This window comes from Musa acuminata, chromosome BXJ1-9 (genome assembly GCF_036884655.1).
Source record: "Musa acuminata AAA Group cultivar baxijiao chromosome BXJ1-9, Cavendish_Baxijiao_AAA, whole genome shotgun sequence".
Lineage (NCBI taxonomy): Eukaryota > Viridiplantae > Streptophyta > Magnoliopsida > Zingiberales > Musaceae > Musa > Musa acuminata.
The window spans coordinates 39,923,633-40,067,811 of record NC_088335.1 but is presented as its reverse complement, the minus strand read 5'-3'; the positions used below and the strand labels follow the sequence as shown (position 1 = coordinate 40,067,811).

Genomic DNA, 144,179 nt, shown 5'->3' with positions numbered 1-144,179 from the left:
TTTGACAAGGGGTCTCTATAAATAGGAGGGATTCAGAGCCTCATAGACTAGAGCCTTTGCTTGCCTCTCCTATTCTCTTCTCCCTCTCCACCTCAGAGCAGGCCTGGAGTTTTGAGGAGCATCGTCGCAGCCCTTCTGTGTAGATCACCACTAGAGAGGAGGATGCTTAACCTCCTTCACCCTCTTCTAAAGATCTGCAAGGAAATAAGGATATACGATCTCCCTAGGTAACACAATCTACTCTATACGCAGTTTTAAGTTTCACAAATTTTGTGCACCAATCTTTGTACGACGACGAACATCTCTTTGGGAATAGGAGATTTTGTTTTCTTGTTCTTCCGCTACGCATGTGATGTCGCCCCCAAGATTTCCCAACAAAAATAAGAAAAAAAAGTAGAAATGGGGCAAAAATCCTTATGAAAAAAATTATATAATTTCTCTTTAGTTAGTGAGTCACTTCCTCTTAGAGTTAGAAGTTTTGTAAAGGGGGAGTAAGGTCTAAAAGAGAAGTGTTAATGTTCTCTCCTGAGCTTATCAAAAGGAGAAAGAGTTGTAAGAGGATAGTTGATCTTCGCCTATTGAAAGAAGATCATTAGTGAACGCTGGTAGCCTCAATAGAAGAGGAATCGAGAGTGAACTGTCACAAAAAAAAATATAAATAGGGTGTTCGACATAATGCTTATGTAGATCCTTGTCTTTTGGTTTGTTCATGCTTTGCACAATATATAAAGGGCTGACAGTAAGCTTAGCAGCCCTATTTTCTCTCGGTGTGTAGTGGACTATTTGGACCCTTTGTTGTGCGATCGTTCAAAGCTTGTAAAGTCTATTTATAATTTGTATTGGATATAAGTGCTTACTGAAATAATTGCTTGTGGGTCTTGAGTGAGATATTTTTTCTAACCCGCTTTCTCTTTTGTAGGTCCTAAGGGACCATAGAAGGTTTCAGGGAGGTTGACCTTTGCGGACAAACACATAAGAGTGCCACACGACTTAGGCAAAACTAGCTAAGTCCATAACATATGGTATCAGAGAGGGACAAGAACTTATAGAAACACTTGGCATGTAGACATTGGGAACCTAGCAGGGCTGCGTTGAGGTCAGCCAGCACACGCGACCATTGGGGGAAAACGGGCATGGAGATATAAGGAAAATGAGTCGCTCAGATGAGTGTGCATCTAAGATTGGCATTCAGAAGAATGACAAACTCTTCACGTAAGAGGCACCACATGGACAAGCAAGCTGGGAAGAATGCGTAGCGCACAAAGGTTAGAATGGCTTAGTTTGAGCTACGACTCAACATTGGCAACTATACTTGATAGTACTCAAGGCAAGCGAGACGCTTGGTAAAAGATGAGACCATGTAAGGTGGAATGAGTTGTTTAGTGACCGAAAGAGTTATGCAAAGCTCACAGAGGTGAGGGGAATTGCTAACTCGACAAATTCGGTACTCAGACAAAAGATTGTATGCGAACGATGGAGTGTTTGTGGCCATCCCAAGGTGATCGAAACTCGGCGCCATAGAGCATTGAAACTTTCTCTTTAGCATGAGAAGGATACATCTGTAAGAGACTAAAGTGTGCAGCGAGTTCGGCATATTGCTAGGCCTTAAGAGGTGCAGCGGGACTATATTGACGTGGAGTCATACTTTAACAAGTGCATTTGCGAGAGGCAGAACAATGTACAGTTTGTTCGGCAAGTCGGAGTAGTCTAAGGGGATAGTGGTCTCCGAAACTTTCAAAGAGAAGGAAACGAAGAGAGAAGTTGCTCCAACGGGATAGATATCCATGAAGGATAAGTCCCGATTCTCTAGAGAGAAAACCCTATGCAATGGACTACACATATTAAGGAGGAGCACCTAAAAAAAAAAAAAACTTCACAAAGCTCAACAGACCGAGCGAGCGGTGAGAAGTCGTCACATGATCTCACTTGAGATAATGTATTGGGGGGTGCATTGTGAGATCAAGTGGGGGAGAGACCCAAGGCAACACAAATGAAAGTACACTTATAGTCGATATGGAGATCGAACTTAATGGAGGGCTGGCCCATGGAATAGTGGGTGTGAGGATCATCATCAACTCAATGTGAATCAAGAAGCGAAGGGTGTAACTTGGTAAAATACTCAAGCCGCATAAAGGGAGCCGACATAGAAGATGAAATATGGAGCGAAGGCACAAAGCTTTCCTTGGACAGAGGCCAAGGACATGAACTCTTGCAGAGGCAAGAGTGGGATTATGTTGTTCCATGAGTCCCTCATTATGATGGAGCGGGCTCATCTTGTATTGTGCCAAAGATGAAGGGAGCTTCGAGGCACATGCACATTATCTCGGAGAAGTATTTGATGGAGAAACTAAGCTGACTCAACTTACGAAAGCGAAGTTAGGTTCAGAAGGCCTTGGCACGGAGCAAGAGGACGCGGATGTGGGTACTCTTGAAGAATATGCAACAATGCTGACATTCAAGTTGCCATGAAGGGAGTAGTGCGCAATGGAGATTATACTAGTAGGGGCAGAGGCCCAGGATCCAAACAATGATGCATCAATTTCAACGAAGTTAGTGGACTTCAAGAGCTACTAGGCGACAGACTATCCTAGAGCGATGCTTCATCTAAGTGTGACCCAAGAGCGGGTGGATGAAAGTCGATTGTCAAAGTAGTGAACATAATTGAAAAGTGGAAGAGGCCTTATGATGTATTTGCAGAGGCCACACGTTGAGAGATCATAATTCGAGTTCATCCCACAAGGATCAGAATGCAATGAAGATGTCACCAAGAGGCGACATGGTGTAGTAGATCATGGTGGAATAGTTCGTGGCAATGTGATACACACGAATCTAGTCCCATGAGGGACTATATCATACGGAGATATGATCGAGAGCTATTGGAAGCTCCACTTCGATAAACAATACGATGGCAAGAAGGGCTATGGATTTAAGAAGTGAAAGCTATGGTATTGTAGAGGCGGGTTTTCCGTGCTTGCATCAAATTTTACGTCGGATAAAAACCTTGGTCATTAGCATATGTGGGTTATATACCACTAAGGGAAAAGTTCGAATGCAAGTACTAGTGAGTCCCATGGGAGGGACCTGATCATGTAGAAGCATAATCAGAGCGGTTGTAGAGTTGGACTTCTCCAGATCCTATATTCGCTTAAGGGAGCCCGATAAGTCAGAGGACAAGGCCGAGTAAGCCAATGTTGCTACCAATGAAGCTAAGGAGAACAGAATCGATGCAAACCCTACAACATGATGGCAAAGGCCATGCATGAGAGTTATAGTCTGTCTTTCCATAGACTAAGGGGGACTGCTTAGAGAACATAGAGGTGTTGAAGTAGGAGGTTAAAAGGAGCGAGGAAGTGATGATGAGTCCAAAGGGACTTAGCTACCCAAAACCAAGCATCGATTAGAATGGAGGTGGACTTAGAGGAGTGTCATAGTGCCATAGAGATAGATCTACCGATCGCATAAAAAGGGATGTAGATATTAGGCGATAGATAGTAGGGTTATAGGCAACGCAACGCCATGGTACCGTAAAGGTAGGACTTTCATGAAGTCATCAATCCCTCTCTCATAGGGGAAGAGTGCTTGGTTGTGAAAGGGATCGAGGAGGTGGAGAATACAGAGGCAAACTCCAAGAACTGAGACAAGACTAAAGGGCAGAGGCCAGGGAACTTCGTAAGACCGACGTCAACAAGCTTTTCATCAAGATAGCTGCAAGTGGAGAACTTCAAGTCGATGCAAGAGTACACGACTAAGGAACGAAGTAGGTAGTATACGGTGTTGTACCTTTGCTATTCAATGGAGTAAGCAACTGGGTTGATAGAGAAGATGGTACAATCCTAGAAGCGACCAAAACTATTAGAGACTTACTCCAAGTTGGGGTGAAAACTTCCTGCATTCCAGAAGTTCGATGGCATTGGGAAGATGAATCATAGTAACTAACCCAACGCAAGGAGTACAAACACTTCAAGTGCTTTAGAAGTGTGAACAAAAAGTAGGCAAAGGCTAGTAACTAACTCAATGCATAGAGTACAACCCTCGAGGAGGCGGATGAAGTTAAGTAACATTTGCCTTCTCAACTCTTAAGAGAATGGGCAAAACCAAGTACCCCAATTCTCTTATCTATCTAACAGAGGTACTCTGCACATGTTCAAAGACCCTTCGAAGAAACCAAATGGAAGACAATAGTTGTCAAATCCTTACCAATGGTGATCAGTGCTACTGAGAGTAGATTATCCACTTCATTTTCCAACAAAATTCCCAATTGAAAGTGGAAGTGATGCAAACCTACTTGGAAATGATAACTAAGTGAAAAAAGAGTCAAGGAGCAAATTTTGTGGATGAAGGACCCAAAAAACTTTAAAAGTTTGCGAGGCGATACTCGTTAAAGCTCCAACAGACATCCACCTAGTTTGAGTGGCATGAGACATTCGAGAGACTAGTGCATACTAAGGATTGTCTTTTCCATCATCTGAAGGATCCGTAGGAACCAATAGGGATCAACAACAACTCAGCTAACTCCACACTAGAGTTAGAGTCATCGACGAGTTAAAGCAGCATGGCGGATTAAAAATTTGACTACTCAACAATAGCAGCAGAGAGTAGTTGGGAGCCAAGAGGTGCATTACAACTAGAGCAGAAGATTGAAGACTCAGAAAAGGCAAGGAGTTGTAGCATCGACAAAAGCTTCGACGAGGATGTTGAAGGAATAAGAGAGGGAGAATATCATGGACAAAATTGTAAATGGGGTATTCGACGTAATGCTTATGTATGTCTATATCTTTTGGCTTGTTCATACTTTGCACAGCATGTAAAGGGCTGGTAGTAGGCTTAGCAGCCCAATTTCTTTTGATATGTAGTGGACCATTTGGACCCTTTATTGTGTGACCGTTTAGAGCTTGTAAAGTCTATTTGTAATTTATATTGACTATGAAGTGTTTACTGAAATAATTATTTATGGGTCCTAAATGAGATACTTTCTCTAATCCGTTTTCTTTTTTGTAAGTCCTAAGGGACTATAGGAGATTTTGGGGAGGCTAACTTTTGCGGACAAACACGTAAGGGTGCCGCATGACTTAAGCAAAACCAGCTAAGTCTGTGATAGGATATAGGTCACAACAATAGAACCACTATAAACTCGATTTATATTTTTGTTCTACTCTTTATTGCTATTACTTTCTAAGTTAATTTCTTAGTTTACTTACTCTAAGTTAAGTATACTTTCGTATCGATTTTCATCGAATGAAAATTTTAAATTGATGTTTTTTATGAAAATACTAATTCACCCCCCTTTTAGTATCGATTTTAATCCTAACAGTTGGTATCAGAGTTATTTTTCTCTCCATTGGTTTAATACCTAAGAGAGATGACATTTTTTAGCATTCAAGAAAGTCACTCTATCATTCATCCTCCTATGTTCAATGGGACAAACTACACATATTAGAAAATACGAATGTGAGTTTTCTTATTTTCTATGAATTTTAATTTATATAATATTATCGAATATGGTTTTCAAATACCCTATAAACCTATGAATGAATAGAATGATTTGGAGAAGAAGACTTTTTCTTTGAATGCTAAAGCGATGAACACTTTGTTTTGTGCTTTGAATAAAAATGAGTTTAATTGTATTTTAACTTGTGAAACTGCATATGATATTTGGTATACTCTTGAAATTACACATAAAGACACAAATAGAGTGAAATATTTTAAAAATAATTTTTGATGCATAATTTTGAATTATTTCGAATGAAACCAAGTGAAACCATTAGAGATATGTACACCCAATATACGGATGTTATTAATGGTTTGAAAGCTCCTGGCAAATGTTTTTCTAATTTTGAACTTGTAAACAAGATTCTAAGATCCCTTCCAAAGAGCTGGGATCTGAAAGTAACTACAATACAAGAGGCGAATGACTTAAATAGTTTTCCACTTGAAGAACTCATAGGGTCATTAATGACCTCAATGACTTGTATGACAAATGATGAACATAAGAATAACCTGACAAAGAACAAGAATTATTAAATACTTAGAACAAAAGAAGAGGCTACCAAAGAAAAAGAAAGCACATAAGGTAACTTGGGATGAATCAAGTGCATCCTAAGATGATGAGCAAACAAATGAAGATGAGGTGGTAAACTGCGCTCTAATGGCCCTCAAATACGAGGTAAATGACTCAATTGAAGCTCATTTATCTTATAATGAATTATTAATACTTTTCATGATTTATATGATGATTTTAAATTAGTTGGTAAGAAATATAAAATGTTAAAAAAAGATCATGCTTCTCTCTTGTAAATTTAAAAAAATTAAAAAATGAGCATGATAATTGTATGTTAACTCCTTGCACTAAATGTAAAGAGTTAGACTTAGTTAAGAATGAAAATGTATTACTAAAACAAATGTAAAAATATTTTAAAATTGGTAGTAAACCATTAAACATTATTTTTGCTAATAAGGGTCATGTTTGTAGAAAGAAGCAATCAATTTTATGAGTAACTACACTTAACAAAAGCTAACTATTTTTGTTAAAGGACTCAAATTGTATGTTACTCCTAAGGTTAAGTATAATTTTTACAGTAGATGTGGTCATTTTGCTTATAAATATTTATTTAAAAAGTATGACTCACATAAATTGGTTTGGGTTCCTAAAGGAACCATGAATGACTTAATTTTGAAAATTAAGATAGATAGATTCAACCATGAGGGACTTAAAACTAAATTAGTACCTAGAATAAACTCATCCTTCTTGTAGACATCTATAAAATAAAAAACTATAAGCAAAAGATAATATTTTGATTGTGGATACTCATGGCTTATTACCAAAGATCCAACACATTTTTCAAAGCTCACTAGCCGAAATAATAAAGGAAAATTCATTAGCATAGGAATTATTTATAACAAATTTAATATTTTAATTAAAGATGTTTTATTGTTTAACGTGTTATATTATTGATCTTAATGATTTCTTTTGTGATAAAATTTACTTTTTGTTTTTAAATGATGATGCATAGATTTGCCATAAAAGAATTGAGCATACTTGTAGAAAATCAATCGTGTAAATTAAAATAAAAAAAAAATAAAAGAGGAAATACATTTTTCTTGAAAATTTTTCAATCTCTATCTTATCGAGTTTTCAAAAAGAGATTGATGAATCTATTTATATCATTTTTTTTATGAATCTCTTAAACTATGAAAATGATTTTGATGATTTGAATTTGAATAAGATTTTTCCAATCGAATCATGAACCTTCTCTTGATTTTTTAACTTGAGATATCTATGGGAATTAAGATTTTTTTATCTTTTATGATATTTTTAACATTTTCTAAATAGGAGACCTATACAAACAAACCATGATCTTGATATTTATAACTTGATATTTATTTTATGAATTAAGATCTCTTCTTTGTTCTCCTATGTTTTTTTTTTTGTTATTTACTAAGAAAAGAATTATCTATATGAATTATGGTTTCTCTTGATTTCTCAAAATTATAACTTGAGATTTTTTTTATGAATTAAGATTATCTACTGTGATTCTTTCGTTTTGTTCTTGGACTTAACTAAATAAACCATAATATGTCACTTGACTTCACGATGTTTACAACTTGAGTTTCATTATATACAAATCCTTTGTGTTTATGGTTGTATATCATTTGTCATGATTTAAAAATTGATATAAAAAGAAAAGAATTATAACATTGTATTCTTCCCTTCTTTTTAACAATAGCTAAGGGAGAGAAAGTATTGCTAGCTTATATATTTCAAAGAGAAGAAAACTTGCTAGCTTGCACATTTCAAGGAGAAAAACTTACTAGCTTGCACATTACAAAGAAAAGCAAAATTTCTAAACTTGTACATCTCAAAAGAAGTAAAGAATTGCTAGCTTACACATCTCAAAAGAAAAGCAAGAATTGCTAGCTTGCACATCTCAAGAGAAGCAAAATTGCTAAACTTGCACATCTCTAAAACTTGCTAGCTTGTATGTTCTAAAGTGATGTAAAACTTGCATGTTTCAAAAAACTTGATAGTTGCACTTTCTCATTTTTATTGATGATAAATGAGGAGAAGTTATGATGATGATTTAAATCATGCATGGTATGATGTAACTTGATATATTTTAAAATTATGATAAATTAAAATTATGCATGCAATACTCATGATTTTATGTGCATGCATTGAAGCAAAATTGTTAAATTTGCTCATCTCTAAAACTTGCTAGCTTGCATGTTCTAAAGTAATGTAAAACTTGTATGTTTCAAAAAACATGATAATTGTACTTTTCTACTTTTTGTTGATGACAAAGGAAGAGAAGTTATGATGATGATTTGAATCATGCATGGTATGATGTAGCTTAATATATTTTAAAATTACGATGAGTTGAAATTATGCATGCAATACTCATGATTTTATATGCATACATTGATGTGAAAGTCATGGTTTCAAAGGTTATCATTCTTTTTTAATGAAAGTTTATTTTCTTTTAATATAGCATATTGATAGGGGGAGCTTAGTTTAAACTCTATCATCAAGTTGTCATCATCAAAAAGGGAGAGATTGTTGAATCTTGGATTTTGATGATCAAATCATTTGATGATGTTATGATCTAATATACATTTGAGTGATGTAGGACTAACCTCAATCAAGAAAAAATAATTCAATTAAAAGTAGGAAAAAACAAACTTTGGGCCGGAGTAGAACATGTAGAAGATTGGACATCAGGCCGGATGAATGGTCGATGTGCTGAAGGGAGTTCGGGCCATGAGTTCGGGCATCGGGCCGAAGGATCGAACATTGTGCAAGGAGATCGAAAGTTGCGGGAGGTCAACATGCTGATTAAGCAATATGCTAAAGGAGAGGATGATGCGTCGAAGGGTCGAACGAAGGCTGGATGAACTAATGATATGCCGGACAAAGGATTCATACTTTGTAATCATTTATCTAGATCGAAGTAGTTTAGGGGACTAATTGAGTTAATTTTTTATATAATCATGCTAACTCAATTATAAGCTAATTGGACCTAAATTGGGACTGATTTGGGCTTATTAGAAGGCTCATTTAGTGACCTAAAAATTGGGTCAAGTGGTGGAACCGCCAAACTGGTGGTGGAACTGCTTATGAGATGGAAAAGTCAAAAGCCTAATCTCTGAGGCTGTCATGTGGTGATACCATTAGACTGGGCGATGGTACCACCTAGTATCAATGTGACAGGTGATGGTATCGCCTAATGTCAGACTAACAGGTGGTGGTACCTCCCAATACTAGGCGGTGATACCGCCAATACTCCGAAAACCCGAGAATTTAAATTTTACCTTCAATTTTTAAAGTCATTTAGGGTCTATAAATATCCTACTAATTCTTATATGGGAAAGTAAGGAAAAAGAGTAGAAAGGGGAAAAAAATCCTTGTGAAAAAAATTGTGTAATATCTCTTTAATTAGTCTCTTCCTCCTAGAGTTAGAAGTTTTATAATGGAGGAGTAAGATATAAAAAAGATGTGTAAAAGTTCTCTTCTGAGCCTATCAAAAAAAGAAAGAGTTGTAAAAGTGTAGTTGATCTTCGTCAATTGAAAGAAGATCGTTAGTAAACGTTGGTGACCTCGATAGAAAAGGAATCGAGAATAGACGTAGGTCGCAATGACCAAATCACTATAAATTCAGTTTACATTTTTGTTCTACTCTTCATCGCTATTACTTTCTAAGTTAGTTACTTAGTTTACTTACTTTAAGTCAAGCATGTTAGGATCAAAATTAGTACTAAGAGGGGGGGGGGTATTAATTAGTGCTTTCAGAGAACTACATCGATTCGAAAATCTCATTCGATAAAATCATATCAGAAATATGTTTAACTTGAAAATATTCATAAAAATATAATGAGCAAGTAAAGCAGTTTGTAACAAAATTAAATAGCAAAATATAAATACAAACCGAGTTTTATAGTGGTTCGGTCGTCGCGACCTACGTCCACTCTCGATTCCTCTTCTATCGAGGCTACCAGCGTTCACTAATGATCTTCTTTCTAATGAGCAAAGATCAACTACCCTTACAACTCTTTCTCCTTTTCACAGGTTCAGGAGAGAACCTTTACACCCTTCCATTACAAGTATTCCCTCGCATTCTCCTTTAGAACAGCCTCTAAGTATATGGAGGAGGGAACTCAACTTTCTAATAGGGTTTACAATATTAGAATCACAAAGTTTTGTTCTATTTAAAGACTGGGGTATTTAAAGACCTCAAATGGTTTCAAAAATTAGAGTTAAAAATTTAAATTCTCGAGATTTCAGGGTACTAGTGGTACCATTGCTTGCAGTACTGACACTAGGCGGTACCAATACCTAGTCTGATAATACTACTGCCTAGTTTGACAATACCACCGCTTGACATTGGGCGATACTACCACTCAGTCTGATGGTACCATCGCCTAACATAGTCTCGAAGATTGTGTCTTGGAGACTAAGCTGCTAGTGGTTCCACCGCTTGAACTAGCGATGCCACTGCCTGACCCAACTTTTATGTCACTAAATGGCCTTTCCACTAGGCCCAAAACAGTTCCAACTTAGGACCAATGAGCCCCTAATTGAGTTGACATGGTTACATCCAAAACCAACTCAATTACATCTTAACTATGACCAATTAAGACAACTAATTATAAGACTAAAAGTATATATTATCCGAATGTCATTGGTTCATCCGACACTCGTCTAATCCTTCAACACATCATCCTCTCCTTCGGTGTATTACCTAATTGGCATGTTGACCTCCCGCAACTTCCGATCTCCTTGGCGAAATGTCTGATCCTTTGGCTCGATGCCTAACCTCGTAGCACAAAGTCCTACTAGCATGTTGATCGATTCTCCAGCTGGCGTCCAATCTTCTGACATATTCAATCGGACCCAACATCTGATTCCTCCTACTTTAATCGATTTATCTTTTCTAATCAAAATTAGTCCTATGTCACTCAAAACATAGATTAGATTATAAACTCGTCAATTGATTTCATTATCAAAATCCAAGATTCAACAAACCATACTTTCATTATCAATTTTCATTGAATGAAATTTTTAAACAGACGTTTTTTTATGAAAGCACTAATTCAAACCACCCCCTCCTCCTCCTCTCATAGTGTCGATTTCGATCCTAACAGATAAAGCAAGATACAAATATCTTGTTTTTATAATAATCTAATAAAAAATTAGTATTCTAACTAGACTTGTCATATCTATTATAAAATTAACTACCCTTGTAATATCTAATAATTTTTATTTTTTTATTGAATTGTTTCTCAACCTTATTTATTACACCTCAAGAGTGTTAATAGTTTAAGACTTTTCATATATTAGATACATAGTAATATATTGACAAGTAATCTATATGTGATCAAATACCTCTCTTAGCTGAAATAGAAAATATGAAATAGTTCATATATATCAGTATAAATAATCTCAAAAAGTTCTTTACTTCTCATAGTATTTTTCTTTATATGTTTAGTCTACTCTCCTTTTATGCAATATATACAAACATCAAAATCAGTAAAGTCCAAATCTTTTAAAATATTATCTTTCATTAATTTTTTTTAACTTTTATATTGAAGATATACCCCAAATGTATGTGTCATAATATAGAATTTTTTTTATTATTGAAATCATGTTTGAATCCAATATTTGATTATAGGGTCACAAATATCTTTACAAACTAAGTTTACCATTACTAAAAGAAATATAATATACTAACTTATTAATTCTATATAGAGAAACTAAATTTCTAGAAATAGTAAGAACATCAACAAAATCCATCAAATGATCCATCTATTGGCATAGGCGATAAGTTCTCATTGTTATCACTTTTGCTTCAAGATGATTCCCCTTAACCGAGTTGAAAAAATCTTTGCATGTTATTGGTCACATGAGTTAAAGTATCAAAATCAATCTATCAAGTATTAGAAGGAACCTTTATAATATTTGATTCAAAACATATAAGAATTGAGTTTATACTTTTCTTTTCGAGCCAAGTCTTATGTTTAATCTAGTCCCTTTTTGCATGTCCTTTTTGTCATAAAAAAAGTAATTTACTATAAGGGTTTCTTTTCATTAGTTTGCTTAGCATCTCTAGGCTCGACAAATTTATTTGAAGAGTGATGCTTCAACCTTCTTTTCTTATTATTAGCCTCTTAAATAAGTCAAAATATTATGAGATCTTTCCTATCTTAATTTTAATTCTTCTTAAATATACATACTAGTTAGCTCATTCAAGTCTCACTTATTCATATTTTATTATAGTGAACCTTGCATAGACGAAAAAGAGAATTAAGAATGAACTGAAAAAGAAAATATACATTTATATTTATGTCTGATGCTTTAAATTTTATAATCTTATCAATCATATTAAAGCTATGATCCTAAATCCCTCAATTATCATCATATTGAGCCATAGTTAATTCATTTATAAACGTGTTAGCTAATGACTTATCAATATATTTAAATATCTTTTATAGCCCTTAAATATCTCTATACACTAATTATATGTGATAAACAAAATCTTTATGTTATTTGTAATTATCATTCTCATAAACATTAAACTTAGTCTATTAGATTTTTCTCAAGTATTCATTTTATTAATTTATTCTAAATTACATTCATCTGTTAAGTGTATAAGTCTTCAACAAGTAATGCCAAGTCAAGATCTAATACACTCAGTATGAATTATATATACTTTAATTATTCTAAATAATTTAAATTAGAGAGTATAATGATACTAGAAGCAAAAGAGTGTATGAAAATAAATATTATTATAAAATATAAAATAATATTAATATTTTGAGTTTCTCAAAATATGATGAACTATTGATATTATTCATATTTCACTAGTGAAATATAGATATATCCAATTTTCACTCAAAATTATTTATAAAGGACTCGTATCATCCTTGTGGAATAGTAAAATAATATTATTATTTTTGATCATATAATCCTAAACTAAAAGGATATGAAAAATAATATTATCCTACCCCATCATATAATTATTCGAAGTAGATACGCGGGATTACCTAAATCTCCTAATTATATGTACTATGAATATTATTTTCTTAATATCATTTAGAATCAATTCTTTAATATAATTTTCGAAGTTATTGGTCTAAACTATAAGACCAATATAATAATATAAATATAATTTAAAATATTTTATAAATGATAAATTATTTATAATAATTTATATCCCATAAGTTTACCATCCTAATCCACTTTGATAGTTGCCAATTAGATAATACTTAGGGATGTAAGTCACAAATAATATTCACTATGTATCCTTTAATCTAATTTATACCGAATTAGATTAAATAATAAAATAATAATCATAAAAATTATTGAACATTAATAAACATAAATTAAAAACTTACATGACAGTTATAATTAAGTTAAAATATAAATCATGTCTATATATGAAAAATATATGTTATTTTACAATCTCAAAAGATATACATGTGAATAACTAAATAAATATCAAAAAATAATAATTAGAGTTTAATTATCATATGAAAAAATTTATCAATATGTCATATGAGAAAACTATAAAAAAAAATATATACTTTATATTTTAAATTTGGTATGAATCCTAAATTAGACTAGTCAACCCTATTGAATTGGAAAGGTCTAAAATTGGGCTAAAACATCAACCTAATTAAGTCAATGAAAAATTAAAGTAAATCAAAGTCAAAATTGATCAAAATTTAACTTTTCTAAATTCGATCAAAACTTGATTAATCAAATCTAAATCCAATCAAGTAGTTAAAATATAGTCATGATCAAGTCCAATCAAAATATTTAATTAAAATAAATTATATTAGTCAATTTTATAATTAAGGACATAAGTTAATTTTATTTATTTTTTGAGGGGTAAAATTATAACTTTTCATAAGATATATAATGAAAATGTATTGTTTATGAAGATTAGAACTATTAAAAGGATATAATTAGAATTAAAATATTTATAAGGATAAAACTATAATTTTAAAATAAAACCCTAATTTTTTTCTTCCTTTTCCATGATCGTTGCATGAGGCATGCGGTTGTTGTAGAGTATGGTAATCACCTGTGTGTTGCCTATGGCTGCCACTTTAGGTGGTGGCTATCCTTCATTTGTCAACCGACGACCTCATTGGTCATTGTGTTATGTCATGTCTTCGTGCCCATGAGCGATTGTGGACATGTGCCAATCGATGAACCTCGCGATCGCTGTGACACACGACTATGCCCGTGCATCCACCCGATCGTGATTGTTTCAACATCCAATTAATATTAGTTGAAGCCAACAAATGTTGTCGTAGTGGCATTGTTGTAACCACCACAAGCAGTAGCACTGCTGCACTCCCCTACAACCAAGGCAAGTCGATCACTATAAAGCTACTGCACACAAGCAGGTATACATATAACTACCATCAATTGTTGTATGCCATGGCATTTTCATTGTGTATAGTAGCACCTATATACAGACGCTGCTTATGATTGGGCTGACGACTATGACAAGCCATCGCCCTCAATAATATTGTTGCCAACAACAAGCTATCAATGGTAGTCCATCGATCAAACATGAGGAACCCGACATCACTCCGCAAACAGGTGGCAGGACGAATTAGGTAGAAAAGTAAATTGATAATACAGATCGATCGTTCAAGCATCATAAATCAAAGTCGAATAACACCATTTCACAACTAATGGGTGCGAATAAATAGATCTAAAGTATTTGATTTTAAAAACATGTCTCCAATACTAATTATTAGACCCATAATTATGCTACTATTATGCGAATAACTTTGATGTCAGAAACTAAATCAAATAACAATATATCAAATTTACAACATATATCTTTCGATATCATTCAAAAAGTTCTTATCTAATCTACAAGTGCACCATCATCGAATCTGAAACCTTCAGCGATGTCGATCTATAATGAGAACTACACTTATCCTCTCTTCTCTTCCTATCCTTTACAGAACCATTATGGACGATAAATTAGGGACAAATGAATATTGAGAATAAATCTATAATCTCTATGATTTCATCCATATGATATTCTATTCTTTTATAGATGAGAATAAAGAATCTATGATAATAATTAAAAGAGTCTCCCATCAAAGTCATCTCTTAAGGAATCTTGCTATGATTAAACTTTCTTTTTATTTATCGATAACCGTAATCAAAATTCAATTAAATCTATAATATATTTTACTTAATTATATAAGTTCATATAATCTACCAGAGGAAGGAGAAGGATGCTATGTGCAGAGGGTGGAGCTGATGAGTAGAGACAATAGGTGAAAGTAGCAAAGGGCGGATGATGTCGCCTTGAGATAGGGTGAAGGTGATGATGATAAGGATAGGAAAAGGGGAAAGGGTATTTAGAAAATGAAAAAAAAAAAAAGAGATGTTAAACAAAAATGGGAGGCACCATATTGTAAAAAATGAAAATAATTTTTTAAAAAAAATTACCCTATTATTTTTAACTATAAAATATGATGTTATAATAGATAATGAATGCATATACCTTAACGACATAATTCTTAAGTTATGACTAATTAGATTCACTGATTCTGTTTTAATTATCAAATCACCCAAAAGAAATTTTCGAAAATGTTGTCTCTCATAAACTTAATATGTCGAGTTCAGACCTACTAGCCTCTCAACGTCAAGCCAGTGAGAAATCACATCACTCCGTAAACTTTTTTTCTAAGGTGTGATTCAATCAACCTAAATACCATGATGTTCCCTACCATAGTAATGATGTTCCCTACCATAGTAATTCCACATTTAAGATGCTCAATCTCAATGCATACTCCTTATAGTATAATCTGATCTATACTTTTATGTAACTACGCAAACATGTGTATTTCTAAACACGACTAATTCTCATAGAAAAACCAGGTGTATTTTATAAGTGCCCTTTGTCATATTTCGTAAGACGTGTCCCTATTTTTTCATATTCCTTGAAATACTCCTAAAAACCAAATTGGTCCATTGATTTTAGACCAATCTAATTCTTAATTTTTGAATAGGCTTATAGTATTTTGAAATATACTATAAATCTATTTAAAAATATTATAAATGATATAAAAGTCTCCTTATTTGTTCGTTCTTGTTCTTAAATCAATAATGATATATATTCAAAATTATTTTTATATAAATTAAATTTTATGGGGTATTTAGTTCACTTGCTTCAATTAAAGTGTTTTTGAATTAGGTTTATAGTGTTTCGGTGGGTATGTCAAAAACATTATAACTCTATTAAAAAACATTAACTAACACATAACTCCCCATATTTGATTGTTCTTTTTATAACTAATAAAAATAATTATTTAAAATTATATATATAAGTTGATTTATGTTGAATCTCGGATTTTGATGATGAAATCAATTGATAAAGTTATGATCTAATGTGCATTTAGGTGACGTAGGACTAGTTTCAATCAGGAAAGATAAATCGATTAAAGCAGTAGAATCAAAAGTTGGGTCAGAATTGAACATATCAGAAGATTGGACATTGGACTGGAAGAATGTCAATGTGTCAACAGAAGACTTCGTATCATAAATTCGGGCATTAGGCCAGAAGAATCAAACATTGCGACAACGAGATCGAGTGTTGCGGAGGTCAACATGCCGATTGGGCAATACGTCGAAAGAGAGGATGATACACCAAAGGTTCGGACGAAGTGCCAGATGAACCAATGACATGCCAGACAACTTAGTATTCTTAGTTGTAATAATTTGTCTAGATTAAAGTAGTTTAGAGGGCTAATTAAGTTAGTTTCAGATGTGACCATACTAACTCAATTAGGAGTCAACTGGCCTGAATTGGGGCTATTTTGAGCTAAGAGAAAGGCTCATTCAGTGACCCAAAAATTAGGTCAAACGGTGGCACTGCTAGTCCAGGCGGTGGCACCACCAGAGGCTCAGTCTCCAAGGCATAGTCTCCGAGACTGTATCACACGATAGTACCACCAAACTGGGCGATGGTACCGCCTAATGTCAGGCGATGGTACCGCCAGTCTGGGTAGTACCAAACTGTATCAGGCAGTGGTACCGCCAGACTAGGTGGTGATACCACCAGATTAGGCGATGGTACCGCCTAGTGTTAATGTTGTAGGTGGTGGTACTGTCAGGACCCGGGAAACTCGGGACGAGACCTATTTTGGCTCCATTTTTGAAGTCATTTGAGGTCTATAAATACCCCAATTGTTTCTGCTTGGCATAGCACGAATTAGAGTAGAAAGGGGTTGTTATTCTGGGTTGTAAAATTGCTAAGTGTCCTCCTCCTCCCTTTTAAGTTTTAAGATCATTCAAGAGAGGTGTGAGGCTTATAAGGGTTGTCTCCTAAACCCGTGAAAAGGAAAAGGAGTTGTAAGAAAGTAGTTGGTCTTTGCCCATTAAAGGAAGACCAGTAGTGGAAGCCGATGGCCTCGAGTGAAGAGTAATCGGGAGTGGATGTAGGTCACGATGACCGAACCACTATAAAACTTGGTTTACATTTACTATAAGCTCTTTACTTTCATTACAAACTACTTTACTTACTACTTTCACTACGCTTATGAACGTGCACTCTAAGTCAATCTCATTTATGATATCAGCTTTTATCAAACGAGATTTTTGAATCGACATAAAGTTTTACATTAGCACTAATTTACCCACCCTCTTAGTGTCAACTTGATCATAACAATTAGTATAAGAGCTATGTTTCTCTCTATTTGGATTAACACCCAAGAGATATGGCTTTTTTTGACTTTCAAGAGGGTTACTCTATCATTCGTCCTTCTATATTCAATGGGAAGGACTACACGTATTAGAAAACTAGAATGAGAGTTTTCTTACTTTCTTTATATTTCAATTTATGGAATATCATTGAAAATGGTTTTCAAAAGTCTTCTCTTCTAATGAACGAATGGAATGATTTGGAGAAGAAGACTTTCTTTTTTAATGTCAAAGTTATGAATGCTTTGTTTTGTACTTTGAATAAAAATGAATTCAATCGAGTTTCTATTTGCGAAATGGCTTATAACATTTGGAACACTCTTGAAATGAAACACGAAGGCATTAGTAGAGTTAAAGATTCAAAAATTAATCTTTTGATGCATGATTTTGAATTGTTTCGAATGAAGTAAAGTGAAATTATCATTGACATATATACCTGTTTTACGGATGTCATTAATAGTTTGAAAGTACTTGGTAAATATTTTTCTAATTTTGAATTTGTTAATAAAATATTAAGATCTCTTCTAAAAAGTTAAGATTTGAAAGTGATGTTAATATAAGAGACAAAAGACTTAAAAAAATTTCCACTTGAAGAACTCATCGGGTCTTTAATGACCTATGAAATGATTTATATTAAATCTGATGAACATGAGAATTACCTTCCAAAGAATAGAAATGATTTAGCACTTCGAATAATAGAATACCACTTAGAGTGATAACTCAAGTGATGATGATGACTTTGAATTTCTCACTATAAAATTTAAAAAGTTTATAAAATAATAATTAAAGAATAAAAATGAACTTAAAAAAAGGATAAAACAACTTGCCAGAAGTTGGGTTAGGCAACGACACCGTTAAAGGCTCAGTCTCCAAGACACAATATCTGAGACTATGTTAGGTAGTAGTATTGTCCAGTGTCGAGCGATAGTACCACCCAGACATAGTCTCACAAACTATGTCAGGCAGTGATACCGCCCAACCATAGTCTCTCAAATTGTGTCAAGTGGTGGTACCGTTAGATTGGGTAGTGGTACCACCTAGTGTCTGTGCTGTAGGTGATAGTACCGCCTTGTGTTAGTGTTGTAGGTGGTGGTACCACCAAGACCTGGGAAACCTAGAATGAGACATTTTTTTGCTCTATTTTTGTGTTGAATCTCATATTTTGTTGATGAAACCAATTGATAAGTGTTTATGATTTGATCTGCATTTCGAGTGACGCAGGATGCTTTTATCAGGGAGAGATAATTAAAGCAGGAAGAATCATATTGGGCTAGAGGAAAACAATGTCAGAAGATTGGACGTCGAGCCGGAGGATTAGTCGAAGTATCGACAAATGGCTTCGGGCCATGGATTCGGGAATCGAGCCAAGAAGAGCGGATATTGTGCCAAGGATATCAGAGTTATGGAGGTCAACTGGCCGATTGGGCAATAGGCCGTAAAAAAGGACGATATGCCGAAGAATCGATTGAAGCGTCGATAGACCAATGACATGCCGAACAACATGATTCATGCTTAGTAATAATTGTCTAGATCGAAGTGTGTTTTATATGTGCAGGATTAACTACGATAGCAAGGCATAAAGTAAAATGAAGTCTCGGAGTCAAGAACGCGATTTTGTTGGGAGTTTGAGAGTTCATCGGAAGTCCAAACGTTCGTCGAAAGTTCTATCGGAACTAACTGAGAAGTCCAGGAGCTTGCCAAAGAGGCTTATTGGAAGTCACCAAGAAGATCGTCGTGAAGTCCAGGAGCTTGCTGGGAGTCCGCTGGAACATTTCTGAGAGATGGTCGAAAGTTTGTCGGAAGTTCGCTAAAAGCTCGCTAGAAGAAACCGGACTTATTTAGCTTATTGTATGCTTTAAATTTTATAGTTAGCACATAATTGGAGTTGGGATTGAGAGGTAATCCCATCAACTCTGTTAAAGGCCAACTGGGCCCAAAGTTAGGTTGGTTTGGGCCGGATTCAAGGCCCAACCAGGATGCTGAAAGCCTAGCTGGCGGTGGCATCGCTTGGGAAACAACTACTAGTCATAGGTGCCCAGCAAGCCAATCATGTGAGTGATGGCACGTGTGACTTGATACAGAATCTTTTTGCTTATTATATTTTGGCGTATATCACTTTATAACTATTGCATAAATACATACATATATTGTGATGTCCTTGGATTTGTGCAATGGGAATCAGATCATGATGAGATCACGATAATGAGATCGATTCACCTTTAAACACATATCCTAAATGATCCCGGTCATAGGTTACTCGAGAGGGACATCGTGATAACCGGATAGACTGGTGTGCTGTATACCCATCCATATGATGGATGCAGCTGGTCTCATAGTTGCTCGTGTAGGGACACTAGGGATACAGTACAGGTGCTTATTGGAGAATGAGTTCACTGATTGATCCGCTTACGGAATGCTGGATGGTTGATGATGCCTTATTGTCAGACAGTGATTCTGTAGTCCTAGTGGTGTATCTGGTCCTTAGACTTGAGGACACCAAGGATGTCCTGTATGAGTACTCCACTCTTTGATACCAGACTTATAGGTTTGGCTATCCTAGATCTAGTACAGCTGGTCATTGGGAGTGGTAGTCGACCTTACGAGGGCTATTGAGTGTCGATAGAGGATCATCCACTCTCGGCGTCATGAGAGGAATATCCCATGTGTTCTTGCTCAGACAAATCCCTGGCCAGGGTCATTCGGGTTGAGAGAGAAAGAGTTCTCCGGGAGAATCCGATTAGAGCGAGACTCGAGTAGAAACCGTATGGGTCTGACAACACCATGCTCGATATACGGTCTCTGGGATATTAGATGGATGAGGGACTATAGGTACACGGTAACTGAGGACAGATAGGTCCAATGGATTGGATTCCCCTGTATCGTCTGGGGACTACAACGTAGTGGCCTAGTACTTCCGTAGTCGATGAGTCAAGTGAATTATTACAGAGATAATAATTCACTGAGTTAGAAGGAGTTCTGACAGGTATGACTCACGGCCAGCTCGATATTGGGCCTAGAGGGTCACACACATATGGTAGGCATTGCGATGAGTAGAGGTTCGGATATGAGATATCCAACGAAGCCCTTGTCTTATTGGATGCAGATCCAATACCCACTAGGGGAGGACCCATTAGGATTTGACAGGGGACCTCTATAATTAGGAGGGATTCAGAGCCTCATAGGCTTAGAGTCTTTGCTTGCCTTTCCTATTCTCCTCTCCCTCTCCACCTCAGAGCAGGCCTGGAGTTTTGAGGAGCGTCGTCGCAACCCTGCTGTGTAGAGGAGGACGCTTGACCTCCTTCACCCTCTCCTAAGGATCTGCAAGGTAACAGGGATATACGATCTCCCTAGGTAACACAATCTACTTTATACGCAGTTTCATGTTTCGCGGATTTTTACGTACCAATCTTCGCACGACGACGAACATCTTTTTGGGAATCGGGGATTTTGTTTTCTTGTTCTTCCGCTGCGCATGTGATGTCGCCCCCATGATTTCCCAACAGTGGTATCAAAGCCAGGTTGTTCGTGTGAATGATTGGTTTTGAACTGCGTGTGTTGTGTTTAGGAAGAATTTTGACGTCAAAATCGTTGACGCAAAAGCGAGAAAGGGCAGCAACAGTTACTGCCCTCGATCTGCATGCGTGAAGCGCAACCGAAGGCAGGCAGCACAGGGGCTGCGTCTGCAGTAGCCGGCCGGCGACCTGCTTGCAGCAGGCTTGCTGCCGATGGGGCTGGCAGCCCACGGGCAAAGGCGCCGCAGGGAAGCGGCGCCTGTCGCCGCAAGGAAGCGGCGCCTGCCGCCGCAGGGCAGTGACGCCTGCCGTCGCTGCTCCTGCGGGCGAAAACCCCCCCCCCCCCCCCCCCCCCCCCCCCCACAGGGGCGGCCGCCCGGCGGGACAGCACCGCCTGCGGAGGCAGGGGCGCCCGAAGGGGGCGCCCACACGCAGCGGCAGCGTCGCCAGCGGGCGAACCGCCTGCAGGCGAGGGCAGTGCCCTCGCCCCGCCGCACAGGCCGTCGCCGGCAGGGTGGCGGCGGCGGCAGCAGCGAAAGGTGGAAAGTTAGGGTTTTTTGGGAAAAAGGCAATTTTGCCCCTCGGAATTTGAGAAATTCTAGTTTCTGTCTTTTGTCCAAATTATGAAAATACCCCTATCAATTAAGAAATTCCCTACATGTCCCTGATTTCAGAAAATATTAATTAATTAAAAGGTTTAGTTGATTATTATTTTTATTATTATCTAGTAGTCCTACATGATGATGATTATTTATACATGTGATGTATGATATGTGGACGGATGATCATGGACCGTGTGGTGATGTGTGTACTTGTGACTATTATTATTGAGGTCTGCGAGCCTCCATTATATTTCTCGTTTATTGTCGGGCCTGCGTGCCTATGATTAAGTTGTAATCACATGAGGAGGCGCAGCGGGAGCGTGGATGCGATAGCGGGACCCACAAGACGGACGATCGCGATGCATGAAGATGCATCAAGATGTCGACGGAACCGATGAGGACGAGATGGACGATCATAGGGCATGGAGATGCACCGTTGCACACATAGATCTTGATGTGAGTGATTAGGCCTACTGGCTCGGGCCTAATCACATTGGGTTATGGTCCATGATCATCTGGTGTGATTGCTTATACACATACTAGATATGTATATATATTTGCATGCGATGTAGATATATATTAAATATGTATATGTGTGACATGTCATATTAGGAGACCAAATCATAGAAACATCTCTCGATAATATTAAGTCGGTAAACGTGAGGCAATTAGATTGACCCACGTGGCCTTCCATCGTTATGAGTAAGAACCGATTCCCGGTGTAGGTTGAGTTGGTCGAGTCCCTCGAGACTCACCTATATCGCAATTCGATATCTTGCTTACGACATAGAGATGTCACCGGTGACCTAAGAGCATGGTATACTTGGTCGAGTCCCTCGAGGGTATATCATCAAATCAGACTCATCTTGTAACGAAGGTGTTGACTTAACCGAGCATCATGGTTGGTCGAGTCCCTCGAGGCCATGGTGATTCGGAGGCCGAACAGGACGGGAATCACAAGGAGTTGTGATTGGTAAGAGTTGCCTACCTTTTAGGCTTAGTGTGATTGGTCGAGTCCCTCGAGGTTACACTAAGACGCTGATTGGATCCTGATCCCCACTAGAAGTCTGTCGGAGACTTCCGTTTCACATGTTGAGGGTGTCGCGTGACTCGTTAGTAAAATAGTGGGAGCATATTAAGATAGAAGTCCATATCTTAGTAATTTATTTCTTGCAAAATCTGCATGTTATTCATTTCTGCTGCATCTTTATTTTCAGAAAATGTCGGTTTCAAATCCCTTACGTGACATACTTGATGTCAACCGCCTCACTGGTCCAAATTATACGGATTGGCTCCGTAACTTGAGAATTGTTCTCACAGCGGAGAAAATCATGTACGTCCTTGATACAGTGATACCTACGCCTGAAGAAGGGGCAAACGAGGATGAGATCGCTCGCTACGTGAAGTACATTGATGACTCCACTCTTGCTCAGTGCTATATGTTGGGCTCTATGACTCCTGAGTTATAGAGACAACATGAAAAGATGGATGCCAGATCCATTCTCCTACTTGTCCACAAATTATTTGAGGAACAGGGAAGGACTCAGCGATATGAGATATCTAAGAGCCTTTTCCGCGCTAGGATGACTGAGGGGACACCGGTTCAGAACCATGTCCTAAAGATGATTGAGTGGATAGAGAAACTCACAGGTCTAGGAATGGTCATAGAGGATAACTTGTGTGTGGATATTGTGCTTCAGTCCCTACCAGATTCCTTTTCACAGTTCATAATGAATTTTAATATGAACAAGCTTGAGGTGACTCTCCCAAAGCTCCTCAATATGTTGAGGGAGGCAGAGAGTACTATTAAGAATGAGAAGCCGGTTCTCTATACTGGTGAGACCAAAAAAAAAGAAAAGGAAAGCAGAAAGGTCCCTTAAGAAGGGAAAGGGCAAGGGCAAACCAGGTAAAACAAAAGTTCCTAAGAAAGACCCAGTAAAGGACAAAGGCCAGTGCTTCCACTATGGTAAAGATGGGTACTGGAAGAGGAACTGCAAAGAGTACCTTGCAGAAAGGGCGAAACAAGAAGCTTGGTGAAGCTTCAGGTACATTCATGATCAATCTCCAATTGTTAGATTTTTGTGATAGTGCATTGGTATTGGATACCAATATTGCTTATCACATCTACAATTTATTGTAAATTCTAGCAAAGCTAAGGGGAGATTAACGAGAGGAATATTGCATAAAGGTTTGTTTATGCAAAACACTACTCCACATATCATGAATGTAAGTGTCTAAGAGGAAACGAGATGAAGTGAACAGTGCATACCTATGGCATTGTAGGCTAGGTCACATCCATGAAAGAATGATTCAAAAGTTGCTAAATAATGGATATCTAGATCCATTCGACTACGTGTCATATGCAACTTGCGAGCCTTACCTTCGTGGAAAACGGACCAACTCTCCATTTAGTGGAATTGGAGAGAGAGCCACTAAGTTGTTGGAACTCATACATAGTGATGTATGTGGACCCATGTCAACTCATGCTATTGGAGGTTACTCCTACTTCATTACATTTACTAATGATTTCTCAAGGTATGGATATGTGTACTTAATGAAGTACAAGTCCGAGGCCGTTGAGAAATTCAGAGTATAGGAATGAGGTGGAGAACCAAACTGGAAAGAGTATCAAAACTCTTCGATCAGATCGAGGAGGTGAGTACTTAAGTACAGAGTTTACTCAGTTCCTCAGGGACCATGGGATATTATCCCAATGGACACCTCCTTATACACCTCAGCTCAATGGTGTCTCTGGAAGGAGAAATCGTACGTTATTAGATATGGTACGGTCCATGATGAGTTTCGCTGACCTACCCATCTTATTCTAGGGATATGCCCTAGAAACCGTAGCTTACCTTCTGAACAGAGTTCCAACTAAGTCGGTAGTGTCTACACCATATGAGATATAGAAAGGGAAGAAGCCTGATCTTAAGGTTGTTAAGATTTGGGACTGCCCTGCCCACGTTAAAAGACATAACCCCTACAAGTTAGAATCAAAGACAGAGCGACGCAAATTTATGGGATACCCCAAGGAAACTTATGGGTATTATTTCTATCATCTCGAGGACCAAAAGGTCTTTGTAGCTAAGAGAGTAGTGTTCCTTGAGAAGGAACACATTCTTGGCGGAGATAGTGGGAGAATGATAGAGTTGAGCGAGGTTGGAGAACCAAGCTCAAGCACCACTCTACAGCCCAAGTCTGTTCAGGTACCTAATACACAAGTTTCAACTTTACGCAGGTCTGATATCACATCCTCCTGAGAGATATGTGGGATATATTAGAGGAGAGGATGTTGAGGATATTGATCCTCAAACCTACGAGGAGGCTATTATGAGTATAGACTCCGGGAAGTGGCAAGAAGCCATGAATTCTGAGATGGATTCTATGTACTCCAATAAGGTTTGGAACCTAATTGATGCGCCCGAAGGTATTATACCCATCGGTTGCAAGTGGATCTTTAAGAAAAAGATCGGAGTAGATGGAAAGGTAGAGACCTATAAAGCAAGGCTAGTGGCTAAGGGGTATCGTCAAAGGCAAGGTGTTGACTACGACGAAACCTTCTCACCCGTAGCAATGCTAAAATCCATCAGAATTCTATTGGCTATTGCAGCACACTATGATTATGAGATCTGGCAGATGGATGTGAAAATTGCATTCCTCAACGGGAACCTCGAGGAGGAGGTGTATATGATGCAACCTGAGGGATTTGTGTCCAAGAACTGCCCAGATAAGGTGTGTAGGTTGCTTAGATCCATTTATGGACTAAAACAAGCTTCCCGAAGTTGGAACATAAGATTTGATGAGGCAATCAGATCTTATGACTTCGTTAAGAACGAAGATGAGCCTTGTGTATACAGAAAGGTAAGTGGGAGCGCTATCACCTTTTTGGTGTTATATGTGGATGATATCCTCATCATTGGGAATGACGTAGGAATGCTATCCACAGTAAAGGCTTGGTTATCTAGACACTTCTCTATGAAGGACTTAGGGGAAGCATCCTATATCTTGGGGATTAGAATCTATAGAGATAGATCCAAAAGGATGCTTGGCTTGTCCCAGTCCAGGTACATAGAAACCATTGTCAAAAGGTTTGGCATGAAAAATTCCAAGAGAGGTCTCATACCGATGAGACATGGGATATCGCTTTCTACGAGTATGTCCCCAAAGACTCCAGAAGAAAGGGCAAACATGAATATGATATCTTATGCCTCAGCAATAGGGTCTATCATGTATGCCATGCTATGTACTAGGCCTGATATAGCGCATGCTCTGAGTGTCACGAGCAGGTATCAGGCGGATCCAGGCTTGGAGCACTGGAAAGCAGTAAAGTGTATCATTAAGTACTTGAGAAGGACTAAGGATCTTTTACTAATATATGGAGGTAATAGCCTTAAGATTGAAGGCTACACTGACTCAAGTTTTCAGTCTGATGTCGATGATAGCAAGTCGATTTCAGGGTATGTGTACACCTTGAATGGAGGAGCAGTGTGCTGGAAGAGTTCCAAGCAAGATACCACTGCTGACTCGACCACAGAGTCGGAGTACATTGCTGCATTAGATGTAGCAAAGGAGGGAGTCTAGGTGAAGAAGTTCATCACAGATTTGGGAGTCGTGCCGGGTAGCGAGGAGCCGATCTCCTTATATTACGATAACGGGCGATTACTCAAATAAGGGAACCCGGGTCTCATCAGAAGTGTTCTGAGGAGGTTCCAGCTTATCAGAGAGATCATAGCCCGAGGAGATGTCGCAGTGGAAAGAGTTCCATCCGAAGATAACATTGTAGATCCATTGACAAAGCCGTTGTCTCATATTGTCTTTGAGCGTCACAGGGGTCTGATGGGGATCAGACACATAGGTGATTGGCTTTAGGTCAAGTGGGAGATTGCTAGTCATAGGTGCCCAGCAAACCAATCACGTGAGTGATGGCACGTGTGACTTAATACAGAATCTTTTTGCTTATTATATTTTGGCGTATATCACTTTATAACTATTGCATAAATGCATACATATATTGTGATGTGCATAACCGGATAGACTGGTGTGCTGTATACCCATCCATATGATGGATGCAGCTGGTCTCATAGCTGCTCGTGTAGGGACACTAGGGATACAGTACAGGTGCTCATTGGAGAATGAGTTCACTGATTGATCCGCTTACGGAATGCTGGATGGTTGATGATGCCTTATTGTCAGACAGCGATTCCGTAGTCCTAGTGGTATATCTGGTCCTTAGACTTGAGACACCAAGGATGTCCTGTATGAGTGCTCCACTCTTTGATACCAGACTTATAGGTTTGGCTGTCCCAGATCTAGTACAGCTGGTCATTGGGAGTGGTAGTCGACCTTACGAGGGCTATTGAGTGTCGATAGAGGATCATCCACTCTCGGTGTCATGAGAGGAATATCCCATGTGTTCTTACTTAGACAAATCCCTGGCCAGAGTCATTCGGGTTGAGAGAGAAAGAGTTCTCCGAGAGAATCCGATTAGAGCGAGACTCGAGTAGAAACCGTATGGGTCTGACAACACCATGCTCGATATACGGTCTATGGGATATTAGATGGATGAGGGACTATAGGTACACGGTAACTGAGGACAGACAGGTCCAATGGATTAGATTCCCCTGTATCGTTTGGGGACTACGGCGTAGTGGCCTAGTACTTCCGTAGTCGATGAGTCAAGTGAATTATTACAGAGATAATAATTCACTGAGTTAGAAGGAGTTCTGACAGGTATGACTCACGGCCAGCTCGATATTGGGCCTAGAGGGTCACACACATATGGTAGGCATTGCGATAAGTAGAGGTTCGGATATGAGATATCCAACGGAGCCCTTGTCTTATTGGATGCAGATCCAATACCCACTAGGGGAGGACCCATTAGGGTTTGACAGGGGACCTCTATAAATAGGAGGGATTCAGAGCCTCATAGGCTAGAGTCTTTGCTTGTCTTTCCTATTCTCCTCTCCCTCTCCACCTCAGAGCAGGCCTGGAGTTTTGAGGAGCGTCGTCGCAACCCTGCTGTGTGGATCACCGCTAGAGAGGAGGACGCTTGACCTCCTTCACCCTCTCCTAAGGATCTGCAAGGTAACAGGGATATACGATCTCCCTAGGTAACACAATCTACTTTATACGCAGTTTCATGTTTCGCGGATTTTTGCGTACCAATCTTCGCACGACGACGAACATCTTTTTGGGAATCGGGGATTTTGTTTTCTTGTTCTTCCACTGCGCATATGATGTCGCCCCCATGATTTCCCAACAACAACACCCTAGGAATTCTGGACAGTGGTACTACCTAATGGCAGGGTGCCAAGCGGTGGCACTACCCTTGTCAGGTGGTGGCACTACCCTTGTCAAGCGATGGTACCGCCCAGTGCAGTGTTAGTGCCAGACTGACACTAGCGGTGGTACTGCCCAGCACAAGCGGTGGTACGGCCTATACCCAGGAAACCCGAGATGGGATATTTATAGGCTCCAAGTTTGAATCAACTTGAGGCCTATAAATACCCCTCTCATCCCTGGTTAAGAAACACAAAAATTGAGAGTAAAGAAAGAAAGAAACACTGTTGCAATCTTGTGTGAACTCCTCTCAAAGTTTTAAGTGTTAGAATAGTTTAAGAGAGGAGTAGCTAGGAGTGTAAGGGCTATCTCCTAAACCTAGTAAAAGAAGAAAGAGCTGTAAAAGATGGTTGGTCTCCGCCTATTGAAGGAAGACTGATAGTGGATGCCGGTGGCCTTGACAGAAGAGGAATCGGTGGAGTGGATGTAGGTCATGACGACCGAACCACTATAAAAATCTGGTTTGCATTTTATCTTGAGCAATTTACTTTAACTGCAAACCACTTTACTTGTTTATTGCTTTCAATACATTTACGAACGTGTTTTAAGTTAAGATCTTTACGAGACGATTTTCGTCGGAATCAGTTTTAATTGAAATGAAATGATTTGAACCTGTGATTTTACCGCTGCACTAATTCACCCCCTCCCCCCCCACCTCCCCTCTTGGTGTCGATTAGTTTCTAATATTTTGAAGTCATTTGGGGTCTATAAATACCCCAGTTATTCTTGCTTAGTATAGCATGAATTAAAGCAGAAAGGGATTGTTATTCTAAGTTATAAAATTGCTAAGTATCTCCTCCCTTTAGATCATTCAAGAGAGGTATGAGGCTTATAAGGGTTGTCTCCTAAACCCGTGAAAAGGAGAAAGAGTTATAATAGGGTAGTTAGTCTTCGTCCATTGAAGGAAGACCCGTAGTGGAAGTCGGTGGCCTCGAATGAAGAGGAATCGAAAGTGGATGTAGGTCACGACGACCGAACCACTATAAAACTCGATTTGCATTTACTTTAAGCTCTTTATTTTCATTGCAAATTGCTTTACTTGCTACTTTCACTATGCTTACAAACGTGCACTCTAAGTCAAGCTCATTTCCGATATCGACTTTTATCGAATGAGATTTTTGAATCGACATAAAGTTTTATGATAGTACTAATTCACCCCCTCTCTTAGTATTGACTTGATCCTAACAATTTATACTAAGTTTTGAATTTATTTGCCTTATTTATAATGTTTTTGTGGGTTTTTTTTTGAGGTACTAAAAATACTATAAGCTTCTTAGAAAAAACTGACTATAAGTTAGTTTCTATTGTGTTATTCATGTTCATAAACCAATAAGGATAATTATTTGAAATTCTATTTTTGTATATAGGTTGGTTTCTATTGTGTTTTGAGTCAATATATTTTAATCATAGACCTCTGATGTTTTGATGAAGATATAAAAAATGTCATAAACCTGTTCAAAATACTTTGTAAATCTTTTACATTGAAGATTGAATTGGCTCGATCAATCCATAAAATATGTTGGGTCATGTCGACGATATTATGGAGATTATGAAAAGGTAGGGAGCCAAATTTTGAAAAAGGAGACATCCCGGAAAATGTTTGAAAAATATTATTTTTTGGAAATTCACCCGTTCTAAAAACACAATTATTTTTTCAAAACTAAGAAACTCTATTAATTAGAGAAATATACTCAAACTACTTCTTCAGTGTCCTCTTAATTTAATCCTTAATTTATAATAATAAAATTAAATTAAAAATAGGATCCAGCGAATCAATCACAACATCTACATATTCATAAGTCATAGTGAAAGCATACCTTTCTATAGTGTTTTAGTTTCCCTGCTCATGCAATATAAAGATACCATTTCTATTTATTCATGTCATATGTTACACCAGTGGCCATCATGGAAGAAGGACGTCTCAATGTCCTCCTTTCCATTGTCAATCTTGGTGTGTGCGTGTGTGAGAGAGAGATTTGATGGATTGCGTTGATATTAATCTGTCAGATGCACGCAATCTGCTCACAGTGCTTCCTTCGTCCCTGTACGTGACTACATGCATGCACAGCAGAAAACAGCGTACGATCCCCCCATCTGCCATCTTTCTCCCTGTCATCTGAGCGCTGCCTTCTCTTGTCCCTCTACTCTCATCAACACCGCACCAAATCAAGTACTGCAGATTTTGAATGGTGGCTTTCCATACGCATCTTTCCCCTTCCCCACCTCCCACAGAACGAAGGCCTGTTCATTTTTAGCATGCCTTCCGTTTCCCTCCTCCCATTTCTCTTCTTCTGACCGCAGCAGGCGAGAACCAGATCACAAGCACAACATGCCCAATGAGCATGAAAAGAAAAGAGGGGAAACCACATCACGTGAAGTGGGAGTACTTCAGAAGCTGGATTGGACGCATTGAAGACGGAAGAGAAGACCGAGTGATGAACCAAGACAGTCTCCATCTTCCGATCCCTGGTTTTGCGGCTAGTCAAATGGTCATCCTTTAGAGCAGTGTTCTCCACTGTGGACCTGCAGAGCTTTAGATAGATATTTTGAGGTTTTCGAGTTAGTGAGCTCGGTCTGGGCGACAGGAATTCAGTAAGATCAACCCTGCCCAAGCCCCAGAGTGAGTGAAGTCTGCTGTTGTTACAACTGTTGCAGCACATAGAATCCAGTACATGTGTGTCAATCACATGAGAAGTGCACAAACTGGTACGTACTAATGATCACAAATGACTTCAGAGATTGGAGGAGACAAAAGCATGCGAATCTTACGACGCAACATGGCAAGCATAGAGAAGAATGTACCAGTATGGGAGGAGAGATAGAGAGTCATTATTCCGTTTCTAACCTTTCTTTCTTCATGCTCCGTCGAATATGCATCCATCCATGCATGGGTTGAGAGAGAGATGGAGAAAGGGCAGTGCACGCCATATGACACCAACCATGGAAACAACAGCACGAGGCTCCTAAGTACTGATCAATTAGCAAAGCTTCCTAAGCAACAGCAAATTTGATGCTTTCATGTACCAAATTCTGCTCCCTCGGGCCTACAATGGAGTGATCTCCTCTTCCTCCAGGTCTTGAGATGCTTTGAAGCTTCCCCTACCTGATGCCGGGAAGGAACATGGAAGAGGTATGGAAAGACATCAGCCTCAGCACTCTCCACCAAGACGTGCCTTCAACTCCCGTCCTCGCCTTCCACCCCGCCACCACCATCTCCTCCTTTCGAGCCGTCATGCTGCAGGACTTCATCGCCGATGCCTTCAAAGCAGAAAATCGAGCTTCTTCTCCGAGCACCCACAGTCCTCCTGCTTCGCTCAGTCCCACCTCTGACAACTCCCGGCAGTTCTTTGGCTATGATCTCAACGCCAGTGCCAGTGCCAGTGGCAGTAACGCAGCACAGTCTGAGTCAACGAAGAAGCGGTCGCCGGAGAAGCGGCCGAACCGGAGCGTTGACAGACAAAGCGGCGTCGAGCAAAGGAAGAAGCGGATGATCAAGAATCGAGAGTCGGCGGCTCGATCTAGGGCCAGGAAACAGGTGCTATCCCCTCTCCTTCTTCTCAAACGGGTTCAAGGACTCTAATCTTGAGCGCCTTCTACGAGACAGGCCTACAGGAACGAGCTAGAGCTAGAAGCCGCACGTCTGCTGAATGAGAACGAGATGCTGAAGCGAGAGTCCGAACAGGTAATCTTTACCACTATCAAACAAAACGATCCTATGCTTTCTTACAAGATTCTTCAACCTTTGCGGCAGCTGCGCATGACAGTGGCTGCTCAGAACCCCACGGCTTCCAAGCCTACGCTGCAGAGAACCTTAACAGCTCCGTTTTGAGTGAGAGAACTGATAGAGAGAAGTTTCCTTTCACCAGCAAATCCTACACTTCCATTGTCCACAGTAAGCTCAAGTGTTCCAGATTTGTGATCGCCTACATATAGCAGAGTCGTCCAACAAAGAACAGACCAGTTTTAGGTACGCGTGTGTACATGTATACGTCTGCAGTGTTTGCCTTCTTCCAACATGTATAATTCTCGCGATGCTGTTTGGTTTGTGCTTGTGTTGATATGGCAAATTCCAAGAACAAAAGTACAGCATTTTAGTTGCATAATGGTCTATGTTCTTTACGTTTGCCAGTGGTCGCACTCTGTGTTTATTAACCTTGCATTATTGTATTTCTAGCCGTTGTTCTTTTATTTATTCATTAAATGTTTTCTTTTTTTTAGTTTTTTGGATTAGATTGACTTGGACAGGTTTTAATGATGTTGTATAAGATGGTAAAAATTAGCTGTTTGATGGCTTTATATGATATCTTTTCTCTTGTCATCGTCCTTTCCGACCTAATGTTTTTTTTTATCTATTTGTTAAATTTTATATATTTTTATGTTTCGAATATGAGACATAATTATATTTTAAAAATATTAAACATACATCCATGGGATCAACTAATGATTGAATGACTTAGATTCGACCTAATCGATGTTTGATTCGATTCTGATAAATATGATTTATCGTCTTTTCAAGTTATTTGAAGTTTGAATGCATATGTAATTATTGAGGTAGTCTGCTCGTTACCACTCGATCAATGTAGGAGGTGGAGTTCCTCAGCATGCACACACCTACACGATCGGTTTTAACTGGTTGGAGTATTTATTATTTGGATTGAAATGGTTACATTAAAGGGTACATCATCCCTTGTCATCATTTTTATTCTAATATGTCAAATCTACATCTATCCATGGTGTCCGTATGTATACCTTCCAACAGCAATAGTATCAAGAACAACAACAAGAATTAACAACGCCAACCACAACAATAAATGATTAACATCACTATCTTAATTATCATTATCGTTAGCTCTATCAACAATAGCAAGAATAATAGCATCATCTTTATCATCATTATTATCAACAAAAGCACCACCATCCAAAAAACATAAAAATAAAAGAACAGATCATGGTCAGTGAAGTGGAAAGCTACCTCACCTGTGCATAATAGTTGACAGGGGAGAGAGAGAGGACTACCTGGTTGGGATGAGAGAGAGTTGAGGGCGCATGTACAGAGATCATTTGTTGAAGGGGGTGAACGGTGAAATAAAAGTTTTACAGCCATGGGTGGAAGTTGAAGAAAAAGAAGAAGAAATCAGAGGTTTTGGCATTTACTTGCAGTTCAAAAATCAGGTGTACTTTATTCGCAATGGTCAAAAAAAGACTAATACTTTATTTGAAGCAAAGAGTCTCCATAGCATCATCATCCATCTCAGGTGTCAAAAAGAAGGGGAAAACATATATTAAAATTAAGTTATGATCTAAAATTAACAATCAGGGAGATGAGGCTCATTTAACAAGAAAAAGTCTAATGAAATGAGTTCAACAGCTTATGGTTCAAAAGAACAAAAAATTCAAGCAGCGATGAGCAAGCATGACAGAAGATAAAATGGCCTCTGGTAATCAAGCAAGCATGTGCGCAAGTAGTAACTATAAGGTCAATAGAAAAGTAGAATTAGCAAATAAACCATATCATCCTGAACAAAATGATAAGGAAAGAACCAGGGAAAACTTGAGGATCAAGCCAAGCATTCCAGTTGTGACACCCAGATTCTGGTGATTTTGAAGAAAAATCCTCAAAGCAAGCAACTATTGCAAACTTAAAAAGCCATTTAAGTGAACAAATTGAAATACAATAAACTCAGTATACCATCTTAGTGCAATGAAAATAAATCCAAACAACAGTCCCTAACATTAATGTGAACTAGTCATCCGAAGAAGGAACATGCTTTGCCAGGTCAATTGCAGATCACCAAAGTCAAAAGGAGAAACAAACCATTTGACGCACTGATAATGATGCTGCATTTGTTGGTTGTGTGCTGGTACCAAATTCCCTGAATTTGAACGAGTCGCTCGAATAAATCGCTGGCTACCACCTTTTGCATGCTAGATTATCACAATATGGAGCAACCTTTCTGTTGCTTTTTTTTCTTCTTCTGCTTGGGTGGCTGAAGCACGACCTTGATGGCCGCATCGAATACCGCCTTGACATTCTACATCACATCATTTTACATTGCGGCAGGAATCCATCAGAAAAATGGAAATGGATTAAAAACGATCAAGAGGAAAAATTAGGGGAACACACTTGCTGAGTCTTTGAACTGCACTCTATGTACGAAGCAGCACCTATTTGCTTCCGCAGCTCCTCCCCCTAGAACATTGTGAGAGCCACTTATTATTGTAAGAAATTCTGATTGAAAAAACACAAATAAGATGCATATTGACATAGGAACATGGTTAAGCTTTCTAACATGTCAACAAATTTACCTGAGCGGTACTTATGGGAACAGCACCTGGGTGATCTATAAAGAACTGCTGCTCATCCCGAAGATCTGCAAACAAATCCATTGCAGTTATTGTCACATGAGAAAACTGTGAAGCCATAAGACGGGCTGCAATGTAGCATTGTTAAACATAAAAAGTTATATACAATTAATTCCATAGAAGAAAGACAATGAATAAGCTTGAAGCAAAATATGTGAGACAACAATGTTGTAGAAAATATGTGCTCTATTGGAATTCCATCACCCAAATATTAGCTCTTTTGCACGAAGATCACCACTTGGCACTCTGAAGATGTAAATCATCATATATGTGACAACAAGAAACTAGTGTAGCATCCCTGTCGACATTAATATCTCCCCTGTGTTTTCATTGTCAGCAATTAAAAACAATAAAACATTCATTAAACCAGAGTTAAGAAAAAGAAGGGAACTTGTGCACACATAAGGAAGATTCCCTTGAATATGCTACATATTGCACAATATATATTAACCGAGAAAAAATGTGAGCATAACTAGGTCTATACATGCCTTTGAACTTTGTCAAGTTTTCATAGACATATTCAACTAAATCATCATACTTATTTCCTCAATTAACCCTAATTTTTCCAGTTCCACCCAACTCTTCTAAGTGTTACCAATTGCATCCATTTAGTGTGAATATCATGCGCCATCATCTTAGTGTCAAAACGTTCCTCAAAATAATCAAAAACTTTAGTGAGATACATAAATCAAATGACTCCGCTTCTGTGAACTGTGTATGAGAATTTCACCTCAAACTGTACATAGATGGACTGACGAAAATTACATAAATAATTGACTAGGGATCTTTTCTATGTAGTTCAATCAATCAAGCATTCCAGTCTGCAGAGTTATCCTTAGATAAACTCTTGAAAATCCTTTGGCTAGCCAAAGGATTTTCAAGGCAACTTAACCAAAATGCATGATATTCATTTTTCCATTTGATGTTCACTGCCTCATTGCCAAATATCGTAAAAACGATTCTGCTTCATTCTAAACACGATCATCATCAAAGACCTGACATGCTCAAATATCATGTAGACATTATTTTGCTCAGATAGAACATATCTTATCATCAGTCACATAGCCAACCAATAAAGTGTCAACTATTTCAAAAAAAATGGAGAAAAAACACAGCTTTGACTCATCTATTGTTATAGATCTCTAACATTCGCCCAGGCTCCTTTGTTTGTTCAGTGAAGTGCCAACATAAATCTTTATTAGTATCCCTTGCTAACTGCTTTCCTCTATGACATTGTGATGTTTGATTCTAAACCAAAGATTACATTCCATATGAACACTATAATTTGGTTATACGAACTTCATGCAAGTAATTTCAGAAGCATCCTTCACAACCAACTTCATAAAGAAAGCTTCATAAAGAGGGACAATATACACCAATTCTTTACCTGACATTTAACTTGTTTGGGAAGCATATGGAGGGAAGGAAAAATCTAAACCTTAGACAACCAAAGGCTAATAAAATATTCAACTTTTCACCAAGTTCTGCAAACCTTAGTCTTATAATAACGAAAAGGATCAAGAACATAGAGGGCAATGAGAAAACAAAAAAATAGATCCAATAGGAAATGACGCTACAAGAGGGAAGAACTAAGTTCTTTTGATAAGATAAATGAAAAAAAGAGACAAAACTAGAAAAAACAAACAGATAGTAAAAAGTTATATAGATAAGCATGTGTTTCATTGCATGGAAACTTCAATGGGAAACTATTATACCACAAAACCTTCTTTTCCAATGTTTGACCAAAAAAAATCTGGAAACAAGAATTCAGATTTTTATTAAAATAGCCTTTCGTTTCACTCATTTTCTCTAGAGATTGAAAAGGTTTCTCTAAGACCCCCCCTGCTTATGTCTTTCCAACGGTTCTTCCTAACACAAAATAACTTCTTTTCCTGATCAGGACGATCTCAACACCATTCAACCAATTTGGCCGACCCCTATACAAGGGCACCTTGAAGACTCAAATCCCTGGTTGGCCAAGCAAAGCCCAAGTCTCAGCAGCCCACTTAACTCAATCCAAGTCCTAATATGACTCGGATTAGGAAGGCCCACACCCCAATAGAAGCAACCACCAAGTAAAGGGGGTGTGGCAACCCTACAAGGAAAGTACTAGTTATGCACACTTTACAAGGAAAGTCCTTAAACTCTAAGGACTTGGGTCATCCCTTACCCTATAAAACAAGGGATGTACCCCAATCTAAAGGCAATCAAACAAAGTCCCATCAAGAGCCCAACCAGCCCTAGCTATTCTAACCTCAAAAGAAAGAAGAAAGGAGAAGAGAAAAGAGAAGAGAGAAGGGAGGAACTCTGCAAGGTGCAACCAGTCCTTCCAGCCGTAGCCTTCTTCCATGAGTTATAACAGACAAAGCTTTACACCAAGCTCTGCCCAGGTGCAGTGAGAAGCACCCAACGCCTGATGCTTGTTGTCCAAACCTCAGGAGGTGCTTCCAACAACGAGAGAGGAGGAGACTGAAACCGGCAACGACAAGCAATTTGCCAAGAGCACTCAAGTGTTGTCCAAAGACAATCTGCATTCTATGCACCTATTAATCTCCTTATGTGCTTTTAATTCTATTGCCTCAAGTCTTGTAGTTAGCACTTTAGCTGTATAAGCAATAGAAGTTGATCTTTTTTCGATTTTATGCTTGAGCTTCTAGCAGTAGTTCTCTCTGCCAAAAGTTACATCCGAAAGATGATATCAAGTCGATGGATCATCGAACTGAACCCCATATAGATCAAGTGATATCATAGCAATGAACTCGTGGATGGTGACCATGAGACACAAATATGAAAGATTAAACCAAAAACTACAAGAGTTGGAGTTCACGATATACTCACCCGGAGGAAGAAACACCAACGGGATGGTGGCCAACAACCCAATAGCCTTGGTCAACCTTACTGCCCAGATGGCAATATTAGCCCAGTAGAAAGAGAGGGTCAAGCCAAACCAACCCTATAGCGAAAGATGACCAAGCAAAGAATGTCACTACAAAGGAGAGAGAGTCGTCTCCATCAGAGATGTGCAATCAGGAAGAAGATATTGTCAAACAAAATATCGCAGCAAGAACTCAACCATTTTGAGCTGAGGCACGCATAAACATACCCTCCTACGATGGCTCGATCAACACTGAGGTATTAGACTCATGGATTTATCAACTCGATACTTACTTTGATCTATATGATTACAACAGAGAGGATAGGATGATGCTTGTGCAACTCAAGTTGATTGGACAAGCTCTCGCATGGTAGAAAGCCTATCTTTGAACCAACGACGACGAAGACGTGTCATGGACACGATTCAAAAGGCTCATACAAGAATTTTATCCTATGGGGTATCTCAAAGAAAGATGGAGGAAGTGACACTACCTATGCGAAGGGACCATTATGTGCAAGAATGCACCGTCGATTTCGACAACAAGCGATAGCACTCAGTATCTCCCTTGACATTCACTCGATAGTGATGAAATACACCACCGGCCTCCATGCCCAAATCAACACAGAACTACGCCTCTTTAAAACTCACGACTTCACGACGACAAGTGTGATGGCAGTGACAATTGAGAAGAAGAATAGAACTTGTATTGAGAAGAATGGGAAGAAGGCTAAGGGAAGCACCCGAAAGCTAAGAACACCGAGAGCCATAAAGCCACATCTTCTTCCAAAAGAAACGATTTATTCTATGATCAATCAGAATCAGAATCACGAGAGAAGTGTTGGAAGGTCAAACTTAAACTCTTCCCGATTAAGTGGAAGAACAATTAGAATCAGTATACAGCAATCGCGACCAAGGAGATATCAAATCGAACTAGCACCGGCTTCACACTCGAATCCGAGTCTCTCGCTAATGGCTAGACCAAAGGATATAGACTCGAATCCGACTCTCAATCTAGAAGTTCGAGAAAAATGGTTCACTCTCAAGATACTAGTGTAACAGATGCAATCGTCGACACTGGAAGCCAAAAGAACCTTATCTCAGCAAGCTTGATGCAAAAGCTGGGACTCGAGACCACTCCTCTATAAAGTCATATCCTTTGGTGTGGATCCACAAATACGTCGAGATGAAAATAGATCACCAATGCAAATTCAAATTTGCGATCACCAACAAGTACAACGACAAGGTGACATACGAGGTGGTGCCCCTCAACATATGTCAAGTCATCTTCGGGAGTCCGTGCTTGTGGGACCAAGAAGCCATCTACTATCATCGGCCCCAACAATACATGTTCTGAAAGGACAAAAAGAAGTTCATCGTCAAGAAGGACAGAAGCAGATAACCAATCAACTTAGTATTGATCGCCCAAGCAAAGAGGATGGTGGACGCATGCCGAAAGTTTGTGCTCCTACTCAACCGGCCAATTACAGTAGTGACACAAACATTAGCCTTGACTTCGGCACACAAAACCACAAAAAACAAAGGCCTACAGTAGCCATAAGCAAGTATCCAAATCTTTTTGAAGAACACAGTTGGTCTTCCCCTACGATGCCTAGTGGAGCACGAAATCTAGCTTATTTTCGACCTTTGTTGTATCTTAGCATGTACCAGAGTTCGATCATGGAGAACGACGAAATCCAAAGAAAGTTGTTGAGCTAATCGAGAGTGGTGTCATTCAACCAAGCAATTCCCCTTGTGGCTCACCGATGGCTCACCGATGGTGATAGCGCCAAAGAAAGACAAAGGTTAGCACATGTGCGCCGACTATCGTGCCTTAAACAAGATCGCAATGAAGAATCAATAACCGTTGCCACGGATCAACGATTTGCAAGAGCAACTACAACCTACCATAGTCTCCTCAAGGCTAGATCTCAAATCAGGATATCAAGTTTGAATCCAAGAATATACCTGGTAAACAACATTCAAGACAACGAGTTGTTCGAGTAGTTGGTGATGCCTTTCGGCCTATGCAAAGCATCGACCACCTTCATGCGACTCATGGACGATGTGCTGTCATTATATCGGAGATTTCGTCATCGTCCACCTCGATGACATCATCTATAGCAAAAAGAACATGTTGAACACAAGCGACTCAAACAAGGTCTTGATGAAACACCAACTGCGACTCAACCTAAAGAAATACGAATTTGGTAAAAGAAAGCTCATCAACCTTGGCTTCATCATTGGTGGAGGAAGAATCTAGATCGACGATCGACTCAAACAAGGTCAAGGCAATCCGAGAGTGGCCAAAACCAAGGACGATCACAGAAATTTAAAGCTTTCTAGGAACACACCAATACCTAGTAAGTTCTCCAAAACTTCTCTACTCTTGCAACTCATTTACATTCCCTCACCAAGGCAAGGCAAAGATTCAAGTGGATGGAAAAGCATGATGATACGTTCTAGTGAGGCGCCCATGCTAACCTTACCAAGTCTGCAACGACCATTCCAGTTAGAGGTGGACACATTGAAATATGCAATAGGAGATGTTTTGATGCAAGATGGCCGACCCATGGCATACCACTCTAAGATATTCCTAGGATCTCAGAAGTCTTATCCCGCTTATGACAAAGAATTGCTCACGCCACACCAAACAATCAAACATTAGCGTGTGTATCTTTTGGGGAAGGAGACGATTGTCTACACCAACCATCGACCAGTTCAATACCTTTGAATGTAATCCAAATTGTAGCAAGCACGGCATACGAAGTGGATGTCATATCTGCAACAATTCAACTTAGTGATCAAGTACAAAAGGGTGGGCAAAACAAGGTAGCTGACATGTTCCATGATCCTCGATCGTGAGTCTTTACTTGTCAGTGCATATGTAGGACGAATCTAGTTTTCACGAAGACTATGCAAACATATACATTGAAGACCCAAAATTTAAAGACATCATGGAGAAAGTCAAATCAAGAATTGACATGAAATTCATTCTCCAAGGAGTGCTCTACAAGGGTGCTTAGCTTTGCATACCGCAGAAAGCAAATCACGTGAATTAGATCCAACAAGCACACTCATCAAAAGTCGTAAAACACTTGGTGTGAACAAGACTTTGATGAACCTACAATGACATGTTTACTAGTCTCGGATGCAGCAAGATGTGGCGTAGTTCGTGCGAGGATGTGTCCTTTGCAACACTTTAAAGTCGACCAATCGAAAATTAGAATTGTACACTCTATTGCCCGTTCCATCACAACCATAAAAAAGCGTATCTATGGACTTCTTGGGAAGTCTCCCTACGATGAGACAGTGACACAACTATCTCTTTGTGGTGGTCGATAAGTTATCGAAAATGGTGGTGCTCATGCCTAGCAAGAAGATAATCACTGGAGAAGGAATAGCCCAATTATTCTTCTAACACATGTGGACACACTTCAGCCTTCGGAGTTCCATTGTGTTCAACCGTAACAAGCATTTCTTGACCAACTTTTGGAATTCATTTATGGACACCAAACTGGAAAAGAGCACAGCCTTCCATCCACAAATCGACGGCTAAACCATAGTGAACCGCACTATGGCTCATCTCCTTCGAGAATACAACTTCGACACTCGAAGACATGGGATGAAAGCTTATCGTACCTTTAGTTTGCTTTCAATCGAGCGATGCACAATTCTAGTAACAAATCACCATTCGAGGTATGCTCGAGTTATTTATCGCAAAGTTCTTTCGATCTGCAATTTATAATCGATTCAGAATCAGTTACATCCAACAAAAAGCAATGCAACACAACAAGCCTAGAAATTTCTAGAGAACATCCACAAGGTGCATGAAGAGATTGTGAAGCAATTTCAACGAAGCCAACAAAAATACAAATGACACAATCGACACCGTGTCAAAGGACGATTCCATGAAGGAGACCTTTTTTTGCTACACTTTGGGAAAGAAAGACTCAAAAGAGAAGGAAAGAAGCTAAAGGCCATCTGATATGGACTGTTCAAAGTCTTGGAGCGGATTCAAAATAATGCATGCCAACTCGAGTTGCCACCTTATATGGAGATGTACTCTGTTGTGAACGTCGAGAACTTGAAATCGTTCGAGCATTTGATGTTAGACGATGAGATGAATGAGACGCTATCATCCATCGAAGACTTGGTGACCGACCAAGAGAAGCCACTTGAAAAAGACACTATCGTCGAGAAGTTCACTACCACCCGGCAAGGCATCAAAGTTGTCTTCCAAATTGGACGCAAGGAGTAAAAACCAAGTGCAACAAGATGATTCTCCAAAGAAGCTACCGAAGCTAAGTTTTCCAAACTTCAAAGCAAGATTCAATGGGACGTGAATCACCTAACTAGGGGAGTCATAATCAAAGACGATCTTAACACCATTCAACTAGTTTGGCCGACCCCTATCCAAGGGCCTCTTGAATACTCGAAGCCATGTTTGGTCAAGTAAAGCCCAAGTCCAAACAACCCACTTAGCTCAATCCAAATCCTAATAGGACTCGGATTAGGGAAGCCCTCACCGAAATAGGGGTAGCCACCAAACAAGGGGGTTTAGCAACCCTACAAGGAAAGTACTATCTATGCGTGCCCTTCAAAGAAAGTCATTAAACCCTAAGGACCTGAGGCACCCCTTACCCTATAAAACAAGGGGTGTGTCAACATCTAAACTCTAAAGGCAATCAAAATAGTCTCTAGCAAGAGCCCAACCAGCCTTAATTGTTCCAATATCAAAAGAGAGAAGAGAGGAGAAGAGAGAAGGAACTTTACGCGGTGCAGCCAATCCTTCTGGCCGTAGACTTCTTCCTCGAGTTCCAACAGTCGAAGCTTTGCATCAAGCTCTGCCCAATTGCTGTGAGAAGTCGCCAACGCTTGTTGCCTAATGACCAAACCTTAGGAAGAGGTTCCAGTAGTGAGAGAGGAGGAGACCGAAACCGACGATGAAATATAATCTACCGAGAGCACCCAAGTGTTGTTCAAAGACAACCTACACTCTACGTACCTATTAGTCTCTTTACACACTTTTAATTTCATCGCCTTAAATCTTATAGTTAGCACTCTTACGTTACAAACAATAGAGGTTGTTCTTTTTTCGATTTTACACTTGGTCATCTAACAATAGTTCTCTCCTCAGCCAAAACCTCCATCCGAAAGGTGGTATCGAGTCGACGGATCGTCAAACCCAAACCCCATACGAATCATTTCCTACACCTCAAACTCGGAAAAGGAAAAGGAAATTGATTTTCATTCCTATTTCCTATAAACCAAACTCCAACTAATTTTTTATGGAAAAAATTTACTGAAAAAAAGATTCTACCCTTTTCCTTGTATTCAAATAGGTCCAAACTGAAGAAACATATAATATCCGATCAGCCAAGAAAATATCATTAATCAAATTCCACCAGTACAAGACTTGTATTGTTAACCACTATAGATTTCATAATCCAAGATAAATTTATGTTTGAAAAAAATCATAATATAAGAAATCCTACATAAGGAGGCCTTTGCAACTCCCTAAATCCTAATCTGACAGTTGATATGACTCTAAAGGCACAAGAAAACTACCATAAAATTAATGACTAAAATACATTTGAAATTTTCTAAAAAATAAAAAAAAGATTTAGATAACTTGAACCTAAGCTCAAACTAACTTGATTATATCTAATTGAACTTGTCATGCTCATACACCACCATATTGCACATCCTTATTTTGGGAAAGACACCAAAATCACCTATAGAATTACATAAAAATGATCCTATTAGTATCACCAAGTTCTCAAATGCTAAATAAGAACACGTCATATACTTCCGACTTTGTAAGCCAACTTGATATACCTCCAACAGGAAACATTCATACACAATCAACTCTATGAAAAATAACTCAAATGACAGTTCTAAGATGCAAGAGAAGACGATATAAGAAGATGATAAAAGCTAAATGTGACCGGTCGTTCATAAAGAAATAATGCTCAGCGAATCATAGTAGCTCAACAGGGTGAAGATCAACAATGATTATACACTATTGTCAGTATCATCATCAGTGTAGGATGTGCAAGGATAAACATCAAAGCATTGCAATTTAATTCTGTAGCAACTTCACCGCAAGCATGTGTCAAAAAAACCTGGACAAACCACAATCCTCACAGATAACAAGAAAAGTAAACACAACAGATCCAAGTTTCAAAAAGTTACATGACTACTTTGGGTTGCATAGGTTAGGGTCGAGCTAGTGTTGAGTCAACATAAGTCTTGACCAGGTACAAAATCATGTTGAATAAATTTGGTCCTAATCTTAAAGGTCGCTGATATTTCCATAAGTCTGTAATCAGTCTTCTCAGAGTTGTAACAGAAATCAAACTATTGTATGTTCTTTGTCCACTAGCAATGGTTGCTCCAAGCCATCCTTACTTTCTCTCCATTCATTTTGCACTGAACATATAGTTGTCAAAGTTCTGTCTGGCTCATAACTACCAACCCTCAAAACAAAATTCAAAAGCAACTAATCTTGAATCTGATACTTGTACACAAAGCGGATAGGAGACTTCTAAGTCACCAAGTCAAATTCCACCATAACCATAACAAGAAAAATGAAAATAAGAAGTGAAACAAATTAAAATATCATAATAACATTACCAAGCTTTGTTCCAACAAGAATTATGGGCACACCAGGTGCATAGTGCCTTAGCTCAGGAATCCACTGAGAAATCAGAATAAAAAAAAAAGAGGAAAAAAAGGAATCAGCAAACCATGCACCTTTTTTGTAACAAGTTGGATACTTTTAAACAAAGATGTAAGAATGAGGCAAAATCCATCACCTTCTTGGCAACATTTTCATAGCTGGCTTTACTAATGAGAGAGAAAGCAAGCAAGAAAACATCTGCACCACGGTAGCTCAAAGGTCTTAATCTATTGTAATCCTCTTGGCCTGTTTAAAGAAAACATAATATTTTACTAGTGTGGAAACTAAAATATACAAGGAATGCAGGGATTAAAACAAAAAAGGAGAGAATCAACAGGCAAAAGAGAGAAATAAAATTCAATGTACCTGCAGTATCCCACAAACCTAAGTTAACTGTGTTACCATCCACCACTACATTTGCGCTGAAATTGTCAAAAACGGTAGGAACATAATCCTGTTCAGAAGATAAGGAATATAAGTATCTGCAATTGTAGGCCTCCATAAACTCTCGTCCCTCAAAATGTGGACTTAACAATGATAGTCTCCTCTAGGAATAAAAGCCTTGAGTTAAAAATCCTAATTCAGGACTTATAAGGCCATGATTTGCACATTCTCATCCCTCAAAGACAAAATTAACAATAAAAATTTATCAAGAAATGATCGTCTTGAATGAAAATCCTCTTTCAAAGAGGCAAAAGTCTAAAGTTATGGTCCATAAAGTGCAAACTAACAGTTAATAAAGATATTAAAAGATTGCCATTATAGAGACCACACTTCTGTCACCAGATAATGAAAAAGAAGGTGGATACGATGCTTAATTGGTCCATAAAGACAGTTACTAGAAGCATTAATGATTTTCCATTAAAAAGATAACATTTTTTCCCCACATGATGAAAAAGAAGGTGGATTGGATGCTTGAATGGAACAACTAAGTGAAATGGTGTTGCCACATATTTTGCAGCATGGCATACAATACAATGTTCGACAGAAACTAACGGATTCTTTGGGATTAGAGAAATCAACATAGCCCTCAAACATATGGACAGCTTTCCTCGTAAACCAATAAAATATCAAACTTTTCAAGAAAACAGAACCAGGAATCATTCTGGCGTCTCCAGATCTTCAAACTACTGCTATTTTCAACATCATTTCCAAAAAAAAAAAAGAAAGATTCAGAGGTTTCTTTATGCTATGCATAATAAAGACACATCCGTATAATTCACATACGTCAGTCCTGAAATACGTCCTAATTAGTTCAAGCGTACCATTTTCTATCACAAAGCCCCTTTTTCTAATCAGCAATCCACAAATTTGAATAGAATAATCCCACAATTCTTCGTATCGTCAAATTATACACCTGAGAACCCTAGGGATTTGAAATTTCCCTCAGAAGGAATTTTACTACGAACAAGAGGGGAACAACAAATAAAACCTTTTCAACAAAAATTCAACCTCGTCAAGAGCAGATTTTTTTTTTTTCCCCTACACCACGAGTGTCTTCCTCCCACAGGAAAATATCGAGAAGGTGACGGAAGCAAGAAAAGAACACAAAAAAAAAAAGATCGGAATTTTCAGCACGCACCGTGGGGAAAGTGTTGCTGGTGTAGGAGATAAGCATGCAAGTCTTGCCGACGGCACCGTCCCCCACCGTGACGCACTTTATAAACCTCGACGCGCTCATCTCCTCCGCCGATCTCCTCCACCCTTACCCACCACAACACAGAACTCAAGATAAAAAAAAAGGTAAAAAGAAAAAAGCCCCTCACTCTCTTCTCGGCCTCCAACTCGGCCGCCCGCTGCTTCTTCAGCTGCGCATCCGAGACAAACGTCCCGCAGCCAAATCAAAGACCTCCGCCATCGACGACACCGAGAAGGCAAAACAGAAAGGAGCGGCAGCCCTAACTCTCAGAGGAAGAGGAAGCAGATCTGCAAAAGAGATCTCCTTCTCTTTCGCGTTCTCTCCGAAAGAGAAAGAGGAGAAGGCCGGGAAATCGTGCGTTCAAAGCGGATTAGGGGAGAGAGAGGGCGGGGAGGGAGGGGGGGCGAGGCGGCCGGGAAATCGTCCGCTCGAAGCGGTCGCCCAGAGAGACCAACTCGTTTATACATTTATTTTTTTTCCTTTTTAGCCCTTTTTAATTATTAATCAATTCAATATATATGTATATATTCACATGTTATTTATATTTAAAATTCACATTAATAGTGTAAAAATATATATTTTTTGTTATTTAATTCATAAGCGTAAAATATATATATATATATATATATATATAGTGTTGATTTTACATATATTCTTTTTATTCATAAATCTATGAGCCCCTTCTCATTGTTTTAAAAAGCTATATGCTAATATAATTGTTTGATCATTTTGAATTATTGATCCCCTATAAGCTTAGAATATTTACAAGAAAATGGTCCATATAAAGAGATCAAAACTCTATTTCAAATTAAAATAAAATTTGTAAGATGTTTAGCACCTTTAGAGGAACAGTATCGATGATATTAAGGTAGGAAAGGTGGGTTCCTTAATAAAAAAACACTCTCACATCACTCATGAGATGGATTATAAAAATAATATTTTTCTTTAAAACTAATCAAATGGACACTTACTAGCATCTACCGAAAAGCTCATTTGCCTTTTATAAGAAATCAAATGTAAAACATGGAACATAGAACACAAACATTTTTAGTCTTTGAAAAAGTTTTCCCTTTTCTTTTTAATTTCGAATTATCTAATAACCTTTGTTTTATCTTGAAAAGAGAGTACTGGAAGAACAAAATAGATCGATTCATTTCCATCAAGTCAATTTAACAACTAATAATATTTACATATATTAGTGTTATAATTTCTAAATCCTATTCTCTCATGTTTCTTTAATTATTTATGTATTTAGAGATTTTTTTTTTCCTACAATCATTATCTTGACATCTACACTCGATATCATGGCGTCTTGTCTATTCTTGCACTCCAATGAAGCCACGATGGCTATAGCATGAGTTGTCCTACGAGGCCATTTTGAGACCACATCTCGAAGCTCTAAATGTTGGTCACGGGAAGTAAAATAGATTGGATGTGATGTTAAATGTGATCACGTACTTTGTTGCCCAAGTCTCTTGTGACCACATAAGACCGTATAAAAGGAGAACGCTGGTTTAGGAAAGTGAGCTCTTCTCACAGGAACCATGCAACGTCTCTTTAATTCGTACTTCGTGTTATTGTTTTCTCATTTACATTAATTAGATCTTGCTATTTCCGTGACTAATCTGTATTAATTAGCATGATGGATCGATGATTCGCCTACTCTTTTTGGATTTGATAATGTAAAAGGTAAGATGGAGTATGCTAGTTTTATTTGGACCTTAACGAGAGACTCAGACATCATTTTCGAAAACCTCAATCGAGAAGGTTAAATTCTCTCGAGTAACATTTATTTTATTAATTATAAACTTTGATTGCAATTTAAGGATGATGAGTATTAGCAAGAAGAGACGAAGTCATGACTATACCTAATAAAAAAAATTTTAGCGTAAGAACTTATAAAATAACAAAATTAATACTTAATATAGGGTGTGATTTTTTTTTTCGGGATCACATCTTTCTACACATCAATTTATTCATAATTTATAAATATTTTATTATAATTTATTTATTTGTTAAATAAGTTAAAAAATAAATATAGTGATGTTAACTCAATGAATCATCTAAGTGGCTCTACGTAGTGGTAGAGGAATGTCCATTCTCCGTTGGAATTCAATTTAGTGCTAGTAGGAGATTGTTCTGAAAATTAAAAATAAAGATAAATCAGTAACACTAAGTAGGAACCCCAAAAGTTAACTCAAAATAAAAACATGATAAAAATCAATAATCTCATTGATGTATATAAAATACCCGAAAGAGTACTCCCCCAACAACGGATGGAAGCAAACTCATATCGCTCTCCCAACAACGGATGGAGTGGTGTCCCTCACACGCTAAAGTGGGGATATGTTCTTCCCAACAGCAAATGAAGATACCATCCAACTGCCACATCCGACGACCTACTAATCCCCGAAGGGAATTACCCTACTTGCCCTTAATAGGATAATAACACTATCTCATACTGGTCATGTCTACATCAGGATGAAATAATATACCAAAAATATCTCTTTTAAACATTATTCATGTCAAATACTATCAATAGCCTCAATTTACTTAAACCATAGTTCAATCGATCAGATTAAACTCGATTTAACTACAACCTAGTTGAACCGATCTCTAATCCTCATTTAACTGATCTGGAACTACCATATATTAGTATAATTTGGACTAAATTAGGTTCAAATTAGGTAAAACTGACTTGAATAAGTCAATCAATTCAGAATCTAAATCGATATAGACTAATTAAGTTTGGTTTAGTTCAATCAATATTTGAGCTCAAATCCAACAATAATATTGGGCTAGGCTAAGCCAGCTCATATACTAGTTTAGTGCATTGCACATGATTGTGCATGCATCATATTAGGTTGGACCAACCTTAGCCCACGGATTGATCATATGCATTGCACATGACTGCCCATGTTGGGCTAGGCTGGGTTAGCCTACGGGCTAGGGCTTGACCCGCGAGTTGAGTCTAGCCTACAAGCTGGGCCTGGTCTATTGATTTAGCCTAGCTAGTGGGTTGTAACCTAACCAATGGATTAGGTATAGCTTGCGAGCTATTTTAACCATATTCATATCTAATTTCATCAATATCAAATTATAACAATATATATTGACCGACCATAATACATTAAAACATAAATTAAAGAATAAGATTGAAATATAAAATTCAATACAAGGAAATGATATTTGTAATTCAAAAAGAATTAAAAATCATACTTTCAATACATATAATGTATGCATAATTTCAACATAATCTAATCAAATAATAAAATTCTAAAGCTTAAAAGGGATCAAAAATTTTCAAATAATATATTAGAATCTAACAATAAAAAAAACATTTAAAGGATTAAAAAATATTTTTTGAACTACTTATAGTATATTTTAATCCAGATAAGATTAAAAGGTAAACGATAATACAATATAAGAAAATAATATTCTTAATCCAAATATGAAAAATCAGATATTATGTATTTAATACATAAAATATATATAATTTTAATATGTTTAAATCTAAAATAAAAACTTTTAAAGAGGATTGAATAATCCCTTAAAACTTTAGATAATATATTTTAATCCAACAATAAATATTTTGACATTAAAAGGATTGATAAATATTTTTAAACTACAAAAAATTTAACATTTAAGGAATTAAAATAAAAATAAAATAATTTTTTTTTTTTCAAAAAGGTAGGGAAACCTATCTCTCCTCAATATGATGTAACTCCTTGTTCCTCCCATTGTTGAGTTCGACTAGGTGAGGAATGAAGGAAAGAAATTTCTTCCCTTAAATAGGAGGATATGAGCCTCTATTAAAGAAAGTTCTCCTTAATTTTTATATTTATTTCATATAAATTATTTTTTATTTAATATACTAACAAATGTGATATCATCGTATTTGGAATGCTTAATAGTCATTTCCTAATTCCCAATGGCAAGTAAGGAAATAAAAGTTGATTCCTAAATTAAATATTTGATTTGATTACATTTCTCCCCTCCTAAAAAAAATTTGGTCCCCAAATTTAGCATACCTTAGTAGAATAAATGAGGATATTACTCTCGTATATCTACTAGTCATAGGTGCCCAGCAAGCCAATCACGTGAGTGATGGCACGTGTGACTTAATATAGAATCTTTTTGCTTATTATATTTTGGCATATATCACTTTATAACTATTGCATAAATACATACATATATTATGATGTCCTTGGATTTGTGCAATGGGAATTGGATCGTGATGAGATCACGATAGTGAGATTGATTCACATTTAAACACATATCCTAAATAATCCTGGTCATAGGTTACTCGAGAGGGATATCGTGATAACCGGACAAACTGGTGTGCTGTATACCCGTCCATATGATGGATGCAGCTGATCTCATAACTGCTTGTGTGGGGACACTAGGGATACAGTACAGGTGCTCATTGGAGAATGAGTTCACTGATTGATCCGCTTACGGAATGTTGGATGGTTGATGATGCCTTATTGTCAGACAGCGATTCCGTAGTCCTAGTGGTGTATCTGGTCCTTAGACTTGAGACACCAATGATGTCCTATATGAGTGCTCCACTCTTTGATACCAGACTTATAGGTTTGGTTGTCCCAGATCTAGTACAGTTGGTCATTGGGAGTGGTAGTCGACCTTACGAGGGCTATTGAGTGTCGATAGAGGATCATCCACTCTCGGCGTCATAAGAGGAATATCCCATGTGTTCTTACTCAGACAAATCCCTGGCCAGGGTCATTCGGGTTGAGAGAGAAAGAGTTCTCCGGGAGAATCCGATTAGAGCAAGACTCGAGAAGAAACCGTGTGGGTCTGACAACACCATGCTCGATATACGGTCTCTGGTATATTAGATGGATGAGGGACTATAGGTACACGGTAATTGAGGACAGACATGTCCAATGGATTGGATTCCCCTGTATTGTCTGGGGACTACGGTGTAGTGGCCTAGTACGTCCGTAGTCGATGAGTCGAGTGAATTATTACAGAGATAATAATTCACTAAGTTAGAAGGAGTTCTGACAGGTATGACTCACGGCCAGCTCGATATTGGACCTAGAGAGTCACACATATATGGTAGGCATTGCGATGAATAGAGGTTCGGATATGAGATATCCAACGGAGCCCTTGTCTTATTGGATGCAGATCCAATACCCACTAGGGGAGGACCCATTAGGGTTTGACAGGGGACCTCTATAAATAGGAGGGATTCAAAGCCCCATGGGCTAGAGAGCTTTTGTTTACCTTTTTCCTATTCTCCTCTCCATCTCCACCTCAGAGTAGGTCTGGAGTTTTTGAGGAGCGTCGTCGCAACCCTGCTATGTGGATCACCGCTAGAGAGGAGGACGCTTGACCTCCTTCACCCTCTCCTAAGGATATACAAGGAAACAGGGATATACGATCTCCCTAGGTAACACAATCTACTCTATATGTAGTTTCATGTTTCATGGATTTTTGCGTACCAATCTTCGCACGACGACGAACATCTCTTTGGGAATCGGGGATTTTGTTTTTCTTGTTCTTCCGCTGCGCATATGATGTCGCCCCCAAGGATTTTCCAACAATATCTTATTCTCTTTCCTACGTTGCCTCTTGGTCTAAATGGTATTGCCAATAAATCTTTATCAAATATATTATTTTATTCCTTATAACATTTCTTTCCTTTCCAAAGTTGGTTATTCTATAAAAGTTACATCATAGAATTTAATAAAATATGTCATGTGATGGATCACTAATATATCTCTGAAATATAGATACGTGAAAATACATCATGGATGCTAGCCAAAACTAAAGGTAATGCCAACCGGTATGCCACAGGCCCGACTTTTTATAAGATCTCAAATAGGCTAATAAATCTAGGGGCTAACTTCCCCCTTTGACCAAACCTCATGACTCCCTTGGTTGTTAACACTTTCAAAAAGATGTGATCACCAACTTCAAACTTTATATTTCTTTGCCTTCCATCTGCATAACTTTTCTGGCAACTTTGAGTTGTTAATAATTTTTGACGTATAATTCAAATATTATAAATATCTTTTTGAATTAATTTAGGTCTCAAAAGCTTTCGTTCTCCTACCTCATCCCAATATATAGGTGATCTACACTTTCCTCAATAAAGAGCTTCAAATTGGGCCATCTGTATACTAGAGTGGTAATTATTATTGTAAGAAAACTCAATTAGGTATAAATGTATATCCTAACTTCCACCAAAGTCTAAAGCATATGTTCTTAAGATGTCTTCAATAGTTTGTATTGTCCTTTCAGATTGACTATTAGGTTAGGGGTGAAAAGCTTAACTGAACTTTAATTATGTGCCTAAAGATTTTTGTAGACTTCCCCGAAACTTAAAGGTGAACCTTAGATCTCTATTTGAGATTATGCTTACTGACACCTTATGATATTGAATAATCTCCTTAATATATAAGCTTACTAGTTTATCAAATAAATACTTCTTATTAATAGGAAGAAAGTGAGCAGGTTTAGTAAGTCTATCTATTACTACCCAAATTATGTCATATCCTTTTGCAGTCTTGGATAATCCTGACATAAAATCCATAGTGACTTGCTCCTATTTCTATTAAGAAATCGAAATCCTTTGTAATTTTTCTATAGGTACTCGATGTTTTGCCTTCACCTATTGGCATATCAGATATTTAGAAACAAACTTTACTATATCTCTCTTCATACCATACCACTAGTAGTTTTGGCATAAATCCTGATACATCTTGGTAGTCCCTGAATGGATATTAAATTTTGATTTGGGCGCCTCCTCCAATAATTGCATCTTTACTGGATGGCTTTTAGAAACACAAAGTCAGTTGTGGAGTGTAATAGAACCATCTTCGACTTAAAGGAATTCATGTCTAGATTCTTAAGTTATCTCCTTAACTATCATATGAAGATATGCATCTTCCTTCTTACCTTCTTTAACCTTTTCTACCAAATATGATTGTGCCATCAGACACACAAGAAAACCTTTATTTGTCTCCGATAAAAGTTTAAATTGTCAGTTTATCACTCTATCGTTATAGAATTCCTTTGAATATTCATATAGATTGCAAGACTAGAAGCATTTCTACTTAAGGCATCAATAATTATATTAGCCTTCCCAGGATGGTAGTTGATATTAAAATCATAATCCTTTGAAAGTCCAACTATCTTCTTTGTCTCATATTTAAATCTTTCTATGTAAAAATATATTTGAGACTCTAATAATCTATAAAGATTTCATTTATCCATAGAGATAATACCTCCAAATTTTTAGTATAAAAATGATATCTGCTAGCTTTAAGTCATGAGTAGGATAGTTTTTCTTATTAGGCTTTAATTGCCTAAATGCAAAAGTAACTATCCTCTCATTTTGCCTTAGAACACAACCAAGCCTTTATAGTGAGGCATCACTATATACGACAAAACTTTTTTCCCCTGAAGGAATCACCAAGATAGGAGCACTGGTTAATTTCTTCTTTAATTCTTGAAAATTTCATTGACATTTATCATCCCATACGAACTTTATATTCTTTTATGTCAACCTGGTTTAGGGTTCTGCTATTTTTGAAAAGCCTTCTATGAATCTTTTATAATATCTAACCAAACCCAAGAAGTTTCTAATATCTGAAACATTAGAAGGTTACTTCCATTTTATCACATCTTCAATTTTGTAAGGGTCAACAGATATACCAACACTCAAAATTACTGAGAAACATAACTTCAATGAGCTAAAAATTGTACTTGTTTAATTTGGCATATAGTTTCTCTTATCTTAAGACTTTCAGGATTGTCTTAAGATGGTATTATACTAAAAGTAGATCAAGATATCATCAATGGACATAAATATAAATTTATCAAGATAATAGTAGAATACTCTATTCATAAGATCTATGAAGATAGTCGGTATATTTGTAAGTCCAAAGGGCACTACTAGGAATTCATAATGATCATATCTTATACTAAAAGTAGTTTTCTATATATCTCATTCCCTTATCTTTAGTTGATGATACTCAGATCTCAAATCAATTTTCGAGTATACTTGAGTACTTTGAAGTTGATCAAATAAGTCATCTATTTGGGGCAGGGGATATTTATTTTTTATGGTCACTTGGTTGAGTTGTCTATAATTGATGCATAGCCGCATGGATCCATCTTTCTTCTTCACAAATAGGACAATAGCACTCCAAGATGATACACTAAGTCAAATAAAAATCATTTCCAAAAGCTCTTGAATCTGTTTCTTTAACTTCTCCAACTCAATTAATGTCATTCTATATGGGGGTTTAGAAATATGTGTAGTGCTAGGTAGAAGATCAATTGTAAATTCAATCAGCCTATTTGGTAGCAATGCAAGTAGATCTTCAGGAAAAACATCTGAAAAATCTCGTACAATAGGGATGTCCTTTAATACTAGCTTCTTGGACTCTTCTCTAGAAATGAAAGCTAAGTACCCCTGACATCCTTTCAGTAATAGTTGGATAATACTCAGGCTGAAATAATAGAAGAGAGATTTTCTTGAATCCTAATGAACTTGAAAGGTTGTATCTAGGGGCAAAAAAGTAACAGTCTTTTGAAAATAATCAACACTTGCATGGTATGCTAAAAGTCAGTCCATACCCAAGATAGCATCGAAATCTTGATATTCTAGTAGAATAAGATCTATCAGCAAATCGTGACTTTCAATCGTAATAATGTAGTTTATATATATCTAATTTAAGTATCAAAGAGTTTTCAACTGGTGTTACTACCATTGACGCATTACTTATTATCTCACGATTCTTAAGCAATTTTATAGCAAAAATAGGGTGATATAAAAGAATATGTAGAACTAAAATCTATAAGCACATATGCAAGCATACCACAGAGTGTGATGATATCTTTAATAATAGATCCTGAAGCTTCAACATCTTGATGGGTCAATGCATAAACTCTCGCTTGACCTCCCTCTCTAGGCCCTAGTTATTGTTGTCCAACTGTTTAGGGTGGAGCTCGACATATTGCTTCCAAGGGTAGTCCTTTAATATGTGCTCTGGTTGTTGGCAATAAAAGTATACACACTATCTCATGGGGCATGAGGTGAAAACATAATTTATCTTCCCATAGAAATAGTATCTTATGATAACTTGATTACTAGGAGCTCCTACATGTTGATGCCAAAATTATTTGCCCTTGCTTTTTTTAAGGGTTGAGAATATAATTCCCCATACACAGATAGTGCAACACTAAAATATCACTTTCGATCCTTTGCTTGTTATAGTTCATTATCCAATTTCTCCATCACCAAAGCTCGATTTAACACTTCAGTATATATTGGTAAAATCAATACTGTAATGGACTTTCTAATTGATGATCGAAGTCCCCTCTCGAAATGACGAGCTCTTTAATTTTCATTAAAAGCAATATGTGAAGAGAATTGAGCTACCTTAGTGAAATAATAATCATTTTCCATTATAGTTCTACTTCCTTGGTGGATGAGGAACTCTTGTTATTTTTTAAAGTGAACTGAATTAGGAAAGAACTGCTCATAAAATGCATCCTTAAACTGCTCCCAAGTCACCACATTACCTCCTATTAGGATCAAGAGCGGCACTAAGGGGGGGGGGGTTTGAATTAGTGCAGTAAAAAAATTACGTCGGCTTGAAAATCTTCATACGATAAAATTTGATTCTGACGAAAACTATTTCATTTTTCTTTAATGAGTAGAGAAGAGGGGATTGAACGAAAACCATTCCGACAAAAATCATTTTGGGTTGTATCCCACGAACTTTCACCGTGCCGTCCTTGATTCAAACTTATCGGGGTTGTATCTTTTAACATAGGCAGGGCAGCCCCAAATCTTAACAACATTAAGATCGGGCTTCTTCCCTTTTCATATCTTATATGGTGTAGATACTACCGACTTAGTTGGAACTCTGTTTAGAAGGTAAGCTACGGTCTCTAGGGCATATCCCCAGAATGAGATGGGTAGGTCAACGAAACTCATCATGGACTGTACCATGTCTAACAGCATATGATTTCTCTTTTCAGATACACCATTAAGCTGAAGTGTATAAGGAGGTGTCCATTGGGATAGAATCTCATGGTCCTTGAGGAACTAGGTAAACTCTGTACTTAAGTACTCACCTCCTCGATCTAATCGAATAATCTTGATACTCTTTCTAGTCTGGTTCTCTACTTCATTCTTATACTCTCTGAATTTTTCAAAGACTTCAGACTTGTACTTCATTAAGTACACATGTCTATACCTTGAGAAATCATCAATAAAGGTAATAAAGTAGAAGTAACCACCAATGACATGAGTTGACATGGGTCCACATACATCACCCTATATGAGTTTCAATAGTTCAGTGGCTCTTTCTCTAATTTTACTAAATGAAGAATTGGTCAGTTTTCTATGAAAGCAAGGCTCGTAGATTGCATATGACTCATAGTCGAATGGATCTAGATATTTATCATTTAACAACTTTTGAATATTTTCCTCATTGATATGACCTAGCCTATAATATCACAGGTATGCACTATTCACCTCATCTCGTTTCCTCTTAGATACACTTACATTCATGATATATGGAGTAGTGTCTAACATAAATAAACCATTATGCAATGTTCCTCTCGTGATGATCTCATCATCCAATAATATTAAACAACTATTGTTCTCAAAAACTAATTTATATCCACTGACTATCAAACATGAAATGAAAATAATATTTTTAATAATAGAATGAATAAAATAACATGCATCCAATATAATAACAGCTCTACCAGGCAGATGTAGGGTGACCTCGCTAATAACTACTACAACAACTTTTGATCCACTACCTATCTTGAGGCCCATCTCGTCTCTCACCAATCTCGTAGGCCTTGTCAAAACCTGCAACGAATTATAAATATGATAATCACTATCAGTATCCAATACTCATGTGTTATAATAAGAGTTTGACAAATGGAGATTGATCATGAATGTACCTGAAGCTTCTCCAAGCTTCTGTTTTGCCCTCTCTACAAGATACTCTTTGTAGTTCCTCTTCCAGTACCCATCTTTGCCATAGTGTAAGTATTGACCTTTATCCTTTGTTGGGTTTTTCTTAGCAACCTTTGCTTTTCCTGGTCTGCCCTTGCCCTTGCCCTTCTTAAGGGACTTTTCTGCTTTCCTTTTCTTTCTGGTCTCACTAGTGTAGAGAACTGACTTCTCCTTTTTGATAGTGCTCTCTACCTCCCTCATTATATTGGGGAGCTCTGAGAGAGTCACCTCAAGCTTGTTCATATTAAAATTCATTATAAATTATAAAAAGGAATAATCTGGTAGGGATTGAAGCACAATGTCCACACATAATCATCTAGGATCATTCCTAGACCTGTGAGTTTCTCTATCCACTCAATCATTTTTAAGACATAGTTTTGAACTAGTGTCCCCTAAATCATCCTAGCGCGGAAAAGCCTCTTGGATATCTCATATCGTTGAGTCCTTCCATGTTTCTCAAACAAATTGAGGACATATAGGAGAATGGATCTGACGTTCATCTTTTAATATTTTCTTTGTAACTCAGGAGTCATAAAGCCCAATATGTAGCATTGAGCAAGAGTGGAGTCATCAATGTACTTCACATAGTGAGTGATCTCATCCTCGCTTACCCCTTCCTCGGGCGTAGGCATCATTGTATCAAGGACATACGTAATTATCTCCACCGTGAGAACAATTCTCAAGTTACAAAGCCAATCCGTATAATTTGGACTAGTAAGGCGGTTGACATCAAGCATGCCATGTAAGGGATTTGAATGCGATATTTTTTGAAAATAAAGATGCAGTAGAAATGAATAACATGCATATTTTGTAAAAAACAAACAATCAAAATATGGACTTCTATCTTAATATGCTCCCACTATTTTACTGGCAAGTCATGCAACACCCTCAGCATGTGAAACGAAAGTCTCCAGTAGACTTCTAGTGGGGATTGGGATCCAATCAGCGTCTTAGTGTAACCTCGAGGGACTTGACCAATCACACTAAGCCCAAAAGGTAGACAACTCTAGCCGATCACAACTCCTTGTGATTGTCGTCCTATTCGACATATATAAATATATTTATATATATATAAATATACATATATATATATGTATACATATATATATATGTATACATATATATATATATATACATATATATATATATATATATATATATATATATATATATATATATACATATATGTATACATATATATGTATATATGTATATATGTATACATATATATGTATACATATATGTATACATATATATATATATAAATATATGTATACATATATATATACATATATATGTATACATATATATATATATGTATATGTATATATATGTATACATATATATATATATATGTATATGTATATATATGTATATGTATATATATATGTATATATATATATGTGTATATATATATATGTATATATATATATATATGTATGTATATATATATATATATATGTATGTATATATATATATATATATATATATATATATATATATATATATGTATGTATATATATATGTATGTATATATATATATATGTATGTATATATATATATATATATATGTATATATGTATATATATATGTATGTATGTATATATACATATATATGTATATATATGTATATATATATTATATATATGTATATATATATTATATATATGTATATATATATGTATATACATATATATATACATGTATATACATATATATATATATATAAATATATAAATATATGTATATATGTTTATGTATATACATATATGTATATATATATACATATATATATATAGTAGGTGTATAAACAATTACACATCATATGAGCAATTATACCAGATGATTATGGACCACAACCTAATATGATCAAACCCGAGCTAGTGGGCCTAATCACTGATATCAAGATCTATGTGTGCAGCGGTATATCTCTATGTCCTGTAATCGTCCATCTCGTCCTCGTCGATTCCGTCGGCATCTCGACGCATCTCCATGCATCATGATTGTTCATCTCGTGGGTCCCGCTATCGCTTCCACACTCCCATTGTGTCTCCTTGCGTGATTACAACTTAATCATAGGTACGCAGACCCGACAATAAACGAGAAATAAAATGGTGACTCGTAGGCCCCAATAATAATAATCACAAGTACATACATCACATGGTCCATAATCATCCATCCACATATCATACATCACATGTATAAATCATCATCATGAAGTACTACTAGATAATAATACAAAATAATAATCAATTAAAATTTTTAATTAATTAATATTTTTCTGAAATCAGGGATAAGTAGAGAATTTTCTAAATTCTGAGGGGTATTTTCATAATTTAGGTAAAAATAAAATCACGTGCATAGTGAAATAATAAAAATAAAATCACTAATTCCTAAAGATATGTTCGTCATCGTGCGAAGATTAGTACACAAAAATCCGTGAAATAAAAAACTACGTGTGTGAGAGATTGTGTTACATAGGGAGATCGTATATCCTTGAATCATTGCAAATATCTAGGAGAGGGTGAAGGAGGTCAAGTGCCCTCCTCTCGAGTGATGATCCACACAACAGGGCTGCGATGACGCTCCTCAAATCTCCAAGCCTGCTCTGAGGTGGAGAAGAGGTGGAGAATAGAAGAAGGCAAATAAAAAGCTCTAGCCTATGAACCACCAGTTCCCTCCTATTATAGAGGTCCCATATCAATTTAACCATAATGGATCCTGCCCTATTGGGTATTGGATCTCATCCAATTATCCAAGTCTCTTAAATTAGTAGATCTTTATCCAATAATCTCTCATGGGCTCTTATTGAATCTCATTAAGAAGATCCAATAATTCAGGGGCTTATTGGATATCTAATAAGATAGGAGCTCCGGTGGATATTTCATATCCGAACCTCTACTCATCGTAATGCTTACCATATGTGTGTGACCCTCTAGGCCCAATATCAATTTATCTTTTTTGATTGAAATTAGCCCTACGTCACTCAAAACGCAGATTAGATCGAAACTCATCAATTGATTTCATTATCAAAATCTGAGATTCAACAATCTCCCCCTTTTTTATAATGACAATCAATTGATAACAGAGTTTAAACTAAACTCCCCCTATCAATATGTTATATTGATACATATCTTGAATTCAAGTCAAAGCAATTTTAATCATGGAGCCAAAAATTTAAATTTTTGGGTCTTCCGAGTACGAGCGGTACCATCGCCTACAGCTTGACATTGGATGGTACCACCGCTTGTAGCCTGACATTGGATAGTACCACCACCCAGTCTGGCGATACCACCACCTGACACACTATCACTAGGCAGTACCATTGCCTGACAGCCTCGGAGACTAGGTTTTTTTAGTTTTCCAACTCACAGATGATTCTACCACCTGTTACGATGGTGACACCTCTTGACCCAACATTTGGGTCATTGAATGAGCCTCTTAATAGGCCTAAAATCACTCTCAATTTAGGCCCAATTGGCTCATAATTAAGTTACATTATTTCACCCCAATGCCGACTCAATTAGACCTAAACTAACTCGATCTAGGAAAATTATTACAAAGCACTTAATCATATATTTTTCGGTATATCATTGGTTCTTCTAGCACTTTATCTGATCCTTCGACGTATTGCCCAATCAGCATGTTGACTCCCGCAACTTCCGATCTTCTTGGCACAATGTCCGATCCTTCGACCCGATGCCCGAATTCACGGCACGAAGCCTTTTGCCGACACGTCGACTGATCCTCTGGTCCAACGTCCAATCTTCTAACATGTTTACTTTGGCCCAACATCCAATTCTTCCTGCTTTAATCAATTTGCCTTTTCTAATCAAAGTTAGTCCTGCATCACTCAAAACGCAGATTATATCGAAACTCATCAATTGATTTCATCATCAAAATCCGAGATTCAACACCTCTAGCCTATAACAACCTCCTTTTTTAGGTCCACCAAGTGTCTATTTTCCCTTCCAAAATAAAAGAAGCGTAAGGCACCTTCTGATTTTCCTTACATTCAATAGCTTCTAATGTCTTCTCTACTTGACAAATCTAATATTTAGCAAAGATTGGATCTGGTTTGCCCTTAAAAATTGAGAGTCCCAATCTCTTAAAGTGATCCAAGGTATTATTTCCTCCCCGCAGAACTTTATCTCGCTCCTTCTAACACTCGAAGCATCATCTAATAGCATTGAGGACTTTGTATACATTATTTGGAGTATTGATGGGTGCTAGGGCATGAGATGCATTCTACGAAGTTGGAGAAGCTGACATATAATCAGTAATAGGTATATGTAAGGATTGGGTTTGCTCTATGATGTATGGAACTTCCAGGTTATTATTTGCTCGAACACCTCTCCAAGTGTATAGACTAGTAGCATTGCGACCATGAGCACTCCAAGTGATAGGACCGCTATTCTTTAAAATTGGCTCAATTACTCCTATAATAGATTAAAAATAATCATCGGTCAAAGGCAATCAAAGGACTTAAACACCTAAGGCCTTAGGCCATGCTCTGATACCATACAAAGATGTTACATCCTAGATTTTTTTTTTTCAAGATCATATCTTTCCACACATTAGAGCTAAGTAGATAAATATCACTTTATTTATAATTTATAAATATTTATTATAATTTATTTATTTATCAAATTGAAAAGTAAACATAGTTATGTTAACTCAATGAATCACTCATATGGCTCTATCTAGCAGTAGAGGAAGGTTTGCTCTTCATTGAAATCTGATTTAGTGCTAGTGGGAGGCTACTTTGAAAATAAAAAATAAAGATAATTCAACAATGCTAATGCTAAGCAGTAACCCCAATAGTTAACTCAAAAAGAATACATGATCAAAAATCAAGTATCCTATTGGCATATATCAAATACCCGAATGAGTACTCCCTCAACAACAGATAGAAAGACTTTATTGTATAGGATAAGTTTGTATTCTCCTAACAGAGGATGGAGGCAAACTTATATCACTCTCCTAACAATGGATGGAGTGGTGTCTCTCACCCGCCAAAGTAGGGATACATTCCTCCCAACAACGGATGGAGGAACTGTCCATCCACTACGTATAACGGTTCGTTAATCCCTGAAGGGAATCGTCCTATCTACCCTCAATAGGGTAATAACATTATCTCATACTAGTCATGTCAGGATGAAATAACATATTAAAAATATCTCTTTTAAACATTATTCATGTCAAATACTAACAATAACCCTCAATTGACTTGAATCCTAGTTCAATCGATCATATTAAACTCAATTTAACTAAAACCTAGTTGAACTAATCTCTAATCCTCATTTAACTAGTCTACAATTACTCTAGACTAGTATAATTTGGACTAGAGTAGGTTTAAATTAGGTAAACCTAACTTGAATAAGTCAATCAATTCGGAATCACCCTGAATTGACTAATCAAGTCTGATTTTGTTCAATCAATGTTTGGGCTCGAATCCAATAATAATATTGAGCTAGGTTGGGCTAGCCCATAAACTGGTCATGTGTAGGGAATTCTAGGGGCGACATCACATGCGCAGCGGAAGAACATAAAATAAAATCCTAGATTTTCTAAAAAGGTATTCATCGCAAAAAAAACCCATAAAAATTAAAAATCACATGTAAGATAGTTGTATTACATAGAGAGATCGTATATCCCTGAATTCCTACAAATCTGTAAGAGAGGATTAAAGAGGTCAAGCGGCCTCCTCTCTAGCGATAATCCACACGGTAGGAGCTGCGAAGACACTCCTTAACTTGCTGTCCAAATCTCCACACGTACTAGTTGAGGAGAAGAAGGGGAGAGAAGAAAAGGAGATGGCAACCAAGAAGTCTAGCAACTGTTTGGTTCTCTTAAAGTATAATACCTTAAGCTTTGCTTTTGATGAGACTCATTAGCCACTTTGCATAATCAACACTTTGCATTTGATGAGACTCATTAGCCACTAAGCTTTGCTTTATAGGTCTCTATCTTTCTATCTACTCTGGTTTTCTTCTTGAATATCCTTTTGCAACCAATAGGTATAATACCTTTAGGTGCATTAACTAGGTTTCAAACCTTGTTGGAGTATATGGAATCCATCTCAAAATAAGTCATTTCCTGTTCCTCAAACAATTTATAGAGATGCAAAAGAATAGATTTGGCATCCATCATTTCATATTGTCTTTATAATTCAGGAGTCATAGAGCCCAACATATAACACTAAGTAAGAGTGAAGTCATTTATGTACTTCACATAATGAGTGATCTCATCCTCGCATGCCCCTTCCTCGGGTGTAAGCATCACTGTATCAAGAATGTATATAATTTTCTCTATCGTGAGAATAATTCTCAGGTTATGGAGCCAATCAATATAATTTGGACCAATGAGGCGGTTAACGGTAAGTATGCCACGTAAGAGATTTGAAAACGATATATTTCTAAAAAATAAGAGATATAGTATAAATAAATAACATGTTGATTTTACGAAAAATAAACAATAAAGATATATACTGTTGGGAAATCATGGGGGGCGACATCATATGCGTAGCGGAAGAACAAGAAAACAAAAATCCCCGATTCCCAAAAAGATGTTCGTCGTCGTGCGAAGATTGGTGTGCAAAAATCCGCAAAACACAAAACTGCGTATAGAGATTGTGTTACCTAGGGAGATCGTATATCCCTATTTCCTTGCAGATCCTTAGGAGAGGGTGAAGGAGGTCAAGCGTCCTCCTCTCTAGCGGTGATCCACACAGCAGGGTTGCGACGACGCTCCTCAAAACTCCAAGCCTACTCTGAGGTGGAGAGGGAGAGGAGAATAGGAAGGGCAAGCAAAGACTCTAGCCTATGAGGCTGTGAATCCCTCCTATTTATATAGATCCCGTGTCAAACCCTAATGGGTCCTTCCCTAGTGGGTATTGGATCTGCATCCAATAAGACAAGGGCTCCGTCGGATATCTCATATCCGAACCTCTACTCATCGCAATGCCTACCATATGTGTGTGACCCTCTAGGCCCAATATCGAGCTGGCCGTGAGTCATACCTGTCAGAACTCCTTCTAACTCAGTGAATTATTATCTCTGTAATAATTCACTCGACTCATCGACTACGGACGTACTAGGCCACTACGCCGTAGTCCCCAGACGATACAGGGGAATCCAATCAATTGGACCTGTCTGTCCTCAATTACCATGTACCTATAGTCCCTCATCCATCTAATATCTCAGAGACCGTATATCGAGCATGGTGCTGTCAGACCCATACGATTTCTACTCAAGTCTCGCTCTAATCGGATTCTCCCGGAGAACTCTTTCTCTCTCAACCCGAATGACCCTGGCCAGGGATTTGTTTGAGCAAGAACACATGGGATATTCCTCTCATGACGCCGAGAGTGGATGATCCTCTGTCGACACTCAATAGCCCTCATAAGGTCGACTACCACTCCCAATGACCAGATGTACTAGATCTGGGACAGCCAAACCTATAAGTCTGGTATCAAAGAGTGGAGCACTCATACAGGACATCTTTGGTGTCTCAAGTCTAAGGACCAGATACACCACTAGGACTATGGAATCGCTGTCTGACAATAAGGCATCATCAACCATCCAGCATTCCGTAAGCGGATCAATCAGTGAACTCATTCTCCAATGAGCACCTGTACTGTATCCCTAGTGTCCCTACACGAGCAGTTATGAGACCAGCTGCATCCATCATATGGACGGGTATACAGCACACCAGTCTATCCGGTTATCACGATGTCCTTCTCGAGTAACCTATGACCGGGATTATTTAGGATATGTGTTTAAAGGTGAATCGATCTCATTATCGTGATCTCATCACGATCCGATTCCCATTGCACAAATCCAAGGACATCACAATATATATATACATTTATGCAATAGTTATAAAGTGATATACGCCAAAATATAATAAGCAAAAAGATTCTGTATCAAGTCACACGTGCCATCACTCACGTGATTGGCTTGCTGGGCACCTATGACTAGCAATCTCCCACTTGACCTAAAGCCAATCACCTATGTGTCTGATCCCCATCAGACTCCTGTGACGCTCAAAGACAATCTGAGACAACGGCTTTGTCAGTGGATCTGCAATGTTATCTTCGGATGGAACTCTTTCCACTGCTACATCTCCTCGGGTTACGATCTCTCTGATAAGCTGGAACCTCCTCAGAACACTTCTGATGAGACTCGGGTTCCCTTATTTGAGTAATCGCCCCATAGTTGTCGCAATATAAGGAAGTCGACTTCTCGCTATTCGGAACGACTCCCAAATCTGTGATGAACATCTTCACCCAGACTCCCTCCTTTGCTGCATCTGATGCAGCAATGTACTCCGCCTCTGTGGTCGAGTCAGTAGTGGTATCTTACTTGGAACTCTTCCAGCACACTGCTCCTCCATTCAAGGTGTACACATACCCTGAATTCGACTTGCTATCATCGACATCAGACTGAAAACTTGAGTCAGTGTAGCCTTCAACCTTAAGGCTATTACCTCCATTTACTAGTAAAAGATCCTTAGTCCTTCTCAAGTACTTAAGGATACACTTTACTGCTTTCCAGTGCTCCAAGCCTGGATCCGCCTGATACCTGCTCGTGACACTCAGAGCATGCACTATATCAGGCCTAGTACATAGCATGGCATACATGATAGACCCTATTGCTGAGGCATAAGGTATCATATCCATGTTTGCCCTTTCTTCTGGAGTCTTTGGGGACATACTCGTAGAAAGCGATATCCCATGTCTCATCGGTATGAGACCTCTCTTGGAATTTTCCATGCCAAACCTTTTGACAATAGTTTCTATGTACCTGGACTGGGACAAGCCAAGCATCCTCTTGGATCTATCTCTATAGATTCTAATCCCCAAAATATAGGATGCTTCCCCTAAGTCCTTCATGGAGAAGTGTCTAGATAACCAAGCCTTTACTATGGATAGCATTCCTACATCATTCCCAATGATGAGGATGTCATCCACATATAACACCAAAAAGGTGATAGCGCTCCCACTTACCTTTCTGTATACACAAGGCTCATCTTCGTTCTTAACGAAGTCATAAGATCTGATTGCCTCATCAAATCTTATGTTCCAACTTCGGGAAGCTTGCTTTAGTCCATAAATGGATCTAAGCAACCTACACACCTTATCTGGGTAGTTCTTGGACACGAATCCCTCAGGTTGCATCATATACACCTCCTCCTCGAGGTTCCCGTTGAGGAATGCGGTTTTCACATCCATCTGCCAGATCTCATAATCATAGTGTGCTGCAATAGCCAATAGAATTCTGATGGATTTTAGCATTGCTACGGGTGAGAAAGTTTCGTCGTAGTCAACACCTTGCCTTTGACGATACCCCTTAGCCACTAGCCTTGCTTTATAGGTCTCTACCTTTCCATCTACTCCGATCTTTTTCTTAAAGATCCACTTGCAACCGATGGGTACAATACCTTCGGGCGCATCAACTAGGTTCCAAACCTTATTGGAGTACATAGAATCCATCTCAGAATTCATGGCTTCTTTCCACTTCCCGGAGTCTATACTCATAATAGCCTCCTCATAGGTCTGAGGATCAATATCCTCTACATCCTCTGCTCTAATATGTCCCACATATCTCTTAGGAGGATGGGATACTCTATCAGACCTACGTAAAGTTGATACTTGTGTATTAGGTACCTAAACAGACTCGGGCTGTAGAGTGGTGCTTGAGCTTGGTTCTCCAACCTCGCTCAATTCTATCATTCTCCCACTATCTCCGCCAAGAATGTGTTCCTTCTCAAGGAACACTGCTCTCTTAACTACAAAGACTTTTTTGTCCTCGGGATGATAGAAGTAATACCCACAAATATGCATCGCTCTGTCCTTGATTCTAACTTATCGGGGTTGTGTCTTTTAACGTGGGCTGGGCAGCCCCAAATCTTAACAACCTTAAGATCAGGCTTCTTCCCTTTCCATATCTCATATGGTGTAGACACTACCGACTTAATTGGAACTCTGTTCAGAAGGTAAGCTGCGGTTTCTAGGGCATATCCCCAGAATGAGATGGGTAGGTCAGCGAAACTCATCATGGACCGTACCATATCTAATAATGTATGATTTCTCCTTTCAGAGACACCATTGAGCTGAGGTGTATAAGGAGGTGTCCATTGGGATAATATCCCATGGTCCTTGAGAAACTGAGTAAACTCTATACTTAAGTATTCACCTCCTCGATCTGATCGAAGAGTTTTGATACTCTTTCCAGTCTGGTTCTCCACCTCATTCTTATACTCTCTGAATTTCTCAAAGGCCTCGGACTTGTACTTCATTAAGTACACATATCCATACCTTGAGAAATCATCAGTAAATGTAATGAAGTAGGAGTAACCTCCAATGGCATGAGTTGACATGGGTCCACATATATCACTATGTATGAGTTCCAACAACTCATTGGCTCTCTCTCCAGTTCTACTAAATGGAGATTTGGTCAGTTTTCCACGAATGCAAGGCTCACAAGTTGCATATGACACATAGTCGAATGGATCTAGATATCCATCATTTAGCAACTTTTGAATCTTTCTTTCATGGATGTGACCTAGCCTACAATGCCACAGGTATACACTGTTCAACTCATCTCGTTTCCTTTTGGACACATTTACATTCATGATATGTGGAGTGGTGTCTAACATAAATAAACCATTATGCAATGTTCCTTTCATGATGATCTTATCATCTAATAATATCGAACAACCATTGTTCTCAAAAACAAATTTATATCTACTAACTGTTAAACATGAAATGGAGATAATGTTTTTGATAATAGAAGGAACAAAATAACATGCATCTAATGCAATAAAAGCTCCATTAGGCAGATGTAGGGCGACCTCGCCAACAGCTAATGCAGCAACTTTTGCTCCATTACCCATCTTGAGGTCCATCTCGCCTCTCTCTAGTCTCCTAGGCCTTGCTAGAACCTGCAATGAATTGCATATCTGATAAGCACTACCGGTATCCAATACCCATGTGTTATCATAAGAGTCTGACAAATGGAGACTGATCATGAATGTACCTGAAGCTTCATCAAGCTTTTGTTTCACCCTTTCTGCAAGGTACTCTTTGCAGTTTCTCTTCCAATGCCCATCTTTACCACAGTGGAAGCACTGGCCTTTGTCCTTTGCTGGGTCTTTCTTAGCAACCTTTGCTTTACCTTGTTTGCCCTTGCCCTTTCCCTTCTTAAGGGACCTTTCTGCTTTCCTTTTCTTTCTGGTCTCACCAGTGTAGAGAACTGGCTTCTCTTTCTTAATAGTACTCTCTGCCTCCCTCAACATATTGAGGAGCTTTGGGAGAGTCACCTCAAGCTTGTTCATATTAAAATTCATTATGAACTGTGAAAAGGAATCTGGTAGGGACTGAAGCACAATGTCCACTCACAAGTTATCCTCTAGGACCATTCCTAGACCTGTGAGTTTCTCTATCCACTCAATCATCTTTAGGACATGGTTCTGAACCGGTGTCCCCTCAGTCATCCTAGCGCGAAAAAGGCTTTTGGATATCTCATATCGTTGAGTCCTTCCCTGTTCCTCAAACAATTTACGGACATGTAGGAGAATGGATCTGGCATCCATCTCTTCATGTTGTCTCTGTAACTCTGGAGTCATAGAGCCCAACATATAGCACTGAGCAAGAGTGGAGTCATCAATGTACTTCACGTAGCGAGCGATCTCATCCTCGCTTGCCCCTTCTTCGGGCGTAGGCATCACTGTATCAAGGATGTGCACGATTTTCTCCGCTGTGAGAACAATTCTCAAGTTACGGAGCCAATCCGTATAATTTGGACCAGTGAGGCGGTTGACATCAAGTATGCCACGTAAGGGATTTGAAAGCGACATTTTCTGAAAATAAAGATGTAGCAGAAATGAATAACATGCAGATTTTGCAAGAAATAAACTATCAAGATATGGACTTCTATCTTAATATGTTCCCACTATTTTACTAACAAGTCACGCGACACCCTCAGCACGTGAAACGGAAGTCTCCAGCAGACTTCTAGTGGGGATCAGGATCCAATCAGCGTCTTAGTGTAACCTCGAGGGACTCGACCAATCACACTAAGCCTAAAAGGTAGGCAACTCTTGCCGATCACAACTCCTTGTGATTCCCGTCCTGTTCGGCCTTCGAATCACCATGGCCTCGAGGGACTCGACCAACCATGATGCTCGGTTAAGTCAACACCTTCGTTACAAGATGAGTCTGATTTGATGATATACCCTCGAGGGACTCGACCAAGCATACCATGCCCTCAGGTCACCGGTAACATCTCTATGTCGTAAGCAAGATAGCGAATCGCGATATAGGTGAGTCTCGAGGGACTCGACCAACTCAACCTACACCGGGAATCGGTTCCTACTCATAACGATGGAAGGCCACGTGGGTCAATCTAATTGCCTCACGTTTACCGACTTAATATTATCAAGAGATGTTTCTATAATTTGGTCTCCTAATATGACATGTCACACATATACATATTTAATATATATCTACATCGCATGCAAATATATATATACATATCTAGTATGTGTATAAGCAATCACATCAGATGATCATGGACCACAACCTAATATGATTAGGCCCGAGCCAGTAGGCCTAATCACTCACATCAAGATCTATGTGTGCAATGGTGCATCTCCATGCCCTGTGATCGTCCATCTCGTCCTCGTCGGTTCCGTCGACATCTTGATGCATCTCCATGCATCACGATCGTCCATCTCGTGGGTCCCGCTATCGCATCCACGCTCCCGCTGCGCCTCCTCATGTGATTACAACTTAATCATAGGCACGCAGGCCCGATAATAAACGAGAAATATAATGGAGGTTCGCAGACCTCAATAATAATAATCACAAGTACACACATTACACGGTCCATGATCATCCGTCCACACATCATACATCACATGTATAAATAATCATCATCATGTAGGACTATTAGATAATAATAAAAATAATAATCAACTAAACCTTTTAATTAATTAATATTTTTCTGAAATTAGGGACATGTAGGGAATTTCTCAATTCCTAAGGGTATTTTTGTAATTTGGACAAAAGACAGAAACTGGAATTTCTCAAATTTCGAGGGGCAAAACTGTCTTTTGCCCAGAAAACCCTAATACCCTTTCCCCTTTTCGCTACTGCCGCCGCCGCCACCCTGCCGGCGGCGGCCTGTGCGGCGGGGCGAGGGCACTGCCCTCGCTTGCAGGCGGCACGCCCGTTGGCGGCGATGCCGCTGCGGGTGGGTGCCCCCTTCGGGCGCCGCTGCCTCCGCAGACGGTGCTGTATCGCCGGGCGGCCGCCCCTATGGGAGGTTTCGCCCGCGGGAGTAGCGGCGGCAGGCGCCGCTGCCCTGCGGCGCCTCTGCCCGTGGGCTGCCAGCCCCGCCAGCAGCAAGCCTGCTGTAAGCAGACCACCGGCCGGCTGCTGCAGGCACAGCGCTTGCGCATGCGCCGGTGCTGTTCTGCTTGGCTGCGGCTGCAGGCATGCAGATCGAGGGCAGCAACTGTTGCTGCCCTTCCTTGCTTTTGCGTCAACGATTTTGACGTCAATATTCTTCCTACAACACACGCAGTTCAAAACCAATCATTCGCACGAACAACCTGGCTCTGATACCATTATTGGGAAATCATGGGGGGCGACATCATATGCGCAACGGAAGAATAAGAAAACAAAAATCCCCGATTCCCAAAAAGATGTTCGTCGTCGTGTGAAGATTGGTGCGCAAAAATTCGCAAAACACAAAACTGCGTATAGAGATTGTGTTACCTAGGGAGATCGTATATCCCTGTTTCCTTGTAGATCCTTAGGAGAGGGTGAAGGAGGTCAAGCGTCCTCCTCTCTAGCGGTGATCCACACAGCAGGGTTGCGACGACGCTCCTCAAAACTCCAGGCCTACTCTGAGGTGGAGAGGGAGAGGAGAATAGGAAGGGCAAGCAAAGACTCTAGCCTATGAGGCTGTGAATCCCTCCTATTTATAGAGATCCCGTGTCAAACCCTAATGGGTCCTTCCCTAGTGGGTATTAGATCTGCAACCAATAAGACAAGGGCTCCGTCGGATATCTCATATCCGAACCTCTACTCATCGCAATGCCTACCATATGTGTGTGACCCTCTAGGCCCAATATCGAGCTGACCGTGAGTCATACCTGTCAGAACTCCTTCTAACTCAGTGAATTATTATCTCTGTAATAATTCACTCGACTCATCGACTACGGACGTACTAGGCCACTACGCCGTAGTCCCCAAACGATACAGGGGAATCCAATCCATTGGACATGTCTGTCCTCAGTTACCATGTACCTATAGTCCCTCATCCATCTAATATCCCAGAGACCGTATATCGAGCATGGTGCTGTCAGACCCATACGGTTTCTACTCAAGTCTCGCTCTAATCGGATTCTCCCGGAGAACTCTTTCTCTCTCAACCTGAATGACCCTAGCTAGGGATTTGTTTGAGCAAGAACACATGGGATATTCCTCTCATGACGCCGAGAGTGGATGATCCTCTGTCGACACTCAATAGCCCTCGTAAGGTCGACTACCACTCCCAATGACCAGCTGTACTAGATCTGGGACAGCCAAACCTATAAGTCTGGTATCAAAGAGTGGAGCACTCATACAGGACATCCTTGGTGTCTCAAGTCTAAGGACCAGATACACCACTAGGACTACGGAATCGCTGTCTGACAATAAGGTATCATCAACCATCCAGCATTCCTTAAGCGGATCAATCAGTGAACTCATTCTCCAATGAGCACCTGTACTGTATCCCTAGTGTCCCTACACGAGCAGCTATGAGACCAGCTGCATCCATCATATGGACGGGTATACAGCACACCAGTCTATCCGGTTATCACGATGTCCCTCTCAAGTAACCTATGACCGGGATTATTTAGGATATGTGTTTAAAGGTGAATCGATCTCATTATCGTGATCTCATCACGATCCGATTCCCATTGCACAAATCCAAGGACATCACAATATATATATGCATTTATGCAATAGTTATAAAGTGATATACGCCAAAATATAATAAGCAAAAAGATTCTGTATCAAGTCACACGTGCCATCACTCACGTGATTGGCTTGCTGGGCATCTATGACTAGCATATACTTCTATCTTGATCTACTCCCACTATTTTCTCGCGAAACACAAAACTCCCTCAAGTATATGAATTGGAGGCCCCTGATGGATCTCTAGTGAGGATTGAGATCTAATCGGCATCTTAACATAACCTTAAGGGACTCGACTAATTACACTAAGTTAGTAAAGGTAAGCAACTCTTGCCAATCATAACTCTTTGTGATTTCTGTCCTATTCAACCTCCAAACCACTATGGCCTTGAGGGACTCGACCAATCATGATGTTCAGTTAAGTCATCACCATTATTATAAAATGAGTCTGATTCGATGATATACCCTTAAGAGACTCAACCAAGCATAAAATATCCTCAGGTCACTAGTGACATTTCTATGTCGTAAGCAAGATAATGAATCGTGATATATGTGAGCCTTGACCAACTCAACTTATGTCAGGAATCGGTTCCTACCTATAATGGTAAAAGGCCATGTGGGTCAATCTAATTGTCTCACGTTTATTGACTTAATATTATCAAGAGATGAGATTTTAATTTGGTCTCCTATGATATGTCACACACATATATATTTAATATATATCTACATTGCATACAAATATATATACATATATATAGTATATGTATTAGTAATCATATATTACATAAGCAATCATACAAGATGATCATGGACCATAGCCTAATGTGATCAAGCCCGTGCTAGTGGGCCCAATCACTCATATCAAGATCTATGTGTGTAGCGACGTATTTCAATTCCCTATGATTGTCTATCTCATCATTGTCGGTTCCATCGGTATCTCGATACTTCCCCATGTATCACGATCATCCGTCTTGACCTCGTGGGTCTCGTTATCACCTCCATGCTCCCGTTGTGCCTCCTCATGTAATTACAATATAATCATAAGCACGCAGACCCGATAATAAACAAGAAAAAAATAGAGACTCGTAAACCTTAATAATAATAATAATGATGATTACATAATATCACACGGTCCATGATCATTTATCTACATCATATATCACATGTATATATTATAATATAGAACTAATAGATAAATAATAATAGTTAATTAAACTTTTTAATTAATTAATATTTTTTTAAAATTTGAGATATGTGGGAAATTTTATAAATTATGAAGGATATTTAGATAATTTATATAGAAAGGACATAACTCGAAATTTCTAAAATTCTAAGAGGCAAAACTATCATTTGCCCATAAAAACCCTAATCCCTTCTCGGTTGTTGCGTTGTGGCCACCGCCACCCTAATGGCGGCCATTGCGGAGGCGGGGGCGTTGCCTCTACCCGCAAGCGGCGTTGCCCCTGCGGGCGATTTTGTTCGTGAGCGCAACGCCCACAGGTGGTATTGTCCCCACGGGCATCGCCACCCTTAAAGGCCACCTATGACTAGCAATATGCACTACACATGACTATACATGCATCACACCAGGCTGAATCAACCCTGGTCCATGGACTGGTTATATGCATCGCACATAACTACCCGGACTCAACTAGATTAGCCTACGGGCTAGGGCTTGACCCGCGGGTTGAGCCTAGCCTACAGGCTGGGCCTGATTTGTTGACTAGGCCTAGCAAGTGGGCTATAACTTAACCTATGGATTGGGCGTGGGTTGTTTTAACCATATTCATATCCAATTTAATCAATATTAAATTATAACAACATATATTCATTAAGAATAATATCTTAAAACATAACAACAAATTAAAGAATAAAATTGAAAGATAAACTTGAAATGACATTCATAATTCAAAAAGAATTAAAATTCCTACTTTCAATATGATAATTAATTTCAACATGATCTAATCAAATAATAAAAATTTAAATCTTAAAAGTGATCAAAATTTTTCAGATAATATATTGTAATCTAACAATAAAAATTTTAATATTTAAAGGATTAAGAAATATTTTTAAACTACTCATAGTAAATTTTAATCCAAATAAGATTAAAATGACAATACGAGAAAATAACATTGTTAATCTAAATATGAAAAATCATATATCATGTATTCAATACATAAAATATGTATAATTTTAATATGTTTAAATCTAAAATAAAAATATTTAAAGAGGATTAAAGAATCCCTTAAAAACTTTAGATAATATATCTTAATCCAACAATAAATATTTTTAAACTATAAAAATTTTAAAATTTAAGGAATTAAAGTAAAAATAAAATAAAATTTTTTATTTTCAAAAAAGGTAATGAAAGTACCTCTCCTTTAACATAACTCTTCGTTCCTTTTGTTCTTGGGCTTGACTAGACTAGGAACAAAGGAGAGACATCTCCCCTTAAATAGGAAGAGATGAAACTCCGTTAAAGAAAGTTTTTATTAATTCTTATATTTATTTAATATGAATTTTTTTATTTAATATACTAGTAAATATAATATCATATTTAGAATATTTAATAGTCATTTCCTAATTCACAATGATATATATATATATATATATATATATATATATATATATATATATATATATATATATATATATATATATAGTGTCACCAAAATACTTTAGAAAAGACCAACATTCCAAGATATAGCATTCCTTGCATGCAACATAAAACTCTTTAAAGAGCGACTCATGAAGTGTCCCAAAACAAGTGAGTTCACAAACAACGCCTTGGCAAGAAACATGATCCGTTCAATGTTCGACTGAGAAGATAAAGAGACGGTAGAATCCAACATAGAGGGAGACACCAGTAGGTATGGAAAGTGAGTCCAAAACATAGAGGGAGACACCAGTAGGTAAGCTCCTTCCATTCCGCACATATGTTAGGATGGTGTACACTTAACATTTCATAAATAACAAAGTGCTTGTGTGAATGGCATATAGTCCCTATTATGTAGCATATGACTGACTTCGTTATTGATAGACACTGTAAATTATTTATTGCATAAAATGACACAATATCTCAAAAGCTTATCTCTTTTAAGTCTAAACCGCCCATCCAACCAACATAATTAAGCTCAAGTTAATAATAAACTAACATAATTCTCCTTTCATGTCACATTTACGATTAAATTATTATAATATATGTTCGATCAGGTTGAGTTTCGTTTATATCACACTTTGCGTCAGGACAACAAAAATAAGTTGACCAAGCAAAAACCTGATAGAACATCAAGTCCATGATATAATAATAATTTCTCAAAAATTTATACATTTTGGGTTTGAGACGTGCACGAACCCAAAATTCCTTTAAGCATGAAAAGAATTCCATAAAATAAAATAAACTGATTATGATATAGTATTTTTTTTCGGATATTATTGAAAACACTCATAATATAAAAATATTATTATAATCAGATTGGTTCATCCAATATATCATCATCGTTCCATCGGAAAGTAATGGAAAACAAACAGAGAAAAGGAGAGATAGGTGGTTGGCTATCAAATCATGATATTTCAATTCGCCCATTTATTTAATGAAAGGTAACAACACCTACCATATTCATTACTCAGCTCTCTCCTCCAAACTTCTATTCCATCCCTATCATTCTCTTTCATTATTTTTCTAATATTACAGTTTTATAATTTATATTTTAAATATAACATATAGCCAATTGGCATACGTTTCGTCAACGACTCGAGACTTAGTCGAGTCAATATCCATCCGTTCCTGTTTTGTTAACTATGCACCAAAGGCGGCCAATCGAGAATGTTAGGTACGCAGATCAAGAAAAAAACCAAAAAAGAACAACTGATCTCTTATGATTGGAATTTGGAATTTAAGATTAATTATTTAGATTTAAATGGAGAAAACATATGAATATTACTAACAATATTAATTAATAATCAAACTTAACACAACAGTTAAATTGGAAAATTAGAATAACAAATGTCCAACACAAACCCACCATTTCAAAAGCAGTTCAACCAAGTCAACAGGCATAACGACAGGCACAACATCCATGCTTTCCACCACCACCCCATGCGCCCTCCGGCCGCCCCGTTGCCCTGCTCCGGCGGCGACGGTGCAGCGGAGGTGGCACCGCCTCCGTCTGAGCTCGACTTCGCCACGCTAACGGCGAGCCTCATTCCGGCCTGGCAGTGGCCGTTGATGGTGCATATGAACCAGTAGCTCGTGGCCTCGCCCAGCGTCACGCGGTCGTCGCCGCTGTCGTACGTCCTTGTCACGCCGGTGCTCGAGTCACATGAACGGTACGTCTCCTCCGTCACCTGGTACACGTTGTGCTGCACCTGCACGTACTTGAACACTGCGTGCGTCGGAACACATCGATCAGTAAACGAGAAATCCGAAGCGGCTGCTTGCAGGAGATGATCGACTCTCATGACGTTACCTAACACGTCGCCGACGGTGAAGTTGTACTTATTGGACCAGAGGAGGTAGTTGATGCCGGTGTCCCATCCGTCGGCGTCGCCAACCGTGTACTCCGCAGCTTCTAAGTGGTGGCGAGCTACGAGACACAAGAAGAAGAAGAAGAAGAAGAAGGAGGAGGTAGCAGTAAGCCTGGAAGTTAACACGAGATGGGATGCCATGGCTTGCAATGCAATGAATGGAGATGTCTTGGTCTGTGCTTATAAATATGATGAAGTTTATGGCGTGATGATAGACGAAGGGCAACTCCACAAGACACGTCCATATGACCTCTTCCAAGCAAAGAGCTTTCAGTCGTGATGGTCAGAATGGGTGTGCTCTTCTCCTCTTCTTCGCATTACTTCAACCATTGAAATGCTTATATTCTCCAGGATAAAGATTGTTTGACTTCAACACTACTAATTTTTTTGAGCTGCTGACATCTCCTCATTAATCATCTAAAACTTAGATCGGATGATTGATAAGATTAAAAACATGGTAGCTTCTCTCCAAAGAAGAGTTCCCTGAACTGCCTTTATTTAGTGCAAGTTGGCTGTGGTTGGTGTGCTAAGACCAGGTCTCCATTTTGTTGGAGTTTTGACAGGCCATGGAGGCCACCCATGTTTTCTGCATTTATCTTTTACTTTCATTAATTGAGAATGTGGGAAGGATTTATTGGAAGCTTCATTTGTGGGAAAGACTTTGGAACTGATCCTTTGCCATGGACTTTAGTTCCAATTACAGTATCATGTTTAAAACAATTTGATAGCAGGCACTGCGATTAAATTAATTCTTGGCAGATCTCTCAAGCATGTGTGTGCAGGTTGTGATTTATATTAGCGTAATATACTTTCACTAAGAAGAAGATCATGAAATTGAATTTTAAGGAATAATGATCTGTACACATTCTACGCAAAATACAAGATAATTAGGCCCTCATTTTTCTCAGATCAAGAACTGGTGCAGCCACAAATCCAAAATGGGGAAAGATGAGGAACATTGTATGCGAAGTTCATGCAACAATCTGAAAAATATTAATCTTAGAGATGTTACTATAATAAAAAGATGTCATTACAAGATAGCACTAAACCAATGCTAAAATGGGCAACTCATTAATAAGAAATTATGGCATGGCTAAGTATTTATCATGCTACCTTTACAAAAGAAACTAAATAAAAGAATGTACTGCTCTATTGATTAGACCTACTATTAGTCTTCTCAAAGAAAAAAAACTAATGGCTGCCTAGAACTCTTGGGATCATAGTGATTCATTGTGATGCTATATCATGACACAGGAATGGCTAATCCAGCGTTAGGAAACAAATGATGAACTCATCAGAGCAGGCATCCATCCAGACACAAAAGCAGAAATCATGCAGATGATATCAATCTGATTAAGCACCAACAGCACCAGCATGGATCAGTCCGTTCAGTTGAGAATTTCGACCCCATCCTCGGGTTTGGCCCCTACCACGACCACGACCTGAAATTAGACATCCTCAACAATGTTCAGACGTAGACCCACTTGATCATGAAAAACCTACTGAACTGATGCAAAAGGATTAAGATGGATCCATTAGGAACTTTCCAAACACAGCCCATGTTTCATTAGGATGGTCTTCACGAATTTGACTGTTAACCAATCTTATAAGCCTGAGAGAAACTTACCTCTGCCCCGAACAGGAATAGAACCCTCATTGTCATTGCCATTGGTTTCCTGCTGAAAATCAGGCTGGCCACCATAACCACCTTTGCCACGGAAACCTCGGCCTCTGCCACGGAAATAGCCGCCTCTACCGTATCCACGTCCCTTGTTGTCCCAGCTTCCATCACCATAATCCGCCGTATCATCTCCTGAACATATAACACAAAGGAACCCATGAGAATTACATATTACAGAATGGGCACAACAAAATATACAGAACATAGATATAATTGCTGAATAAAAAATCTTCCTGACCATCATAATTACCATAAGCCCTTCCCCTGCCACGGCCACCGTGGCCTCTACCTCGACTCACGGGTGAGCCCTCTGCGTTTGTAAATAAGTTGTCAGAGAAAATTGCATGAAAATTATCTAAATAAATATTGTAGAGTGAAGTTTACAAAATACCTCCTCCATAGCCGAATTCACCCAAGGGTTTAACCTCATCTTTGGGCAATGGAGGTTGAAACCTAGGGAAAGAAATAATGGCTAGTCAATATGAAGTCTAAAACTAAAGGAAATCTAAAGGAAAGTTATTATGATAAGGGAAATCTAGAAAGGAAAATATCTTAAATCATTTCCTCTCTTGAGCCTCTAATGCACTTATGATTCATAATATGAAAATAAGATTAGTCATCCCATCCAGGTTATTTTATTTACTCCCAAAGTGGATCTTGAATGGATCTTACTGAATAAATGGAGGAAGGAATTACAAGGCATGCAATAAATTGGAAGATGACAATTGCTGGTTAGATGGTAAAATAATGTTTCCTTCAACTCCTAGTTTCTCCAAGAAAGTTCTTGGAAAGCCACAAATCAGGCAATCGGTAAAAGACAAGTTTTTAAATATAGAAAAAGTAGGAATAATATAAATGAAGCTAATTTTGACAGACTTGTTCAACACATCTCCATTAAAGTGCAGAGATGCTTTGATGACAAAAGCTGGATGCTAATTCATAAAGCCTAACCAGCATAAGCTTCAACCTAGTAGCCATGTTAATAGACTTCATACTCAAATGTCATACATAGACATATCAATACTGAGAGGTCATTTAGTACATTGACATATCAATACTGAGCGGTCAGCCTACACAAAGTTTGAAAGAAACTTGAATACAATAAAAACAAGTCATGAGTTCCCAACTAATTGGGGTTGACTACATGGATCAGTTTCTGTCAATTGAGTCCTGTATAAGGTAATATCCTTAGTTAAATCAAAATCATTTAAATCTTTATTTATAGTCACTAATAAAATCCTTTTGAGTCTCCCTCTATTTCACACACCAGTATTAATAATTATCTCACATCATCTAACAACATCTATAGATCTCCTTAGAGCGTGCCTATACCATCCGAATGATTCAACCTCATTTTATTTGCAATTGAAGGCATGTCTAATTGTTCATGAAAGAAAATAGTTCTTTTTCTTTCTTCCTTAGACAGACAACACATTCATCTCAACATTTTTATCTTAGTGATACAAACATTTTTTGGACACATTACTTATCAACCATCCAACACTCAGAGTCAAAGCTAGAAGTAAGAACCTCTATTCACAATTTAGAAAGGGCCATATTTATAGCTTTAAATACATTTTTAAGAGAGTAGGAGTCGAAGCTCACTATCTCTTTTTGTTACAAGAGACACATTTTGCAAAACAAAACAGGATGGATGCCCCCAAATCAAAAAACAAGTTTAAGATCAATACTAGCGGAACATGGAAATAAAAGAAGTCTAGTGGCAAATATAAGCAAGAAATAATTTGATTTTGAAACTTCTGAAAATTAAAGCAAACAACTAACTAATGCACTTCCAAGTTACCTCCCACTATGACTAGGTTACTCTTATACCAGTTTTCTTGCCTCAATATATTTTGGTTGGTGTACAACTTAACTGTTTAATAAAGGATTTCAACTCAAAAGCACAGGCACACAAGCCCAAAATAATGACTTGCTGACCAAACATGTGGAGCAAATACCAAAAAAAAAAGAGATATTTGCATGACTTACAATAATAAAATACTTTCACTTGTAATGAAGTTATATCTATTCCAATAATAGTGCCAGAGTAACAAATGAACATCCAAGAAACACAACAAGTGTAACAACAAACTTTGTAGCAAACCTACATAATTTGAGACTCAAGGCCATAGAGCAAAGAGAAGAAAATATTAATTAACAGATATCACACAACTGTTTAACTCCAAAAGACGCTCCCGCCGTGGGAGAAGAGAAAAACTTGTAATGACTTGTATGTGGTGCTAATGTGTAAGTCAAGGAGAAAAGTATAAATTGTTTATTATTATATCTTCAAATTTCAGCACATATGCTCCAAAAGAATAAGGAGATGCCTGTTGAACTAACCCAACAGCAGATGTATCCAGCTCTTTCTTTGACAAAGTTATACTGATCACAGAGACATGTCTAGTTGTCTCAAGCCTGCAAATAATAACAGTAAGATATAAAAAACGAAAATTTTCAATGTTTAAACATGGAAAAATACATCTAACTTTGCAAGTTATGGACATGCCAACATCCATGAAAACTTTGATGTTTTGACATTAAAAGTAAGTCTTCTTACAGAAGTAAGCCTTCCTCTAATGGTTCCCGTGGATCAGTTATGTCAGCAGATCCAATAGCTGTATTTTGATGTAGATCAACTATCCTTCTCTGTGTCATCATTATAATGAAACAAAAAAGTGGGAGTTTCAAACACTTATTCTCATTTAATTGGGAAAAAGAATAAGCATAATTGAATTTACCAGAAAACCAATAAGATTCTTGTGTATAACACAATTAATCCTTGAGAGCTAGAGAATAAAGCAGATCACCGAAAGCTAATAACTTGATCAGTTCCACAATCATAATAGTCTTGTTGATAGCTCTACCCATTGCCTTCAAGATGATTTCATTTGAATCTTTTTCCTTTGGAAGTGAACACAAAAATATTTTAGAAATACTATAAACAGCCAACCTGAGAAGCTTTACTTGATACTAATGCATATAAGACAAAACATGCTGAGCTGATCTAACTACTATTATTTGCAATTTTGAAGTCCACTTAAGCCAATTCATCATTGTTGCCACCAGGAAAATTTGTGAAAGTAAATTTAGTCAGTTAAGCATAAGCATTAAACATATTGGTTCTTTCTGAAAACATAACCTACATGCCATTGAAAAATAAATTAGATGAGCTGACATTTTAATTTTCAAGAGATATAACTACTAATGTTGCTTTTCTCTTGTATAAATCTAGATGGACAACATGAAACGGTTGCAGACCACTGAATATTGCAACAATGACCAGGATATACACAAGGAGAAAAATAACTTAGACAACTAATTTACAGGCACTGGGCCTTTAGAAAGGACATTTATATTGTAGGTCGTTACAGTAACCACCATTCAAGCTTAAATGTTAGTAGAGTATATTTCATAATCTTGCTTCCGCACAATATCATCAGTAGAGCTTCTTAATCTCCCATAAAATAGTATTATGATCAAAAGAACAATAAACGGCAAACCTGAAACAAAACTACAAGACTCAAAAAAAGTATCTTTTTTTTTCTTTCAGATGGCGCATACCTGAAGCATGCTGGTGGCATACGTGATGTAGTTGCGCATCCTCCCCTGAGACGTGATACGGATCTCATTTTCGTTAATCGGGGTCTCCTCCCTTGGTTTCTCCACCCTCTGGTACCGATCCATCTTCCCATCCACCAAAAATCATAAAAATTAAAATTTTGAGCGATAAAACTACACAAACCGATAAAAACCTCAGACCACTCATCATAAATCCAACACAAGAAAGAAAAGGAAACACCAACACCTACGTTCAAACGGGAAAAAGAAAATTCCCGCTACAGCATATAGAACCAACAACTCCAAAATAAAAACCGAACGAAATCACAGAAATGGAAACCAAGAAATCATTTTGAGAAGATAGGACCCATAAAGAGCTGGACTGCCAGGGAGAGCAGCCAGGACCGAATCAAGCAACGGAGACAACAGAACACAAAGAAAGAACAAGATTAAGTGGGTTCCCTCCACTCCCCTACCTCGGTCCCGCCGCCTCTCGTCGCCCCCTACGGCTTGTATACTTCCTTTCCGCCCTGGAGAAGGTTTAGCCGCCGACCGCTTCTTCTTATATACTGCAACTGGCGAGGGAGCGGGCGAACTGGTCTTCTTCCGGCTTAGGGTCGAATTAGCCGGATGATGGCCCCTGATGGAGTAGTTAATTACCATCAAGTCCAATAAAGCCATCACCGTAGAATTATCAAGATGTACGGAGATCAAGAGCCGTATACATTAATGTGTCTTTGGAGTCTCCGTATACCCTTTTATTAATCCCTATCCCTATCCCTTGGATTTGTCCTAATCTACCACTTCGGACAAGAGACGTATTTGTACTAGAAATACTAGTCCGTGACAGGTAAGAGTAGATAAAAGGAAAAACGAGTTAAATTTGCAAATATATATCCAAAATAATTAATTATAATTTGATTAATAAGTGAACTTATTGTATACTTATAATTTTCCAACAGTATACTTATTGTTTTTATAAGTAATTATGTCCAATTTGACATAATTAATTTTCGATTTCAGTAGAATCAAAAGGTCGGACGAGATCGAAACATTAATTCATATTCAGAAAGTCATAATAAATAAAATCAAAGTTAAAGGACTGAATTGTAAATTGTCAACATCACAACCTAATCCAACGGCAGAACCGTTATCACCACACGGTTGGATGTGGCCACGTGTCCATTATCTGGCCTAGTTATTCTGACTAAAAAAGAAAAGAAAGAAAAAAAACCCTAAATTGGAAGAAATTTAAAGAAGGGGAAAGGGTCGGCGACGGTGCTCCGATTCTCGTTCGAGCCCGATCCGAGACTCGCGTTCTGCTGAATTCGAGAGTGAGAAGTGGAAGAAGGCGATCGGTCGATGGATTGATAGATCACGATCGAAGGCCACGGCATTTACCGGCGACCGGTCTTGCTTTCGCGTTGATTTCCCCTTTCTAATCCTTGCCCGATCTCCAGGGCGGTCTAGATCTATACTTTAAGCAGGAAACAGAGTAGGATTTAGGATATGAGGAAGAAGCTCGGCACAAGATTCCCTGCGGTAATTTTCCCTTGTTTGATCATTCCCCTTCTTTTTTGCCTCGTATGAAACTGCGTTTTGCTGGTACCGCGGAGGTTCTTTGATGGAGATGTCGTTTGATTTGTAAACTGGCCGTTCTGCTTTGGAATCTCCAGTTTGCTTAATGGCTTGTTTGATTGATGAAATCCTAAACTCCAATCTCGTTGATTCGTTCTTCTGCTGCTTTCATTATGCTCTTTTTATCCCTTAACCACGGTCAAATTGCAGACACGACCTAATTTCTGATCGAGAGCCTTGTGCTACTGGTAAAATCGGTGCTTTATCATTGGGCATTGATGTGGAACTGATGGATTTTGTTTGATTTTGCTCTAACAGTCACGAATAAAGAAGATAATGCAAGCGGATGAAGATGTTGGCAAAATCGCGTTGGCTGTGCCTATTCTTGTTTGTAAGTTTTTGTGCAATTCCATATTCTATAATTTGTCATGCCCTAGGATATTTTTCTGTATCTGACGAAGCAAAGTATCTCATCCCATTTAATATATAAAAGTTACGAACTTGCATAGCTTCCTTTACTTGCTGATTGTTCTTTTTATTCCTTCATTAAAGTTATGTTTTGCTTCGACATCGCAAAGATAGTCTATTTGTTTTGTGATGATTATTCTTCTTAGCTAGAATTTAGCGGAATTTTTCCTCTACAATCTGCATATATCAGCTTGATTCGGCCTTTACTGAATAGTATTGAAGGAAACAAGTACTTGGAACAATGCTTAATCTAGTGAAGTTGCAATTTAATTCGTGGTCTAAATTCATGATCAGCTTAGGGAAAGGAATGACAAATTTTCATTACTTCTTAAGGCTTAATTTTGTAGGAAGTCTTGTCTTGCTGAAGAATTAAAGTATTACTCTCTATTTAACAGTTCTTTTAGTGCGTGTAGTTTTAGATTACAGTGTATTGGATTGGAGATTTTTCAAAGGAAGTCAGTGTTTGTTCCATGAGGAACTACTTGAATGAGTGGTTTTTTGCGAGAATTCTAGGGAATCTCGTAATTTCTGTATTGTTATTCCTCAGGAATACATGTAGGCCTTCGATTCATCTGTAATGGTGTGTCATTTGTTATGCTCCCATGGCTAATGTTACTTTCTTTTTTGTGTGCAAGTTGGTGAAATAATAATTTACTTTTCAGAGCCAAAATGCCTATCATGAAAGCATAGATAGAACTTATCCAATACTTTGGTTTCTTATTTTCAAAAGATTTTAGTTTTTCTCTTTTGTTTGTGATAATAGTAGCCATTTATTAGTAGCTGATCTATTCTTTGTTGACTGGCTGGCAGCAAAAGCTTTGGAATTGTTTTTGCAAGATCTTTGTGACAGGACATACGAAATTACTCTCCAAAGAGGAGCCAAGACATTGAATTCTTTACACTTGTAAGAAAATTCATAATTACCTTTTTTTTTCTTTTAGTGAACTTGCAGCAGTGTAAATTCAGCAGAATTGTGATTATTGCTGTATATCTAAGGTTCAAGTATTGAGTTGTTTGAAATATGATCATTGTTTTGATTAAATGATATATTTGACAAGGGCATCGAGAGGATTTTAATTTTAGTACTTAAATTTACTTCATTTTGTACTGTTTGGTTGCATTCTCGTCTGATCACTAATGTTAGATATATGAATATGCCTGAATCACATTTCAGTGTGTGTGCTTTATCTTGTTTAACATTTTATTGTGCAAGGATCAAGATTTGTTATACACATTTTCCTGTATGCTGCCACGTGCTTTCTGCCAACTGAAGTTCTGCCACAACTTAATTATGTCGACAGAAACCCTATTAGTCTAGAATTTGCATTACAGAATTCCTGAATTTGGCACAGTAATCAGCAGCAACCCTCTTGCTTGAATAAGCTTAAGTTGTGGTTTGTAGAATAACCACTGTGAGGTTCTTCTGCTTCTAATTTCATTATTGAGAAATTTGCACAACTTTAAAGGAGTTATGGCAATGGCAGGTGATCATGACATTTTCAGTCTTCTGTCTTGCCTTCTTTTATGTTGTTCATAGTAGAGCCGATTTTTGATGTGATAGATCTTGGACAATGATGATGAAGTTTTGAGGTTTGTAAAAGTTTAGGTCTGCAGAAATCTTTCACTACTGTTTAGTGAATCAGTTTTTCTTTACTTCAGCAAAGTAAATTCCTGAGTTATTGTTGCTTCCATTCTCAGGTTTTGCTCTTCTCTGTGCTACCATTTGCATGTACCTTATAAACTTTTTAGTCAAAGGATTTGTTGGAGGCTAGTAAATGGTAACTAATGATCTGAACTCGGTTTGGCTAAAAGGGTAGCTTAATACTCAAGGCTCCTGCCAATATGGGATTTAAGAATGGTCAACATATGGAGCTTTATCTGCATATGGAAAGCAATTTTCATGACTTGAATCTTGATCACTTAGTTGCAATGAACTAACTTTAACATGGTGCCAAGGCTCGCGATTTCTAAATCAAGATTAATCAGCTTCTGTTGTTGAAACCAAAATGACAGTTGCCAATTCTCTGATATTACATCTGCTAGGAATAATGACATTGTAAACAGTACAAGTGCAGTGGGAGTGTATTGATTGACTAGGTTAGCAAAAAGAGTCTGTTCAAGAATAGAACAAATAAGCATGCTTGTAGAAGTGGATCGCAGTTAATGGGTAGCCATCAGGTGCTTTACAGTAAGTGGTAGGTTTGATTGCCTGGTAGTGATTTCATAGTGTTTGTGTGAGACCGACAACTGTAATGGCAGTGCATGGAGGTTGGAAGCTTACATTTATTGGTACATTGTGTTTCTGGAATTAACATGAACTCATCTAGTAGTTGTCATAGTTTCTGCTTTTAGACCAAATGAGATTCGTCTCTACTTAGCTTTTAGCATACTTGCTGTTTCCACCTTGCATCAGAGATGTGTTTAATCAGGCTCTCAGTTGGAAGCTTTTTGGGGGGATAGGATCTGAATTTTGAGGATTTGACACCATAAAGTTTGATCTAACTCTTTGGCGAACCTGGAAACTTTGATATTTTCAGAAGTTAAAGAGTAGTCCTTCAACCAGTCTCGAGTGATCTTATGAAGTTGTTGCATGTGAAATTCAATACATAACTATTCCAGTTAGCTGACGAAATTTTGACTATCTTTTGTTAGCTGAGAACATTATGTGAGAAGTAAGGTTGGAAATCGATTCAATATGTGTTATAAAATGGAAGTCCAAAGACAGTTATGTTTAGAAGCAGCAGTGATAAATAGATGGAGAAGATTTATATGGTCAACCTTAGATTTTTATACATCATTCAGGTGTGGTCAATTGCACAACAAAAAGAGAGATATGCCCAAATATGAGCTGACCTTGACTAGGATTTATTTCTGCATTCATTCATTTGCTATGTTGCCTTTTTATGTGGGTTGTAACTTAAATTTGCTGTTAACATATTCCTGAACTAGTCCTATTCTTTTTGCAAATTTTTATAACATATTTCACTTATTACATTTGAAATGATATATCTTATGTTGGAAAAATTATCTTATATATTATGTTCAAAAAATTTATCTTACATCTTATGTTTGAAAATTTATTTCATATATTATGTTAAGAAAATTAAACAAGTTTGTGCCTGATTGGACCAGTGAAAGTCACTAGTAATAGTTTATCATTGTCTTCTCCTGAGCTCTCCAGAAAACAATGTGTGAGGACTTATAGTGCTTATGATTTCTTAACTGGTGTTGTCAACAAGGTACCAAACCTTGGTGGCATGGAACCTTGTGAAGATGAAAAAGGAATTTGCCGTAGAAGGTAATTTGTCGATCATGTCCATTTTCTACCTTTTGTACTATTCTTATCGATGATAAAGCACTGATTAATACAGAAAATGCTCAGGAAGACACTACCACATGGTGATGAAGTTGAGAGCAATGAGAATTGCCAGTTGAGGTCCTCCAAGATGGTAGTATAATAGTATTTGCTTGATGTTTCTGCAAAGTCATAGTTCTGTTCCTTTCTCTGATAGCTGAGTATACTTTACAACAGGCTATGACGAATACTAGTGTTAGCCCTAGAGGACGCCGAAGGGGTAGAGGAAGAGGTAGAGGACGGCCACCTACAAGGGCAAGAGATGTAGGACATGTGAAATTTGAGGATGACAGTAGCATGTTTGGTGATCATGACGAAATCCCTTTGGGGCAGCCTGAAGGAACGAAGGAAAACAGTCATCAGAGTGCTCTTCCTTCCTCAACTCCAGTCATGAATGGATCTGCAACTTCAGCTGTGGAGACAAAGCAAGAACAATGTTCAGCTTGGCCTCTCCCTGGTGGCGTGGACAACATCAGCATAGAACCATCAAGACTTGTACAATTAACCATGCAGATAGATGAGGATGAGGATTATGACAATGAAGATTAAAGAATATAATTCCCAGCTACTACTAACAAAGCCACCTGATTCTGTAAATAATTTTACTTTCTTGACATCTAGCCCTTTTTTTACAACCAGTGCTCTTGTGACAGGAAAGTGTTTTGTGGTTCTTGTTTCGGTTGTTGGATCTACTGCTGCATGTTTCGTAGCGGCATTTGTCAGGCCAAGAGTTCAATGACTGCCCTGTAACGGGTTTTCACTGTTCAACAGTTGTTGTTATTGTATAGTTCCTAAACATTTCCAGTTAAATTGTCAGGGAGAATACGGGTACATGGCTGAGCACGATCAGATCAATACTCTTTCCTAGCTACTTCGAGCAATGGATAATTTTGTGACCGAGGACTAAAGAGGCCTGAAGATGGAAAATCAATTCATGTAAATCCTTCAGTTTTGTTTCTAATATATGCAAGTAGTTGGTTTACAAAAGGCTATGAAGTTTTGAGGCCTGTATGTTGTACCATTTCATGTCATGCAACTTTGATTTGGTGTTGAAATTAGACCCCTATCAATTTTCCATTCAACTACTTGAGAAAGTGGATGCTTAAAAGGTTTTCCTTGGTATTTAATTTGACAAATTGGATCATCTAAAATTGCCAGAGTAATATGGAATCTTCTGATTCACTCCATGGATAAGAACAGTTCTGATGGTGTGCTCTTCTTGTTCCCAGTCTTCTTGAGTTTTATGAGTGTCTTGAAAGATATAGCACCATTCCAGTTTCTATGGTTTTGTGAAACACATCAACTCCTGCTCAAATTTATTTATGGTAAAACAATTCCAATGATGCAAAAAACCAAATTGAAGATGTCAACATGGTTTCCTTGTATATCTAAACTGTTGAACACTGTTTGACCTGTAAAATAAAGAATAAAAAAGCATGATAGTAAACAGATTGAAAAGAGAACCCTTTTTATCTAATGCACAGAAAATAAGTGATGCAAAGAAGCCTTGACACAAGTAATTAGTTTTGGATCCCACAGATGAAATACTCATCTAATATATCAGTATGCAATATTCTGTGCTTACAGTTCCATAATTGAAGAAAGAAAAGTTTTATTTCATTTAAATTCATATTTAAATTCTTTGTTCCATCACTAGATTTAAACTTTTGCTAGCGATCAAAAAGGTCGATCCTCTTAAAGTAATCATACTTTTTTTTTTCTATAATAAAACCTTAGAGTCTTATTAATATCCTTCCTCTGGCCTCATGGTCCAACCATACAAAACTTAAAAAACTATAATACTCTTGATAGCTATGCTTCGAATTCAGATGCTACGAACATTTTTCATGGATTTGTGGCATTAGTCCTTGACAAATCTTGCTTTTTGTTGTTGATTTTAGGCTTGAACAGGATTCTCCTAGATTAACAATCTTGCCGATGTCTGTCTAATCCATTAACTTCTCAACTGTTGAACCATTTCCTTTTAATATTCAATAGATGAACTGAATCACTCTTAAGAAGTGTCAATGCCTGATGAGTGGTTTTCATGTTTGTTGATCCCAATGTATCTTTCTCGTCGAGGACCACAACAGCATTAAAGCTTCCAACAACGATTTGGTCCAACTAAATTCCATTCTCTTCAGGTAACCTATCACATCCATGATTTCTAATTCATTACCAGAAAAATCTAATTTTCCAGTCCTAAGATTTCTATATTCAGACTTGCTGCTGCCATAATACTCACCCACTTAAAAAAATAGTTACCTACTTTCTTTAGGTGCATATATATATATATATATATATATATATATATATATATATATATATATATATATATATATATATATATATATATATATATATATATATATATATATATATATATATATATATATATATATATATATATATATATATATATGATAAAATTATCATTCTTGCTGATAATAATCTTCCTACACTCAGAAATGCAATATTCACATAAAAAATTCTTATTGTAAATCATAATATCAACACCGGTGTTTAGAATCATAACAGTCAAAAGGTAGGGATGATTTGTGATCTTCTAAATCAAACTTCAGATAGAATCATAACAATCGACTCCGGTGTTTAGAAAGGAATTATTAGAAACCATCCTCTTGAAGGCTAGAAGTTGGAAGTACCCATCAAAAGTGATTGCCATTAACAAACAGTTCAACTATATGAGGCCTCAGAACATATAAACTAAACTGTAATTTCTTGAACAGAAACACAATTGTTCCAGAAATTACAGTTATATAAATACATATACACACATTAGAGTACACTTTAATGAATGAAAGAACAAAATTTGTTCTCCTCTCTCTCTCTTCCTTACTTCAAAGATGATATATATATATATATATATATATATATATATATATATATATATATATATATATATATATATATATATATATATATATATATATATATATATATATAACTTTCAACTTTTTTGTTCAATTTTTGGATCAAGTGTTTTGGTTCCCAGCATCATAAATTCATGCAGCCATCAGAGTAACCAAAGTGCAGAACTGTGTCTCATGAAGAAGCAAATTACAAGATCCAACCGTCCATGGTGGGAATATTATTGCCTCGAAGAGACAGCTTGTGCTGACATTGATTGCCCATCCGTCTCTCGTGTTTTTCTTCTTGTCATTTTCAATTCCTATCATCATAATTTTAGCATATAGAGGGCAATGAATAGCAGGATTTGTGTTAAATGGAAATGCTAAAAACTATGAACTAAAATCATTCCTAACAAAGTAAAGTCATGACAAATATTCCCATAGGTCACTGGAAAAATCTCAATAAGTCATGCTACAATCACCCATTCTTCATGCACCAGAAGTTTCTCCATAGAAGTTGACAGTGATGTATCTCAGGTTCCATGGATTCTGCAACAGATGCATTGAAGGGCTGTTTTCTCTGTATCCATTTCAAGTGTTGCAGCTGCCCATTCTTTGGTACAAGATTTCAGATATCATTTAACTAGTGCAAAATCAGCTCTATGCAGTTCTCTCAATCATTAACTGTTATTTCTGCAGGTCAAAGGCAAGAAAGGGTAGAATATGAAGTTGACATGACTAGTGTTTCTTCAACTGCAGCTCTACGCAGTTCCCAGTCTTTGGATCTACAATTATCAGAAGCCCGGACTAACACGTCTTTGAACAGTGGTTAAGGCACTAGCTTGTTGTTAGAGAGATGGTGATATTACAAGTCAAACTGAGGCCAGGAGCAAAACTATAGCATAGCAGACTCAGACTCTTTAAGGCATGAAATGAGACAACTGTTTCTCTGCCTCTTGAATGCTTCACTTTCTGCAGCACAGCAGAAGGTCAGTTTTGTACGGATCATTCATACATGTTCTATTGCTGAAACACTGCAACATGAGCATGGCTTGAAGAAAGCCAATGTGGAGAACAACCTTGTATTCAAGATTTTATACATAGAGACATTGCCTACTGTACCAAGTATGCTTCTGAGAAATTATGCCTGCATAATGGACAGGAACCATGCCTTATGAGCCAGCTATCAATGCAAGGCAAGTGGAATATGTGCTGACACTGAGGCAAAGTCCTGGCTGCCTCACCTGCTTGAAACTCCTGAAGAGGGAGAAAAATCAAACAGTCGTTAATTCATCAAACACCACATCCGCATCATATGTGAGAGAGTCCAGGAAGCACAAGACGCACCTGAAGACAGACTGCACAGCTGATGCTTTCGCTCCTTGCATCCACACAGTCCTCCACATGGATGTTGATCTTGGGGAGCTTGTCGACGGAAGCCTTGGGCATGCCTTTCGTGCCACCGCCGCCAGCCTCGAAGATGTCGTCAAGAACCTCCAAGAAGGGCGCGCTCAGAGCACACAGCTGCTCACCATGGCCAAACCCTTTAGCAAGAAGCAGGCATAAGCTGAACAGATCAGCTTTGCAAAATCTACTCGGAGTATCCACCTTCTCATTAACCAGTCTTCCACTCATAAGGCTATACAGTATCTCAGTCTCAAAGAATCCAAAACAACGATCAAAACTATGCTTCGAGAAGGATGACTGAATCATGTCACTCACCAAGTACAAGATGCTCCATTGTCCGGACCCGTTGTTTCGCCATATAGCAAGAGAGTCTTCCACGACCTCCACCGACGAAAGCGCTCCGGAGATGGCTCCACTGATGCTTCCACGTACCACGCCGCTCGCGGTCGCTACGCCGATCAAGGCGCCGGCCAGGGCTCCCAAGAGCACTCCCACTGACACACAACAGGAAGAGAGAAGACGGTGCTGAGCGACGCCAAAAGCAACAAATTGGACACAAACTTGTTCTCGTGACAGGCACGCTTGAAACCATGGAAAGAAACACTTGAAGACGGTAGCAGAAGTTGGACGAAGGAAATGCACAGTGCCGATCAAGGAACAAGCATAAACCTGTGGCGAAGACGCAGGTGAGGGTGGCACGGATGAGAAGAGCAGATAGTCGCGACAAAGAAAGAGGAGAAGAGAACGTGCGTAGAGCAGTGCTAATGTGATCCATGGTTTTAGTTCTCGGTAGAGTCGCAGAGAGACGGCAGCAGCCCAACATAAGGTGGTATATAGGAAAGATAAGATGTTTAATCTCATATTTTAGTCTAAATATATATATTAATTACATTCTTCTATGGTTTCCCCGTAATCGAAGGGTGATATGCATAATTTAACCGATACAAGACTTTGAGAGTTTAGCTTTCAAAAGAAATCTTATTCTAATTTGGTTTATAAGTTCCATTATGAACCTATTTTGTACCATTTTTCGAACGAAGTTTTTTTTTTTTAATAAATAAAATTAAATAATAAAATTATGATTTAATAGGATGAGCTCTCACATTATATAAATCCATATATGATTATATTTTATATTGACATATCAAAATGATATAATTAAAATTGATTAAGTCGTGTGGTACCCAAATGGTACCGACTAAGAGATAGATGGATGATAAACGAACACTCTGACAAAGATCACTTCGGATATCATAAATGTTCATATTAAAATTTTTGTCGATGATATTTAGAACAACAAAAATTCTGGCATCATATTTACAGTTTCACATACCTAAAGATATTTTATATTTTTGTAGATTTTTTTCCTCCATAAGAAAACATAAAAAGCATAAGCATAATTTGGACTGAGAGTTAAGCCTGCATGGAACCAAACGAACAAAGACATTTGGCGTTCAAGTTGGATTTAGAGGCTATTTCATGTGATTTCCCTCCCACGGCTTTCCTCTTGCTTCTCTGCTTCCATAGTTCCATGGCGGCATTTCACACACACACACACACGGACTCAACTGGAAGCAACAGTCTCTCTTCAAGAAGCTCATGTTCTTCTTGGCTGAGACTCCACATGAGCTTGGCAGGCGACCATTGAATGGCTGTAAGACTCCTCAAGCAGTCACGAACACCAGTTCACTTGCTTTGCTGCTGCAATCACATCTCTCTCTCTCTCTCTCTCTCTCTAACATTCATGTTGAGGGCCGTATCAAGATTCCGGTTTCATGAAACGCCATTGTCCTCCGTCCTGCCCTCATTAACTTGGGAGGGAAACAGTAGCAGTTAATTGGTGCAGCGATGTGGAAGGGGATTGATTGAGATCATGTCTTACTTGTTTCTCGTACCGCCGTGCCATGGTGAAATCGATACAGCGGCAGTGCCGTTTCGGCGAGCCGTGCACATCATATTTAGTTGGGTTTGGTGCTCCGCCGTACTCGCGTCATTAAGTCGAACGCATTGCAGATGCTTGGCCCAGGAAACAATGGGATCGTATCACTCGAGGCATTTGCGTCAAGAGCATGACAGCTTCGTCCCCACATTTCAACTATTTTTCTTCTTACAAGAAAAATAAGAAGGAGAACAAAATTTACTTAGTTAACAAAAGGCACTTGAATCTAGAGAACTTTTTGTTGAAGCAAAACAAGAGACAGAAAATTAAGGATTGATAACTTTATAAATGCTTTTATGTATTTTAGGGTACTCATAGGGTTTTCTTTAGCTAATCGATCGAAGAAATTTAAATTTGAAAAAAAAAAATTTACTTGAAGCAAAAAAAATTAAAAATTAAAATTACATCATCTTGTGTGTAATATCTTATTTATATTTAATTTACTATTCTTTTGATTGTTTCTTTGGTAGTAGAATAGTTTGTTTCTTTTTAAAATGGTATCCGAACCAAGAAATATCCAAGAAAATGATTTTTAGATTTAAATACATTTAGATCCGGAGATAATTCTAATTACCACAACAACAGTCACTATAGAAAAATTATCCATGTTGGTCTACCGATCATCATTTACACCTTTCATCATTAATTATGTTCATTATGACTTAAACCCATAATTATTCTCAGTTCGCTTAAACCTCTACTACATACAACCAACGAAAGGAACGAAAGAGGAGACCAAACGCTGGACCACTCTCAAGGGAGAGAAATGCCTCTATCACCCAACGCAATGGACAACTACCTATTGATCACAATAAATTGAGCCTTAAAATGTGGATTAAATGAGACGTAGATTCCATCGATTCCATTGGTGGCTTAGTTAAAAGTCCATATCGATTAAAATTGACCAATCTTTAATCAAGTTTTGTCAAGAGTAGGTTCAGTAATAGATAGAAACACATCATATAAACTAAAAATCATAAATACTAAAGCCAAATGACAACTTAAATCAATTAATGCAAGTAAGGTGCAATCTTGCTATCTCATGGTAGGCTTTACGAACCCCATGTGGTCATGACAGTCTTTCATGGGTCATGTGGGCTTTAAGAGAAGTAATTGGTTCTTGTACTTTGTACATATCATCAAGGATTGCTTTGTGATAGGCTGATTGCCCCTAGTAAAAAGAAGGTGCCAATAGGTGTTTTCCAAAATTAATCCATATATCAAAACTTCATGATTAAGGTGTTCAAACTAATGAAACACTTGTAAGCAATTGAAGCACATACTTCCAATGAGAATCCAAATTATGTGAGAGTATCAATTAAACTTGTAAAAAAGATTGATAGAAATTATTATACTTCACGAATGAATCTTCTTTATTTGCAAAAAATTCTAAGCTTACAACTGACAACGGTCAAACTTCCATTTGGGCTAAGAAAATGGCGGCAACGCTCACCTTATCACCCCCAACCCCCTCCTTCCCGCCTTTTCCCAAGTACCGCAAACCCTCGGAACCTAACTCACCTGCTAGTCTCCTCCATTTCCTCCTCACGATAACCGGGTGTTTCCCCTGCAATGCCGCCCTCATTCTCGCCTCGAAGGCGACGTCTCTTCTTCCATTCGCCCGTGGAGGCAGAGCCGTCCATGCTCGCGTCCTCTAGGCTGGACTCGGGACCGACCGACTCGTGCTCACCAGGTGTTTGATACAGTGCTTGTTAAGGGCGTTTGATACAATGGTTATAGCTTGGGATCACCGCGGGGTTTCAGAGGACACTGAATGAGTTTATGCTCATTGGTGCCTTTTGCGGTTTGGGTGAATGGACATGTTTATCTCATTAGGCATCCGGAAGCGAGGCATATACAAATAGTGGAAGGTAGGATTGAAGCTGTTGATTTGGGATTTGTTTTGTTGAGCACAATTCTAGGAACTTGGAATCTTGGAACACTATGTTGGCTGGATTCATGATAAATGGATGCATAACTATTACTATACTCTCTCTTTTCGCATACGATGAAGTTTGCAGACAAGATCAGTTTGGTATAACGGAGAATGCAGGCCCGTGAGGAAGAGGAAGGTGTTGTATTATATGGGCATCAAGCAATGCTAAAGAACACTGACATCCAAACAGTGTTTATAACGGTAAGTAAATGTACAGCGTATTAATATGTTGAATCTCCGAAGAAGCTCAAAAGAATGATGTTAATGAAGACACATTGGCATGTAAAATTGGTATGGGTATCAACCAATGTTCAGGTACAAGTATGATTGAAGGTATTGCAGCATGGGTTCTTAGCAGGAGATGTGTGACACTGGCAATCCAACCACTGTTTATAGTGAATGCAATATGTTTCGTCTCTGAAGAAGCTCAAAAGAGGGATGTTGATAAAGAACATTGACATGTGTATTACTGATATGGATATCAAGCAATTGTCTAGGAACAAGTGTGGTTGAAGATGTCGTAACATGAGTTCTTAGCAGAAAGTATATATGATACTCTGACAATTCAAAAACTGTGTTTATAATGGTAAGTGCGCACTGTTCTTATATGCTTCATCTCTGAAGAAGCTCAAAAGAAGGGTATTGATAAAGAGAGATTGGCATGCAAACATGACATGGGTATCAAGCAATTGTTGAGGAACAAGTATGTTTGAAGGTGGCATCAGAGCTGATTCTTTTCAGGACTTCAGAAATTTTCTTATTCGAATTATATATTGAACTAAATATATTATTCTTTTTGCATCATATATATTAAACTAAAGTTAGTAGGATACTGTGAACTAGATTTTACAAATAAGATCATGTCAATTAACAGTGGTAACTTGTACATGGCGCTTGATAGAATGTGGAATCTGTATTTTTATATCGGCTACTACTTTATTTCAGGACTTATGATCTGTTTAGTGGCATGGGAACGTATCATAGTCACCATTGTTGCTTGAGCCGTGCATTAAGTGGTGATATGAAATATATATCTTTCAATTTAAGACTAAATTTGTTAGTGATAAATTATAATTTATATTATAATCAATCCTATGGTATAGGACAAGTCTGCTTCCTAATCGATGTTGGAATAAAAGGCGAGCCCATACCTTGTTGGCCCTCCTAAGTTTGCTATCCAACCGAGTTATCGTTCTTACAAGAGACTAAATATGATTATCCGTAAAGTAAATATATTTGTTAGTATTATTAATAAAAGAGTTAAGATCTAATGAGCTCGCGAATTATCCCTTTTTTTTTTTTTTTGAAAGAGATTGAGGGCTGATACCTACAATGATTAGAGAGAGAAAATATTTTATTATATTTATTTTGGTGTTTACGTTTGTTTATTTATATTTGAGGGAGTGCATACGGCCAATTCATGAAGGCGTGGCGGGAAATCAGCCACTCCTGCTGCTGGCTGGTGGACCCGACCAGCGCAGCTCGCATGACCTGTCCACACTCGTACGTGTGACGGTTACATCCGGCCCGCACGTTGAATTCATGGAGATCGGGGACGGAGATCCCATTCGCATTTACTTATATACCCTTCAATGATTGTCAATTCCCATTCCACTGCGTCTAAAGTCCCATCCCACATGCAAGACGGTTCCTGCCGACACTCGTATTGCCTACCTGCTTATCAGTAGAGACGATGGGGCCCACAAGTGGCGCCCACAGGAATGCCGTTGAAAGGAGTGACACGTACGATTATAGAAAACCAATGACGATTCGTACGAACAAAATATTCGATTCGGTAACTGTGCCAAATAATTAATTCACATTTAATGGATATATCTGGATGCGTATTTAGAGGTTTGTCTTTATTACAAAATCTAGAATTTCTTTTGTTTTTTTCACTGCATATTGAATTTCTATTCATGATATCCCATTTACGAGAGTTGAAAAAAAAAAAGTCACCCACTCATGACTTGGATGACGACTTAAGACACAACTTGGGCGATCTGGTTTGCGTCGGGTTCTAAGTCATTAAAAATGAAACATTTTTAAATGTGAAAAATCTAAATTGGTGGGAGGGATAGTGACGACATTTTCGAAAAACCTTGATCATGTTCGGTTCCGATATGATCCCACCCTCATTTCTGTTTGGAGAAGAAACCCCCCCAATCTCCTCCTCCTCCTCCTCCTCCGTCCCCCGTCCCCACCGGAGCGCGATGGAGTCTGCTTCTGCCGTGGAGGACGTCCTCCTTCACGGAGACCTCCTCCTCACCGTCATCGAGGCCTGCCGTCTCCCCAACATGGACTATTTCTCCGAGCACCTCCGCCGTTGCTACACTTCCTGCTGCCCGCCCATCCCCGGCTCCACCGCTTCGAAATCCGGTCCTGACGCAACACAGCACCACCAGAACCACCACCACCGAAAGATTATCACCAGCGACCCCTACGTCACCGCCTCCCTCGCCGGAGCCACCGTCGCCCGCACCCGTGTAATTTCCAACTCCGAGGATCCCGCTTGGAACGAGCATTTCAACATCCCCGTTGCCCACCGCGCTTCAACCCTCGAGCTCCAGGTCAAGGACAATGACGTCTTTGGCGCGCAGCTCATCGGCATCGTTTCCATCCCCACTGCCCGTATCGCCGCCGGCAAGAAGATTCAGGACTGGTTCCCTATAATCGGCCCCAAAGGAAAGCCGCCGAAGCCGGAGACCGCTCTCCACCTTTCCATCGAGTACATTCCCGTCGAGGAGGAACCAGAGTACCAGCACGGGATAGCTGGGGATCCCGAGCAGCTCGGGGTGAGGAATACCTACTTCCCGCTTCGGAAAGGGGGGTCGGTCACGCTCTACCAGGATGCTCATGTGCTGGACGATGAGCTACCGGAGGTGACGCTCGAGAAAGGTGCCGTCTTTAAGCACGAGAAATGCTGGGAGGATATCTGTCATGCGATTCTTGAGGCACATCATCTGATTTATCTCGTTGGCTGGTCGATATATCACAAGGTGAAACTGGTGAGAGAGCCGACACGGCCGCTGCCCGACGCTGGTAAGCTCACACTAGGGGATCTGCTCAAGTACAAGTCGCAGGAGGGGGTGAGAGTCTGCATGTTGGTTTGGGACGACAAGACATCTCATGACAAATTATTCATCAAGACGGTAAGATCACTCACACTCAAGTATTTTCTTTGGCAAATCATTTGTTTGCCAAACTTTAGCAAACTGAGTCGTGATCAGTATCTTCATCTTCATGCAATGGACGGTTGCTCTGTGTTGTGAATTTGTCTTTCCTGTTTCAATCTCTTCATTTTATTCCCTTTCTGGATTTTGCAAAATAATGGTCTTGTATTTTTCTTGTAAGAAGTCCAAGTTACATGACACTTTTTAAGTATCAATATTCTCTTGTTCTGAGTTTTACTGTTTACTAATTATAACATGACCATCCAATTTATATCAAATTGTCAATAAAACTTGTATATACGAAAAATTGCATGTAATATATCAAAATTTGACTTTTACTGATTATAATATAGAACTCAGAGATAGGGAAATTAATGGATCTAGATGGTGGATTGGTTGTTCGTGTATAATTTCCATACAGTGCACTTCTTCAGTTTTGTTGTGTTCACACCAAGTTCCTCTTCTGGCATATATTCTCTATACTAGCTACATTTTTTCTTTATTTTTTTCATTTAATACATTTGTAGGCACTTATTGTATTGTTGTCAGGAATTTAAACAAAGAGCTATTTTAATGTTGTAGGAATAGTTGGTTATAGTTGTTTGTTGTAGGCAGAGCTATGTAGATTTGACTTGTTGAATCACTTGGGGCTCGAGTATTATTAAACTATATTGATAAAAAATCATAGTCGTGTGTGTTTGGTTAAATCTGCCACATTCACAATGTATTGTTGCTTGCTTTAGAGCTATACATTGTTGACACACTTTGGCAAGCTTAAATATTAGAATGCATGATGAAGATACTTTTGTTGAGAAAACTAAATAGAGTTGTGTTTGATAAAAATCTATGATGAACTTTACCCAATTTCTCAAATTGTTTTTTTCTAGATTTTTAATAAATTAACTAGATTTATGTGAATTAGTTCAACAAGGATGTCAATTCTATATGTATAAATTTTTATGAAATATCGACAGATCCAATGATTAGGCTGCTTTTGGATCAACTATTGGAATTAGATGATTTAATGAAATCAGTTTATCTGCATGTGCATTTAATTTTGCAGGGAGGTGTAATGCAAACTCATGATGAGGAAACTAAAAAGTTTTTCAAGCATTCCTCAGTTATTTGTGTGTTATCTCCACGATATGCCAGCAGTAAGCTTAGCATTGTCAAGCAACAGGCAAGCTTTACACCACCAAATTCTCTCTGATCTGTTCTACTTTGTCTAGAGCAATCTGGTTAGGTTGTCAGAAAGATCCCTTTGACTAAATAATCGATTATGTGAATAATTAATTTAAATCACATACCCTACTTTATGTGCATAATCTTGGAGAAATGCTTGAGTTCAAATGTTTTAGACTGAAAACTACTAAATTTAGTGAACAGTACAGTTGACAAAGGACTGAAAATTTTATCCTTCTGAGAACTAAATATGATGGCTTATCTTGTATTTTATATGAGGTTACTGTTAATATAACCATAAAGACTAATCAACAACGTTATAGTTACAACTTCCAACTACTGATAATTAGTGCATATTATTTGACCATATACCATTTGTAACCATCAATTCTGTTTTCTGTGATATACTAGAACTTATATCATTTCGTATGAGAAAGAGTGTTTAGGTAATGCAGGTGCCACTTAACCTGAACATATTATGGATTTAGGGTTTATATAGGGAACTACTTTGTAATTACATAATTGGGGTTTCTTTATTGTTATGATTTTTGTTTTTCTTTTGAGGAAATTCCCAGTTGATCTCTTTCCTTAAATAGGATCCTGAAACATTTTACTCTAAATTTGCTTTTAAACCAAACTCTTTTATTTCTTTGATGATATTAAGCTTATATTTTTATGAGTAAGGCCTGAGATTCACTTTAACTGTTAAATGCTTTCATTTAATACTTAATCGTTAGTCAATATCTTTTTTTTGTATTTTAATTATGTTTTATATTTTCAACTAGTAATATGTTTCATTGGCTATTATATTATATTATGAGAATCATCTATGCACGTTAAAGGTGGTCCTTCTATTGTTTTCTTTCTTAACATGGAAGTCACCTATCTTCACAAATACCAGCCTATGTCAAATGGTAACATCCATTCTTCAAAAGGTTCATGTGGTATCCATTCTTTCTTGCTGGATTAAGGTTTACAAAACCATTAAATTGGTGAATATTCTTTGCTGGATTAAGGTTTATCGCCATTGAGATATATAAAAAGCCTTATGTTTAGTTAAATTCAGAGTACTTAAATTTTTATTTATAGTTTCTATTAAAGTCTTTTTAGGCCTTTCTCTATCTTTCCTCGTACCATTAATATTAATTATTTCATCTTTTTTTACTATTATATTCGGAGGTCTCTTAAGCGTATTGTCACGGAATTAGTTGATTTTGTCTAAGTCGTGTGGCATCCTTGCGTGTCCGTTCGCAAAGGTGAGCCTCCTCGAAGTCTTCCAAGGTCCCTTAGGACCCATAAAAGAGAGAACGAGTTAGAGAAAACGTCTTATTCGGGATCCACAAACAAACATTTCTGAAAACACTTCATAGACAATGCAAATTACAAACATACATTACAAACTCTGAACAGTTGCACAACAAAGGGTCAAAATGGTCAATTACAGACCGAAAATCTCTCACAAGTGTCCACATGACACAACCTTTATTTACAAGCCTAAAGCGGCCACCAAATCCAACTAAAATGGGACTATTAAGCCTTCGGCCGTCCCTCTACATGCTGTGCAAAGTATGAACATACCAAAAGACACGGACATATATAAGCATTACATCAAACATCCTGTTTAGAAGTTTGTCCATGACATTCTCCCCCACTTATTCTTTCGACGTCCTCGTCGAAGCCTTTGCCGACACTGCAACTCCGCGTCTTTGCTGAGTCTTCAATCTTCTGCTCCAACTGCAATGCGCCTCTTGGCTCCCAACTGCTCTCCCCTGCTGTTTTTGAGTAGTCGAACCTTTTGATCCGCCATGCTGCTTCAACTCGCCAATGACTCAGACTCTAGTGTAGGGTTGGCTGAGTTGTGTTAATCCCTATTGGTTCCTGCGGATCCTCCAGATGAAGGAAAAGACCATTCTTACTATACGCCAGTCTCTCAAATGCCTCATGTTGCTTGAACTGGGTGGATGCTTGTTAGAGTTTTAACGAGCATCGCCTCGCAAACTTATGATGTTTTGGGTCTTTCCTCCACAAAATTTGCTCATTGACGCTTCTTTCATTTAGTTGTCACTTCCAAGTAGATTCGCATCACTTCCGCTTTCGATTAGCATTTCGTTGGGAAATGAAGCGGACAATCTACTCTCAGTAGCACTGATCACCGTTGGTGAGGATTTGACAACTATTGTCTTCTATTATCTTCGAAAGGTCTTTGAACCTGTGCAGAGCTCCTCTGCTGGATAGATAAGAGAATTGGGGTACTCGGTTTCGCCCATTCTCTTAAGAGTTAAGAAGACAAAGGTTACTTGACTTCTCCCGCCTCCTCGAGGTTGTACTCCATGCATCGAGCTGGTTACTGGCTTTCGCCTGCTTTTTGCTCGCACTTCTGAAGCACTTGAAGTGTTTGTACTCCTTGCGTTGAGTTAGTTACTATGATTCACCTTCTCAATGCCATCGAACTTTTGGAATGCAGGAAGTTTTCACCCCAACTTGGAGTAATTCTCTAATAGATTTGGTCGCCTCTGGGATTGTACCATCTTCTCCATCAACTCGGCCGCCTACTCCACTGAGTAGCAAAGGTACAACATCGCGAACTGCCTGCTTCGTTCCTTGGTCGTGCACTCTTGCATGACCCGAAGTCCTTCACTTTCGACTATCTTGATGAGAAGCTCATTAACACCGGTCTTACGAAGTTCCTTGGCCTCTGCCCTTCAGCCTTGTCTTGGTACTTGGAGTTTGCCTCTGCATGCTCTACCTCCTCGGCCCCTTTCACGACCAAGCGCTCTCCCTCCATAAGAGCAAGGGATCAATGGCTTTTACGGAAGTCCCGCCTCTGCGGTACCATGGCGCTGCCATGCCCATGGCCCTACTATCCGTTGCCTCGCATCTGCATCCTTTTTCTTCACGATCAGTAGATATGTCTTTGTGGCACTCCTCCGAGTCCACCTCCATTCTAACTGATGCTTGATTTTGGGTAGCTAAATCCATCTGGACTCGTCGTCGCTTCCTCGCCCCTTTCGACCCCCTGCTTCAACACCTCTGTGTTCTCCAAGCAGCTCCCTTTGGTTGATGGAAAGACAGACTGCAACTCCCATGCTTAGCCTCTGCCATCACATTATAGGGTTTGCACCGATTTTGTTCTCCTTAGCTTCCTTAGTAGCAACGTTCGCTTACTCGACCTTATCCTCTGACTTGCCGAGCTCCTTTAAGCGAATATGAGCTCTGGAGAAGTCCAACTCTCCAGCTGCTTCGATCATTTTTGCATTGAGTTGATGGTGGCCCTCGCGCCCACCATTCCACGGGTCAACCCTCCCTTGAGTCCGATCTCCATCTCGACTCCAAGTGTGCCTTCATTTGTGTTGCTTTGGGTCGCTCCCCTACTTGATCTCCACCAATGTATTCTCTCAAGTGAAATCATGCGACGACTCCTCGCCGCTTGCTCGGTCCATTGAGCTTCGTGGAGTTGTTTTTTGTTGAGGTACTCCTCCTCAATATGTGTAGTCTGTTGCACATGATTCTCCCTTTAGAGAGCCGGGACTTATCCCTCCTGGATATCTATCCCGTTGGAGCAACATCTCTCTTCGTTTCGGAGACCACCATCCCCTTCGGACTACTCCGATTTGCTGAACAAACTACGCATTGTTCTGCCTCCTACAAATGCACTTGCTAGATTGCGACTCCATATCAATACAGCCCCCACTGCACAACTCAAGGCCTAGTAACATGCTGAACTCGTTGCGTACTTTAGCCTCCTACGGACGTATCCTTCACATGCCAAAGAAAAAGTTTTAATGCTCCATGGCGCTGAGTTTCGGTCGTCTTGGGATGGCCGCGAACATTCCGTCGTCCGCATACAAGCCCATGCATAAGTACCGAATTCTTCGAGTTAGCAATTCCCCTCACCTCTATGAGCTTTGCACAACTCTTTCGGTCGCTGAGCAACTCATTCCACCTTGCTTGGTCTTATCCTTTATTAAGCACCTCGCTTGCCTTGAGCACCATCAAGTGTAGTTGTCAACGTCGAGCCGTAGCTCGAACTCAGCCATCCCAACCTTTGTGCGCTTCGCATTCTTCCAAGCTTGCTTGTTCTCGTGGTGCCTCTTGCGCGAAGGGTTGGCCATTCCTCTCAAAGCCAATCTCAGATGCCCGCTCCTTCGAGCGATTCCTTTTCCCTACATCTCCATGCATATTTTCTTCCAAACGGTCGCGCGTGTGCTAACTGCCCTCAACGTAGCCCCGCTAGGTCCCCCACGTTTGCACGTCAAGTGTTTCTATGAGTGCTTGTCCCGCTCTGATACCATCTGTCACGGACTTAGCTGATTTTGCCTAAGTCGTGCGGCATCCTTGCGTGTCCTTCCGTAAAGGTCAGCCTCCCCGAAGTCTCCCATGGTCCCTTAGGACCCACAGAAGAGAGAACGAGTTAGAGAAAACGCCTCATTCGGGATCCACAAGCAAACATTTCCGAAAACACTTCATAGACAATGTAAATTACAAACAAACATTACAAGCTCTGAACAGTTGCACAACAAAGGGTCAATATGGTTTATTACAGACCGAAAATCTCTCATAAGTGTTCACATGACACAACCTTTATTTACAAGCCTAAAGCGGCCACCAAACCCAACTAAAATGGGACTATTAAGCCTTCGGCCGTCTCTCTACATGCTGTGCAAAGCATGAACATACCAAAAGACACAGACATACATAAGCATTACATCAAATATCTTGTTTAGAAGTTTGTCCATGACAGTATGCCCATATCATTTTAAATGATTTTCTCTCATCTTATTCTTTATCGAAATGATACCGAGTTGTTTACGAATAAAAGTAATTTTTTTTTATCTTTCATAGTAACTCTATATATCCATCTCAATATTCTCATTTCTGCAATATAAACTTTTTGTATATGATGTTTCCTAACTATCCAACACTCAAATCCATAAAGCATTGTTGGTCTCACAATTGTCTTATAAAATTTTTCTTTTAATCTCAAAGGCATGATCACAAAAGACTTTTGACATCCCTCATCATTTTAACTATTCTGTTTTTACTCTATAGATAATATCTTCATCGATCTCTCCATCTAAAATAGTACTAATACTACACATAATAGTAATATCATTATAAAGGAATTCATAGTATTATCAGTTGAATAAGTTTTGATTAAAGAGGCCTTATCAAGGGCAAATCATTAATAAATAGGAATAAGTTTTGATAGGAATAACAGGTTTCAATTGACCAATGATTACATGATTCGGACCCCTTAAGAAGAAGACATATATTGATTTATAAATTGACTGTTTACCCCAGTTGAACAAGTTTTGATTAAATAGGCCTTATTGAGGATTAATCATTAAAAAACAGGAATAAGTTTTGATAGGAATAACAAGCTTGAATTGATCAATGATTACATGATTTGGACCTCTTAAGGAGAAGACAGATACTGATTTATAAATTGACTGTTTAACCTAGTTGTGTCAAGGTGAGATTCATGGATACACAATTTAGATCTAATTTGTTTATGTGAACACACTTCTTGTGTGAAAGTAAGAGCTACTCATTAGCCAACTACAATCCAGCCATAACTCCTAATAAGTTGTCTTATATGGTAAGCGGATAACATTCCTTAAGCAGAAAATGTTAATTTTTTTCTCCTATTTTGTTATGCACTATGTTACATTGTTTTCCTCCATCCACAGGTGGTAGGGACCCTTTTCACACACCATCAGAAATGTGTATTGGTTGATACACAGGCTTCTGGAAATATGAGAAAGATAACTGCTTTCATAGGAGGTCTTGATCTTTGTGATGGTCGGTATGATACACCAGAGCATAGACTTTTTCGTGATCTTGACACAACCTTTTTAAATGATTTCCATAACCCCACATTCGCTGTGAGTTCATTTAGCCTTTCTGCTTTCTTCTTTTAAAGTCCTCGAGGGTTTTCAGTCGTATACTTGCCAGGTTTGTTTGGTATGTAAATTTCATTTATTGAGTAGCATCTCAAAGTTTCAATAGTTGGAAATTTTTGTTTGTGACTATTATTTGTCTTGTTTATCAATTCTATCCTCTCTATTTTTCAGTCATTTTGTTTGATATGTTTATAAAGAGGAGATCTATCAAACTTACATATGTCTTATTGGGCTTAGACATTCTATCATGCTACACTACTGAATACGGAGCAATTTGGACCTTTTGCTATTTCATAAACCTTTAGATCTTGGCAATGATATGTTTTCCAATTTATGTTGCAGTTGTAGTTAACAGTGTTATGCATTGTGTGGCAATATTAAGTTAAGTTACCATGCATGGAAATTTGTCAAAGTTTTTATTTTTGAAATGTTCTAATTAGCATCGCAACGGATCAGTAAATTCCGGTCAATAAATGTTTTTATTTCAAATATTTGATGTCATAAAGCAGTTGGGATGCAACTAAGGGAATGTTCCAAATGGAGATTCACTTTACACCTCTATTCATTATCTTGGCTTCATAACTGGTTTCAGAACAAAATAATCATTTGATACCTATTTGGATATCATAGTTAATAATTCCAAAATAGATAACAGAATGCATGGAACTACTTTTTGGTACAGGTACCTGTACCATTGGAATAGTAGCATATGCTGTGACCATCAGTACCTGTGCCAATAGGATTGAACCAATAGAGTATGCTGGTACCATTAGTACTGGTTGGAAAAAGGAAGAAAAAAGTAGGAAAAAAGAAAATAACCGTCTCGACTTACACTAGATGCCTTGGAGGAATCACCAACAATTGCATGCCAGTGATGTGCAGAATCCTAGAAGGTGCTTGAGTCAGGGATTTTGATTTTGATCAGTGGCGGTGGGAGGGTGGAGGTGGAGGAGAGAGCTCTTGTGCTCAAAGTCAAAGGGATTGGGTTTGGTGTGTTTTCATGGACCTTATTATGGTTCTCAATTGGTTTTAACAAAATTTTAGAAATTCTAACTGGTTTCAGGTGGTTTTTGACCAAGATTGGTTGAGAGGAGGATTGGTTTAGTATCATGGGAAATCAGGGGGTCTGCTTCCCGGACACTGGTTGGACTGATAAATATCACCTGGTTTTGGTGAATGATGATATGATTATAATTATTGTTCATATGTTTTTGTACAAAATTTAGGTCGATGAAATGAATTCCTGAGGAAAACTTCATACTGGTCCAAGTTATAGTTACTAAACACCTAATCTTGGAGATAATTTCTGTGTAAAGCATAGATCGGAATTAAAACTGGTTGCATTTAGTTTCCTTGGTTGTGTGTGTGCCTTTTTTTTTTCTTTGATATTGGCTCACATATATATATAATAGATAAATTTGCTTAAATTATATAGGCTACAGTGTTATAGCTATAGAAAGTAAGACGTCTGTGATATATGTAAACATGTTTACATGTTTTTGCGACGTATAAATCCATCACCCTATCTATAAAAGCCCTAGATAAACATGTTTGCTCATTGGATTTCCAGGAGATTTGAGATTCTGTTGGTTCTATGTAATTTATTAGCTTTTCTTTTCATATTTTCGAATTTTTATGATGGAACTCAAGGCCAAGCCCAAGATTGCTCTTCATATGACCCAAGGTTTTAAATATGAATAAGAGTGATACATACTGACTGATATTTACTGGTTTGATTAAGAAACAATAATGGACCTTATAAAGTGGTACCAAGCAGTATAGGTCAGAATCCCCATTATACTGGTATATATTGGTCCAACAAGATATTGGAGTTGATATCAGATCAGGATTTTAACCTTAGTTTGACTCAGTAAACTAGGTAAGCTACTTGTGAAGGTCAGTAAACATGTGTGCTCAATATATTTCTAGGGACCTTCAGCAGTACTGGTTTTATGTAAATTTATCAGCTTTTTGTATTTCTTGTCTGTGTTAGGCAGGAATTAAAGCCCCAAGACAACCATGGCATGATTTACATTGCAAAATTGAAGGTCCTGCGGTTTATGATATCCTGAAGAATTTTGAGCAGCGCTGGCGGAAGGCAACAAGATGGCAGGAATTTAGTCTTTGTTTCAAAAATCCATCCGGCTGGCACGATGATGCTCTAATAAGACTTGAACGAATTTCATGGATACTTAGTCCTTCACCTTCTGTTCCAGATGATGATCCAAGTCTATGGGTTTCCCAGCAAGAAGATTCTGAACAATGGCATGTACAGGTTGTATGTCACTAATAAACTGGTGAATACCTTCAAGCAAAGTTTGTGTTAATACTCAAAGACTTTTGATATACTTTTTAACTTTTTCAGGTCTTTCGATCCATTGACTCTGGATCGGTAAAAGGTTTTCCTGACAATGTCCAAGAAGCTTCAAAAATGGTCATTCTTTTGCCTTGATGCATATGCTGGCATATTTTCTGTTATGGAGCATTAACAAACTATATAGCTATATGTCATTGTTTCCTCGTGTGAATCAGTTTGAGCCACGATTTGATTTTACAAAAGCCATATGATTTCCTGTTTTGTACAATGTGCTACAAAATAATATATTAGTTCCAAAATATTATTCTGGTCTTATATACCATTTATTATCATCTGTTGCAGAATCTTGTCTGTCGAAAGAATCTGGTAATTGATAAGAGCATCCACACAGCATATGTAAAGGCAATCAGATCTGCCCAACATTTCATATATATTGAAAATCAGTATTTTCTTGGTTCTTCATATGGTTGGCCATCTTATAAACATTCAGGTTTGTGATAATCCCTTGATGTTATGATTTTTCAGTGATAACAATTAACATCTTCCTGCCTAAACTTTTTACCACCCTAATTGTTTTCAATTTTTTGTTACTTTGTTAGAAAAAATGATGTGGAACCACCAAGAAGTGCATAATTGTGGATAGTTGATTCACTGACAGACTACAAAATTCTGCCATGCATGGTATCATGTTCATAAATAGCAACAAATCCTGAACCCTAAACTCTCCGTCTAATGATACTAAAAATCACAAAACCAAAAGTCAACCATCTATCTTCTGTCAGTTTTTTGTCATTGGATGACAAGAAGCCCAAGGAATAATCTTTTGTAGGTATCATCAAGTACTCTAGAATTGTCTAGTCTAATATATCTCTTTAAACTAGGGATACTGTGTGACTGCATATCCGAAGAAGGATCCAAATTTTGTCCAATAGATTTGACAGAGATACAATACATGTTATCTGTGAGTTCTTGTTTCATAAATATTTTTGCAGTTTCTGGTGTTACATTATATTTTAGCATTAGTAGTGTGTATGAATAATATAATAAGAGAATTATTAGATGTAAGTGACAGATTTGTTTTTGTGTTAACCTTAACTTCTGTTATGTAAGGTATTAAATCTGAAAATCACTTGTTGATATTTTGGAGTTTGAAAAATGTGAAAACTAGTATAACAATTGTAATTGTCTGCAACAGCTATGGTCATGATGCTTCTATTTGCTATTAGTCAATGTTTTAGTATATTTTTTTTAATGTCGTGCTTAAGGTCATCCTTTCATAATATGATCTTTGCACATTTATATTTGGAATTCCTGTTTTTTAATTAAATTATTTATTTAATTTTTGATCAAGGAATTATTGAATTGTAAGCACCAACTAATTTTTCTCGGTAGCATTTGGTGGCTGCCAACATGCGTCGAACAGAATTGTTAACATTTTTTACAGCCCAATTTCATTATATCTATTTTTTGCCTGTACTATATTTCAAAACAGAGTTATAAACTCCTGAGTATCAACAGGTGCTGATAATCTGATACCGATGGAGTTAGCCCTAAAAGTTGCCAGCAAAATTAGAGCCAATGAGCCATTTGCAGTTTATGTGGTTATACCAATGTGGCCTGAAGGAGTTCCAACTACAAATGCTGTGCAAGAAATTCTCTTTTGGCAGGTATTATTTTACTTTAGTTGAATTGTTAAATGCTTATCTTTCGAGAAGGTAAACATCTTTTGTTATGTTATTCAGTAAAGAATGATGTGATTTAGCCAATTTATGAACTTAAATTAAACTTTGCAATTTCCATAGACATATTGACTATTTTTTTTAAAAAATTATATCTTAATTCACAAGATATTTAGTACTTAATGATCATATTTTAAGTAAAGATTAAAATTAGTTTCCATTGATGGACAAATTTGTTTCTTCCTAAGTGATTTCTTTTTCTGTGATGAATCATCCATAGAATAGCATCTCAAATTCTTCACATGTTAATTCATCAAAAAAGTTGGTGAAAGGAACTTGGTGATTCCTACTTCAATTTACAAAATTTGCAAATGCTTTAAAATTTATCATTTTACAAAAATAACTTTGCTCATCAAACTTGATCTTAAAAATGTTATAGGAGGCAAATTTTCATAATTTTTAGGTAAGGCAGCAAATGCTGCAACTTTCAGTATGTGAAATATGTATATTAAGGAAAAGGTTAAAAAAAGAAGCCAGAAAGAAGAAGTAGAGTTTCTGTAAAAGCAAACACAAAAAGAAACACACTTTCAGTAACATGAATGTGAAGTTTTGTTTGGCATTCTTGATACCATCTGGCTTGCTGAACTGACTGACCAAATAATTTTGATAAAACAAGCATTTTCTAGAGACCCCTGCCTTGGTCATCTTTGCCTTTTACTAGAAATCTTTGCCTTTTGCTATTTCTAGCATCTTTTATGAGGGCGTACCTTAGTATAATTGGTAGGATGCTCCTCTATGATCTCGATGAGGGCTAATTATAAATTACCCCTTGTAGTTAGACTTCCTTAGTATCTTGGACCCTAAACTTAAAAAAATTTATATTAGAATACCTATATTTATGAAAGTGAAATATCTAGGTCCATTTATCCTAATGTCGTCGGTTTTACCGACGGAAACACGAAAATAATAGGCAAAAAAGTAATTTTAACGTTCCATTTGGTGATTGCGGACGGTGTCGGCGGTGGCAGATGACAGATGAGAGATGAGGGCCGCTGGAGGCTGCGCGTGACTGCTGTGGATGAGGAGAGCAACGATGAGAGATGAGAGCCGCTTGTATCTGCATCAACGCTGAAGTAGTTGCTGAGCGACCCTTTCGCCACTCTGCATATGTGTTGGTGTCGACGCAATTGTCGAGTGGCATCGCTCTGCATTTGTGTCAGTGCCAATGTAGATGCCAAGCTGACACGAACGATCGTCGCGCACCTGCAACAACTTCATTCAACGAATCGTTCGTTGCTTTTGCATGCTTATACAGAGGCATGATAGCCTGTTTTGCCTTGGTTTTATGTGTTTTTGCTTGTAGAAATGCATGTTCGAACAGGCTGCAACGCTATAGTGCGATCGCTCGTCTCACCGGGTCGAACTGCCCCAAAATGGTTTCGTTTTCGCGTGCCACAGCTTGTTTTTCTGCAAGCCGCAGTTGCACACAAAACGTCAGCCATCTCAGCACCCTGAAATCCCCTAGGTGCAACAGGGCTGGATGGAGCTTCGGTATATTGTTGGGTGTTGAACAATCTTCACAAGTTCGCACGTTATCTTGACGGGAACTTGCCTTCGCGTCCGGTACCCGGTGAGCATTTGTTTGTGGACTTGCAACTGTTCGTTCTATCTTCTAAAGATGTTAGGACTTGTCCGCTGCTCGTTTTTGAACTAATCAACTTTCTCTTTTAAAGGTCCTTTGAGACCTGAGAGAGGTTGCAAATTGGCTGACCCTTTGTGGACGCATATCGCAAGGGCGCATCACGACTTAGCAATCTCAGCTAAGTCCGAGAAGTTGGTGCAAAGGTGCTTCGTGACTTACGCAACTCAAGCTAAGTTCGCGTCTTTGCCGCAATGGTGCCTCATGACTTAAGTAATTCTAGCTAAGTCCGTGACATTGTGGTATCAAAGCGGGCAAGCAATTTGAGTAAGCAGCGAAGGAACTTTACAGTCTCGCTATGGGAAAGCATCGTGGCGAATCAAGCAAGACGGGGCAAGCTGGACCCTTGCCCCAAGCAGTCGCAGGTGGACTACAAGTGCATACTCACTCTCATGCTGTTGGAGCCGCTCAGGAGGAGCGCGACAGCGAACATGATGAGCGAGAAGTTGGATACTTTCCGCGAGCAAAGGAGGCGCAATTTGAAGCGCTAATCGGAAAAAAGAGCCATAAGGAGAGACTCACAGCGGTGGAAACCCGCTTGGATGTTCTTGAAGAGAGCTTGGAGGAACTCTACCATGGCCAATGAAGGCTTCTTGGGTTAGAGAGCTCGTAAGAAGCTGAATCCCGGATAGATAAGGTTGAGGCCCTAGTCGATCGACTATCAGACGACACCAAAGACTCCGTGCAACATTTGCTCGAAGTCGTGGCGGAACTCACTTCCAGGGTGACCATGCTCATAAGGGCAATGAATGTGGGAGGAAGCAACACTCGTGTTACGTCGCCACAAAACTTGAGAGCACCTGAGCCACATTGTTATGGAGGTGCCAGAGATGCTAAAGAGCTCGAGAATTTCCTGTTCGACATGAAACAATAATTTCGAGCTACGAGGCCTGATTATGAAGAAACCAAAGTTTTGATAGCAACCATGTATTTGAATGAGGATGCAAAATTTTGATAGCGAACCCGTTGGGAGGAGATCCAACAAGGTCGGTGTTGGGTGGACACATGGGAGGACTTGAAGCGGGAGTTGAGAACTCAGTTCCTACTCAAGAACACAGAGTTCGTCGCAAGGAGGAAACTAAGACAACTCCACCAAAGTACTTCCATTCGAGACTACGTGAAGTAATTTTCTGCACTAATGCTGGACATACAGGACATGTCTGAGAAGGGAAAACTGTTTAGCTTCCTTGATGGTTTGAAGCCATGGGCTCAACAAGAACTGCATCGAAGGAATGTCACCGATGTGATCGGGGCAATTACGGTCGCAGAAAGGCTCACCGACTTTGTCCTCTTAGGACGTAGGAAAAAGGAAACAATCTTTAGAAAATCTCCCTCCAAAATACTCTCGAGGGAAGGAGCCCGGGGGTGAGCAAAGGAAGAAGAACTCCCACAAAGGGCCAAGCTCAAAAGGCAAGGCCCCAAAACCTAGCGGATGCTTCTTGTGCGGAGGGTCGCACATGGTGAGAGAGTGCCCACAGAAATAGGCACTCAATGCTTTAACAGCTTCCATCCATCCCCCCAAATCAGATAAGGGCAAAGCCGTCGCTCTCAGTTCAAGTAGTTCAGAATCCAGTAGCAATGATGAGGAGTTGTAAGGACCCCGAATAGAAGCAATGCGTTTGTTGAACCCTATGCGAGGTCAAGTGGGGGAGAACATAAAGGCAAAGCCACAAAAAGCAGGAAGCAACGAGCTGATGTATGTAGACATGAAGCTCAATGGCCAAACGACCCGTGCAATGGTAGACACGGGCGCTACCCACAACTTTATTGCCGACCGAGAAGCAAAGCGACTTGGGCTGATCTTGGAGAAGAACCCAAGTCGGATGAAGGCAGTGAACTCGGAGGCCAAGTGAATCTTCGGGTTGGCAAAGGGAGTTCCCATCAAGATCGAAACATGGAGCGGGAGCACAAACATGATGGCGGTGCCACTGGATGACTTCCAAGTGATTCTTGGAATGGAGTTCTTGCACACGGCGAAGTTGATGCCAATGCCATTCATAAACTCCCTATATATGTTGGGAGGTGACGACCTTTGTGTGGTTCCCATTTCTCGAAGAGGAACCAGGGAACCCCAACAAATATCGACATTACAACTGAAGAAAGGGGTACGAAAAGGCGAATTGACATTCGTGGCTATTGTGAAGCTAGAGCCACTCCACGAGGAGGCCAATCAGGAACATGCTATGGTGGCTAACGTCCTGACGGAGTTTACAGATGTCATACCTCTTGAGTTGCCGAAGACTCTGCCGCCACGCAGAGGCATGAATCATCATATCGAGCTGGAGACAGGAGTGAAGCCTCCAGCGAGACCACCATACTGCATGCCCCCTCCTGAGTTGGCAGAGCTCAGAAAGCAGTTAGATGAACTGCTAAGTGGTGGTCTCATCCGTAGTTCCAAATCACTATTCGAAGCTCTAGTTCTCTTCCAAAAGAAACAAGATGGGACTATCGAGCCCTCAACAAGGTGACGGTGAAGAACAAGTATCCCATCCCGCTTATCACGGACTTGTTCAACCAATTGGGCAAAGCAAAGTATTTCTCCAAACTCGACCTTCAGTCGGGGTACTGATAGGTGCGCATTGTTCAAGGCGACGAAGCGAAGACTACTTGCATGACCAGGTACGAAGCATTTGAGTTCTTGGTGATGTCTTTTGGCTTAACCAACGCTCCGGCCACATTCTGCACTCTTATGAACCAACTATTCAAGGAGTATTTGGATAAGTTTGTAGTCATCTACTTGGACGATATCGTCGTCTACTTGGATGATATCGTTGTCTACTTTGCTCAAATACCTTCGGACAATTTTCAAGGTTCTCAAGGAGAACACTTTGTTCGTGAAAAGGGTGAAGTGCTATTTTGCTAAAACAAAGATCTTATTCTTGGGGCATCAAATTGGGGATGGCTTCACTCGGATGAACAAATCAAAGATGCAAGCTGTTGTGGAATGGCGAACTCCAAAGAAGGTGTCGGAGCTGAGATCCTTCCTTGGTTTCGTTAACTACTATCGATGCTTCATAGCGGGGTATTCGAAGCATGCAACTCCACTGATGAGTTGCTGAAGGAGCAGCCTTGGAGGTGGTTTGACAAATGTGAAGCTGCATTCCAAGATCTGAAGGTTGCTATGTTGGAAGAACCAATGCTCAAATTGTTGGATTATGGGGAGCCCTTTGAAGTTCATACATATGCTTTAGACTTCGCTATTAGTGGAGTACTCATACAGGAGGGTCACCTGGTGACCTACGAGAGCCACAAACTCAACGAGACCGAGTGATGATATTCGGTGCACGAGAAGGAGATGACAGCAGTGGTCCATTGTTTACAAGTTTGGCAGCACTACCTTCTCGGATCGCGATTTGTGCTGAGGACAGACAACATCGCTTTGAGCTATTTTTAAACTCAAAAGAAACTCTCCTCAAAGCAAGCATGATGGCAGGACTTCTTGGCTGAGTTTGATATGACAATGGAGTACAAGCACGGAAAAGCAAATGTCGTGGCCGATGCATTGAGCCGGAAAGTGGAGCGAGTGAATGCTATACAATTGGAGGGCAGAGGTTAAGCAAGTCGGTTGCACTCTAACTTCCTTTCCAGGATCAGGGATGGATTGCATATGGATCCCCAAGCAGTAACCATGATGCAGCTCATCAAAGAAGGCAAGACACGACGATTTTGGGTCCAGAAGGAACTCGTTTACACAAAAGGGAATAGAGTTTATGTTCCTTGAGTGGACAATTTGAGGCGTGAACTCTTAAGAAGTGTCACGATTCCCTTTGGGCTGGACATCCGGGTATTCATAGAACCTTGACTCTCGTAGAGAGGGCCTTCTACTGGCCGAAGATGGGGACTGATGTGGAGGAATATGTTTGAACATGCCTCACTTGCCAATAAGACAAGGTGGAGTAGCAGAAGCCGGTGGGACTTTTAGAGTTGTTGCTTATACCATAAAGGTCGTGGGAGAGCATTTCCTTGGACTTCATATCAAGCTTGCCGGTAGTAGGGGGACTTGGATCGATACTCGTGGTGGTCGATCGATTTTTAAAGTATGTAACTTTCATTACTGCACCCCTACACTTTTCAGCAGAGGAGACGACCAAGCTGATGATGAAGAATGTGGTGAAGTATTGGGGAGTCCCGTACAATATTATTAGTGATCGAGACGCTCAGTTCCTGGGATGATTCTAGATCGAGCCAAACTGAAAGGATAAACTTGCTCCTTGAGCAATATCTTTGGCACTACGTGAGTGCCACCAATGAGAATGGGTGAGGCTATTGGACATAGCCCAATTCTCCTACAATTTGCAATGGAGCTCTTCATCCAATAAGAGTCCCTTCGAGATCATTATAGGACAACAACCGTCAACTCCTCACACCTTGGCTATTGGGTATACTGGGAGTAGTCCGTCAGCATATCACTTTGCAAAAGAATGGCACCGAAATGCAGATATTGCGCGGGCTTACTTAGAGAAGGCGACCAAAAGGATGAAGAAGTGAATAGACATGGGAAGGCGGCATGAGTTCAAAGTCGGTGATTTGGTGTTGGTAAAGCTCCAACTAACATCACTCCAATTCTTTAGGAACAAAGTACACAAAGGATTGGTACGCAAGTATGAAGGGCCCTTTCCAATTATCAGTAGGGCGGGCAACGTCTCCTACAAGTTGCAGCTGTCGGTGTGGCTCAAAATTCACAATGTTTTTCATGCCAGCAACTTGAAAGCCTACCACTCAGATCCGCAAGATGCTTCCTGAAGTGTTCCAATTCAGCTACCCCCTACCAGAGCCTCCTACGAAAAGCAAGTTGAAATCATTTTAGTGGATCGCAAGATAAAGCTACCCAATGGAGTTGAGCAGACCGAGTACTTGGTGAAGTGGCGAAAGCTTCCCTGAACCGAAGTTAGTTGGGAGCTCGACGATGCCCTACGACATAAAGAAGTAGTCATCAACAACTACCAATAAGCGTCGACGAGGGCGTCAACAGTTTAAGTGGGGGAGAACATCACGGACGGTTGTCGCGCACCCGTAACGACTTCGTTCAACGAACCGTTCGTCGCTTTTGCATGCTTGTATAGAGACATGACAACATGTTATGCCTTGGTTTTATGTGTTTTTACTTGTAGAAATGCATGTTCGAACAGGTTGCAACGTTGTAGTGCGAATGCTCACCGCGCCGAGCTGAATTGCCCTAAAATGGCTCCGTTTTCATGTGCCATGGCTTGTTTTCTGCAAACCGCAGCTGCACACAAAACGTCAGCTATCTCAGCACCCTAGAACCCCGCAGGTGGCACAGGGCTGGATGGGACTTCGGTATATTGTCAGGCGTTGAACAATCTTCATAAGTTCGCACGTTATCTTGATGAAAACTTGCCTTTGCGCTCGGCACCTGGTGAATAGTTGTTTGTGTTCTTGCAACTGTTTGTTCTACCTTCTAAAGTCCTTGTTTTCCTCTTCCTATTTTCTCTTATGCATGCAAGGTGCTCGCTGAATTGCTTGTAAAGCTTACCTTTCCGCGAGATGTCGGGACTTGTCCGTCGTTCATTTTCGAACTAATCAACTTTCTCTTTTATAGGTCCTTCGGGACCTGAGTGAGGTTGCAAATTGGTTGACCCTTTGTGGATGCATATCGCAAGGGCGCATCACGACTTAGGCAATTCCAACTAAGTCCGAGAAGTTGGTGCAAGGGTGCTTCGCGATTTAGGCAACTCAAGCTAAGTTTGCGTCTTTGCTGCAAGGGTGCCTCACGGCTTAGGCAATTCTAGCTAAGTCCGTGACAAAGCGGCCCTTTTATCGCTCGACAACTGCGTTGACACCGACGTAGTGAGCGGCCCTTTCGCCACTCTGTCACGAACTTAGCTGATTTTGCCTAAGTTGTGTGGCACCCTTGCGTGTCTATTCGCCAAGGGTCAACCTCCTTGAAGCCTCCTATGGTTCCTTAAGGACCTGCAAAAGAGAAGACAGGTTAGAGGAAGTGTTTCACTCGGGATCTATAAGCAACCATTTCAGCAAACACATGATAGTCAATGCAAATTACTAACATAGACCTCCGCAAGCTCTGAATGGTTGCACAACAAAGGGTCTAAGATTATCCACTATAGATTGAAATGCTCAAAAAGTGCCCACATGACCAGTGATTGAAAAAGGCGCTCGGGCGCTCGCCTAGGCGCTCGGGCGAGGCGAGGCGAGGCTCGAGCGCCTCGCTAATGTCCCAGGCGGCGCGCTTCAAACAGGCGCCGCCTGGGCGCTCGCCCGAGCCCAGGCGCTGGGCGCTTCGGGCGAGCGCCTGGGTAAACCAAGGCGACCGAACCAGAATTTTAGGTCTGGTTCGGTCCTGGTTCGATTGTTAGTTGGTTCAATCGAACCAACTAAACTGATATAACCCCAACCCTAACTCTTACCTAACCCTAACCTGCTGCCGCTGCCGATCCCGATCCCGATCGTGATCTCGCTGCTCGTCGCTCCTGCTCCCGCTACCGCTGCTCGCCGCTGTCGCTGCTCGCGCCTCCCGCGAGCCTTCCCGCTGCTCGCGCCTCCCGCGAGCCTTCTCGTTGCTCGCGCCTCCCGCGAGCCCTCCCGCTGCTCGCGCCTCCCGCGAGCCCTCTCGCTGCTCGCGCCTCCTGCGAGCCCTCCCGCGAGCCTTCCCGCTGCTCGCGCCTCCCTCGAGCCCTCCCGCTGCTTGCGCCTCCCGCTAGCCCTCCCGCTGCTTGCGCCTCCCGCTAGCCCTCCCGCTGCTCGTGCCTTCCGCTCCCTTTCCCTTTCCCGCTGCCGCTGTCGCCGCTCGCCGCTGCTGTCGTCGTCGCTCGCCGCTGCTGTCGTCGTCGCTCGCCGCTGCTGCTGTCGTCGCTCGTCGCTGCTTCCTCGTTTCTCCATCAGGCTCAGTATACAGTATACTCTTAATATTAAGTTTATTTGAATTTTGAAATGATTAATTTTATGTTAATAGATTAATAATATATTATTTTGATTTTAATGTTGTTAATTTTTATTTATTTGAAATTATTAATTATATTATATATTTTTATATTTTAGCGCCTCGCTTCGCTCAGGTGAGCGCCTGGGCGAGCGCCTAGCGCCTTGGGCGTTTGTGGACCTTGGCGCCTAGCGCTTTTTAAATCACTGCACATGACACAACTTTCGTTTACAAGCCAAAAGCGATCATGAAAGCCAATTAAAATGGGATTACCAAGCTTATTGCCAGCCCTTTACATACTGTGCAAAGCATGAACAAAACCAAAAGACACGGACATATATGAGCATTACATCAAATACTCTGTTTACAACTTTGTTCATGATATTCTCCCCCACTTATTCCTTTGACGTCCTCGTTGAAACCTTTGCAAACGCTATATCTCATCGTCTTTGCTGAGTCTTCAATCTTTTGCTCTAAGTTGCAACGCACCTTTTGGCTCCTAACTGCTCTTCACCGTTGTTGTTGAGTAATCGAACTTTGATCCACTATGTTGCTTCAACTCGTTAATGACTTTGACTCAGGTGTGTGGTCAGCTGAGTTGTGTTGATCCTTATTGGTTCCTATAGATCCTTAGATGAAGGAAAAGACCTTTCTTATTATGCGCCAGTCTCTCAAACGCCTCATGTTGCTTGAACTGGGTGGATGTCTGTTGGAACTTTAACGAGCATCGCCTCGTAGGCTTTGAAGTTTTTGGGGTCCTTCCTCCACAAAATTTGCCCATTGATTCTTCTTCCACTCAGTTTTTACTTCCAAGTAGGTTCGCATCATTTTCGCTTTTGATTGACATTCTGTTGGGAAATGAAACGTACAGTCTACTCTCTGTAGTACCAGTCACAATTGGTGAGGATTTGATAACTATTGTCTTCTATTAAGTTTATTTGAAGGGTTTTTAAACTTGTGCAAAGCTCCTCTGCTGGACAAATAAGAGAATTGGGGTACTCAATTTCGCCCATTCTTTTAAGAGTTGAGAAGGTAAATGTTACTCGAATTTGTTCGCCTCCTCGAGGGTTGTACTCCATGCATTGAGTTGGTTATTAGCTTTCGTCTGCTCTTTACTCACACTTTTGGAGTACTTGAAGTGTTCGCACTTCTTGTGTTGAGTTAGCTTCTGTGATTTGCCTTCTCATTGCCATCAAACTTCTAGAATGCAAGAAGTTTTGCCCAAAAGGAGTAAATTTTTTGTCTCGACTTGGAGCAAGTCTCTAATAGTTTTGGTCGCCTCTAGGATTGTACCATCTTCTTCATCATCTTTGTCGTCTACTCCTTTGAGTTGCAAAGGTATAGCACTGCGTACTACTTGCTTCGTTCCTTGGTGAAGCACTTTTGCATCGATTTGAAGTCCTCCACTTTCGGCTATCTTGATAAGAAGCTCGTTGACACCGATCTTACGAAGTTCTCTAGCCTCTGCCCTTCAGTCTTGTCTCGATACTTAGAGTTTGCCGTTGTATTCTCCACCTTCTTGACCCATTTCATAACCAGGCGCTCTCCCTCCATGAGAGCAAAGGATCAATGACTCCATGGAAGTCTCGCCTCTACAGTATCATGGCATTGCTATGCCTATAGCCCTACTATCCATCGCCTCGCATTATTCGTCGCCTCTCATTTGCGTCCCTTCGTGATCGATAGATTCTCCATTGTGGCACTTCTCCGAGTTCACCTCTATTCTAACCAATGCTTGGTTTTGGATAGTTGAGTCCCTCTGGACTCATTGTCGCTTCATTGTCCCTTTCGACCACTTGCTTCAACACCTTTGTGTTTTTTGAGTAGTTCCCCTTGGTCGATGGAAAGGCAGACTGCAACTCCCATGCATGGCCTTCGCCATTATATTACAAGGCTCGCATCAATTTTATTCTCCTTAGCTTCTTTAATAGTAACGTTCGCTTACTCGGCCTTGTCTTCTTTAATGACAATGTTCGCTTACTCTGGAGCAGTCTCACTCTCTAGTCGCTCCGATCATACCTCTGTATGATCAAGTCCCCCCTATGGGATTCATTGATTCATGCACTCTAAATTCCCCCTCGATGGTACACAACCCCTATATGTTGATGACCAACTCCTATATCCTTAAATCTATAGCCCTTCTTGTCGTTGTGTTGTTCACTGAAGTGGAGCTCCTAGTAGCTCCCAATGATACCTCTATATGACCCAGTCCCTCACGGGACTTGTCCCGTGTGTGTTGCATTGCCTCGAACTGTTCCACTACGATTCGTTGCACCGTATCGCCTCCTGGTGATATCTTCATTGTATTCTAATCATTGTGGGATGAACTTGGACTACAATCTCTCCATGTGTGGCTTCTGTCACCTCCGATTGTGTTCGCTCCTTCAGAAATCGACCTTCGTCCACCCACTCTAGGGTCATATATGGACAAAGCACAACTCTAAGACAGTTCGTCGCCTAGTAGCTCTCGAAGTCCACTGACTTCGCTGAAATTGGTGCACCATTGTTTGGATTCTGGGCCTCTGACCCCCCTAGCACAATCTTCGCTACACACCGCTTCCTTCGCGGCAACTCGAATGGCAACACTACAACATATTCTTCAAAAGTACCCACCTCCACATCCTCTTGTCCCGTGCCAAGGCCTTCTGACCTCAACTTCGCCTCCGCAAGTTGAATCACCTTAGTTCCTTCGTCAAATGTTTCGTCGAGATAAGATGCATATGCCTCGAAGCTCCCTTCGTCTTTGGCACCATGCAGGATGAGTTCGCTCCATCAGAATGAGAGACCCATTGTCACAGACTTAATTGGAATTGCCTAAGTCGTGAGGCACCCTTACGGCAATTGTCACAGACTTAGCTGGAGTTTCCTAAGTTGTGAAGCACCATTTCGCCAACTTCTCAGACTTAGCTGGGATTGCCTAAGTCATAAGGCATCCTTGCGATATACGCGTCCACAAAGGGTCAACGTGCAGGTCCTGAAGAACTTGTAAAACAGCAAGTTGATTAGTTTGAAAATGAGTGGCAGACAAGTCCCGACGTCTCATTAAGAGGGAAGGAAGCAGTGAAGTGTTCACTAGGTGTCAGGCGTGAAAGCAAGTTCCCGTTAAGTTAACGTGCGAACTTATGAAGAGTGTTTAATGCTCGAAACTACCCCGAAGCCCCATCTCTCCTAGTGCAACCCGGGGGGTTCTAGGTGCTGAGATGGCTGACGTTTCGCTTGCAGCTGCGGTCTGTAGAAAACAGGCCGTGGCACGCAAAAACGGAGCCATTTTAGGGTAGTTTTGCTCGGCACAGTGAGCGGTCGCATTGCAGTGCTGCAACCTGTTCGAGCTTATATTTTTATAAGCAAAAACACACAAAACCAAGGCAAAACATATTGTCAAGCATCTGTATAAGTATGCAAAAATGATGAACGGTTCGTTGAACGAAGTTGTTGCGGGTGCACAACGACTATTCGTGACACTATGGAATGGTGTAATCCTGCTCTTGCCTCTACAAGAGTTCATGTCTTTAACCTCTGTCCAAGAAAAGCTTTGTGCTTCCGCTCCATATTCCGTCTTCTATGTTGACTCTATTTATACGACTTGGGCACTTCACCAAGTTATGCCTAAGTTGCTCTGCTTCTCGATTTGCATTAAGTTGATGGTGGCCCTTGCGCCCACTATTCCACAGGTTAGCCCTCCGTTGAGTCCGGTCTCCATATTGGCTCCAAGTGTTTCTTCATTTGGTGTTGCCTTGGGTCGCTCCCCCACTTGATCTCACAATACGTCCATTGATGCATTACCTCCTGCGAGATTATGCGACGACTCCTTGTTGCTTGCTCGGTCCGTTGAGCTTTGTGGAGTTGTTGTCTTGAGAATTAGGACATGATTCTTCCTCTGGAGAATTAGGACTTATCCTCCTGGATATCTGTTCCGTTGGAGCAACTTCTCTCTTTGCATCCCTCCCTCTAATAGTTTCAGAGACCACCATCCCCTTAGACTACTTTGCTTTGCTGAACAAACTATGTATTATTCTGCCCTCGCAAATGCACTTGCTAGATTGTGACACTTCGCCAATACAACTCCCTTTGCACCCCTCAAGGCCTAACAACATGCTGAAGTCGTTACACACTTCAGCCTCCTATGGACGTATCCTTCCCACGCTGAAGAGAAAGTTTTAATGCTCCATGGCGTCGAGTTTCGATCACCTTGGGATGGCCACGAACAATCCATCGTTCGCGTACAAGCCCTTACATGAGTATCGAATTCTTCGAGTTAGCAATTTCCCTCGCGTCTGTGAGCTTTGCACAACTCTTTCGATCGCTGAGCAATCCATCCCACTTTGTACGGTCTTATCCTTTACCAAGTGCCCTGCTTGCCTTGAGCACTGTCAAGTTTGGTTGCCAACATCGAGCCATAGCTTGAACTCAGCTATCCCAACCTTTATGTACTATATGTTCTTCCTATCTCGCTTGTCCTCGTAGTGCTTCTCGCACGAAGGGTTGGCCATTCCTTCGAGTGCCAATCTCAGATGCCCGCTTCTCTGAGCGACTCCTTTCTTACACCTTAATGCTCGTTTCCTCTAAACGGTTGCGCGTGCTGGCTACCCTCAACGCAACCTCGATAGGTCCCTGTATGCAAAGTGTTTTTAAGTGTGCTTGTCCCGCTCTGATACCATTGTAACGAACTTAGCTAGTTTGGCCCAAGTCATGCGGCACCCTTACGTGTCCATCCGCCAAGGGTCGGCATTCCCGAAACCTCCTATGGTCCCTTAAGGACCTGTAAAAGAGAAGACGAGTTAGAGGAAGTATTGGGGAGTCCCGCACAATATCATCAATGATTGAGATGCTCAGTTCCTAGGACGATTCTGGACCGAGGTATTCAAATTGTTGGGGTCTAAGTTATACTTCTCCACAAGTCTCCACCTCTAGACAGATGGTTAAATCGAAAGGATACTCATTCCTTGAGCAATATTTTCGACACTACATTAGTGCCAACCAACGAGATTGAGTGTCCAATTCTCTTACAACTTGCAGCGGAACTCTGCGTCTAACAAGAGCCCCTTCGAGATCATTATAGGACAACAACCGTCGACTCCTCGTACCTTGGCTATCGGGTATACTGGGAGTAGTTTGTCAGCATATTACTTTGCAAAAAAATGGCACCGAAATGCAGATATTGTGCGGGCTTACTTGGAGAAGGCGGCCAAAAGGATAAAGAAGTGGGCAGACTTAGGAAGGCGATCGCAAGAGTTCAAAATCAGCGATTTGGTGTTGGTGAAGCTTCAACCAGCATCACTCCAATTCTTTAGACACAAAGTACACAAAGGATTGATGCGTAAGTATGAAGGGCCCTTCCCAATTATCAATAGGGTGGGCAACATCTCCTACAAGTTACAGCTACCGGCGTGGCTCAAAATTCGCAATGTTTTTCCCACTAGTAACTTGAAAGCCTACCACTCAGATCCGCAAGATGCTTTCCGAAGTGTTCCAACTCGGTTACCCCTCACGAGAGCCTCCTACGAGAAGCGAGTTGAAACCATTTTAGCAGATCGCAAGATAAAGCTACCTAATAGAACTGAGCAGACTGAGTACTTGGTGAAGTGACAAAAGTTTCCCCGAACCGAAGCTAGTTGGGAGCTTGAAGATGCCCTACGACATGAAGAAGCAGTCGTCAACAACTACCAACAAGCGTTGTGAATTTAAGTGGGGGAGAATGTCACGAATGGTCATCACACAATCGCAACAACTTCGTTCAACAAACCGTTCGTCGCTTTTGCATACATGTACTGATGCTTGGCAGCATGTTTTGCCTTGGTTGTGTGTTTTTGCTTGTAAAAATGCATGTTCGAACAAGTTGCAGCGCCATAGTGTGACCGCTCACCACACCGGGCAAAATTACCCTAAAATGGCTCCGTTTTCGTGTGCCAATGGCTTGTTTTCTGCAGACTGCAGCAACACGCAAAATGTTAGCCATCTTAGCACCCTGGAACCCCCCGGGTGGCACAGGGCTGGATGGGGCTTTGGTATAGTGTTGGGCGTTGAACAATCTTCACAAGTTCGCACGTTAACTTGACGGGAACTTGCCTTCGCACTCGGCACTCGGTGAGCAGTTGTTTGTGGACTTGCAACTGTTCGTTCTACCTTCTAAAGTCCTTGTTTTCTCCTTCCTCTCTTTTTTCTCTTGCACTCAAGGTGCTCGCTGAATTGCTTGTAAAGCTTCTCTCTTCGCGAGACGTCGGGACTTGCTCATCGCTCATTTACAATCTAATCAACTTTCTGTTTTATAGGTCCTTCGAGACCTGTACGAGGTTACAACTTGGCTGACCCTTTGCGGATGCATATGTCGCAAGGGCGCCTCATGACTTAGGTAATCCCAAGCTAAGTCCGAGGAGTTGGTGCAAGGGTGCTTCACGACTTAGGCAACTTTAGCTAAGTCCATGACTTTACCGCAAGAATGCCTCACGACTTAGGCAATTCCGGCTAAGTCCGTGACACTACGACCAGCTCTTTACATGCTGTGCAAAGCATGAACAAAATCAAAAGGCACGGACATATATGAGCATTACATCAACCACTTCATTTACAACTTTGTTCGTGACAACTCGACATCTGTGTCGGTGCTGATGCAAATGCAGAGCGGCACCGCTTTGTCACGGACAAACTTCGAAACAGGGTGTTTGACGTAATGCTTATGTATGTCCGTGTCTTTTGGCATGTTCATGCCTTGTACAACATGTAGAGGGGCGGCCGAAGGCATAATAGTCCCATTTTAGTTGGGTTGGTGGCCTCTTTAGGCTTGTAAATAAAGGTTGTGTCATGTGGACACGTGCGAGAGCTTTTCGGTCTGTAATGGACCATTTTACCTTTTGTTGTGCCACTGTTCAGAGCTTGTAAAGTCTGTTTGTAATTTGCATTGTCTATGAAGTGTTTTTCGGAGATGTTTGCTTGTGGATCCCGATTGAGGCGTTCTCTCTAACCCGTTCTCTCTTTTGTTGGTCCTAAGGGACAATGGGAGGCTTCAGGGAGGCTGACCTTTGCGGACGGACACGCAAGGGTGCCGCACGACTTAGGCAAATCCAGCTAAGTCCGTGTCATATGGTATCAGAGCGGGACAAGCACTCATAGAAACACTTGACATGCAAACGTGGGGGACCTAGCGTGGCTGCGTTGAGGGCAGTCAGCACACGCGCGACCGTTTGAGGGAAAACGGGCATGGAGATATAGGGAAAAGAGTCGCTCAGAGGAGCGGGCATCTGAGATTGGCATTCAGAGGAATGGCCAACCCTTCGCGCAAGAGGCACCACGAGAACAGGTAAGCTTGGAAGAATTTGGAGCGCACAAAGGTTGGGATGGCTGAGTTTGAGCTACGGCTCAACGTTGGCAACTATACTTGACGGTGCTCTAGGCAAGCGAGGCGCTTGGCAAGAATGAGACCATGCAAGGTGGAATGAGTTGCTCAACGACCAAAAGAGTTATGCAAAGCTCACAGAGGTGAGGGGAATTGCTAACTCGAAGAATTTGGTACTCATGCATGGGCTTATATGTGGACGACGGAATGTTCGTGGCCATCCCAAGGCGACCGAAACTCGGCGCCATGGAGCATTGAAACTTTCTCTTCGGCATTTGAAGGATACGTCCGTCGGAGGCTAAAGTGTGCAACGAGTTCAGCATGTTGCTAGGCCTTGAGGGGTGCAGCGAGGGCTGTATTGACATGGAGTTGCAATCTAGCAAGTGCGTTTGCAGGAGGCAGAACAGTGCACAGTTTGTTCAGCAGATCGGAGTAGTCCAAGAGGATGGTGGTCTCCGAAACGAAGAGAGATGTTGCTCCAACGGGATAGTTATCTAGGTGGGATAAGTCCCGGCTCTCCAGAGGGAGAATCATGTGAGACGGACCTCACATGTTGAGGAGGAGTACCTCAACAAACAACAACTCCACGAAGCTCGATGGACTGAGCAAGCGGCGAGGAGTTGTCGCATGATCTCGCTCGAGAGAATGCATTGGTGGATGCATTGCGAGATCAAGTGGGGGAGCGACCTAAAGCAACTTAAATGAAGGCACACTTGGAGTCGATGTGGAGATCGGACTCAAGGGAGGGCTGACCCGTGGAATGGTGGGCACGAGGGCCACCATCGACTCAATGAAAAAACGAGGAGCGGAGCAACTTGGGTGTAACTTGGCGAAGTACCCAAGCCGCATGAAGGGAGCCAGCATAGAAGTTGGAACGTGGAGCAGAGGCACAGTGCTTTCCTTAGACAGAGGTCAAGGACATGAACTCTTGCAGAGGCAATAGTAGGATCATGTTGTTCCATGGGTCCTTCATTCTGACGGAGCGGACTCATCTTGCATGGTGCCAAAGACGAAGGGAGCTTCGGGGCACATGCACCTTATCTCGGAGAAGCATTTGATGGAGGAACTAAGGCGACTCAATTTGCGGAGGCGAAGTTGGGTTCAGAAGGCCTTAGCACGGGGCAAGAGGACGCAGAGGCGGGTACTCTTGAAGAATATGCCACAGTGTTGCCATTCGAGTTGCTATGAAGGAAGCGGTGCGCAGCGGAGATTGTGCTGGTAGGGGCAGAGGCCCAGGATCCAGACAATGGTGCACAAATTACAATGAAGTTGGTGGACTTCGGGAGCTACTAGGCGACGGACTGTCCTAGAGTGGTGCTTCATCTAGGTGTGACCCAAGAGTGGGTGGATGAAGGTCGATTGCCAAAGGAGTGAACAAAATCGAAGGTGAAGGAGACCCTGCGATGTATTGGTAGAGGCCACACATGGAGGGTTCACAATTCGAGTTTATTCCACAAGGATCAGAATGCAATGGAGATGTCACCAGGAGGCGACATGGTGCAGCGGATCGTGGTGGAACAGTTCGTGGCAATGCGACACACACGACATAGTCCCGGGAGGGACTAGATCATATGGAGGTATGATCGGGAGCTACTGGGAGCTACTGGGAGCTCCACTTCGGTGAACAACATGACGGCAAGAAGGGCTATGGATTCAAGGAGTGAAGGCCATGGTACCGCAGAGGCGGGTCTTTCGTGCGTGCATCGAATTTTGCTTCGGATGAAAACCTTGGTCATCAGCATATGGGGGCTGGGTTTCACCAAGGGAAAAGTTCGAATACAAGTACCAGTGAGTTCCATGGGAGGAACTTGATCATGCAGAGGTATGATCGAAGCAGCTGGAGAGTTGGACTGCTCCAGAGTTCATATTCGCTTAAGGGAGCCCGGCAAGTTAGAGGACAAGGCCGAGTAAGCGAACGTTGCTACTAAGGAAGCTAAGGAGAACAGAATCGGTGCAAACCCTACAACGTGATGGCAGAGGCCATGCATGGGAGTTGCAGTCTGTCTTTCCATCGACCAAACAGACTGCTTGGAGAACACAGAGGTGTTGAAGCAGGAGGTCGAAAGGGGCGAGGAAGCGACGACGAGTGCCGAGGGACTTAGCTACCCAAAATCAAGCATCAGTCAGAATTGAGGTGGACTCAGAGGAGTGCCACAGAGACATATCTACTGATTGTGAAGAAAAGGGATTCAGAGGCGAGGCGACGGATAGTAGTGCCATGGGCATGGTAGTGCCATGGTACCGCAGAGGCGGGACTTCCGTGAAAGTCATTGATCCCTTGCTCTCACGGAGGGAGAGCGCTTGGTCGTGAAAGGGGTCGAGGAGGTGGAGCATGCAGAGGCAATCTCCAAGTACCGAGACAAGGCTGAAGGGCAGAGGCCAAGAAACTTCGTAAGACCGTTGTCAACAAGTTTCTCATCAAGATAGCCGTAAGTGAAGGACTTCGGGTCATGCAAGAGTGCACGACCAAGGAACGAAGCAGGCAGTACGCGGTGCTGTACCTTTGCTACTCAGTGGAGTCGGCGGCAGGGTTGATGGAGAAGACGGTACAATCCCAGAGGCGACCTCATTTATCAGAGAATTACTCCAAGTTGGGGTGAAAACTTCCTGCATTCCAGAAGTTCAATGGCATTGAGAAGGTGAATCGCAGTAGCTAACTCAACGCAAGGAGTGCAAACACTTCAAGTACTTCAGAAGTGTGAGCAAAGAGCAGACGAAGGCCAGTAACCAGCTCGATGCATGAAGTACAACCTCGAGGAGGCGGACGAAGTCAAGTAACATTTGCCTTCTCAACTCTTAAGAGAATGGGCAAAACCGAGTACCCCAGTTCTCTTATTTATCCAGCAGAGGAGCTCTGCACAAGTTCAAAGACCCTTCGAGGATAATGGAAGACAATAGTTGTCAAATCCTCACCAACGGTGATCAGTGCTACTGTGAGTAGATTGTCCGCTTCATTTCCCAACGAAATGCCAATCGAAAGCGGAAGTGATGCGAACCTACTTGGATGTGACAACTAACTGAAAGAAGAGTCAATGAGCAGATTTTGTGGAGGAAGGACCCAAAACTTCAGAAGTTTGCGAGGTGATGCTCGTTAAAGCTCCAACAAGCATCCACCCAGTTCAAGCAGCATGTGAAAATTTTGAGAGACTGGCGCAGTAAGGATGGTCTTTTCCTTCATTTGGTGGATCCGTAGGAATCAACGAGGATCAACACAACTCAGCCAACCCCACACCAGAGTCAGAGTCATTGGCGAGTTGAAGCAGCATGGCTGATCAAAGGTTCGACTACTCAAAAACAGCAGCGGAGAGCAGCTGGGAGCCAGGAGGTGCATTGCAGTTGGAGCAGAAGATTGAAGACTCAGCAAAGGCGAAGAGTTGCAGTGTTCACAAAGGCTTCGACGAGGACGTCGAAGGAATAAGTGGGGGAGAATGTCATGGACAAACTTCGAAACAGGGTGTTTGACGTAATGCTTATGTATGTCCGTGTCTTTTGGCATGTTCATGCCTTGTACAACATGTAGAGGGGCGGCCGAAGGCATAATAGTCCCATTTTAGTTGGGTTGGTGGCCTCTTTAGGCTTGTAAATAAAGGTTGTGTCATGTGGACATGTGCGAGAGCTTTTCGGTCTGTAATGGACCATTTTACCCTTTGTTGTGCCACTGTTCAGAGCTTGTAAAGTCTGTTTATAATTTGCATTGTCTATGAAGTGTTTTTCGGAGATGTTTGCTTGTGGATCCCGATTGAGGCGTTCTCTCTAACCCGTTCTTTCTTTTGTTGGTCCTAAGGGACAATGGGAGGCTTCAGGGAGGCTGACCTTTGCGGACGGACACGCAAGGGTGCCGCACGACTTAGGCAAATCCAGCTAAGTCCGTGTCAGCTTGGCAACTGCGTTAATGTTGACGCAGACGCAGAGCAGCGTTGCTCTGCATCACATTGCTTTGCATCCCGTTGCTTTGCATTTGTATCGGCGTCGACACAAATGCTGAGTAGCCCTTTCATCGCTCGGTAACTGCGTTGATACCGACGCAATTGTCGAGTGGCCCTTTTGTCGCTTTGCATCTGTGTCAGCGTCAATGCAGTTGCTGAGCAACGAAAGGGCCGCCGACACAGATGCCGAGTGACGCTTTCATTGCTCGACAACTGCGTTGACGTCGATGCAGATGCAGAGCAGCAAAAGGGCCGCTTGGCAAATGCGTTGGCGCCGACGTAGATGCAGAGTGGCGCAATACAGAGTAGTGCCGCTCGGCAACTGCATTGGCGTCGACGCTGATGCCGAGCGGCCCGTTCGTCACTCTGCATCTATGTCGTTGTCAACACAATTGTCGAGTGGCGAAAGGGTCGGTGATGTAGAGCGACCCTCATGTCTCGTCGCTACTCTCCTCATCTACAGTAGTCACCACCATCAATTGGAACATTGAAATTACTTTTTTGCCTATTATTTTCGTATTTCTGTTGGTAAAACTGATGATGTTAAGGTAAATAAACGTAGATGTTTCACTTTCATAACTATGAGGATTCAAATATAAATTTTTTGAAGTCTAGGGACTAGGATGCTAAGGACGTCTAACTATAGGGGATAATCTGTAATTAGCCCCCTGGATGAGCCTCGTGCATTGGTTCACCCTTTTATTTCTATTGTTTTTTAGCATGGAGATGATTTGTTTGAAGTTATAAGAATGGAGAGAGGGAGGAGGACAGGTAAAGAGTTTGGTTTATAATATTATCTTCTTTTTTAAAAATATAGCCCTTTCAGATTTGCTTTTCTAGTTCGCCTATTCTCTCTTGGTTTTCAGATTGTCACAACCTTATCCAAGGTGATTATGGGCCTCTTACTTTGATGAGCATGAATCACTAGCTGAGACTATGATGGTAAATCCATCTACCCCTATAAATTAATTCAATTCTCCTCCTACATGTGATGTGGGACTAAATTGGGGTGACAGAGTTGGTCTATATTTTCAATCAACCTTTTCCTTCAAAGTCTATATGTACATAAGCTTACCTCTAAATAAGATTGTTTCCTTCAAAGTCTATGTATCAAGGCCTGCACTCATTTGCTACTTTTTTAAGCTCATCTTATTCTTGCTTAATGTATGATTTGGTTTTCCTTGTACTTCTGATCTATTATCTGTGTTATGTTTCTTTCTTCTCTATCTGTTCTTTATATTTTACTTATATCAATGTAACTTATCTTACTCTATTTTCTTCATCTGATACTGCTCATGTTTTCTTGTTTACTACACTTGTTATATGTATCCTTTTCTTTTTTCGTATGTACAAATTCTTTTATTGCTTCTTAAGTTTTGTCAATTTTAATTAACTTCAGTCAGAGTACCTTAAAAGTTTATGGAGCTAGTCATTTTTCTATCTGCTTCTCTAGAGGTGCAAACAGTACATGAAACATATGTGGACCATTATCTTCAGTGTATTTATATTGGTTTTGTCAAATGGGTTTGAGAATCTTCTTCGTTTTCTTAATTAATGCAATAAGAAAATTTTAGTATTATCACTATTTTTATTAGATTGGAAATCCATAATATGATGAAATATGAAACTATGCTGCTTGGTTTTTGTGGATCGTTACATGCTTTTCAAAATAACATTTTGATGTCCACACAGTATGTTGTGATATGCAATCCTATTGCTTATTTCCCAAGGAAATCATTGTATATAATTCTTATGTTGCTATTCCTACACCGGAAAAGATCATACTCTTTAATAAAATGTGGATGTAATTTTATCTATGCAAAATTAACTGACCAACTATAATCAACATAGTTCTTAATAAATTCTGTACAATATGCATAAATAATAAACTAGTATGGTTCCATGAACTGAATGTATAATGTTTTGGAGTATGATGATTTTTGCCTTATGGTTTATCTGGAGTTTCTTTTTTGCTTCACAGGTTGTGCTTAGATTGTAGTCTGCTCGACAAAACAGTTTTATATTTTAGTCAATAAATTTCCTTTTAACTCTCCTTTGTTTCTTATCTGTGCGTTGAATACTTTCATTGAAGGAACATGAGACCATGTCAGGCACTAAACAAAATTTTCTTCCCTAATTGTTTCAGTTCCCAACCAGAGATCAACCTATTGCTCTTAAGATGCCATATAAAATGAAACTGAATTAACCTGTTCCATGAGTACATTAATAAAAATAAATATTTTTTGGCCCCATCAAGATAAAGATAGAATTACAGGAGTGTCATTTTGGTTGGAAGTATTTCTGATGACTTCCAGCCTATCAGTGCATGCCATTTGTTTACTTCCACAAGGGCTCGATACTCCACGCCATGTAATCAAAGTAACCATTTGCATTTCCATGCTCTTCCATCCGCAGTACAAACTACAAAGTGGATCAGGTCAAGGTTTAAACCCTGATACCACTATCTATATTGAATCTTGTCAGACTGATATTGTATTGACTAGAATGACAGAATTCACCATATAACAACAACAACAACAACAAAGTCGTAAGTTCCAACTATTTGGGATCGGTTACATGGATCTTTTCCCATCATTTTAGTAGTAACCAATATACCAAAAGCCATATTGGTAGTAACTAATATAATTAAGAATGTCACTTACATTGTCAACTTGATCTTGACAACATTGGATCCATTATGCTTCTATGCAAGGTTCGCAATATCGTACCGTACCGGTATTTCGACCTGGGCTCGGTACCGGTACGGTACGGTGTACCGAGCACTATAGCACTGATACAGTGCATTGCTACAATATACTGGTGCACTATACTGCTACTATAATAGTGCACTGTAACAGTAAAATGTAACGTTGCAGTGCTACAGTGTACTGTAGTCTGTACTGCTACAGTGCATTGCTACAGAGGACCGGTAACAGGCGGTCCGCGTACCGTTAGCCTATCGGACCGATACATACCGCCCGTACCGGGCGGTACGATTCGGTATGGCAGACTCTGCTTCTATGTAACTGAGGCTTCCTATGTTGATCATATTATCACAATCTTTTAACTTTTGGAACTTATGATTCCTACAGGGCCAGACAATACAGATGATGTATGAAATTGTGGCACGGGCTCTTAAATTCATGAACCTTGAAAATGCACATCCACAAGATTATCTTAATTTCTATTGTCTTGGAAATCGTGAAGAAGCGCCAAAAGATAACTTGCAACAAGATGATCAGTCCTTGGAAAAAATCCCAGAGGTAAAGTATCTATGGCATAATTTGAAATTGTTTTACTTGTCTTTCAGTCATCAAATGGAATAGTATGAATCATTTACGTTGTATGATAAATTCAGTGGCATGGGTTGCATGGCTGTACTTTGTTGGCAAGGCATGTACTGTGCATTTTGTGCAATACAAGCCGTGTGCCCATGCATATGCTGAGTTTGCTGACAAGGACATGGTACTAGCATGCACCTCTCTGCGTTGCCTGTACAATTTTTTTGCCCTCATTTTCCTCGATTCTTTTCCTTATTCCTTCATCACGGATGGCATAGTGCTGACATAGGCATTCCACTCATCTGACACCTAATGACTACCTTAAATACTTGGAGCTTAGTTTAAAATCTCGGGTATCAAACCCATACCGGTCTCGACCAGACTACTATGGGTCCCGTATGAACCAGCATGCTGACATGTGTGCTGCCGTGCTGGTACATAATGTACCAAAAAGGGAGAGGTGGAGGAGGAGGAGGAGGAGGAGAAGGGGAGGAGGTGAGGAGAAGAAGGAGAAGAGGAGTAGAAGCAGAGGAGGAATAGGAGGCGGACGAGGAAGAGGAGCAGTACTTGGTGAGCCGGTGTGTGGCAGGTGGCACGAGAGAGGTGAGTGCAAGAGAAATCGAGAGAAGGGATCAGCGGTTGCTTTAACCCTAAATCAACAGGAAAAGAAAGGATCAAACCAATTCAGGAGAGTTAATTCCTGGTAACCAATGAACTGGCCACAAACCACCTGGAAAGGAGTGGTACATATTTTGGTTCATGTCCTTGACCGGTAAATATCATTTGGTATGGTCAGGGCGAAAATTTATCATCAAATTCAAAATTTTCATTGATGTGATTAGAAGTTAGATCTAGTTTCCTATGTACCAAAGAGGATTTCGCTATAGCTTAACCTAAAACATGGGATGTTTCAGCTAAAAATGATCAAAGCCACTGGGGCCTTTTTAAAATATATAGTCATAAACATGGTTCAAGTTAAATCTGTTTAAGCATTTTACAATGCTTCACTGGACAATCAACAGAACAGATAAAAGAGAATTCTTTTTTGTTGGCAAGACATTCCACTATCATACCGGTCATGAAAAGAAGACACTTATAAATTAGTTTAGAGATAATGATAAAGCCTCTTAAGAAAGTAATAATAATGCATCTGCATCCATAAACGAGTACTAGCAACGATAAGAAAAGTGCAATTATTGTAGAAACAGTACAAATTTTGCTCAAGTTTGAATATTTTAATCACTGGTATTATGCAACCAATAGCCAATGCTGCATGGACATGGGCGTCCGAACGCACAATATATGTCAGATATCCACATATTACAGTTACCCAACTTTTTAAGTATGCTATTTGAATGTCAAACAACAAGAACAATACATGAAAGGGATCTTTTTATGATTTCAAAACTATTTATTCTAGTTCCCAAGAATAGCATTATGATTGACTAGAGACTATATTGTTATTTTTATACTGTCAGATCAAGGTGCTGGGATTGGAATTAGTCGAAGATCAAGCCAAACAAATGATAAAAAATAGAAAATTATTAAATGCAAAAAGATTCTTTTAGCTTTTATTTCCTAAGATATTTAACTTTTAAAAATATATGAAATCAGCATGTGAAAGATTAAAAAAGTATGTAAAAATATTAACAAAAATAATGAAGTGTAGTTCATAAAAATATGATTGAGATATAATATATTTCAAATTAAAGACTCAAAATTTATTCATAGCTCTGAATATAGTGACAAATCTCATTATATCTCCAATACTCATCTGATCATCATATGAATAAAGAGTTTGGTAATGCAAAAACAAATAAATACATACTTTATTCCAATAAAGTGCTCTTGAAATTTTAGGTTAATAGGGAATCATTATTCTTCTCTAATATGGCATATTTATTTCCATAAAAGGTTAGGGGTTACCTTCTGTTTTTGTTGGCTTACACTAGTTAGCGGTGGTCAAATCCAGCTGTTTTTGTTGGTTTTTATCTTTTCCTGCCAACGCGACCTTTTGATGGCAGCAAAAAGATTGAACTTAAATATTTTATATTTAAGTTGTTTTAAGTCAATAATGGAACTATTTGGTCATTTGTCAATTTAAAATCATTTTGGCAGAATCCTTCCTGAATATTAGAGCTGAACTGGAGTTATATATTATATATTCATTAAGACTCTCTTCCCTAATTTTTGGAGCACTGGTCTGGAATCAATACACCAAAACTTAATTGACATTTTAAACTGATTTCTTACATCACAACTTCCACCCGTTCCTGCTGCCAGATGAGATGAGTACCAACAACATGTTTTACAGAGTCCTGGCTATTTAAGGGTAAGAACCAAAGATCAATAGGTAATTTGTGCATGTAAGTAGTAATTTCTGTTGATTTTCAATCGTTACTGTGATGCTATTTTTTCTTGAAGTAAATCTTTGTTCTATGGCTGGCTTAGCAGTTGATTCATTAGTAGGATGATTGTTTAATTAATTATCTTTCATAGTTCATCGTTAATAATTTTCTTTCAGCGTTGAAAACTTCATATTTATAGTGTAAAGTGTAAACCCTTCATTAGAAATATTGAAGTATTGAACAACATTCTAGTTCACCTCCTTTTTTTCTCTTTACTGTTTCTGTTATGTGGAAACTGTCTAACGTTGTGATCAACATGCTCCATAATGCTGAAACCTAAAATTACATAGATGTAATCATTATTTAGTTCATAAATTCGCTAATTTCCGTAAATGCATTGGAAATATCATTTTTAAGGGATTAAAATGAATAAAAATATCGTTATTCATTTAAATGAATAAAAATATCATTATTCATTTATGAAGTCCTCAAACATTTTTATCAGATTCACTTCATATTAAATGACGAGCCATTTGAAAAAAATAAACAACAAAGTCCTGTATTGTACATGTTTGATGTGGATGTAATCAAGAATCATCATACCCAGGTGGTGTCGGTCCACGGGAGGATTGGTAGATATCAGTCAGTACTGATGTACATAATGTCAGTACGCTAGTATGCACCAGTTTTCTAGAAAAGGCTGAACAATGGTTGAAAGTTTATAGAAAAATCCTATGATAATTTTATTTTATTTAATTAAGAATAGAGTGTATATGAGGTGTAAATAAATGCATAAGATAGTGATTAACCTAAATACTTCCAATTTGGGTCTAAATATAAGACAATCGAACTAATTAAGACTAACACAAGAGAATGACCTTAATCATGTTTAATCTTTGTAAATATGTGTTAATACGTCTCTAATTATATTAAATGATAAATAAACATACAAAGAAGCAAAATACCTTCAAATTGGAGAGAAATTCCATTGGATCTTCAGTTTCAGTCTGTTTTTATCCAAATTAATAGCTTGATTACCACTAATTGCTGATTAGAAACTTTAATCACAAGCAAGAGTGTGAGAAAGAGTGAGAATGAGAGTGTTAATGAGTGAGTGTAAGTGAGTGAAATAGGGGGAGAGGGGGCGATTTAAAGCTCCAAATGAGGCCCCAATGGTCAATTTGATCGTTGGGGCCAAACTTGACCCAATTTGGATCGGTATTGCTGAAATTTCGATTGTACCACCTACCAACCCATATCAGTTGATACAACATAAGTTTCGACTGCGTTGGCTGATACATCACCTGTACTTATCGATACATCACCCATACTTATCGGTATTGGTGAAATTTCGATTGTACCAACCCATATCAGTTGATACAGCATAAGTTTCGACTGTGTTGGCTGATACATCATCCTCATACAGGTCAGCTAACGGACCGATATGTATGACCATTTCGTACCATTTCGGGTGGTATGTCAAACTAAGGTCTGCAATACCGTACTGTACCGGCATTTCGACGTTGGCTCGGTACGGTACAGTATAGTATACCAAGCAGTACGCCTTGGCGTACCGAGCGGTACACCTAAATTAGGGTGTAAAACCCTCCGAAAATACTTGAAAATAAAAAAAAAGTTAGGATAGTGTTTTTAAGTTAGAAATAAATATAGTAATAGTATAAGTTTAGCAAAATTAATGTAAATTAGGTAAGAATAGTATCACATATCTTTTTCGAGCTTTAAGGAAGTCTTGTTCCATCATATATATGTCAAACACATAAAAGAAACATTAAATATGTAATTTTGATCCAATATGATTCAAATTATGATAAAATCATCATTAGATACACTAATTACATAATTAACATAGTTAATTTTTCACTAATTACTTCTCTTTCAACACTATAAAAATGACAAACACCCTAATAGGTATTAAACACATTGAATTGACATAAAATCGAATAAATTTCGATTAAATTATCATTAAAATGACTAATCGCAGCATTAAATAACTTTACTAAAACCTAATTAAACCTATTTTACCATCATATATATGTCAAACACATAAAAGAAACATTAAATATGTTATTTTGATCTAATATGATTTAAATTATGATAAAATCATCATTAGATACACTAATTACATGATTAATATAGTTAAATTTTTATTAATTACTTCTCTTTCAACACTATAAACATGGCAAACACCCTAATAGATATTAAACATATTGAATTGACATAAAATCGAACAAATTTCGATTAAATCATCATTGAAATGGCTAATCGCAGCATCATAAATATTTTTCAATATTTAATATGCATGAAACACACTAATCATAATATTAAAGATCTTAATTGCTCTCTAATTAAAGAAAGAGAATACATATCTCTTGATTTGAAAGTTCTTCCTCTTAATCTTCCCAAATTAGCCTCGATTGAATTCACAAATCGTTGTTTTATAGAGTTTAGGAGAGAAAAAAGAGTTTAGGAGTGAAATAGGGAAGAAGAAGAGTTTATATACTATGAGAAAGGGCTCCAACGGTCAATTTGACCGTTGGAGCACTGTAGCACTATTACAATGCGGGAATTGACCGTTGGAGCATTGTAGCACTGTTACAATGCGGTAACGGTCAATGTCGACCGTTACCGAGTTGTGCCGGGCGGTAACGGTCGAAATTTCGATCGTTACCACTCAATATTGCCCTGTATCGTCCGATACGGGGCATTTTTAAACGTTCTGCCCGGTTGCGGGCGGTCCGCGTACCGGTATCCCATCAGACCGGTATGTACCGCCCGTACCAGGCGATATCATTCGGTATTGCCTACCTTGCATCAAACATTGGATGTAATTTGAAAGCTGAATATTTATAGCTAGTGACTTTTTTGTATTTTAGCTCCATATTTGTCCTGTTGATGTTGATTTTGACATGGGAGATCACACTGTTTCCAATAAATCCTCTGTATCTTATGGATTGTCTCAAAATTGTTACGTCTGAAGTTTGCAATTAGCATTATGATCTTCACATTGCGACAAGGCTACTTCTATTTTATTCTCTAATGTGCCTTGCTTAATATTGTCTTTGTAGAGACTTACATATCATAGAGGTTTAACTCAAAGGAAATGAGTATCTAGGTTGTCATACTCTATATAGATTACTTTTAGAAAATAACCAAGTGCTTTTGTACCATGCTTCACATTTAATATCTAAGTATTCCATCTTGAATGAACTCAGGAATTGTCACAAAAGTTTCGGCGGTTTATGATCTATGTCCATGCAAAAGGGATGATTGTAGATGATGAGTATGTTATAATTGGTTCAGCCAATATCAACCAAAGATCTTTGGCTGGTTCAAGAGATACTGAGATAGCCATGGGAGCCTATCAGCCTCATCATACATGGACTAAGAGAAAAAGACATCCACATGGCCAGGTCATTGCCATTTATCATCTTTTATGTTTCATCCTTCTGTATCACTTTATAATTCTAAATCTAAACTTTATTTAACCATCTCCAAACATTTATTATACATTGAATATGTATAATATATGAAAGATTTTAGTATCACTATCATAAAATATATGAGTCTGTATGTATTCTTCATCATGTGAAACTTGGTATTCCTTTCTAACTACCCTTATAGAACACTGTGCAGTTATGTTATAGTTCATTGCTGATTGAACTTCTTTCTACTGCTAATTTGAGGCATCGTTCAAAGAAGTTTGAGTTTAAACATATATTGAGTAACTTATCATGCTACTGTAAAAATGATAAGCTTTGTGCCTTTCCACCATATGAAGAAAAAATTATTTAGAAATACCATATTGTTTGGGAACTACAGGCATCTGGTCCAATTATCAAATTATCCATGAGATGAAACCTTGAGTCCCATGTCTGGGACTTCAAGATTATTTGGATCATTAGTTGAGAATTGTTGTGATATACAGTTAATCATTTTAGAAACACATTAAATCATGCTTTTCCATGCTATCTCACAGGCCTGCTGATTGGCATAGTGACATGTGACAAGGACCTCTATGAGTGAGTTGGTAGATCAACTTAGAATATTAAAGACAAGTCTCCTGTACAGTGGTGTTTGTCCCAACGAATTTCCAGACTCAAGTTTAGGAAAGCTTTCTAACTTGCAAAGTGCAAGAAAACAAAGAATGCATGTGTTGGGTGGAAGAATGAAACAGGAAAAGATTGTATTGTCAAAGAATGCGTTGGACAATATGACTACAACATGGATGTAGCTAATTAACTATGGTTCCACTTTTGTGTGACTTCATTTGAGTTGTTTCTATTTTGTTTTGTTTTTTCCTTGAAGACCAGCCAAAGTACATAAAAAACTGCACAATGCTAGACATGTTTACCTTCAAAAAAGCAAGAGATAATTTGTTTTGGAAATTAGGGATTTTGCTGTGTCAAATCACAGAAGAAAGCTTGTGAAGAGACTGCTGGAACAAGAAAAGCTTTGGCATTTCCGATCCTATAGGTGGTTAAAGGTTTAAATAACACGTGTTGATGGCTAGAGGATAGGTGATGATGTGCTTGAACAGGTACATGTAAGTATTCTTTATTTTACAATAAAATACCAAATTACAATAAAATCCCATCATAGTAAATCGTCAAAATCAATTCAATTCATATCAATATTCCAGTGACAAGAAACTCAACATCAAGTACCCTCTGATAGTTGAATACATAAAAATCAAAATCATAAAAAATAACTTGATGTTGAATGAAAAATATGGAAAAGTTAAAAGTTTGTATCGTTTTCCTACAGCATCTGAGAAATTTCATGATATGTGATGGACCTTAACTTTTTTCTGACTGAAAGAGAGTTCCTTGCCAATGATAAACCCTATGATAGATGTGGTGCTGATGCAGTGATAGAAATTTAAATGGAGAATGTTGGAGGTAGTCATATTATGCATTAGCTAGTTTGTGGGAATAGCTGATACAAAGTGATCCAATTTTAGTCGCCCTTCCAGGTGGACTAAACCAGGTGTTGGTGGAACCAAGTCACCCTACGCAAGATCAATTAAAAGTGTAACTGAAAAAATGGATCTCTCAATAGACTAACTTGCTGATGAATGGGACTCAAGATGCTTTCCTTAATTGGCAAACTAAAGCAGCTGATTGGTTAGCCAGATGGAAAGTTTTGGTGCTTTTGTGGTAATTGTATTAGTACAAAACCAGACAAAAGTTTTCTAGTACTTACACATCTGTTCCTGCTTTTAGTTCTTGTTGTAGCACTTGTTGCATTTGCAAGGTGGTACTGAAGTACCATCATAGTTTACCTTTTTCAAAGAGAATTTTGATATTGCATATTATACCAAGCGCAATGCATATTAACAAAATTTGAATTGCTCCAGGTATATGGATATAGGATGTCATTGTGGGCGGAACATCTCGGTATGATAGATGACCGTTTCAAGGAACCCAACAGTTTGGAGTGTGTAAAGTTTGTGAACAAGATAGCTGAAGAGAACTGGTCGAGATACACTGCAGAGGAAATAACACCACTGACAGGTCACCTACTGAAATACCCTGTCAAGGTGGAAGCTGATGGCAAGGTCGGGCCCCTGCCCAACCAGGAGTGTTTCCCTGATGTCGGTGGCAAGATTCTAGGAGCTTATACTGCTCTTCCTGATACACTCACCATGTAGCTAGTTTCAGTTCTTGAAAGTTATCTCAAATCCACCAACACAATAAAGTTTCTGTAAGAATATATTATTTGAAATATTGTCCTTGTGTAACATTATGGAGGAGAGAAGGTTTGAAGTGTTGTAGTGTTGTTCCTGTATATGTTATTCTCCTTTTGTATTCTACAATTTGTATTGAGCTGCAACTTTGACAAATAAAATTGAGGTTGTAAATGGATTACTAGTTTGTACTCTTATAAAGTAGAATGATGTGATGTTCTGCAGAGTGACATTTGATTTTATGTATCATGTTACCATTACGTCAACATTTGCATTGTTGTGTGTGATATAGTGATTCATTAGCTACTAAAAGCCTTCTCATGTCCACATCTCCAACATGGTGTGAGAGAAGAATTCCTGATCCAACGAAGTGCGAGGCATCTCTAAACCACTTTGATGTCGACGCGTTCCGGCTCCACTCGTCCTGATCCAATCAGGACTGTGCATCATTTGGATCTTCTAAGTTATAACGAGACGCATAACTGCAAAGCCGAACCGCGACAAGGGAGAGTTTAATGAGGCAGTTTGGGCTTCGAACAGCTGCAGCAGCTCTATAAGACTCGGGTACAGTGATTTCCTTCTCTTCTTTCCTCATTTGAGCCATAATAAATCTACATATAGTCTGCTCTGGTAGAGGGAGAACCTGGATACTTGCTAGTTAGGGGAGCATCAAGGAATTCCTTCTCTTCTTCTTCCATTACCACTGCTCTCTCTCTCTCTCTCTCTCTCTCTCTCTCTCTCTAACTCTCTCGTTTTGGGAGACAGATGAGTTTGGCCTCTATCTCTATCTCTAGCTCTGCAAGACTCACTTAGAGTGATTTCCTTCTCTTCTTCCCTTATCATGTGAACCACAAGATACACAGTCTGCTCTAGTTAGAGAGAGAACTGGATACAGGCTAGTTAGAGAAGTTGACTTTCTTCTATTCTTTCCTTCGCTCGCTCTCTTTTCTCTCTTTTTTTTTTTTCTCTCTCTCTCTCTCTATCGTGTGGACAGAGCCACTGGGGTGACGGAGATGACGGGGTGTTAGATTATATAGTAATATTCAATTATATAAAATATATTATGGATATGATTAGATTTTGATTATAATTACCTATCAGACAGAAAATATAATTATAAAATAATTCATCAAAAGATAACTTTGATTGAGAGGGATTTTTCTAATTACTTATCATAGAATATCTATTCTCGCCTATAAATAGATAATACCTTCTAAGAATTATACACATAATGATTAATTATGCGGATACATGGATAAATGAATTGTATGATATTATTAAGAAATTACAAATCTTCTCTTATCTCTCCTTAATCATGTGAATTAGTTATCGAGATATTACATATATTCTCTTGTATCCCTTTATTCCTAAATCTAACGTTCATAATAGTCCTGTAAAAGATAAGAAAAGAGGAGAAGACGAATCTAGTTCTCCTTATAGGTCGATATTATTACAGATCTCGGATCCGATGATGGTATGCTAGTAGATCAGAGAAAATATTTTAGTATCGAAAGGTACGTATCGTAAATTTAGAGATCTATTGTTATTTGATTTTAGATTTCGGCATTAAAGTTTTTTGTAAAATAATAGCTTATGATTTTTATGTTTACAATTGATATCAAAGCCATGATTTTGAAATCAAATACTTTAGATCTATTTGTTAGTACCTTTCACTCATGAAGAGGTGTTAATTAGTTTTTATTTACGTCGCATGAATGAATCATCAATATTGCTAGTATGCTTTTCTATCCGATTCATTTTATCGCTTGCTTATGAGCGATGTAAGGTTCCTCGTGTTTGATTGATAGACCATTGTCGATAGCTTATTGTTGATGATATATTATTGAGGGTGGCCTCTGGTGATTGCTCGCCTAATTGTAGCCAATGACTATGCAGCACCACTATGTGCAGTGATTGCATCTCATGCAATAGCTACGAATGGTAGTTACATCGCCACGCGAAGGTGATGGCCACGCACAACGACGATCTCATGTAGAAAGGGAGGTTAGGTTTTTCTTTTGACTAAAAAGATAGTTTTATCCTAAAAAATAAGAGAAATATGTGTCCTTAAATTTTAATTTTTCTTTATGCCCTTAGAAAATTATAAATTATCATTATATATCCTATGTCAAATTATAGTTTTACCCTTTTAAAATTTAAATTTTTTTATTTATGCCCTCAATTATAAAATTAATTAATTAAATATTTTGATTGGACTTGATCATGTCTATATTTGACTATTTACTAGATTTTTATTTAATCAAATTTAGAAAAAATAAAATTTTGATCAATTTTCATATTGATCAATTTTAATTCTTGACTTAATTGGGTTGATGTTTAGCCTAATTCTAGGTTTGCCTAATTAAATAAGATTTATTGGTGTAAGGGTTTCAAATGAAATTAAAAAATATAAATTATGATTTTTTAGTTTTCTCATATGACTTATTGATTATATTTTGCATACGATAAATAAAAAATCAATTATTATTCTTAGATATTTATTTGGTTATTCACATGTATATATATATATAATTATGAAATAATATTTATTTTTAATATAAAGGTATGGTTTATATTTTATCATGATTATAGTTATCATATGAGTTTTTCTTTTTGTTGATAAATATTCAATAATTATTACGGTTATTATTTTATTATTAAACTATATCTACATAAATTAAATTGAAATAATTTAGTAAATATTATTTATAAATTATATATCTAAGTTTTATCTAATCTATAGCTACCAAAGGGAGCTGGGATGGTAGATTTATAGGATATAATTTATAATAAATTTTTTTTATCATTTATAAGATATTTTAAACTATATTTTATATTATTGTATTTGCCTTATAGTTGCCAAAGTGATCTAGATTAATAATTTCTAAAATTATATTAAAATTATAAATGATATTAAGAAAATTATATTCATATTTAGGAGATTTAGATAATTCTCAAAGAGAATTTACTTCGAATAATTATGTGATGGGATAAGATAATATTGTTTTAGATATCCTTGTAATTTAGATTTATATACTCAAAAGTAGCAATACTATTTCATAAGAATAATATTAGTCCTCCATAAAAAAATTTGTATGTGTTAGAATCAATACGCCACTAGGGGGAGGGGGGGGGGGGGGGAGGGTGAATTAGTACAGCGATAAAAATGACGGTTGCGATTCCAAATCTTTCTAAGTTGATAAAAATATAACGAAAAAATCGTATCAAGAAAATATCGACTTGAAGTAAATTTACAATACAGAATGCAGCTAAGTAATGAAAGTAAGCAGTAAGGAAAGAACACATTAGATTTATAATGGTTCGATCGTTGTGACATACATCCACTTCTGATTCCTCTTCCGTTGAGGTCACTAGCATCCAATAATGGTCTTCCTTTAATAAGTGAAAATCAACCACCCTCTTACAATACTTTCTCATTTTCACGGGTTTAGGAGACAACCTTTATAAGCCTCACATCTTGCTTGAATAATTATAATACTTAGAAAGGGAGGACACTTAGTACTTTTACAATACTTTCATACCCTAATACTTTAATATTTTGTTCACACTTTGTTATACTTTCATGTAGAAAAGAGTGAGGTATTTATAGGTCCCAATGACTTCAAAATTAGAGTAAAAAAGTATCTTATCTTAGATTTCTGGGGTATTGGTATTACCAT

At 39.0% G+C, this 144,179-nt stretch overlaps 7 protein-coding genes across 12 annotated transcripts; 3 read left to right on the top strand and 4 right to left on the bottom strand.

The window, feature by feature from the left end:
- The first annotated feature begins 31,086 nt into the window (after window positions 1-31,086).
- On the top strand, window positions 31,087-32,010 carry LOC135594109 (bZIP transcription factor 27-like). Its single transcript, XM_065084528.1, has 3 exons — window positions 31,087-31,716; window positions 31,786-31,863; window positions 31,933-32,010. Exons 1-3 carry the CDS (start codon window positions 31,288-31,290, stop codon window positions 32,008-32,010), a joined length of 585 nt encoding a protein of 194 aa, XP_064940600.1. The 5' UTR covers window positions 31,087-31,287.
- A 1,786-nt stretch (window positions 32,011-33,796) lies between these two features.
- On the bottom strand, window positions 33,797-46,158 carry LOC103998542 (rac-like GTP-binding protein 5). Its single transcript, XM_009420035.3, has 7 exons — window positions 45,684-46,158; window positions 44,468-44,555; window positions 44,238-44,347; window positions 44,056-44,119; window positions 34,488-34,552; window positions 34,306-34,371; window positions 33,797-34,213 (listed from the first exon to the last, which is right to left on the bottom strand). Exons 1-7 carry the CDS (start codon window positions 45,780-45,782, stop codon window positions 34,115-34,117), a joined length of 591 nt encoding a protein of 196 aa, XP_009418310.1. The 5' UTR covers window positions 45,783-46,158; the 3' UTR covers window positions 33,797-34,114.
- Window positions 46,159-75,665: 29,507 nt separating this feature from the next.
- Window positions 75,666-82,082, bottom strand: LOC135593520 (uncharacterized). 3 transcript variants are annotated; one of them, XM_065083632.1, is made up of 10 exons: window positions 81,980-82,082; window positions 81,507-81,629; window positions 80,767-80,846; window positions 80,503-80,589; window positions 80,286-80,360; window positions 78,331-78,392; window positions 78,190-78,249; window positions 77,886-78,071; window positions 76,201-77,700; window positions 75,666-76,116 (listed from the first exon to the last, which is right to left on the bottom strand). In XM_065083632.1, the coding sequence occupies exons 2-9, from the start codon at window positions 81,627-81,629 to the stop codon at window positions 77,612-77,614; spliced, it is 762 nt and encodes a 253-aa protein (XP_064939704.1). In that variant the 5' UTR covers window positions 81,980-82,082; the 3' UTR covers window positions 75,666-76,116; window positions 76,201-77,611. The 3 variants fall into 3 exon arrangements, with proteins under 3 accessions (XP_064939704.1, XP_064939702.1, XP_064939703.1); XM_065083630.1 differs by lacking the exon at window positions 80,767-80,846 and having other exon boundaries at window positions 78,178-78,249; window positions 80,503-80,591; XM_065083631.1 differs by lacking the exon at window positions 80,767-80,846 and having other exon boundaries at window positions 80,503-80,591.
- On the bottom strand, window positions 75,761-76,399 carry LOC135594108 (chemocyanin-like). The gene has a single exon (XM_065084527.1). The coding sequence runs from the start codon at window positions 76,397-76,399 to the stop codon at window positions 75,761-75,763; it is 639 nt and encodes a 212-aa protein (XP_064940599.1).
- Window positions 82,083-82,742: 660 nt separating the features above from the next.
- Window positions 82,743-87,735, top strand: LOC135593519 (uncharacterized). The gene is made up of 6 exons (XM_065083629.1): window positions 82,743-83,045; window positions 83,400-83,472; window positions 84,360-84,453; window positions 86,731-86,847; window positions 86,932-86,998; window positions 87,082-87,735. The coding sequence occupies exons 1-6, from the start codon at window positions 83,013-83,015 to the stop codon at window positions 87,451-87,453; spliced, it is 756 nt and encodes a 251-aa protein (XP_064939701.1). The 5' UTR covers window positions 82,743-83,012; the 3' UTR covers window positions 87,454-87,735.
- A 2,935-nt stretch (window positions 87,736-90,670) lies between these two features.
- LOC135593518 (NEP1-interacting protein 1-like) lies at window positions 90,671-92,020 on the bottom strand. 2 transcript variants are annotated; one of them, XM_065083628.1, is made up of 5 exons: window positions 91,851-92,020; window positions 91,497-91,675; window positions 91,122-91,298; window positions 91,019-91,031; window positions 90,671-90,921 (listed from the first exon to the last, which is right to left on the bottom strand). In XM_065083628.1, exons 1-5 carry the CDS (start codon window positions 92,002-92,004, stop codon window positions 90,869-90,871), a joined length of 576 nt encoding a protein of 191 aa, XP_064939700.1. In that variant the 5' UTR covers window positions 92,005-92,020; the 3' UTR covers window positions 90,671-90,868. The 2 variants fall into 2 exon arrangements, with proteins under 2 accessions (XP_064939700.1, XP_064939699.1); XM_065083627.1 differs by having other exon boundaries at window positions 90,671-91,031; window positions 91,851-92,019.
- A 5,142-nt stretch (window positions 92,021-97,162) lies between these two features.
- On the top strand, window positions 97,163-140,759 carry LOC103998536 (phospholipase D delta). Of its 3 annotated transcripts, XM_065083626.1 has the most exons (10): window positions 97,163-98,208; window positions 99,293-99,409; window positions 105,102-105,296; window positions 107,308-107,589; window positions 107,680-107,748; window positions 107,974-108,121; window positions 109,150-109,298; window positions 132,256-132,426; window positions 138,026-138,223; window positions 140,170-140,759. In XM_065083626.1, the coding sequence occupies exons 1-10, from the start codon at window positions 97,165-97,167 to the stop codon at window positions 140,461-140,463; spliced, it is 2,667 nt and encodes an 888-aa protein (XP_064939698.1). In that variant the 5' UTR covers window positions 97,163-97,164; the 3' UTR covers window positions 140,464-140,759. The 3 variants fall into 3 exon arrangements, with proteins under 3 accessions (XP_064939698.1, XP_009418303.2, XP_018673973.2); XM_009420028.3 differs by lacking the exon at window positions 138,026-138,223; XM_018818428.2 differs by lacking the exons at window positions 138,026-138,223; window positions 140,170-140,759 and adding an exon at window positions 134,563-134,754 and having other exon boundaries at window positions 97,165-98,208.
- Window positions 140,760-144,179: the final 3,420 nt, after the last annotated feature.

Coding starts and splice junctions, on each gene's coding strand:
- LOC135594109 (XM_065084528.1), top strand. CDS start 31,288: ATGCCGGGAAGGAACATGGAAGAGGTATGGAAAGACATCAGCCTCAGC. Junction 31,717..31,785: donor GATCTAGGGCCAGGAAACAG/GTGCTATCCCCT, acceptor TCTACGAGACAG/GCCTACAGGAACGAGCTAGA. Junction 31,864..31,932: donor TGAAGCGAGAGTCCGAACAG/GTAATCTTTACC, acceptor CCTTTGCGGCAG/CTGCGCATGACAGTGGCTGC.
- LOC135593520 (XM_065083632.1), bottom strand. CDS start 81,629: ATGGATCGGTACCAGAGGGTGGAGAAACCAAGGGAGGAGACCCCGATT. Junction 78,393..80,285: donor CTGGATACATCTGCTGTTGG/GTTAGTTCAACA, acceptor TTCTTTCCCTAG/GTTTCAACCTCCATTGCCCA. Junction 78,072..78,189: donor TGGCAGGGGAAGGGCTTATG/GTAATTATGATG, acceptor TTATATGTTCAG/GAGATGATACGGCGGATTAT.
- LOC103998536 (XM_065083626.1), top strand. CDS start 97,165: ATGTTCGGTTCCGATATGATCCCACCCTCATTTCTGTTTGGAGAAGAA. Junction 108,122..109,149: donor GCCATCTTATAAACATTCAG/GTTTGTGATAAT, acceptor GAGTATCAACAG/GTGCTGATAATCTGATACCG. Junction 138,224..140,169: donor AAAGACATCCACATGGCCAG/GTCATTGCCATT, acceptor GAATTGCTCCAG/GTATATGGATATAGGATGTC.
- LOC135594108 (XM_065084527.1), bottom strand. CDS start 76,399: ATGGCATCCCATCTCGTGTTAACTTCCAGGCTTACTGCTACCTCCTCC.
- LOC135593519 (XM_065083629.1), top strand. CDS start 83,013: ATGAGGAAGAAGCTCGGCACAAGATTCCCTGCG. Junction 83,046..83,399: donor TCGGCACAAGATTCCCTGCG/GTAATTTTCCCT, acceptor TTGCTCTAACAG/TCACGAATAAAGAAGATAAT. Junction 83,473..84,359: donor GGCTGTGCCTATTCTTGTTT/GTAAGTTTTTGT, acceptor ACTGGCTGGCAG/CAAAAGCTTTGGAATTGTTT.
- LOC135593518 (XM_065083627.1), bottom strand. CDS start 92,004: ATGTTGGGCTGCTGCCGTCTCTCTGCGACTCTACCGAGAACTAAAACC. Junction 91,676..91,850: donor CACCTGCGTCTTCGCCACAG/GTTTATGCTTGT, acceptor GTTGTGTGTCAG/TGGGAGTGCTCTTGGGAGCC. Junction 91,299..91,496: donor AATGGAGCATCTTGTACTTG/GTGAGTGACATG, acceptor CATGGTGAGCAG/CTGTGTGCTCTGAGCGCGCC.
- LOC103998542 (XM_009420035.3), bottom strand. CDS start 45,782: ATGAGCGCGTCGAGGTTTATAAAGTGCGTCACGGTGGGGGACGGTGCC. Junction 44,556..45,683: donor CCAGCAACACTTTCCCCACG/GTGCGTGCTGAA, acceptor TCTTCTGAACAG/GATTATGTTCCTACCGTTTT. Junction 34,553..44,055: donor TCTTGTTGGAACAAAGCTTG/GTAATGTTATTA, acceptor ATTTGTTTGCAG/ATCTTCGGGATGAGCAGCAG.